The 144179-nt window shown below is 38.8% G+C and overlaps 1 protein-coding gene across 1 annotated transcript; it reads left to right on the top strand.

Annotated features, from left to right (window-relative positions):
* The first annotated feature begins 84302 nt into the window (after positions 1-84302).
* LOC149947375 (uncharacterized) lies at positions 84303-143001 on the top strand. The gene is made up of 3 exons (XM_090172233.1): positions 84303-84661; positions 139710-140167; positions 141575-143001. Exons 2-3 carry the CDS (start codon positions 139738-139740, stop codon positions 142075-142077), a joined length of 933 nt encoding a protein of 310 aa, XP_090028359.1. The 5' UTR covers positions 84303-84661; positions 139710-139737; the 3' UTR covers positions 142078-143001.
* The last annotated feature ends 1178 nt before the right edge of the window (positions 143002-144179 follow it).

The following is a 144179-nucleotide window of genomic DNA, read 5'->3' as shown; positions in this document are numbered from 1 at the left end:
CGGTACGCGAAGATATCGAAGGTAACGTCCGGCGGATATTTTGCCGCAGAGTTGATGATGATGGTTTAGCACTGGGACTGGTGGTAAAAGGTCCTCACAGTCAATGTGGACGAAAAGAGATGAGTCCTCGTTTGCGAATCGGTTCTCTACAACATTACGCAACGGAACATGGTTTGAACTTGCATATGTTCAACTTCAGTTTGTTTTAGATTTATTCTCTTGAATCAACTGTCTTTACATTCCGACTGTCTTCGATTCCAACGATAATAAAACTGGGCCTTTTCTTCGTATTCTTTTTTAAAAGATCAAAAACGAACTCCTCTTTTTAAATTTCACGAGTCACGTGTTTTATTTTTCGAGACACGAGTATCTCGCGTTTCAAGCGCGGACAATTTATTTCAAAAATAAACACAAAAATGCTTGGCAACCTCCAGTCGAGAATTTAATGTCAAAATGGGGAAAATTAAGATATTTTAGAAAGCGTGGCAAATTACCGAAAGTACCATAGTCGAACGGGAATCGACGTATCTGGCCAGATATACGTCGATCACCCGATTAAGTTAAAAACCCAAGCTACTGCCTCCAAGCGACCCGCACTTGGAGACGACTAAATTAGGCCTAACCCAGATGACCATAGAAACTTCGGAAATTATAATTAGTTAATTGAAATGAAATGAATAAATTTTGAAAATGTCCCAAAATTCCACGTTACACAGACATGTTGAAATTTAACGATTTTATTGAAAGAAATTGTTTAACCATCACTCGCGTGTCTAAACAGTTACGAGGAAATTTGAGCAAGACACGCGGCGGATATTGCGCGTGTTTCGCCTCGTATAAATGTAAAGGGTCATTCCATGACAAAACGCCTGCCACAGAACACCCGACCCCTTTCGATTTTGCCCAAATTTTGTATACAGGGTTTTTTGGGCCTAGGAAAACGATTTTGACAGTTTCATAACGATCGGTTCAGCCGTTTACGAGATACAGCATACGCGTTTTTTCAAAAGTACGCCTTGACCCCCTAAATGTTTTCTACTATATCTTAAGACATAATTATCGCAAAATCACATGTAATACCTCATTTTAAAGACAATGCGCACCCTAATATGAATATTTAATCAGAGTTGTCATTTGACGTAAATGTCATTAAAATCTGGGCCTTTAAATAATTTGACCTTTGACCTTGCCCAGACACCTCAGTCGTAGGTCAACGATTTTAGCATTTTTAAAATTCCCACTATCGAATACATAATAATCACTCAAAATCTCAAAGTAATATTTGTAGTTTTCGAGATATTAATTTTTGAAATTTACCCCTCAAATTAATGAAAATGCTATTTTATACACGAAACTAGTTGACCTACTAAATAAATTAAAAATATTATTATTTTGGTAATTTTGAGTTTAGAATATCAAATACACTAATTCTTAAATTAAGTTGAGTTATTTACATATTATTTTTAGTTTTGCATGTTATCTGTAGACAGAAGACATCACTAAATTGCTTGTCCTTAGTATAGTCTGGCGTTCAATATTATTGTAGCGTATCTTACTGCACCCTAAAATGGAAATGTGCTAGATATCTCAAGAAAACCCAATATTGCTCTTAGTCATATCGATTACGTTTTTAATAACGTAAAAATGTTTTAATATCTTTTTAATATATAATAGTTATAATTGAGTAGTTAAATATATTAACAGCGATAATTGAGTAGCGAAATAGAATTTATTTAACTGTATATTCTCGAACAAAGCCCTGAAATGGATCGAAATTGTTCGTTTTGGAGAGACAGTAGTAAATGTCATTTGCAAACACTTTCGAAAACAGTTGGTATCAACAACCATCTGTCCGAGGATGACAAATTAGTTCTTAGCAGCCGAACAGCTATACCTATGTCCAAAATAAGAAACATATGTCGTCACCATGAAGAACTTTTTATGAAAAGGTATTCAACGAGTCAAAAGAAGTGTATGAATCCTTTTGGGACTCACGACGCTGAAAGAAAGAGTGGACTAAAAACTATTTCATTGGATTTGTTCAAAAAATTAAAGTTACGAGGAATTGAAGTTATCGCTGGAAATAAGTTGTGCATCCAGTGTTTTATGTCTGCTGGAAAAAAAGTAAAGGATGAACTCCAAATACAGTTGGACGTTTCAGAAGTTCACACTGCACAAGAATCACAAGAAAGCGATTCTTTTTCATTTAGTCAACCTTGTTCATCGGGAGATGCGACGCAAGACGACAAAGCTATAGCTTTAGTGGCAGTTAACGAAACTCTAATAAACTTGGGAGAATCTCCTGTTAAAAGAAGTAAGAAATATATTCAATTTGAAAGAATTTATATATGTATACATATATAAATACATATATTTTTTAACTTTTGTACAGAAGGTTTGTCATCTCGCCAAAAAACAATTCTAAGCAGGACTAAGTTAAACGCTGTGAACAATTCATTGAAACGCAAATTAGAAGAGTCAATGGAAATTTCTCTTGATGAAACAGACGATAATATGGTTACGGACGATGTTTTTAGAAAGCTCGAAGAACATCGATTATATGAGAATATTTTGAATGAACTGAGAGAGAAATTCAATAACTCCAAGACATCATACGGCGAAAAGCTTCAGATCCTGACCTTGTCACCATTTGGAATACAACGCACAATGGAGGAATTTGGAGCACCAGAATACATGGTCAAACGAAGCAGGAATCTTAAATCTAGTCAAGGAATTCTTTCGCTACCAGAGAAACAATCGAAGGGATTAATATTGACCGAAGACGTTAAATCAAAGGTCGTTGAATTTTACGAAAATGACGATAACAGTCGTATGACACCTGGACAAAAGGAGTTTGTGTCAGTTAGAAACCACGAGACAGGTCAAAAAGAACATCATCAAAAGAGGCTTGTACTGCTGAACCTGAGAGAGCTCTATAACAAATTCAAGGAAGAGCATGATTTGACGTTAGGATTTTCGTCATTTTGTTATCTACGACCACCTTGGTGTGTATTAGCAGGTTCGTCAGGTACACATTCAGTGTGTGTCTGCACCTATCACCAAAATGTCAAGCTAATGATATCAGCTCTACCGTCTCCTTGTCCTTTAAAATGTGATATCGATTTCATGGCGCTCACCGTGTGTGACACTCAAAACAGGAATTGTATGATGAGGGTGTGCAAGGACTGTCCTGGGAAAAATGGTCTACTTGAAAATGAATATTTAACGAACCTTTTAGAAGATTTTGAAAATATAAAGTTCATGCAATGGGTGACAACTGACAGCACAAAGCTCATGACCTTGAGCGAGAGTGTTGAAAACGTTTTCGACTCTTTGGCCATTAAACTACTTGAACTAACGCGTCATCATTACACATCTAAGTCGCAATCTAATTATCTTAAAAACCTCAAAAAAACTCTAAAACCTGGTGACGTAATTGTTCTCGGTGATTTTGCGGAGAACTATTCCTTCGTAATTCAAGACGAAGCACAAGGGTTCCATTGGGACAATTCTCAAGCGACAGTGCATCCCTTCGTAATCTACTTCAGGGTAGTCGAAAACGGAGAACTTAACCACTTAAATTTTTGTATTATCAGTGATACCAGAACACATACAACCAATACTGTTCACAGTTTTTTAACTTATCTAATTCCAAATATAAAAACACATGTTCCTAATGTTAGAAAGCTAATTTATTTTACGGATGGATGTGCTGGACAGTATAAAAACAAATACAACTTTTCTAATCTCTGTTGCCACAAACAAGATTTTGGTTTGGACGCTGAATGGCATTTTTTTGCCACATCTCATGGCAAGGGACCTTGTGACGGAATTGGCGGAACAGTGAAGCGTAAAACAGCAAGAGTCAGTCTTCAGCGACCAGTGACTGGACAGATTTTGACTCCAACAGATATGTTTAATTTCTGCCTATCAAACTTCGAAAATATCAAGTTCATCTATGTTAAAAACGAAGAAATTGAGCGACAAAAGGAACTTTTAAAAGAAAGGTTTTCTAAAGCCATAACAGTAAAAGGAACTCGAGTGTTTCATAAATTCGTTCCAAAATCGTTAAATGAAATCATGGTTTCTCCGTTATCTAATGACGATTCGCTAACCACAGTTAAGGTTTCGACTTTAGAATTGTCAGATACTCGAAATCAAGAGGCTGAAAACTTTAAAGTGGGAAATTTGGTAGCCAGCGTCTACAAAGGCCAACTTTACGTTGGATTAATTGAGGAAGTATCAGAAGAGTTTGGAGACTTCTTTGTAAACTTTTTGCGTCCCCCTGGTATTTCGGACAAATACACATGTCCCAGAAGGATCGATAGCAGTTGGGTGTCAAGTGAAAATGTTCTATGTGCAATTGAAATTCTTGTAGGTTTACCAAATTCGAAAGGCTATCAAATCAAAGAACACGATAAAAATAAAATTACCAAAGCCTTTTCCATGTATAAAGAAGTTTAAGCTGTTTTGTGTAAATAAAAAATTAATTGGTGTGTAAACTATAAAAATAAATGGTTTTGGTATTTCATTTTGTGTGTGGTGGGGTAAATTTCAAAAATTAATATCTCGAAAACTACAAATATTACTTTGAGATTTTGAGTGATTATTATGTATTCGATAGTGGGAATTTTAAAAATGCTAAAATCGTTGACCTACGACTGAGGTGTCTGGGCAAGGTCAAAGGTCAAATTATTTAAAGGCCCAGATTTTAATGACATTTACGTCAAATGACAACTCTGATTAAATATTCATATTAGGGTGCGCATTGTCTTTAAAATGAGGTATTACATGTGATTTTGCGATAATTATGTCATAAGATATACTAGAAAACATTTAGGGGGTCAAGGCGAACTTTTGAAAAAACGCGTATCTCGTAAACGGCTGAACCGATCGTTATGAAACTGTCAAAATCGTTTTCCTAGGCCCAAAAAACCTTGTATACAAAATTTTGGCGAAATCGAAACGGGTCGGGTGTTAAAATTAAAAAAAACTAGGTCGTTTTGTCATGGAATGACCCTAAAGGCTTAAAAATATTTAATATTATTTCAAAATTTAAAAAAGATACGAATGTCAATGATAAAACGAGAATGTAATTGATGTACGAGAGATATTCAATAAAGTGTTTTTCTTATTGCGCTGTCTTATCTACATTAAGTTGATAATGTTCCACGGCGCGGCGTGGCAAACGCCGGATGGGCCCCCTTCTCCCGCCCTATTACGTTACCTTAAAACTACTTAAGAAATTACTAAATGGTTTTACATTCAAGAACATTAATTTGAAAAGCAATTTATTAAAAAATATACGTATTTACAAATTTACAATGAGCCATCGTTGAATGACATACTTCTCGTCGGTACAGGAAAAGATGGTAAATCTGCTAATCACGCGGTGGCATTGACGGCGGACATTGAAAAAATGTACTGGCAAATTTGGATCAACACTGCAGACCTTCACTCTCAACGAATTCTGTGGCGACCTCAGAAAGAAGACCCCCTCCAAGACTATGAACTTCGTACAGTGACGTGTACGGGACGGCTTCGGCACCATTCCTAGCTACGAAGAGCTTGCAACAATTATCCACGGAGGCCAAAGTCAGCTGTCCATTAGCTGCTCAAGCCTTAAACGAAGATTTCTATATGGATGATCTTCTCTGGTACACAGTGTACGTCTGTAACTTTTAGCGTTGGGACTGTACTTTTTGTTATGTTCTGTAAGACTTACAGAACTATTTCTGTAACTTGTAATTCACGATTTTATATTGTTAATATCGCAGAAATGCTTTACAGGCGAGCTGTAATTTTTACAACACACTGTAAACATGACAGATCTAACCTCTAAAATCCATGACACGGTGTTAATCTGTTAATCCATAATATTTAAAGAATGTTTTACAGTAATTATGTTGCTGTATTTTTTCGTATTACCGGGTCCACAGATTGGCCACGTAAAAATAATTTAACGAATGAAAATATTTTCCAAAGTTGCTTGAAATGTTTCTACCAATAAAATATTTACATTGATTAATCTATGTAATGGTAAGAAGTTTCACATTCTTCATTGCGCGCAGGAAAACTCTGCAAGCAGAGTTACGTGCTAAAACTTAATATGATAAATTCAAATTCCATTTTGATGTCATTGTAAATAAAAATATCAAAGTGTGTAGGAACTCTGGCTATCCTCGGAAACTGCCGGTATCAGTAAAACTAAAATTCAACAATGTTTCCCATTGCAAATTTTGACTGTGGGACATTTTTCCGAACGTCGAATTTCGACGGATGCCCGAGCATAAACATTTTTCAATAAATATCGAAACGCCGTGCAATAATTGTGAAGAACTTCGCTATAAATTCCAATGGCACTGAACAGCTAACGACGTAAGTATACTGTATCTATCTTTCTCACGTCTCCACGCGTTAGGGTGGACTCCGCTAAACTTTGTTAGCCGACAAGCAATTAATAATATCCTAAGAACTTTTTCTGCCACGTGGGTAATCTCACCAACTTAGGTAGCGAGTATATATTTAGTTCAATGTTGATAAGTGCAACGTAGAACATCCTCTTAACGAGTGTTCCCAATTTTATTTAAACTTAATTTTCATTATTCTCTTTAGTCCATTAGTTGTATTAGTATATTTTATTTTATTAAGGTAGTTTATTAATTAGGTGCACCGTTAAATTTAAGTTACTATAAGTTGGGAGTGTATAAATGTCTTCTTTTAAATTGAATAATAGCTTGGTGGTTGATAATTAGTGGACAGGGTTGATTAACAAAGCGTGGTCGTGGATTTTTCTGTGAGGTATTGATTCATTATGTTAAACAACCAGGTGATTGAGATACTTTTATTTACAGGGTGGTAGAAAAAACGCTCATTTTCGATAAAATTTCTCTTAATTTATTAAAGTGTGCTTATTAAGTTAATGTAAAACGTGAATGATATTTTTTCAAATTTAAGTTTAATATTCAAAGTTATATATAATACATCGTAGTGCGGTTCTGAATACTCAAATGTCCACGACATCTTGTTATATTTTATATCGGGCAATAAATATACAACGGGCCTCCAAAAAAATAAGCTTTGGCGTGTCTGAGCTTTTTTGAAATGTTTAGTTTTCGTAGAAATATAAAATTCATGAAACCAGTGAAAGAGAAAACGTTCAATCGGAGCAATGGAAACGAATGTTTCAGCCTGTATTCACAACCTTAACGCGATACGCGATACCTCAAACCGGGAAAAAAAGTGGAAAATACTTTAAGCCTTTGCAATAAAGTAACTGGTTACACATAAGGAGACGACCCGAGGTGATTTTCACCGATTTTGTTTAAATTCGGTGGATAAGTAGACCTTTATGTAACTTGAAATTTCGCAAAAGGAATAGTTCTGACTACATTTCCTATCAAAAGTAAACGATAAAAAAATTTACAACCGATCAACGCAAACGACAGATATTTAATGAATAGTAAATACATTTTTAAGTCGGCTCGAAGTGTCCTCCTGGGAATTTATCGCGATAGTTTAATTTTAAGCGGATTCTCTTACATTTTGTACGTATTTACTCCGTTCAAACAAGAACGTTTGAAGTGAATTTCAATAGAATCAATAAAAAAAAGCTAAACAGATTTTCCATCCGTCAATCAATCGGACAAGTTAGAAAACGCGATCAAATTAGCTCCCGCCTCCCCCGGTAATATCGACAGATTTAATAAACACGATGAAATATTCGAAAATAAGCTTGGAAGGAGATAAAAAAGTCAACCCCAAGTCTCTATGTTTCCCGCTAAATAAGTAATCCCCTTTTCGAAACTTTTTTTGTGAAATTTCTTAGTTACGAGTCCCAGGAAATCTTTTGTTCACTCGCTATGGAACGGGTGCAAAATCAGCGGCCTCGTTGGACTTTACTCGCCTCAATCTTATTATTCTGGCGCAACCCAGGAAGTAGGGATACCGGGGTCTACAGGTTGCGGGTGGGACGGACCCGAGGGGAGAATTGTAAGACAAATCGATACATCTTTGAAAAGCCAAGCGTACGACGACACAATGAGAATGTCGTTTGCCGAAGAATGAAGAAAATGGATGGAGCTGCTTGACAAGGGTGTCGCTTGTTTTAATTAAAATAGAAAAGCCAGACTGTCGGTCACGTTCCTAACGCTTCTAGCCCACCGCCAACGCGTTTCTTCAATCTTCCCTTTTAAAGCGTCATCGTTTAATGAGGAAAGAGGATTATTAACAATTTTTCGAAAATTCAATGCTAGATGGAGGCTCAGCGAAATCTTCTGCCCTTAAGAAAAAAAGCGGGCGTGTTTTGTGGGTTTTATAAAGTCTTGTGAGGTTTCATTAATTCCATTTTCACCACTCCAAAACGAAAGATAGATTGTACTAGGTTTTGAGGAACTAGTACTTTGGTCGGTGGAAATAAACCAACAAATTTAAAACATTATTAAACGCGAGAAAAGAACAAGATGTCCGGAACATTTGGGTACACACAATCCCCCAATGTGCGGCGAATATAATAATAATTAACCGGAAAAATGCCTAACATGCAGGTCCCCGAGTTCCCAGTTTTATAATGTGCCAGCAAGGGCTCGATATTCCCTATTACCCCTAACAGTTCGAGAGAAAGCTAATGCCTAATCACGATATAATCTATCGATCGATGTACCGTATTCATTTCGATCGTTAACGGCTTGATTGCTGGAGCCCCAGTTGCCAAAATTTGAGACTTTCACATTGAGGGCACAATATCACTTTCCGATTGATGTATCATTTTCCTTCCTATCCTAAACGAAAGACAGAAAATGACCAATTTCTGGGGCCCCTAGTCCAAAATTCCTTACAGCGGCAGCTAGAGCACACTATCACCTATCGATTTAAGTATCATTTTCCTTCCTATCCTAAACGGTACGAAAGAAAGAAAATGACCAATTTCTGGGGCCCCTAGTCCGAAATTCCTTACAGCGGCAGCTAGAACACGCTTTCTCCTATCGATTTAAGTATCATTTTCCTTCCTATCCTAAATGGTACGAAAGACAGAAAATGACCAATTTCTGGGGCCCCCAGTCCGAAATTCCTTACAGCGGCAGCTAGAACACGCTTTCTCCTATCGATTTAAGTATCATTTTCCTTCCTATCCTAAATGGTACGAAAGACAGAAAATGACCAATTTCTGGGGCCCCCAGTCCGAAATTCCTTACAGCGGCTGCTAGAACATGCTTTCTCCTATCGATTTAAGTATCATTTTCCTTCCTATCCTAAATGGTACGAAAGACAGAAAATGACCAATTTCTGGGGCCCCCAGTCCGAAATTCCTTACAGCGGCAGCTAGAACACGCTTTCTCCTATCGATTTAAGTATCATTTTCCTTCCTATCCTAAATGGTACGAAAGACAGAAAATGACCAATTTCTGGGGCCCCCAGTCCGAAATTCCTTACAGCGGCAGCTAGAACACGCTTTCTCCTATCGATTTAAGTATCATTTTCCTTCCTATCCTAAATGGTACGAAAGACAGAAAATGACCAATTTCTGGGGCCCCCAGTCCGAAATTCCTTACAGCGGCAGCTAGAACACGCTTTCTCCTATCGATTTAAGTATCATTTTCCTTCCTATCCTAAATGGTACGAAAGACAGAAAATGACCAATTTCTGGGGCCCCCAGTCCGAAATTCCTTACAGCGGCTGCTAGAACATGCTTTCTCCTATCGATTTAAGTATCATTTTCCTTCCTATCCTAAATGGTACGAAAGACAGAAAATGACCAATTTCTGGGGCCCCCAGTCCGAAATTCCTTACAGCGGCAGCTAGAACACGCTTTCTCCTATCGATTTAAGTATCATTTTCCTTCCTATCCTAAATGGTACGAAAGACAGAAAATGACCAATTTCTGGGGCCCCCAGTCCGAAATTCCTTACAGCGGCTGCTAGAACATGCTTTCTCCTATCGATTTAAGTATCATTTTCCTTCCTATCCTAAATGGTACGAAAGACAGAAAATGACCAATTTCTGGGGCCCCCAGTCCGAAATTCCTTACAGCGGCTGCTAGAACATGCTTTCTCCTATCGATTTAAGTATCATTTTCCTTCCTATCCTAAATGGTACGAAAGACAGAAAATGACCAATTTCTGGGGCCCCTAGTCCGAAATTCCTTACAGCGGCAGCTAGAACACGCTTTCTCCTATCGATTTAAGTATCATTTTCCTTCCTATCCTAAATGGTACGAAAGACAGAAAATGACCAATTTCTGGGGCCCCCAGTCCGAAATTCCTTACAGCGGCAGCTAGAACACGCTTTCTCCTATCGATTTAAGTATCATTTTCCTTCCTATCCTAAATGGTACGAAAGACAGAAAATGACCAATTTCTGGGGCCCCCAGTCCGAAATTCCTTACAGCGGCTGCTAGAACATGCTTTCTCCTATCGATTTAAGTATCATTTTCCTTCCTATCCTAAATGGTACGAAAGACAGAAAATGACCAATTTCTGGGGCCCCCAGTCCGAAATTCCTTACAGCGGCAGCTAGAACACGCTTTCTCCTATCGATTTAAGTATCATTTTCCTTCCTATCCTAAATGGTACGAAAGACAGAAAATGACCAATTTCTGGGGCCCCCAGTCCGAAATTCCTTACAGCGGCTGCTAGAACATGCTTTCTCCTATCGATTTAAGTATCATTTTCCTTCCTATCCTAAATGGTACGAAAGACAGAAAATGACCAATTTCTGGGGCCCCCAGTCCGAAATTCCTTACAGCGGCTGCTAGAACATGCTTTCTCCTATCGATTTAAGTATCATTTTCCTTCCTATCCTAAATGGTACGAAAGACAGAAAATGACCAATTTCTGGGGCCCCTAGTCCGAAATTCCTTACAGCGGCAGCTAGAACACGCTTTCTCCTATCGATTTAAGTATCATTTTCCTTCCTATCCTAAATGGTACGAAAGACAGAAAATGACCAATTTCTGGGGCCCCCAGTCCGAAATTCCTTACAGCGGCTGCTAGAACATGCTTTCTCCTATCGATTTAAGTATCATTTTCCTTCCTATCCTAAATGGTACGAAAGACAGAAAATGACCAATTTCTGGGGCCCCCAGTCCGAAATTCCTTACAGCGGCAGCTAGAACACGCTTTCTCCTATCGATTTAAGTATCATTTTCCTTCCTATCCTAAATGGTACGAAAGACAGAAAATGACCAATTTCTGGGGCCCCTAGTCCGAAATTCCTTACAGCGGCAGCTAGAACACGCTTTCTCCTATCGATTTAAGTATCATTTTCCTTCCTATCCTAAATGGTACGAAAGACAGAAAATGACCAATTTCTGGGGCCCCCAGTCCGAAATTCCTTACAGCGGCTGCTAGAACATGCTTTCTCCTATCGATTTAAGTATCATTTTCCTTCCTATCCTAAATGGTACGAAAGACAGAAAATGACCAATTTCTGGGGCCCCCAGTCCGAAATTCCTTACAGCGGCAGCTAGAACACGCTTTCTCCTATCGATTTAAGTATCATTTTCCTTCCTATCCTAAATGGTACGAAAGACAGAAAATGACCAATTTCTGGGGCCCCCAGTCCGAAATTCCTTACAGCGGCTGCTAGAACATGCTTTCTCCTATCGATTTAAGTATCATTTTCCTTCCTATCCTAAATGGTACGAAAGACAGAAAATGACCAATTTCTGGGGCCCCCAGTCCGAAATTCCTTACAGCGGCTGCTAGAACATGCTTTCTCCTATCGATTTAAGTATCATTTTCCTTCCTATCCTAAATGGTACGAAAGACAGAAAATGACCAATTTCTGGGGCCCCCAGTCCGAAATTCCTTACAGCGGCTGCTAGAACATGCTTTCTCCTATCGATTTAAGTATCATTTTCCTTCCTATCCTAAATGGTACGAAAGACAGAAAATGACCAATTTCTGGGGCCCCCAGTCCGAAATTCCTTACAGCGGCTGCTAGAACATGCTTTCTCCTATCGATTTAAGTATCATTTTCCTTCCTATCCTAAATGGTACGAAAGACAGAAAATGACCAATTTCTGGGGCCCCCAGTCCGAAATTCCTTACAGCGGCAGCTAGAACACGCTTTCTCCTATCGATTTAAGTATCATTTTCCTTCCTATCCTAAATGGTACGAAAGACAGAAAATGACCAATTTCTGGGGCCCCCAGTCCGAAATTCCTTACAGCGGCTGCTAGAACATGCTTTCTCCTATCGATTTAAGTATCATTTTCCTTCCTATCCTAAATGGTACGAAAGACAGAAAATGACCAATTTCTGGGGCCCCCAGTCCGAAATTCCTTACAGCGGCAGCTAGAACACGCTTTCTCCTATCGATTTAAGTATCATTTTCCTTCCTATCCTAAATGGTACGAAAGACAGAAAATGACCAATTTCTGGGGCCCCCAGTCCGAAATTCCTTACAGCGGCTGCTAGAACATGCTTTCTCCTATCGATTTAAGTATCATTTTCCTTCCTATCCTAAATGGTACGAAAGACAGAAAATGACCAATTTCTGGGGCCCCCAGTCCGAAATTCCTTACAGCGGCAGCTAGAACACGCTTTCTCCTATCGATTTAAGTATCATTTTCCTTCCTATCCTAAATGGTACGAAAGACAGAAAATGACCAATTTCTGGGGCCCCCAGTCCGAAATTCCTTACAGCGGCTGCTAGAACATGCTTTCTCCTATCGATTTAAGTATCATTTTCCTTCCTATCCTAAATGGTACGAAAGACAGAAAATGACCAATTTCTGGGGCCCCTAGTCCGAAATTCTTTACAGCGGCAGCTAGAACATGCTTTCTCCTATCGATTTAAGTATCATTTTCCTTCCTATCCTAAATGGTACGAAAGACAGAAAATGACCAATTTCTGGGGCCCCTAGTCCGAAATCCCTTACAGCGGCAGCTAGAACACGCTTTCTCCTATCGATTTAAGTATCATTTTCCTTCCTATCCTAAATGGTACGAAAGACAGAAAATGACCAATTTCTGGGGCCCCTAGTCCGAAATTCCTTACAGCGGCAGCTAGAACACGCTTTCTCCTATCGATTTAAGTATCATTTTCCTTCCTATCCTAAATGGTACGAAAGACAGAAAATGACCAATTTCTGGGGCCCCTAGTCCGAAATTCCTTACAGCGGCTGCTAGAACATGCTTTCTCCTATCGATTTAAGTATCATTTTCCTTCCTATCCTAAACGGTACGAAAGACAAAAATTACCAATTTCTGGGGCCCCTAGTCCGAAATTCCTTACAGCGGCTGCTAGAACATGCTTTCTCCTATCGATTTAAGTATCATTTTCCTTCCTATCTTAAATGGTACGAAAGACAGAAAATGACCAATTTCTGGGGCCCCTAGTCCGAAATTCCTTACAGCGGCAGCTAGAACACGCGTTCTCCTATCGATTAAAGTATCATTTTCCTTCCTATCCTAAATGGTACGAAAGACAGAAAATGACCAATTTCTGGGGCCCCTAGTCCGAAATTCCTTACAGCGGCTGCTAGAACATGCTTTCTCCTATCGATTTAAGTATCATTTTCCTTCCTATCCTAAACGGTACGAAAGACAAAAATTACCAATTTCTGGGGCCCCTAGTCCGAAATTCCTTACAGCGGCTGCTAGAACATGCTTTCTCCTATCGATTTAAGTATCATTTTCCTTCCTATCCTAAACGGTACGAAAGACAGAAAATGACCAATTTCTGGGGCCCCTAGTCCGACATTCCTTACAGCGGCTGCTAGAACATGCTTTCTCCTATCGATTTAAGTATCATTTTCCTTCCTATCCTAAACGGTACGAAAGAAAAAAATTACCAATTTCTGGGGCCCCTAGTCCGAAATTCCTTACAGCGGCAGCTAGAACACGCTTTCTCCTATCGATTTAAGTATCATTTTCCTTCCTATCCTAAATGGTACGAAAGACAGAAAATGACCAATTTATGGGGCCCCTAGTCCGAAATTCCTTACAGCGGCTGCTAGAACATGCTTTCTCCTATCGATTTAAGTATCATTTTCCTTCCTATCCTAAACGGTACGAAAGACAAAAATTACCAATTTCTGGGGCCCCTAGTCCGAAATTCCTTACAGCGGCTGCTAGAACATGCTTTCTCCTATCGATTTAAGTATCATTTTCCTTCCTATCCTAAACGGTACGAAAGACAAAAATTACCAATTTCTGGGGCCCCTAGTCCAAAATTCCTTACAGCGGCTGCTAGAACATGCTTTCTCCTATCGATTTAAGTATCATTTTCCTTCCTATCCTAAATGGTACGAAAGAAAAAAATTACCAATTTCTGGGGCCCCTAGTCCGAAATTCCTTACAGCGGCAGCTAGAACACGCTTTCTCCTATCGATTTAAGTATCATTTTCCTTCCTATCCTAAATGGTACGAAAGACAGAAAATGACCAATTTCTGGGGCCCCTAGTCCGAAATTCCTTACAGCGGCTGCTAGAACATGCTTTCTCCTATCGATTTAAGTATCATTTTCCTTCCTATCCTAAATGGTACGAAAGACAGAAAATGACCAATTTCTGGGGCCCCTAGTCCGAAATTCCTTACAGCGGCTGCTAGAACATGCTTTCTCCTATCGATTTAAGTATCATTTTCCTTCCTATCCTAAACGGTACGAAAGACAAAAATTACCAATTTCTGGGGCCCCTAGTCCGAAATTCCTTACAGCGGCTGCTAGAACATGCTTTCTCCTATCGATTTAAGTATCATTTTCCTTCCTATCCTAAACGGTACGAAAGACAAAAATTACCAATTTCTGGGGCCCCTAGTCCGAAATTCCTTACAGCGGCTGCTAGAACATGCTTTCTCCTATCGATTTAAGTATCATTTCCCTTCCTATCCTAAACGGTACGAAAGACAGAAAATGACCAATTTCTGGGGCCCCTAGTCCGAAATTCCTTACAGCGGCTGCTAGAACATGCTTTCTCCTATCGATTTAAGTATCATTTTCCTTCCTATCTTAAATGGTACGAAAGACAGAAAATGACCAATTTCTGGGGCCCCTAGTCCGAAATTCCTTACAGCGGCAGCTAGAACACGCGTTCTCCTATCGATTAAAGTATCATTTTCCTTCCTATCCTAAATGGTACGAAAGACAGAAAATGACCAATTTCTGGGGCCCCTAGTCCGAAATTCCTTACAGCGGCTGCTAGAACATGCTTTCTCCTATCGATTTAAGTATCATTTTCCTTCCTATCCTAAACGGTACGAAAGACAAAAATTACCAATTTCTGGGGCCCCTAGTCCGAAATTCCTTACAGCGGCTGCTAGAACATGCTTTCTCCTATCGATTTAAGTATCATTTTCCTTCCTATCCTAAACGGTACGAAAGACAGAAAATGACCAATTTCTGGGGCCCCTAGTCCGACATTCCTTACAGCGGCTGCTAGAACATGCTTTCTCCTATCGATTTAAGTATCATTTTCCTTCCTATCCTAAACGGTACGAAAGACAAAAATAACCAATTTCTGGGGCCCCTAGTCCGAAATTCCTTACAGCGGCAGCTAGAACACGCTTTCTCCTATCGATTTAAGTATAATTTTCCTTCCTATCCTAAATGGTACGAAAGAAAAAAATTACCAATTTCTGGGGCCCCTAGTCCGAAATTCCTTACAGCGGCAGCTAGAACACGCTTTCTCCTATCGATTTAAGTATCATTTTCCTTCCTATCCTAAATGGTACGAAAGACAGAAAATGACCAATTTCTGGGGCCCCTAGTCCGAAATTCCTTACAGCGGCTGCTAGAACATGCTTTCTCCTATCGATTTAAGTATCATTTTCCTTCCTATCCTAAACGGTACGAAAGACAAAAATTACCAATTGCTGGGGCCCCTAGTCCGAAATTCCTTACAGCGGCTGCTAGAACATGCTTTCTCCTATCGATTTAAGTATCATTTTCCTTCCTATCTTAAATGGTACGAAAGACAGAAAATGACCAATTTCTGGGGCCCCTAGTCCGAAATTCCTTACAGCGGCAGCTAGAACACGCGTTCTCCTATCGATTAAAGTATCATTTTCCTTCCTATCCTAAATGGTACGAAAGACAGAAAATGACCAATTTCTGGGGCCCCTAGTCCGAAATTCCTTACAGCGGCTGCTAGAACATGCTTTCTCCTATCGATTTAAGTATCATTTTCCTTCCTATCCTAAACGGTACGAAAGACAAAAATTACCAATTTCTGGGGCCCCTAGTCCGAAATTCCTTACAGCGGCTGCTAGAACATGCTTTCTCCTATCGATTTAAGTATCATTTTCCTTCCTATCCTAAACGGTACGAAAGACAGAAAATTACCAATTTCTGGGGCCCCTAGTCCGACATTCCTTACAGCGGCTGCTAGAACATGCTTTCTCCTATCGATTTAAGTATCATTTTCCTTCCTATCCTAAACGGTACGAAAGACAAAAATAACCAATTTCTGGGGCCCCTAGTCCGAAATTCCTTACAGCGGCAGCTAGAACACGCTTTCTCCTATCGATTTAAGTATCATTTTCCTTCCTATCCTAAATGGTACGAAAGAAAAAAATTACCAATTTCTGGGGCCCCTAGTCCGAAATTCCTTACAGCGGCAGCTAGAACACGCTTTCTCCTATCGATTTAAGTATCATTTTCCTTCCTATCCTAAATGGTACGAAAGACAGAAAATGACCAATTTCTGGGGCCCCTAGTCCGAAATTCCTTACAGCGGCTGCTAGAACATGCTTTCTCCTATCGATTTAAGTATCATTTTCCTTCCTATCCTAAACGGTACGAAAGACAAAAATTACCAATTTCTGGGGCCCCTAGTCCGAAATTCCTTACAGCGGCTGCTAGAACATGCTTTCTCCTATCGATTTAAGTATCATTTTCCTTCCTATCCTAAACGGTACGAAAGACAAAAATTACCAATTTCTGGGGCCCCTAGTCCGAAATTCCTTACAGCGGCTGCTAGAACATGCTTTCTCCTATCGATTTAAGTATCATTTTCCTTCCTATCCTAAACGGTACGAAAGACAAAAATTACCAATTTCTGGGGCCCCTAGTCCGAAATTCCTTACAGCGGCTGCTAGAACATGCTTTCTCCTATCGATTTAAGTATCATTTTCCTTCCTATCCTAAACGGTACGAAAGACAAAAATTACCAATTTCTGGGGCCCCTAGTCCGAAATTCCTTACAGCGGCTGCTAGAACATGCTTTCTCCTATCGATTTAAGTATCATTTTCCTTCCTATCCTAAATGGTACGAAAGAAAAAAATTACCAATTTCTGGGGCCCCTAGTCCGAAATTCCTTACAGCGGCAGCTAGAACACGCTTTCTCCTATCGATTTAAGTATCATTTTCCTTCCTATCCTAAATGGTACGAAAGACAGAAAATGACCAATTTCTGGGGCCCCTAGTCCGAAATTCCTTACAGCGGCTGCTAGAACATGCTTTCTCCTATCGATTTAAGTATCATTTTCCTTCCTATCCTAAATGGTACGAAAGACAGAAAATGACCAATTTCTGGGGCCCCTAGTCCGAAATTCCTTACAGCGGCTGCTAGAACATGCTTTCTCCTATCGATTTAAGTATCATTTTCCTTCCAATCCTAAACGGTACGAAAGACAAAAATTACCAATTTCTGGGGCCCCTAGTCCGAAATTCCTTACAGCGGCTGCTAGAACATGCTTTCTCCTATCGATTTAAGTATCATTTTCCTTCCTATCCTAAACGGTACGAAAGACAAAAATTACCAATTTCTGGGGCCCCTAGTCCGAAATTCCTTACAGCGGCTGCTAGAACATGCTTTCTCCTATCGATTTAAGTATCATTTCCCTTCCTATCCTAAACGGTACGAAAGACAGAAAATGACCAATTTCTGGGGCCCCTAGTCCGAAATTCCTTACAGCGGCTGCTAGAACATGCTTTCTCCTATCGATTTAAGTATCATTTTCCTTCCTATCTTAAATGGTACGAAAGACAGAAAATGACCAATTTCTGGGGCCCCTAGTCCGAAATTCCTTACAGCGGCAGCTAGAACACGCGTTCTCCTATCGATTAAAGTATCATTTTCCTTCCTATCCTAAATGGTACGAAAGACAGAAAATGACCAATTTCTGGGGCCCCTAGTCCGAAATTCCTTACAGCGGCTGCTAGAACATGCTTTCTCCTATCGATTTAAGTATCATTTTCCTTCCTATCCTAAACGGTACGAAAGACAAAAATTACCAATTTCTGGGGCCCCTAGTCCGAAATTCCTTACAGCGGCTGCTAGAACATGCTTTCTCCTATCGATTTAAGTATCATTTTCCTTCCTATCCTAAACGGTACGAAAGACAGAAAATGACCAATTTCTGGGGCCCCTAGTCCGACATTCCTTACAGCGGCTGCTAGAACATGCTTTCTCCTATCGATTTAAGTATCATTTTCCTTCCTATCCTAAACGGTACGAAAGACAAAAATAACCAATTTCTGGGGCCCCTAGTCCGAAATTCCTTACAGCGGCAGCTAGAACACGCTTTCTCCTATCGATTTAAGTATCATTTTCCTTCCTATCCTAAATGGTACGAAAGAAAAAAATTACCAATTTCTGGGGCCCCTAGTCCGAAATTCCTTACAGCGGCAGCTAGAACACGCTTTCTCCTATCGATTTAAGTATCATTTTCCTTCCTATCCTAAATGGTACGAAAGACAGAAAATTACCAATTTCTGGGGCCCCTAGTCCGAAATTCCTTACAGCGGCTGCTAGAACATGCTTTCTCCTATCGATTTAAGTATCATTTTCCTTCCTATCCTAAACGGTACGAAAGACAAAAATTACCAATTTCTGGGGCCCCTAGTCCGAAATTCCTTACAGCGGCTGCTAGAACATGCTTTCTCCTATCGATTTAAGTATCATTTTCCTTCCTATCCTAAACGGTACGAAAGACAAAAATTACCAATTTCTGGGGCCCCTAGTCCGAAATTCCTTACAGCGGCAGCTAGAACATGCTTTCTCTTATCGATTTAAGTATCATTTTCCTTCCTATCCTAAACGGTACGAAAGACAAAAATTACCAATTTCTGGGGCCCCTAGTCCGAAATTCCTTACAGCGGCAGCTAGAACACGCTTTCTCCTATCGATTTAAGTATCATTTTCCTTCCTATCCTAAACGGTACGAAAGACAAAAATTACCAATTTCTGGGGCCCCTAGTCCGAAATTCCTTACAGCGGCTGCTAGAACAGGCTTTCTCCTATCGATTTAAGTATCATTTTCCTTCCTATCCTAAACGGTACGAAAGACAAAAATTACCAATTTCTGGGGCCCCTAGTCCGAAATTCCTTACAGCGGCTGCTAGAACATGCTTTCTCCTATCGATTTAAGTTTCATTTTCCTTCCTATCCTAAACGGTACGAAAGACATAAAATGACCAATTTCTGGGGCCCCTAGTCCGAAATTCCTTACAGCGGCTGCTAGAACATGCTTTTTCCTATCGATTTAAGTATCATTTTCCTTCCTATCCTAAACGGTACGAAAGAAAAAAATTACCAATTTCTGGGGCCCCTAGTCCGAAATTCCTTACAGCGGCTGCTAGAACATGCTTTCTCCTATCGATTTAAGTCTCATTTTCCTTCCTATCCTAAACGGTACGAAAGACAAAAATTACCAATTTCTGGGGCCCCTAGTCCGAAATTCCTTACAGCGGCAGCTAGAACACGCTTTCTCCTATCGATTTAAGTATCATTTTCCTTCCTATCTTAAATGGTACGAAAGACAGAAAATGACCAATTTCTGGGGCCCCTAGTCCGAAATTCCTTACAGCGGCAGCTAGAACACGCGTTCTCCTATCGATTAAAGTATCATTTTCCTTCCTATACTAAATGGTACGAAAGACAGAAAATGACCAATTTCTGGGGCCCCTAGTCCGAAATTCTTTACAGCGGCAGCTAGAACATGCTTTCTCCTATCTATTTAAGTATCATTTTCCTTCCTATCCTAAACGGTACGAAAGACAAAAATTACCAATTTCTGGGGCCCCTAGTCCGAAATTCCTTACAGCGGCTGCTAGAACATGCTTTCTCCTATCGATTTAAGTATCATTTTCCTTCCTATCCTAAACGGTACGAGAGACAAAAATTATAAATTTCTGGGGCCCCTAGTCCGAAATTCCTTACAGCGGCTGCTAGAACATGCTTTCTCCTATCGCTTTAAGTATCATTTTCCTTCCTATCCTAAACGGTACGAAAGACATAAAATGACCAATTTCTGGGGCCCCTAGTCCGAAATTCCTTACAGCGGCTGCTAGAACATGCTTTCTCCTATCGATTTAAGTATCATTTTCCTTCCTATCCTAAACGGTACGAAAGACAAAAATAACCAATTTCTGGGGCCCCTAGTCCGAAATTCCTTACAGCTGCTGCTAGAACATGCTTTCTCCTATCGATTTAAGTATCATTTTCCTTCCTATCCTAAACGGTACGAAAGACAAAAATTACCAATTTCTGGGGCCCCTAGTCCGAAATTCCTTACAGCGGCTGCTAGAACATGCTTTCTCCTATCGATTTAAGTCTCATTTTCCTTCCTATCCTAAACGGTACGAAAGACAAAAATAACCAATTTCTGGGGCCCCTAGTCCGAAATTCCTTACAGCGGCAGCTAGAACATGCTTTCTCCTATCGATTTAAGTCTCATTTTCCTTCCTATCCTAAACGGTACGAAAGACAAAAATTACCAATTTCTGGGGCCCCTAGTCCGAAATTCCTTACAGCGGCAGCTAGAACACGCTTTCTCCTATCGATTTAAGTATCATTTTCCTTCCTATCCTAAACGGTACGAAAGACAAAAATTACCAATTTCTGGGGCCCCTAGTCCGAAATTCCTTACAGCGGCTGCTAGAACATGCTTTCTCCTATCGATTTAAGTATCATTTTCCTTCCTATCCTAAACGGTACGAAAGACAAAAATTACCAATTTCTGGGGCCCCTAGTCCGAAATTCCTTACAGCGGCTGCTAGAACATGCTTTCTCCTATCGATTTAAGTATCATTTTCCTTCCTATCCTAAACGGTACGAAAGACAGAAAATGACCAATTTCTGGGGCCCCTAGTCCGAAATTCCTTATAGCGGCAGCTAGAACACGCGTTCTCCTATCGATTAAAGTATCATTTTCCTTCCTATCCTCTACGATACATGAAACAGCCAATGCCCATTTATTCGGCCACCGACTGCCCAAATTAATATATTTATTCCTTCTATCCCCAGATTGCTGACAGACAACCGCACCGTTGATTATAAATATCTCTTTTGATGATTTCAAGCTCGGGGATCAAATTTTTGGAGACAGATGGCGCTTGTTTTTGAATCTTCAATTGGTACTTAATTATAATGTCACAATACTGCGTATGCGGGTTATGAGTTCCCGCGAATTGACGAAATACCTCATTTAAAATTTTAATTTATTGATGCCACTGAAAACGTAATATAGTACTGACAAGAGTTAACTAAAAAATTTATTTTCAAGACAATCGGATACATACATTTCAAGGCGAAAATCGCAAAGAATAACTAAAATGGGAAAATTAGAAAAAACCAAAATAAATGCTGGGCGGTGGAGGGTCTGTAATTCCCTGCATTATGACGTCACATTTACCACGTACCATGTGAAAATAGTATACACTCAAATCCTATAGGTGTGTAAAGACCATATCATTCTGAAATTTTAGCTGCTTTAAAAATATATATTATTAGTTTTATTACGTTTTTTACACACAATCTCTTTCGGGATTTGTGTATACTGGACTCACATACAGAGTAGCCGATGCTGATGCCGCCGTATTCCACATAACTCTCCAAGAATTAGGCTTAGAAGAGCCAGGGATATCTTAATCTAAAGGAAATATCATGCCCTTGGTAGCCACTTTCGAGTTTAAATCTAAATACTTTTTTAAATTAAGACCGGCTTGGTTGAAAATTATATTTATAATTAGTACTTATTATTTCTACACTATATTTTCCGTTACATTTAATTTTAAGTGAGATTTCTAGCCAATTCTTGGATCTCCACAACCGGCGTACGCACCATTGTCATTTTTGAATTTCATACCAATTGATACATGTGCCATCTCCACTGCCTTATTTCCAAAACCAGGTAACTTGAAAAAAATCATTTTTGATCAATTCCTCTTGGGTTTATTAATTTAAAATATATTTAATAAATCGGGGGAATTGTGTGTACTTAAATGTCCGTGACATCTTGTTTTATCTAGACTTCGTACTTATATGTGGCTAGCATAAATTGAGGTCAATTCCTCTTAGATATTAGGTCTATAGTCCTATAAGTAAAGTTCAAAGAACAAAGTTTTATAAGATTGTTATTTTAAAGTTACCGAATTAACTTTAAAGGCCATCGGTGCATTAGATCTTTTCTCTAGAGGTTAGCTGGCTGCATAGTGTATGGGTCTTGTGTAAACAGAACCCCTATGTAGGCAGCCTTCAAAGCGATCCTGGTTCGGAAACAAAACGGTTATATTTAGATACATTGATTTTAATCTAACCGATAGCTATCGTCCCGTCCATGTTTCAATGTTTCCTCAGTTAAATTAGCCTAGCTGATTATTATTAAATTGTATGAAAAAATAAAATTGATCCGAAACTGTCCACCATCTTCGAAAATGGCCGTTAATTCGCGTTTCCTGTCCTGTGATTCGTGTAGCTCGAAATTTTTGTAAGCGAATGAAGCCTCAATATTCTTCCAGGTGTCATATCCAAATGCGGAATCTCTTATACCGTCGGTATTGTAAAAAGGTCAAAGATCATTTGTAAAATTTAAAACAAAATGTTTAAAACGAAGGAAAATACTGAAAAAAGGTAGTTCAACTGGCACATAAATGCGATATTTACAATACCTACGTACTAATATTTTTTTTTAAATATACGCCTTATTTGTAAAATTGAATTGGATAGTTTTTCGAATTACAATCGTTAGCAAAATTGCGGATAATTTGCAAGATGACGGATAATCTTGAAAGATTCGGGTCATGTGACAATTGTTTTCCAACAATAAGAATCTTTTTAACATCCCAAAGGAGAGACTGAGGAGACACTGAAGTAAAGACGGAGCACGGCCAGCGACAAGACTATTTGCCAAGATAATACGTAAGCACTTGGAGTAATTGCAATGGCGAAAAAGCAAATCGCAAGTAACTTTGTCTTAATGCTTTAAAAAAAATTTAGTTCTTTATCAACCTGGAAGCGACAATCGACTGAGAAAGACCAGGTACGGTTATCGGGGGGGAGGGGGGGGCATTGGTGATTTGGGAATCGTAACACGGTTTCCATTAAGGGTAAATTGCGAAGGGACCCGCATCCGAGTATAACCTGAAAGCCAAAAATTGGTCAGGATGTTGAAAGAAAGTAAGGGAAGGGGAGGCTATTCGAGCTAGTCCCTTTCACGTCAGGTTAAGGCCGCCAGGGACGCCAAAACACTCCGACCTTTTGCCAGATAAGGTTTGGTGAAAGGCCCAGATAAGGCACGCAATGATTCTTAGCTTAGATAAAGCGCTAGTTACCGATCTCGTTGAAAACGGGCGTCGCTATTTCGCCACACTGAATAATTAAAAGGGCAAGCTTCTCCTATCGGAGTTTCTACGCCATCAATAGAATTCTCGAATTCTATTGATATTAAATATTTATCTTTTCAGGAAACCAAAGCTGATAATGACCAAAAATCCAAGCATCACATAATTTTTACATAAGCGAATGACAAACGCGGGTGAGCTACCAGTTCTTCTTTTTCTTATTTCTTAGTTGCAAATATTTATTAATATGCTTCTTCGAAGAAATTGGAACAAATTTATTTAATAAATAATGAAGAATGCATCCACTGTCGGGAGAATGCCTTGCTGAAACGATTTTGAGAGCTGCTCCCAATCTCCCTCATGCTCTGGCAGTTAGCTGATTGCTTCCCTAAAACTGACGTCTTCCGACGCGATTGAAGCTAACAGTGGTGACGTTTTTCCTTCCCCCTCTCGTGCCGGGACAAAATACGCCCATGATGCCCGTGGTTTGTCTCAACATAAATTCATTCTCCCGACAGTATAAATAAATACATTACTGGTCAAATTAAATCTGGAAACTAGCCCATTTCCTCCAATATTTAGATTTTTATTCAACGGTTTCAATACTAAATTCCACTATATGAAAATAAATTATAACAATATTCCACTATATGAAAATAACTTATCACAATATTCCACTATATGAAAATAAATTATCACAATATTCCACTATATGAAAATAAATTATCACAATATTCCACTATATGAAAATAAATTATCACAATATTCCACTATATGAAAATAAATTATCACAATATTCCACTATATGAAAATAAATTATCACTATATTCCACTATATGAAAATAAATTATCACAATATTCCACTATATGAAAATAAATTATCACAATATTCCACTATATGAAAATAAATTATCACTATATTCCACTATATGAAAATAAATTATCACTATATTCCACTATATGAAAATAAATTATCACTATATTCCCCTATATGAAAATAAATTATCACTATATTCCACTATATGAAAATAAATTATCACTATATTGCCCTATATGAAAATAAATTATCACTATATTCCACTATATGAAAATAAATTATCACTATATTCCCCTATATGAAAATACATTATCACTATATTCCACTATATGAAAATAAATTATCACTATATTCCACTATATGAAAATAAATTATCACTATATTCCACTATATGAAAATAAATTATCACTATATTCCACTATATGAAAATAAATTATCACTATATTCCACTATATGAAAATAAATTATCACTATATTCCCCTATATGAAAATAAATTATCACAATATTCCACTATATGAAAATAAATTATCACTATATTCCACTATATGAAAATAAATTATCACTATATTCCACTATATGAAAATAAATTATCACTATATTCCACTATATGAAAATAAATTATCACTATATTCCCCTATATGAAAATAAATTATCACTATATTCCACTATATGAAAATAAATTATCACTTTATTCCACTATACGAAAATAAATTATCACTTTATTCCACTATACGAAAATAAATTATCACTTTATTCCACTATATGAAAATAAATTATCACTATATTCCACTATATGAAAATAAATTATCACTATATTCCACTATATTAAAATAAATTATCACTTTATTCCACTATATTAAAATAAATTATCACTTTATTCCACTATATTAAAATAAATTATCAGCAGTATCAAATCTGGATTGAATTTTTTATCTCTGAACGGCATCCACACAAGAAGACGATTGAAAGGCCCTTATAAGTTTCCGTCCATTTTTGAGTACCGCTAATTCCACCAAATATCTTTATTTAGTTATCTACCCACATTGATTTTCTGTTGAAAACCTGAAGGCTCGAGGCAAATTACAACCACGCTTTGCAAGATACCGCGTTATACTCTTCTCAACGAACGAAACACAATGAACTACATGTATCTCTACATTGCCGAATCGAAGAAAGTCCTTCGTACGTTTCTTGATTATTTCAAACACACCGGATTTTTCTAGTGCACCTCTGATCTAAGTACGAACTTAGACCAACAAATAAGGGACACCCAATATTGAAATGCCAACGTGGCGCAAAAGCACTCTCGTGAAAGAGATGTGAAATATTTCTACTCATGTGTCGCAAGAAAAGAAATTCGTGGGGGTACTTAAAGCGGTACATGAAGGTCGTATGGACATTATTACTGCCACCTGTGCTATTTTGCGACGTGCGGTACATTGAAATTCTGTTCCGTTTATTATTGTTATTTTTTTTGTTATACTTTGTGTAATTCTACCATTTGTACTGTCTTCTTCGGGTAATTTACATTTTAAAACGTTTTATTTAGCTTAATTCGTTATTATAGATACGTGATATAGTAAGACCATTAAAGTATTCATCGGTTTCGTTTGTTCGAATTTCAAATGTTCGAATGGTGTTTGAAATGTCCGAATTAGCATTTATCTGAACTATTAAAACTGGGAAAAAAATGTCCGAAAGGTTTTAAAGGTCCAATACATTTTCTATTCGCTATTTTCAAAAGGACTATAAGCTTCCATATTTATGATGGATCAACAAATTTTACATTTCTTTAATTTTTTAAAACTTAAACTAGGAGTTATTGTAGCTAGTTACGTTAAACACAATATCGTGTGTCAGCACTCACAGTTTTAAGTTCTTTAATTTAAAATTGCTAATGATCACCAAATACTTTAAAACAAATATATTTTGTGAAACCTAAACATAGCTAATCTAACTAAACCAAACCTAACTAATCTAATTCAACTGTACCGAAATTAAACTAACTCAACCCTATCCCAACCCAAACAACCCTGATTCATATTTAGATATGTTTTTAACGTAACCGTAGATTACTACGGTAAATACTAGATACAGTAGTGTATATATACACGTTCTGGCAGGTAACATGCTAACAATTATAGCGCGAAATTTGAAAGCAATGTTAATATTGTATTTTCCCGTGAACCTAATCGATGATAAGAGGGCATTTGCCATGGTTTTTTATTATGTATGTAGGCTTTGGTTGGTGGCCATTTTGATTCTATTTTATTATTTACCTTGTTTAGGGATGGCGGCTATTTTGTTTTCTAACGTGTTTAATGTCTTTTTTAAGAAAACTTTATTTTTTATAGAGTTGAGGTTTACTTTTAAACATCACTGTTCATAATAAGGTTCTCACTGTCCCTATCTAGTGGTGTGATGGGGTCACTGGAGCCTGTGGGGGGCTCCATACCCAGCTCTCAAGGTCATGTGATCGGGGCGCTGGGTCACTGGAACCTCAGGGGTGTTCCATACTCGGCATTCTATAACCTACTGGGGAGGGTAGTTTGCAGTGGAAGAAGAAGTCACTGTAGTCCTCAGCTGTGCGAGGGTGGGTTTCGGGCAGCCTATGGTGTCTCCTTTTGTTGGGCCATGATGAGGGCGTTTGTTTGCTATATGTGGGGCAGTCATGATGACTGTCTCACTGGCCGAACGTTGTTTCGCAAAGCGCACTTTTGTCCCGGCCTGTTTAATCTCGTAGGCCGCTGTAGTGCTTAGGCGGAGCAGCGGGGTACAAATACATAGACTTATGTTCATAATAAGGAAATAAATATATACGTACCTTGATATATTTTTATTTTTAAACTGTTATTTTGATGTTATTTCAAATGCAGGTATTGTTTAAAGTATAGATGTATAATTTAATGTAGAAATTCTAATTTTATTACTTAAATTTAATTAAATAAGAAAAACATGATTTAATTTCCTACTTTTTAAAATTACAGAGGTGGGCATTCTCATATTTCAATGTTCAGAAATGAGTGTTCAGAGTTAAAAAATGAACTTTATTTTTGAGTGAGTTATCAAAGATATTCAGCAACTCTGACCGGTAATACGTGAACGTGCTCACTCTGAGCGAGAGACATATAGCTCGGGCAAAATTATCTCCGCCCACAGAGAGCAAACTCCCTCTAAGCAAGAACGTGCCGCGTTCTCCGGCAGCTGCTCACGGCGGGGAGAACGAAGTTCATCCCGAACGAAAGCGGATCTTGTTCGTTGTCATCGTTCTCAGCGCAGAGTTCAATGGCAGCTGCTCACAGAGGACGAGTGATTTTATCCCGAACGAAAAGGGTTCTTGTTCTTTTTCATTGTTCTTATCGTCGAGTTCAGTGCCGTTTTCTCACAGAGGACGAATGATTTTATCCCGAACGAAAAGGGTCTTGTTCTTTTTCATTGTTCTTAGCGTCGAGTTCAGTGCCGTTTTCTCACAGAGGACGAGTGATTTTATCCCGAACGAAAAGGGGTCTTGTTCTTTTTCATTGTTCTCAGCGTCACGTTCAGTGTCGTTTGCTCACAGAGAACAAGTGATTTTAACCCGAGCGAAAAGGGGTCTTGTTCTTTTTCATTGATATTAGCGTCGCGTTCCGTGCCGTTTTCTCACAGAGGACGAGCTATTTTATGCCGAACAAAAATGGGTTTTGTTCGTTGTCATTGTTCTCAACGCCACGTTCAGTGGCGTTTGTTTCCTGAGGACTAGCAATTTTACCTTAAACGTTTTCATCGTTCTCAGCGCCCAGAAAACCGCCTTAGAGCATTGCCGCATCGCATTCGGGGCAGTTGCTAACGGCGCGATGAACAAACCAATCTTTTAGGATTAAAAATACTAAAATTCGTTTTATTTCTAAACTTTAAATAGACCTTACCCGTTATTACGGTCTAGGCCTACTTGACATAGAGGGGGCCTTTGACAATGTCTGGGTTCCGGTGGTCCTGTCAAGACTCCAGCAAAGTTGCTTGCCCAAGAAACTTGTATTATTTATACAAAAGTTTTTTAAGCAACATAATTGCTTCGATTGATGTACACTCTTAGAAAAAAGGTTCCAAACCAAGTAGAAAATTGCACACAGTGTGCCAACATAGGACGATATGTACAAATTTGTTCAATTTGGGAACCAGTAATCCAAATTTTTATCTCTATACGATTTTGGGTAAAATTGTGTTCAATCGTTTTCAGAAGCGTCCAATATACGCGGCTGGGAGTTAACCCCCGTCATTACCCCTACCCAATAAAGGAGGAGGCGATTCTTTTACGCTCGAAATGTATTGTCTGATTTCTCAAGAAAACTGGTTTTTAGAGGAGAAAGTATAGGGACCCCATTGAAGGTGTTTTACAGTTTCTCTGTGTCGTAGAAAGGTTGACAATTTAACACCTAGCGCCACGTAGTATTCGTGGCAGGAACTAAAAGAGTTGCACTTCTCTGCCATCTATCTTTGGTTTATAGAACTTGAAATGGGTTAATATAGCTATAGCTGATATAGTCTTTGAGACTATCCTACCGGCGTCGGGAGCGGTTTTTTTAACGAAAAACTCCTTCCGCGACTACTTGATGGTGCTGATACTTGGGCAACCTTTTCTCCGCAGAACACGCCATTCTTTGAAGCCATAGCTAATATAGTCTTTGTTTAAAATTCACAAAAATAATATAGTTTCCATTTGGTTTAATTCCACGGGTTCGGTTTTATGGATTTCCTCAAAATTAAAATTGAAGCTAATTAAACATACGATAACATGATTTTTAAAAGTTGTAAATATAACGTATCGTAATTTAAATATAACTTGACAAACTTTAACTGAAATTAAATTTTAAGTTTTATGCGCCATCTATTATTTTGAAAATCTCGAAGTTTTTATTGTTTACGATTGATAACGTTGCCTATTTTTTTAAAAAATTGTCTTCATATCTTAATTAGGTTTAAATATATTTAGTATAATGTTAATTTTTAACACTCTTCAAAACATAATCGTTTAAATATTTCAAAATTAATAGGTCGAAACGTGCATTACCTTTTTCTTGATATTTTTACAGAGCGATTTCGTTATGTAGTTTTTACATTAAACTTAAAATAGAGTTAATATTGGTCCTTTAAATAGCGCCATCTATTATAGAATCGATGTGATTTTCAAACATTTTATCGAATGTTTTTTAAAATTCATTATAAATTATTACTTTCTAAAAATATAAACTTCCGTATCTATAACTATAAGTCTTGAAGCCTAGAGTAAACCACTCACATAGAGTGGAAGCATCAGCGAAACTTGTTAACACTGTTCGTATGCAACGTCTTGATTCCGAGGCGTGAAATAAACAACTTGGCCTAAAGGTAATGTACAATATGTAGATAAAAAAGTAAGTTTATACTCTAAAAAATGTAAAACCAACACCATCGCTCTTCGGACTATATTTATTCACGCCTCGAAAACAAGTTGGCCCGTTCCATAGGGCTTTCCACTTATGCGAGTGGGTTACTCTATGTCTTGAAGCTTGTCCTTTTATGTATGCGTGTATGGGTGTATGTAAGTGTGGGTGTATGCGTGTATATATGTAAATTCATCTTTATAATTAGGTGGTAGCGCCATCTATATTTTGTAAAGTTAAATGGCTAAAAATAAATAATTATTAGCTAACTCACCGTAACTTGAGTTAAAAAGGATCGTGTTGACAGAATAAAATTATTTTTAAACAACTTCAAAGATTTGTTTGTTACGAGTAATCATACATTTCAATTTCGCATCAGATTCGCGAAAAAATTCAATTGCAATATAGTTGCCACCACTAGAGACAGATGCCACCACGTTAGAACGATAAAGTCTCCTTATTGAACGAAATTGGTCCCGAGCCAGTCTGATTTAGTTGTACCTCTATTTATTCCCAACTCAATGCCTCTAAACTATCGAATTCAATGGAACACATTGTTAACCAGTTATTATTATAAATAAAATTATTACTTCACTTATTCTTTCAATTATACCTTGAAACATAATTGTAACACTAATTTAAGACCCTGTAGTGAATATTTAATTTAATAGCGTAACTTGAAATCAAAATAAGGAAATAAGGCGCTCTAACAGTTCATTGTCTTAAGTCAACACTAAGTATAGAGTAATGGCAGTGCTACGTCACACAACATCGCCCATGCTATTTCCTATTCATAAAAAATTCGCGCCCACAATGGCGGCCATGGCCAAAGCTACGGAGTGCTACTACTCTATTGGACGGTATTACCAAAAGAAATAAATCTAATGAACAGTTAATATTCAAAGTTTGCTCATTCGTTATTATTCAAGTTATTGCTCAATATCGAATATTTTCAGCTCCAAAATCACACAATTTAGAAATTGATGTTGATGGATTTAGTGTTCACTATCGAACAGGACCAAAAAACTTTAAAAATTAGACAAAGCAATAGCTTATATTACACGAATTGAAATCCAATATCAGACAAATAACCTCCCAATTTTGAACATAACAACTTTCAAAATTGGACAAATAAATAGTTAATATTACACGAATTAAACTTCAATATCGGACAAATAACTTCCCAGTGTTGAACATAACAACTTTCAAAATTGGACAAATATATTGTTAATATTACACGAATTAAACTCCAATATCGGACGAATCACCTCCCAATTTTGGACAATTTGAGTCCCAAAATTAAAATATATTTGATGCTATATTGTACAATAATGGACAAATTAACTACCAATTTATCCCGTAATAATGTGCAATATTGGATCCACATAAAGTCCAACGTTGCACGTATTGTTTTTGTGCAATTTTGGACAAAAATACGTACGGTATCAGTTACAACAATTTGGATCATGTTTTATACAATAATGGACGAATTTTTCTAAGAGTGTAGGCGGTAGTGTTCTTAGTAAGTCACTTACCAAGCGGTGTCCGCAGGGTTCTTGTAGCGGGCCTATACTCTTCAATTTAGTCATGGATGGCGCTCTAAGTCGGGTTTACCCGGCTGCGAGTGCTATTCAGGCCTTTGCGGATTACCTACAGGCGATGGTCTGGAGTTCCTCGAGGAGTGGCCTTGAGGTTCTCGGTAACGAAGTTCTGGATACTCTCAATGAGTGGAGTTCAATTTATTAATTGAAATTCTGCGCTAGGAAGACCGTTGCAATCACCTTTTTTCTCTTAGTAATAAGAGAATCCTTAATGTCAAAACCGTTAAGGTTTTGGACGTTACCTTGGACCAAACTTTGTGTTTCTTGCCTCACTTGGAGGAGGTTAAGAATAAGGTAACTCATCTCGTTCAGTCCATTGCCTGCTTTGCAAAGGTTGAGTGGGGCCAGGATTATAGAGCCTTGAGAGTGGTATACAAAGGTTGTATTGAGCGTATTGTCACCTACGGTGCTGGCGCATGGTGGCGCGAGTCATTTTTTTCACCCGGGGAACGGTCTCCACTGATTATCCTCTACGCCAACATGGAATCGCTCTGCAATAAGATCTTGATGATTGTATTCGAAAAAATCATGCGCTTCATAACCAGCAACTTCGAGGATGTCTGTCCGGATTGATTGCTGGTTATTTTTATCGCTTTTAATTCTACCTTGCCGTTTTAGTTCTGTTTAACCTTTTACCCTTTTTTCAGTATTTTTATATATGTACATTGTGCTGTGGTTTTAACCTTTTTAATTAAAAAGATAAAGTGGGATGCGTGATGATGGATAATGTGATAAGATACAAATTAATTTGTATAATTTGTGCTTCATAACACCTTTTTCTTCGCCACAAATATGACACCTTCCAAATACTTAATGTACACCCTTTCGGGATACGAAAATACACCTTTAAAGAGTCATTTTGCACCTTTGACCATTAAATCATGCCTTAAAAGGAGTTCAAAACCCTTTTAAAGAGTTATAGAACACCTTTAAATAAAACATTTACACTTTTAAAGGTGTTAATTGCACCTGGTAAGAGTTACATCTCACCTTTAGAGGTTTAAATACGCCATTTTAAAGTGTACAATCACACTTTAAAAGACGTAGATGCGCATTTTAAAAGATAAAAATTGCACCTGATAAGATTTGAATCGCACCTACAGAGGTGTAATTAGGTTCTTTTAAAAAGTAAAATCACTCTTTTAAAGGTGTAAATGCTCACTTTAAAACAGATAAATTGCACTTGGTAAGAGATAAATAACACCTACAGAGGTGTAAATACGGCTTTTTAAAGAGTAAAATCACACTTTCAATGGCGTAAATGCACACTTTAAAACAGTTTAGTTGCACCTGGTAAGACTTTAGTCACACCTTTAGATTTATAAATATGCCTATTTAAAGAGTAAAATCACTGTTTTAAAGGTGTAAATATGCCCCTTACAGAGTAAAATCACACCTTTAATAAATAAATTAACCTATAAATCTGTTTAAATGACCTTTTAAAATGTACATTGCACCTAATAGCTCACTAACAATTGTAATGGTTTTAGTATGCCCTATTAAAGTGTTCAATAACACCTTTTATTGGTTTGAAAAACACCCTTGAAAGATTGTTAAAGAAATTGTGTTTCTAATAAATACTATTTTACCAATAGAAACAGTGAAAACACAAAAAAAAACTAGTGTAGTTGAATATAAATTGTTATTTATTTTAAAATTAATTTATAATTTTTCATTTCACATGGTCTCAATTAAACTAATTCGAAAAAGTTGTTAAAGTTTACAGCACTTGCCGTGATCGAGACAATTTTTAAAAATTTCAGTATTACTAAAGCAATATTTCAACGAACCGGCTACACCTAATAAGTAAATAACACTGCGACAAAGAACAATAATGCCAGGGTGTTTTATACCGAAAACCAAACGTGTAATAAAAGGATTCTTATCTGTTAAAAAACCGAATGACGGAGAGATAAAATATGTATAAAAAACTTATTGATAGCTTAAGCACGAAAAAATATCTTTATCGTATTTTATTTAACTAATCACCCTCGATGAAGATATTACTTTAGGCGTAATGGCTGATCATCTCGGACCAGCTCTGTTACATAGAATTCACGGATGTTGATACGCTTTGCGCGATGGGGAAATTTGGGGTTGTGGATCATTTCATTGGCCCAGGCGTTGTAGATTTTCTAAACAAGAACTCAAAAATTGACACTAAAGCCCAGGCTGGACAGAAACTTTCGACTTAACGTGATAATAGGGGTCACTATCAATCAAAAACACGATATTTAATGGTCATTATTTCTTCTTTAATTCGCATTTTAATGAAATTTTAACACTTCTTGCTTATACCAATAAGCAAATTAAACAATAAATAAATTGAAATTCCAATAACATTTAAAAACAGATAATTATTCACAAATATTTACAAAATATATATATTTAAATAAAATACATATATTTTAAACACCCAATTAAACATTTTGGCTCAGTATGCGTTAATGAATATGCACATTATAAAGCTAGATATGTGCAATTATTCGATTTTTGATTGTCATTTAATTCATTTTTGACAGAAACGTTATCTTTCTAGAAAACCCCTTATTCTGATTAACTACACCTAACCGTGTAAAATGGTAACAATTACATCATGTTTTAGTTAATAAATAAATATGAAAAATCCCTAGTTAACGATGTGCTTAAACGCGTAGTATTAAATGTGTGATTTAACTCTACAAATGGGCGTATTATCAAGTTTAAAGGTGTGATTTAACTCTAACAAAAGGGCCTATTAACACCTTGTAAGATGCTATTTAACTCTTAAAAAGGGCGTATTAACACTTTCAAAGGTGTTATTTAATTCTAACAAAAGAGCCTATTAACACCTTTAAAGGTGTTATTTAATTCTAACAAAAGGGCCTATTAACACATTTAAAGATGCTATTTAACTCTTAAAAAGGGCGTATTAACACTTTCAAAGGTGTTATTTAATTCTAACAAAAGGGCCTATTAACACCTTTAAAGGTGTTATTTAATTCTAACAAAAGGGCCTATTAACACATTTAAAGATGCTATTTAACTCTTAAAAAGGGCGTATTAACACTTTCAAAGGTGTTATTTAATTCTAACAAAAGGGCCTATTAACACCTTTAAAGATGCTATTTAACTCTTAAAAAGGGCGTATTAATACTTTCAAAGGTGTTATTTAATTCTAACAAAAGGGCCTATTAACACCTTTAAAGATGCTATTTAACTCTTAAAAAGGGCGTATTAACACTTTAAAAGGTGTTATTTAACTCTAACAAAAGGGTCTATTAACACCTCAAAAGGTGCTATTTAATTCTTAAAAAAGGCGTATTAACACTTTTAAACGTGTGATTTTACTCTAATAAAAGGGCTTATTTACACTCTTAAAGGTGTGATTTACTCTTAAAAAGGCGTATTAACACTTTGGCAAATCGGTGTTAATTGGGATATCGAGAGGTGTTAATTCAGATCTTAAAAGGTGTTAATTAGAACATAAACGGTGTAATCTAATCATTTATGGGTGTCACTTCGATGTTCAAAAGGGTGTTTTTAACGGTATAAACTACCCCTTCCTAAAAGGTGCTTTTAATACCATTTATGTTTCGATATTCGTAGTATAGGGTGTAGAGGTAATCCTTTACAAGGGCGCTTTTAAAGGTGTCCCCAAACACCCTTTTTGTAAGATAAAACATCTTTATTATATTCTCTTTTATCACCTTACTTTTGCCCTAAAGGGTGTAGTGTAACTCCCACAAAGGTGTAATAATGGTGTTTAAACCTATCGCACTCCTTCATAACACCCTTTGGAGACTTTTTCATTCCTTAAAAAGAGGCTTTACACCATTTTCACACCCCTTTCAAACCATTATAACACCCTTAAACACCTTTATAACGCCTTTATTTTTAAGAGTGTAGAAATACTATAATCCGATGTCTCAGCCTACTATCCCTATTTGAACTGTCCTTAATGGGGTCACTGGATCCCCAGGTGCAATCCATACTCGACATTCTATAACCTTTCGGGGAGGGCTAAGACGTGGAACAATAAGTCACTCTAGTCCTCAGCTGTGCGAGGGTGGGTTCCGGGCAGACCATGGTGTCGCCTTTTGTTGGCCATGATGAGGGCGTTTGTTTGCTATATGTGACATATTGTTCTATAAATTTATACCCCGCTGTTTCGCTAGGCATTACTTCGGCACATGTGACTAATCAAGCCGGGACAGGTATGCACTAAAGCGAAACGCGTGGCCTACTATAAGGCACCCATAGAGAGAATACCACACAAACGGCTGCAATAGACCCCTCATCACGGCCCGTCAAAAGGCGGGACCACGGGCTTCCAAACCCGCTCCCGCACAGCTGAAGACTAGAGTAGGATATCTCAACCATTGCAACTACCGTCGCCGGGAGGTTAAGAAATGTAGAGTGTGGATCAAAGGACCCAGTGACCCCAAGGGCCCCCCAGTTCAGGACAATGGTGGTCTGGTCACATTTACTCTGGCGTGAAGACGGGCACCGGGCGTTCGTTCAACCAAGGATAATACAGCATCCTTGGTTCAACAAACGAACCATTAAACGAACCATTAAACGAACCTGTAACCGGGCATACCAACCGCTGGCCCCCAACGCACGCAAGCCCTCCACCCCCCCCCCCCCACGTCAAGGCGTGACCTCTAGGGGCTTCGACAGTAATAACGGGTAAGGTCCTTTTTAAATTTATAAAGAAAACGATTTTATCATTATTAAGTCTAAAAGATTAGTATGTTCATCGCGCCGTTGGCTACTGCCCCCGAATGCGATGCGACAATGCTCTAAAGCTCTGGGCGCTGAGAACGATGAAAACGTTTGGGGTAAAATAGCTAGTCCTCAGTAAACAAACGCCACTGAACGCGGCGTTGAGAACAATAACAACGAACAAAACCCCTTTTTGTTCGGCATAAAATAGCTCGTCCTCTGTGAGAAAACGGCACGGAACGCGACGCTAATATCAATGAAAAAGAACAAGACCCCTTTCTTTTCGCTCGGGATAAAATCACTTGTTCTCTGTGAGCAAACGACACGGAACGTGACGCTGAGAACAATGAAAAAGAACAAGACCCCTTTTCGTTCGGGATAAAATCACTCGTCCTCTGTGAGAAAACGGCACGGAACGCGACGCTAATATCAATGAAAAAGAACAAGACCCCTTTCTTTTCGCTCGGGATAAAATCACTTGTTCTCTGTGAGCAAACGACACGGAACGTGACGCTGAGAACAATGAAAAAGAACAAGACCCCTTTTCGTTCGGGATAAAATCACTCGTCTTCTGTGAGAAAACGGCACGGAACGCGACGCTAATATCAATGAAAAAGAACAAGACCCCTTTTCGTTCGGGATAAAATCACTCGTCCTCTGTGAGAAAACGGCACGGAACGCGACGCTAATATCAATGAAAAAGAACAAGACCCCTTTCTTTTCGCTCGGGATAAAATCACTTGTTCTCTGTGAGCAAACGACACTGAACGTGACGCTGAGAACAATGAAAAAGAACAAGACCCCTTTTCGTTCGGGATAAAATCACTCGTCCTCTGTGAGCAAACGACACGGAACGTGACGCTGAGAACAATGAAAAAGAACAAGACCCCTTTTCGTTCGGGATAAAATCACTCGTCCTCTGTGAGAAAACGGCACGGAACGCGACGTTAATATCAATGAAAAAGAACAAGACCCCTTTCTTTTCGCTCGGGATAAAATCACTTGTTCTCTGTGAGCAAACGACACGGAACGTGACGCTGAGAACAATGAAAAAGAACAAGACCCCTTTTCGTTCGGGATAAAATCACTCGTCCTCTGTGAGAAAACGGCACGGAACGCGACGCTAATATCAATGAAAAAGAACAAGACCCCTTTTCGTTCGGGATAAAATCACTCGTCCTCTGTGAGAAAACGGCACGGAACGCGACGCTAATATCAATGAAAAAGAACAAGACCCCTTTCTTTTCGCTCGGGATAAAATCACTCGTCCTCTGTGAGAAAACGGCACGGAACGCGACGCTAATATCAATGAAAAAGTACAAGACCCCTTTTCGTTCGGGATAAAATCACTCGTCCTCTGTGAGAAAACGGCACGGAACGCGACGCTAATATCAATGAAAAAGAACAAGACCCCTTTCTTTTCGCTCGGGATAAAATCACTTGTTCTCTGTGAGCAAACGACACGGAACGTGACGCTGAGAACAATGAAAAAGAACAAGACCCCTTTTCGTTCGGGATAAAATCACTCGTCCTCTGTGAGAAAACGGCACGGAACGCGACGCTAATATCAATGAAAAAGAACAAGACCCCTTTTCGTTCGGGATAAAATCACTCGTCCTCTGTGAGAAAACGGCACGGAACGCGACGCTAATATCAATGAAAAAGAACAAGACCCCTTTCTTTTCGCTCGGGATAAAATCACTTGTTCTCTGTGAGCAAACGACACGGAACGTGACGCTGAGAACAATGAAAAAGAACAAGACCCCTTTTCGTTCGGGATAAAATCACTCGTCCTCTGTGAGAAAACGGCACGGAACGCGACGCTAATATCAATGAAAAAGAACAAGACCCCTTTCTTTTCGCTCGGGATAAAATCACTTGTTCTCTGTGAGCAAACGACACGGAACGTGACGCTGAGAACAATGAAAAAGAACAAGACCCCTTTTCGTTCGGGATAAAATCACTCGTCCTCTGTGAGAAAACGGCACGGAACGCGACGCTAATATAAATGAAAAAGAACAAGACCCCTTTTCGTTCGGGATAAAATCACTCGTCCTCTGTGAGAAAACGGCACGGAACGCGACGCTAATATCAATGAAAAAGAACAAGACCCCTTTCTTTTCGCTCGGGATAAAATCACTTGTTCTCTGTGAGAAAACGGCACGGAACGCGACGCTAATATCAATGAAAAAGAACAAGACCCCTTTTCGTTCGGGATAAAATCACTCGTCCTCTGTGAGAAAACGGCACGGAACGCGACGCTAATATCAATGAAAAAGAACAAGACCCCTTTCTTTTCGCTCGGGATAAAATCACTTGTTCTCTGTGAGCAAACGACACGGAACGTGACGCTGAGAACAATGAAAAAGAACAAGACCCCTTTTCGTTCGGGATAAAATCACTCGTCCTCTGTGAGAAAACGGCACGGAACGCGACGCTAATATCAATGAAAAAGAACAAGACCCCTTTTCGTTCGGGATAAAATCACTCGTCCTCTGTGAGAAAACGGCACGGAACGCGACGCTAATATCAATGAAAAAGAACAAGACCCCTTTCTTTTCGCTCGGGATAAAATCACTTGTTCTCTGTGAGCAAACGACACGGAACGTGACGCTGAGAACAATGAAAAAGAACAAGACCCCTTTTCGTTCAGGATAAAATCACTCGTCCTCTGTGAGAAAACGGCACGGAACGCGACGCTAATATCAATGAAAAAGAACAAGACCCCTTTCTTTTCGCTCGGGATAAAATCACTTGTTCTCTGTGAGCAAACGACACGGAACGTGACGCTGAGAACAATGAAAAAGAACAAGACCCCTTTTCGTTTGGGATAAAATCACTCGTCCTCTGTGAGAAAACGGCACGGAACGCGACGCTAATATCAATGAAAAAGAACAAGACCCCTTTTCGTTCGGGATAAAATCACTCGTCCTCTGTGAGAAAACGGCACGGAACGCGACGCTAATATCAATGAAAAAGAACAAGACCCCTTTCTTTTCGCTCGGGATAAAATCACTTGTTCTCTGTGAGCAAACGACACGGAACGAGACGCTGAGAACAATGAAAAAGAACAAGACCCCTTTTCGTTCGGGATAAAATCACTCGTCCTCTGTGAGAAAACGGCACGGAACGCGACGCTAATATCAATGAAAAAGAACAAGACCCCTTTTCGTTCGGGATAAAATCACTCGTCCTCTGTGAGAAAACGGCACGGAACGCGACGCTAATATCAATGAAAAAGAACAAGACCCCTTTCTTTTCGCTCGGGATAAAATCACTTGTTCTCTGTGAGAAAACGGCACGGAACGCGACGCTAATATCAATGAAAAAGAACAAGACCCCTTTTCGTTCGGGATAAAATCACTCGTCCTCTGTGAGAAAACGGCACGGAACGCGACGCTAATATCAATGAAAAAGAACAAGACCCCTTTCTTTTCGCTCGGGATAAAATCACTTGTTCTCTGTGAGCAAACGACACGGAACGTGACGCTGAGAACAATGAAAAAGAACAAGACCCCTTTTCGTTCGGGATAAAATCACTCGTCCTCTGTGAGAAAAAGGCACGGAACGCGACGCTAATATCAATGAAAAAGAACAAGACCCCTTTTCGTTCGGGATAAAATCACTCGTCCTCTGTGAGAAAACGGCACGGAACGCGACGCTAATATCAATGAAAAAGAACAAGACCCCTTTCTTTTCGCTCGGGATAAAATCACTTGTTCTCTGTGAGCAAACGACACGGAACGTGACGCTGAGAACAATGAAAAAGAACAAGACCCCTTTTCGTTCGGGATAAAATCACTCGTCCTCTGTGAGAAAACGGCACGGAACGCGACGCTAATATCAATGAAAAAGAACAAGACCCCTTTCTTTTCGCTCGGGATAAAATCACTTGTTCTCTGTGAGCAAACGACACGGAACGTGACGCTGAGAACAATGAAAAAGAACAAGACCCCTTTTCGTTCGGGATAAAATCACTCGTCCTCTGTGAGAAAACGGCACGGAACGCGACGCTAATATCAATGAAAAAGAACAAGACCCCTTTCTTTTCGCTCGGGATAAAATCACTTGTTCTCTGTGAGCAAACGACACGGAACGTGACGCTGAGAACAATGAAAAAGAACAAGACCCCTTTTCGTTCGGGATAAAATCACTCGTCCTCTGTGAGAAAACGGCACGGAACGCGACGCTAATATCAATGAAAAAGAACAAGACCCCTTTCTTTTCGCTCGGGATAAAATCACTTGTTCTCTGTGAGCAAACGACACGGAACGTGACGCTGAGAACAATGAAAAAGAACAAGACCCCTTTTCGTTCGGGATAAAATCACTCGTCCTCTGTGAGAAAACGGCACGGAACGCGACGCTAATATCAATGAAAAAGAACAAGACCCCTTTCTTTTCGCTCGGGATAAAATCACTTGTTCTCTGTGAGCAAACGACACGGAACGTGACGCTGAGAACAATGAAAAAGAACAAGACCCCTTTTCGTTCGGGATAAAATCACTCGTCCTCTGTGAGAAAACGGCACGGAACGCGACGCTAATATCAATGAAAAAGAACAAGACCCCTTTTCGTTCGGGATAAAATCACTCGTCCTCTGTGAGAAAACGGCACGGAACGCGACGCTAATATCAATGAAAAAGAACAAGACCCCTTTCTTTTCGCTCGGGATAAAATCACTTGTTCTCTGTGAGCAAACGACACGGAACGTGACGCTGAGAACAATGAAAAAGAACAAGACCCCTTTTCGTTTGGGATAAAATCACTCGTCCTCTGTGAGAAAACGGCACGGAACGCGACGCTAATATCAATGAAAAAGAACAAGACCCCTTTTCGTTCGGGATAAAATCACTCGTCCTCTGTGAGAAAACGGCACGGAACGCGACGCTAATATCAATGAAAAAGAACAAGACCCCTTTCTTTTCGCTCGGGATAAAATCACTTGTTCTCTGTGAGAAAACGGCACGGAACGCGACGCTAATATCAATGAAAAAGAACAAGACCCCTTTTCGTTCGGGATAAAATCACTCGTCCTCTGTGAGAAAACGGCACGGAACGCGACGCTAATATCAATGAAAAAGAACAAGACCCCTTTCTTTTCGCTCGGGATAAAATCACTCGTCCTCTGTGAGAAAACGGCACGGAACGCGACGCTAATATCAATGAAAAAGAACAAGACCCCTTTCTTTTCGCTCGGGATAAAATCACTTGTTCTCTGTGAGCAAACGACACGGAACGTGACGCTGAGAACAATGAAAAAGAACAAGACCCCTTTTCGTTCGGGATAAAATCACTCGTCCTCTGTGAGAAAACGGCACGGAACGCGACGCTAATATCAATGAAAAAGAACAAGACCCCTTTTCGTTCGGGATAAAATCACTCGTCCTCTGTGAGAAAACGGCACGGAACGCGACGCTAATATCAATGAAAAAGAACAAGACCCCTTTCTTTTCGCTCGGGATAAAATCACTTGTTCTCTGTGAGCAAACGACACGGAACGTGACGCTGAGAACAATGAAAAAGAACAAGACCCCTTTTCGTTCGGGGGAAAATCACTCGTACTCTGTGAGAAAACGGCACGGAACGCGACGCTAATATCAATGAAAAAGAACAAGACCCCTTTCTTTTCGCTCGGGATAAAATCACTTGTTCTCTGTGAGCAAACGACACGGAACGTGACGCTGAGAACAATGAAAAAGAACAAGACCCCTTTTCGTTCGGGATAAAATCACTCGTCCTCTGTGAGAAAACGGCACGGAACGCGACGCTAATATCAATGAAAAAGAACAAGACCCCTTTCTTTTCGCTCGGGATAAAATCACTTGTTCTCTGTGAGCAAACGACACGGAACGTGACGCTGAGAACAATGAAAAAGAACAAGACCCCTTTTCGTTCGGGATAAAATCACTCGTCCTCTGTGAGAAAACGGCACGGAACGCGACGCTAATATCAATGAAAAAGAACAAGACCCCTTTCTTTTCGCTCGGGATAAAATCACTTGTTCTCTGTGAGAAAACGGCACGGAACGCGACGCTAATATCAATGAAAAAGAACAAGACCCCTTTTCGTTCGGGATAAAATCACTCGTCCTCTGTGAGAAAACGGCACGGAACGCGACGCTAATATCAATGAAAAAGAACAAGACCCCTTTCTTTTCGCTCGGGATAAAATCACTTGTTCTCTGTGAGCAAACGACACGGAACGTGACGCTGAGAACAATGAAAAAGAACAAGACCCCTTTTCGTTCGGGATAAAATCACTCGTCCTCTGTGAGAAAACGGCACGGAACGCGACGCTAATATCAATGAAAAAGAACAAGACCCCTTTTCGTTCGGGATAAAATCACTCATCCTCTGTGAGCTAACGACACGGAACGTGACGCTGAGAACAATGAAAAAGAACAAGACCCCTTTTCGTTCGGGATAAAATCACTCGTCCTCTGTGAGAAAACGGCACGGAACGCGACGCTAATATCAATGAAAAAGAACAAGACCCCTTTCTTTTCGCTCGGGATAAAATCACTTGTTCTCTGTGAGCAAACGACACGGAACGTGACGCTGAGAACAATGAAAAAGAACAAGACCCCTTTTCGTTCGGGATAAAATCACTCGTCCTCTGTGAGAAAACGGCACGGAACGCGACGCTAATATCAATGAAAAAGAACAAGACCCCTTTCTTTTCGCTCGGGATAAAATCACTTGTTCTCTGTGAGCAAACGACACGGAACGTGACGCTGAGAACAATGAAAAAGAACAAGACCCCTTTTCGTTCGGGATAAAATCACTCGTCCTCTGTGAGAAAACGGCACGGAACGCGACGCTAATATCAATGAAAAAGAACAAGACCCCTTTCTTTTCGCTCGGGATAAAATCACTTGTTCTCTGTGAGCTAACGACACGGAACGTGACGCTGAGAACAATGAAAAAGAACAAGACCCCTTTTCGTTCGGGATAAAATCACTCGTCCTCTGTGAGAAAACGGCACGGAACGCGACGCTAATATCAATGAAAAAGAACAAGACCCCTTTCTTTTCGCTCGGGATAAAATCACTTGTTCTCTGTGAGAAAACGGCACGGAACGCGACGCTAATATCAATGAAAAAGAACAAGACCCCTTTTCGTTCGGGATAAAATCACTCGTCCTCTGTGAGAAAACGGCACGGAACGCGACGCTAATATCAATGAAAAAGAACAAGACCCCTTTCTTTTCGCTCGGGATAAAATCACTTGTTCTCTGTGAGCAAACGACACGGAACGTGACGCTGAGAACAATGAAAAAGAACAAGACCCCTTTTCGTTCGGGATAAAATCACTCGTCCTCTGTGAGAAAACGGCACGGAACGCGACGCTAATATCAATGAAAAAGAACAAGACCCCTTTTCGTTCGGGATAAAATCACTCGTCCTCTGTGAGAAAACGGCACGGAACGCGACGCTAATATCAATGAAAAAGAACAAGACCCCTTTCTTTTCGCTCGGGATAAAATCACTTGTTCTCTGTGAGCAAACGACACGGAACGTGACGCTGAGAACAATGAAAAAGAACAAGACCCCTTTTCGTTCAGGATAAAATCACTCGTCCTCTGTGAGAAAACGGCACGGAACGCGACGCTAATATCAATGAAAAAGAACAAGACCCCTTTTCGTTCGGGATAAAATCACTCGTCCTCTGTGAGAAAACGGCACGGAACGCGACGCTAATATCAATGAAAAAGAACAAGACCCCTTTCTTTTCGCTCGGGATAAAATCACTTGTTCTCTGTGAGAAAACGGCACGGAACGCGACGCTAATATCAATGAAAAAGAACAAGACCCCTTTTCGTTCGGGATAAAATCACTCGTCCTCTGTGAGAAAACGGCACGGAACGCGACGCTAATATCAATGAAAAAGAACAAGACCCCTTTCTTTTCGCTCGGGATAAAATCACTCGTCCTCTGTGAGAAAACGGCACGGAACGCGACGCTAATATCAATGAAAAAGAACAAGACCCTTTCTTTTCGCTCGGGATAAAATCACTTGTTCTCTGTGAGCAAACGACACGGAACGTGACGCTGAGAACAATGAAAAAGAACAAGACCCCTTTTCGTTCGGGATAAAATCACTCGTCCTCTGTGAGAAAACGGCACGGAACGCGACGCTAATATCAATGAAAAAGAACAAGACCCCTTTTCGTTCGGGATAAAATCACTCGTCCTCTGTGAGAAAACGGCACGGAACGCGACGCTAATATCAATGAAAAAGAACAAGACCCCTTTCTTTTCGCTCGGGATAAAATCACTTGTTCTCTGTGAGCAAACGACACGGAACGTGACGCTGAGAACAATGAAAAAGAACAAGACCCCTTTTCGTTCGGGGGAAAATCACTCGTACTCTGTGAGAAAACGGCACGGAACGCGACGCTAATATCAATGAAAAAGAACAAGACCCCTTTCTTTTCGCTCGGGATAAAATCACTTGTTCTCTGTGAGCAAACGACACGGAACGTGACGCTGAGAACAATGAAAAAGAACAAGACCCCTTTTCGTTCGGGATAAAATCACTCGTCCTCTGTGAGAAAACGGCACGGAACGCGACGCTAATATCAATGAAAAAGAACAAGACCCCTTTCTTTTCGCTCGGGATAAAATCACTTGTTCTCTGTGAGCAAACGACACGGAACGTGACGCTGAGAACAATGAAAAAGAACAAGACCCCTTTTCGTTCGGGATAAAATCACTCGTCCTCTGTGAGAAAACGGCACGGAACGCGACGCTAATATCAATGAAAAAGAACAAGACCCCTTTCTTTTCGCTCGGGATAAAATCACTTGTTCTCTGTGAGAAAACGGCACGGAACGCGACGCTAATATCAATGAAAAAGAACAAGACCCCTTTTCGTTCGGGATAAAATCACTCGTCCTCTGTGAGAAAACGGCACGGAACGCGACGCTAATATCAATGAAAAAGAACAAGACCCCTTTCTTTTCGCTCGGGATAAAATCACTTGTTCTCTGTGAGCAAACGACACGGAACGTGACGCTGAGAACAATGAAAAAGAACAAGACCCCTTTTCGTTCGGGATAAAATCACTCGTCCTCTGTGAGAAAACGGCACGGAACGCGACGCTAATATCAATGAAAAAGAACAAGACCCCTTTTCGTTCGGGATAAAATCACTCATCCTCTGTGAGAAAACGGCACGGAACGCGACGCTAATATCAATGAAAAAGAACAAGACCCCTTTTCGTTCGGGATAAAATCACTCATCCTCTGTGAGAAAACGGCACGGAACGCGACGCTAATATCAATGAAAAAGAACAAGACCCCTTTTCGTTCGGGATAAAATCACTCGTCCTCTGTGAGAAAACGGCATGGAACGCGACGCTAATATCAATGAAAAAGAACAAGACCCCTTTCTTTTCGCTCGGGATAAAATCACTTGTTCTCTGTGAGCTAACGACACGGAACGTGACGCTGAGAACAATGAAAAAGAACAAGACCCCTTTTCGTTCGGGATAAAATCACTCGTCCTCTGTGAGAAAACGGCACGGAACGCGACGCTAATATCAATGAAAAAGAACAAGACCCCTTTCTTTTCGCTCGGGATAAAATCACTTGTTCTCTGTGAGCAAACGACACGGAACGTGACGCTAAGAACAATGAAAAAGAACAAGACCCCTTTTCGTTCGGGATAAAATCACTTGTTCTCTGTGAGCAAACGACACGGAACGTGACGCTGAGAACAATGAAAAAGAACAAGACCCCTTTTCGTTCGGGATAAAATCACTCGTCCTCTGTGAGAAAATGGCACGGAACGCGACGCTTATATCAATGAAAAAGAACAAGACCCCTTTCTTTTCGCTCGGGATAAAATCACTTGTTCTCTGTGAGCAAACGACACGGAACGTGACGCTGAGAACAATGAAAAAGAACAAGACCCCTTTTCGTTCGGGATAAAATCACTCGTCCTCTGTGAGAAAACGGCACGGAACGCGACGCTAATATCAATGAAAAAGAACAAGACCCCTTTCTTTTCGCTCGGGATAAAATCACTTGTTCTCTGTGAGCAAACGACACGGAACGTGACGCTGAGAACAATGAAAAAGAACAAGACCCCTTTTCGTTCGGGATAAAATCACTCGTCCTCTGTGAGAAAACGGCACGGAACGCGACGCTAATATCAATGAAAAAGAACAAGACCCCTTTCTTTTCGCTCGGGATAAAATCACTTGTTCTCTGTGAGCAAACGACACGGAACGTGACGCTGAGAACAATGAAAAAGAACAAGACCCCTTTTCGTTCGGGATAAAATCACTCGTCCTCTGTGAGAAAACGGCACGGAACGCGACGCTAATATCAATGAAAAAGAACAAGACCCCTTTCTTTTCGCTCGGGATAAAATCACTTGTTCTCTGTGAGCAAACGACACGGAACGTGACGCTGAGAACAATGAAAAAGAACAAGACCCCTTTTCGTTCGGGATAAAATCACTCGTCCTCTGTGAGAAAACGGCACGGAACGCGACGCTAATATCAATGAAAAAGAACAAGACCCCTTTCTTTTCGCTCGGGATAAAATCACTTGTTCTCTGTGAGCAAACGACACGGAACGTGACGCTGAGAACAATGAAAAAGAACAAGACCCCTTTTCGTTCGGGATAAAATCACTCGTCCTCTGTGAGAAAACGGCACGGAACGCGACGCTAATATCAATGAAAAAGAACAAGACCCCTTTCTTTTCGCTCGGGATAAAATCACTTGTTCTCTGTGAGCAAACGACACGGAACGTGACGCTGAGAACAATGGAAAAGAACAAGACCCCTTTTCGTTCGGGATAAAATCACTCGTCCTCTGTGAGAAAACGGCACGGAACGCGACGCTAATATCAATGAAAAAGAACAAGACCCCTTTCTTTTCGCTCGGGATAAAATCACTTGTTCTCTGTGAGCAAACGACACGGAACGTGACGCTGAGAACAATGAAAAAGAACAAGACCCCTTTTCGTTCGGGATAAAATCACTCGTCCTCTGTGAGAAAACGGCACGGAACGCGACGCTAATATCAATGAAAAAGAACAAGACCCCTTTTCGTTCGGGATAAAATCACTCGTCCTCTGTGAGAAAACGGCACGGAACGCGACGCTAATATCAATGAAAAAGAACAAGACCCCTTTCTTTTCGCTCGGGATAAAATCACTTGTTCTCTGTGAGCAAACGACACGGAACGTGACGCTGAGAACAATGAAAAAGAACAAGACCCCTTTTCGTTCGGGATAAAATCACTCGTCCTCTGTGAGAAAACGGCACGGAACGCGACGCTAATATCAATGAAAAAGAACAAGACCCCTTTTCGTTCGGGATAAAATCACTCGTCCTCTGTGAGAAAACGGCACGGAACGCGACGCTAATATCAATGAAAAAGAACAAGACCCCTTTCTTTTCGCTCGGGATAAAATCACTTGTTCTCTGTGAGAAAACGGCACGGAACGCGACGCTAATATCAATGAAAAAGAACAAGACCCCTTTTCGTTCGGGATAAAATCACTCGTCCTCTGTGAGAAAACGGCACGGAACGCGACGCTAATATCAATGAAAAAGAACAAGACCCCTTTCTTTTCGCTCGGGATAAAATCACTCGTCCTCTGTGAGAAAACGGCACGGAACGCGACGCTAATATCAATGAAAAAGAACAAGACCCCTTTCTTTTCGCTCGGGATAAAATCACTTGTTCTCTGTGAGCAAACGACACGGAACGTGACGCTGAGAACAATGAATAAGAACAAGACCCCTTTTCGTTCGGGATAAAATCACTCGTCCTCTGTGAGAAAACGGCACGGAACGCGACGCTAATATCAATGAAAAAGAACAAGACCCCTTTTCGTTCGGGATAAAATCACTCGTCCTCTGTGAGAAAACGGCACGGAACGCGACGCTAATATCAATGAAAAAGAACAAGACCCCTTTCTTTTCGCTCGGGATAAAATCACTTGTTCTCTGTGAGCAAACGACACGGAACGTGACGCTGAGAACAATGAAAAAGAACAAGACCCCTTTTCGTTCGGGGGAAAATCACTCGTACTCTGTGAGAAAACGGCACGGAACGCGACGCTAATATCAATGAAAAAGAACAAGACCCCTTTCTTTTCGCTCGGGATAAAATCACTTGTTCTCTGTGAGCAAACGACACGGAACGTGACGCTGAGAACAATGAAAAAGAACAAGACCCCTTTTCGTTCGGGATAAAATCACTCGTCCTCTGTGAGAAAACGGCACGGAACGCGACGCTAATATCAATGAAAAAGAACAAGACCCCTTTCTTTTCGCTCGGGATAAAATCACTTGTTCTCTGTGAGCAAACGACACGGAACGTGACGCTGAGAACAATGAAAAAGAACAAGACCCCTTTTCGTTCGGGATAAAATCACTCGTCCTCTGTGAGAAAACGGCACGGAACGCGACGCTAATATCAATGAAAAAGAACAAGACCCCTTTCTTTTCGCTCGGGATAAAATCACTTGTTCTCTGAGCAAACGACACGGAACGTGACGCTGAGAACAATGAAAAAGAACAAGACCCCTTTTCGTTCGGGATAAAATCACTCGTCCTCTGTGAGAAAACGGCACGGAACGCGACGCTAATATCAATGAAAAAGAACAAGACCCCTTTCTTTTCGCTCGGGATAAAATCACTTGTTCTCTGTGAGCAAACGACACGGAACGTGACGCTGAGAACAATGAAAAAGAACAAGACCCCTTTTCGTTCGGGATAAAATCACTCGTCCTCTGTGAGAAAACGGCACGGAACGCGACGCTAATATCAATGAAAAAGAACAAGACCCCTTTCTTTTCGCTCGGGATCAAATCACTTGTTCTCTGTGAGCAAACGACACGGAACGTGACGCTGAGAACAATGAAAAAGAACAAGACCCCTTTTCGTTCGGGATAAAATCACTCGTCCTCTGTGAGAAAACGGCACGGAACGCGACGCTAATATCAATGAAAAAGAACAAGACCCCTTTCTTTTCGCTCGGGATAAAATCACTTGTTCTCTGTGAGCAAACGACACGGAACGTGACGCTGAGAACAATGAAAAAGAACAAGACCCCTTTTCGTTCGGGATAAAATCACTCGTCCTCTGTGAGAAAACGGCACGGAACGCGACGCTAATATCAATGAAAAAGAACAAGACCCCTTTTCGTTCGGGATAAAATCACTCGTCCTCTGTGAGAAAACGGCACGGAACGCGACGCTAATATCAATGAAAAAGAACAAGACCCCTTTTCGTTCGGGATAAAATCACTCGTCCTCTGTGAGAAAACGGCACGGAACGCGACGCTAATATCAATGAAAAAGAACAAGACCCCTTTCTTTTCGCTCGGGATAAAATCACTTGTTCTCTGTGAGCAAACGACACGGAACGTGACGCTGAGAACAATGAAAAAGAACAAGACCCCTTTTCGTTCGGGATAAAATCACTCGTCCTCTGTGAGAAAACGGCACGGAACGCGACGCTAATATCAATGAAAAAGAACAAGACCCCTTTTCGTTCGGGATAAAATCACTCGTCCTCTGTGAGAAAACGGCACGGAACGCGACGCTAATATCAATGAAAAAGAACAAGACCCCTTTCTTTTCGCTCGGGATAAAATCACTTGTTCTCTGTGAGCAAACGACACGGAACGTGACGCTGAGAACAATGAAAAAGAACAAGACCCCTTTTCGTTCGGGATAAAATCACTCGTCCTCTGTGAGAAAACGGCACGGAACGCGACGCTAATATCAATGAAAAAGAACAAGACCCCTTTCTTTTCGCTCGGGATAAAATCACTTGTTCTCTGTGAGCAAACGACACGGAACGTGACGCTGAGAACAATGAAAAAGAACAAGACCCCTTTTCGTTCGGGATAAAATCACTCGTCCTCTGTGAGAAAACGGCACGGAACGCGACGCTAATATCAATGAAAAAGAACAAGACCCCTTTCTTTTCGCTCGGGATAAAATCACTTGTTCTCTGTGAGCAAACGACACGGAACGTGACGCTGAGAACAATGAAAAAGAACAAGACCCCTTTTCGTTCGGGATAAAATCACTCGTCCTCTGTGAGAAAACGGCACGGAACGCGACGCTAATATCAATGAAAAAGAACAAGACCCCTTTCTTTTCGCTCGGGATAAAATCACTTGTTCTCTGTGAGCAAATGACACGGAACGTGACGCTGAGAACAATGAAAAAGAACAAGACCCCTTTTCGTTCGGGATAAAATCACTCGTCCTCTGTGAGAAAACGGCACGGAACGCGACGCTAATATCAATGAAAAAGAACAAGACCCCTTTCTTTTCACTCGGGATAAAATCACTTGTTCTCTGTGAGCAAACGACACGGAACGTGACGCTGAGAACAATGAAAAAGAACAAGACCCCTTTTCGTTCGGGATAAAATCACTCGTCCTCTGTGAGAAAACGGCACGGAACGCGACGCTAATATCAATGAAAAAGAACAAGACCCCTTTCTTTTCGCTCGGGATAAAATCACTTGTTCTCTGTGAGCAAACGACACGGAACGTGACGCTGAGAACAATGAAAAAGAACAAGACCCCTTTTCGTTCGGGATAAAATCACTCGTCCTCTGTGAGAAAACGGCACGGAACGCGACGCTAATATCAATGAAAAAGAACAAGACCCCTTTCTTTTCGCTCGGGATAAAATCACTTGTTCTCTGTGAGCAAACGACACGGAACGTGACGCTGAGAACAATGAAAAAGAACAAGACCCCTTTTCGTTCAGGATAAAATCACTCGTCCTCTGTGAGAAAACGGCACGGAACGCAACGCTAATATCAATGAAAAAGAACAAGACCCCTTTCTTTTCGCTCGGGATAAAATCACTCGTCCTCTGTGAGAAAACGGCACGGAACGCGACGCTAATATCAATGAAAAAGAACAAGACCCCTTTCTTTTCGCTCGGGATAAAATCACTTGTTCTCTGTGAGCAAACGACACGGAACGTGACGCTGAGAACAATGAAAAAGAACAAGACCCCTTTTCGTTCGGGATAAAATCACTCGTCCTCTGTGAGAAAACGGCACGGAACGCGACGCTAATATCAATGAAAAAGAACAAGACCCCTTTTCGTTCGGGATAAAATCACTCGTCCTCTGTGAGAAAACGGCACGGAACGCGACGCTAATATCAATGAAAAAGAACAAGACCCCTTTCTTTTCGCTCGGGATAAAATCACTTGTTCTCTGTGAGCAAACGACACGGAACGTGACGCTGAGAACAATGAAAAAGAACAAGACCCCTTTTCGTTCGGGATAAAATCACTCGTCCTCTGTGAGAAAACGGCACGGAACGCGACGCTAATATCAATGAAAAAGAACAAGACCCCTTTCTTTTCGCTCGGGATAAAATCACTTGTTCTCTGTGAGCAAACGACACGGAACGTGACGCTGAGAACAATGAAAAAGAACAAGACCCCTTTTCGTTCGGGATAAAATCACTCGTCCTCTGTGAGAAAACGGCACGGAACGCGACGCTAATATCAATGAAAAAGAACAAGACCCCTTTCTTTTCGCTCGGGATAAAATCACTTGTTCTCTGTGAGCAAACGACACGGAACGTGACGCTGAGAACAATGAAAAAGAACAAGACCCCTTTTCGTTCGGGATAAAATCACTCGTCCTCTGTGAGAAAACGGCACGGAACGCGACGCTAATATCAATGAAAAAGAACAAGACCCCCTTCTTTTCGCTCGGGATAAAATCACTTGTTCTCTGTGAGCAAATGACACGGAACGTGACGCTGAGAACAATGAAAAAGAACAAGACCCCTTTTCGTTCGGGATAAAATCACTCGTCCTCTGTGAGAAAACGGCACGGAACGCGACGCTAATATCAATGAAAAAGAACAAGACCCCTTTCTTTTCACTCGGGATAAAATCACTTGTTCTCTGTGAGCAAACGACACGGAACGTGACGCTGAGAACAATGAAAAAGAACAAGACCCCTTTTCGTTCGGGATAAAATCACTCGTCCTCTGTGAGAAAACGGCACGGAACGCGACGCTAATATCAATGAAAAAGAACAAGACCCCTTTCTTTTCGCTCGGGATAAAATCACTTGTTCTCTGTGAGCAAACGACACGGAACGTGACGCTGAGAACAATGAAAAAGAACAAGACCCCTTTTCGTTCGGGATAAAATCACTCGTCCTCTGTGAGAAAACGGCACGGAACGCGACGCTAATATCAATGAAAAAGAACAAGACCCCTTTCTTTTCGCTCGGGATAAAATCACTTGTTCTCTGTGAGCAAACGACACGGAACGTGACGCTGAGAACAATGAAAAAGAACAAGACCCCTTTTCGTTCAGGATAAAATCACTCGTCCTCTGTGAGAAAACGGCACGGAACGCAACGCTAATATCAATGAAAAAGAACAAGACCCCTTTCTTTTCGCTCGGGATAAAATCACTTGTTCTCTGTGAGCAAACGACACGGAACGTGACGCTGAGAACAATGAAAAAGAACAAGACCCCTTTTCGTTCAGGATAAAATCACTCGTCCTCTGTGAGAAAACGGCACGGAACGCGACGCTAATATCAATGAAAAAGAACAAGACCCCTTTCTTTTCGCTCGGGATAAAATCACTTGTTCTCTGTGAGCAAACGACACGGAACGTGACGCTGAGAACAATGAAAAAGAACAAGACCCCTTTTCGTTCGGGATAAAATCACTCGTCCTCTGTGAGAAAACGGCACGGAACGCGACGCTAATATCAATGAAAAAGAACAAGACCCCTTTTCGTTCGGGATAAAATCACTCGTCCTCTGTGAGAAAACGGCACGGAACGCGACGCTAATATCAATGAAAAAGAACAAGACCCCTTTCTTTTCGCTCGGGATAAAATCACTTGTTCTCTGTGAGCAAACGACACGGAACGTGACGCTGAGAACAATGAAAAAGAACAAGACCCCTTTTCGTTCGGGATAAAATCACTCGTCCTCTGTGAGAAAACGGCACGGAACGCGACGCTAATATCAATGAAAAAGAACAAGACCCCTTTTCGTTCGGGATAAAATCACTCGTCCTCTGTGAGAAAACGGCACGGAACGCGACGCTAATATCAATGAAAAAGAACAAGACCCCTTTCTTTTCGCTCGGGATAAAATCACTTGTTCTCTGTGAGCAAACGACACGGAACGTGACGCTGAGAACAATGAAAAAGAACAAGACCCCTTTTCGTTCGGGATAAAATCACTCGTCCTCTGTGAGAAAACGGCACGGAACGCGACGCTAATATCAATGAAAAAGAACAAGACCCCTTTCTTTTCGCTCGGGATAAAATCACTTGTTCTCTGTGAGCAAACGACACGGAACGTGACGCTGAGAACAATGAAAAAGAACAAGACCCCTTTTCGTTCGGGATAAAATCACTCGTCCTCTGTGAGAAAACGGCACGGAACGCGACGCTAATATCAATGAAAAAGAACAAGACCCCTTTCTTTTCGCTCGGGATTAAATCACTTGTTCTCTGTGAGCAAACGACACGGAACGTGACGCTGAGAACAATGAAAAAGAACAAGACCCCTTTTCGTTCGGGATAAAATCACTCGTCCTCTGTGAGAAAACGGCACGGAACGCGACGCTAATATCAATGAAAAAGAACAAGACCCCTTTCTTTTCGCTCGGGATAAAATCACTTGTTCTCTGTGAGCAAACGACACGGAACGTGACGCTGAGAACAATGAAAAAGAACAAGACCCCTTTTCGTTCGGGATAAAATCACTCGTCCTCTGTGAGAAAACGGCACGGAACGCGACGCTAATATCAATGAAAAAGAACAAGACCCCTTTCTTTTCGCTCGGGATAAAATCACTTGTTCTCTGTGAGCAAACGACACGGAACGTGACGCTGAGAACAATGAAAAAGAACAAGACCCCTTTTCGTTCGGGATAAAATCACTCGTCCTCTGTGAGAAAACGGCACGGAACGCGACGCTAATATCAATGAAAAAGAACAAGACCCCTTTTCGTTCGGGATAAAATCGCTCGTCCTCTGTGAGAAAACGGCACGGAACGCGACGCTAATATCAATGAAAAAGAACAAGACCCCTTTCTTTTCGCTCGGGATAAAATCACTTGTTCTCTGTGAGCAAACGACACGGAACGTGACGCTGAGAACAATGAAAAAGAACAAGACCCCTTTTCGTTCGGGATAAAATCACTCGTCCTCTGTGAGAAAACGGCACGGAACGCGACGCTAATATCAATGAAAAAGAACAAGACCCCTTTTCGTTCGGGATAAAATCACTCGTCCTCTGTGAGAAAACGGCACGGAACGCGACGCTAATATCAATGAAAAAGAACAAGACCCCTTTCTTTTCGCTCGGGATAAAATCACTTGTTCTCTGTGAGAAAACGGCACGGAACGCGACGCTAATATCAATGAAAAAGAACAAGACCCCTTTTCGTTCGGGATAAAATCACTCGTCCTCTGTGAGAAAACGGCACGGAACGCGACGCTAATATCAATGAAAAAGAACAAGACCCCTTTCTTTTCGCTCGGGATAAAATCACTTGTTCTCTGTGAGCAAACGACACGGAACGTGACGCTGAGAACAATGAAAAAGAACAAGACCCCTTTTCGTTCGGGATAAAATCACTCGTCCTCTGTGAGAAAACGGCACGGAACGCGACGCTAATATCAATGAAAAAGAACAAGACCCCTTTTCGTTCGGGATAAAATCACTCGTCCTCTGTGAGAAAACGGCACGGAACGCGACGCTAATATCAATGAAAAAGAACAAGACCCCTTTCTTTTCGCTCGGGATAAAATCACTTGTTCTCTGTGAGCAAACGACACGGAACGTGACGCTGAGAACAATGAAAAAGAACAAGACCCCTTTTCGTTCGGGATAAAATCACTCGTCCTCTGTGAGAAAACGGCACGGAACGCGACGCTAATATCAATGAAAAAGAACAAGACCCCTTTCTTTTCGCTCGGGATAAAATCACTTGTTCTCTGTGAGCAAACGACACGGAACGTGACGCTGAGAACAATGAAAAAGAACAAGACCCCTTTGCGTTCGGGATAAAATCACTCGTCCTCTGTGAGAAAACGGCACGGAACGCGACGCTAATATCAATGAAAAAGAACAAGACCCCTTTTTGTTCGGGATAAAATCACTCGTCCTCTGTGAGAAAACGGCACGGAACGCGACGCTAATATCAATGAAAAAGAACAAGACCCCTTTCTTTTCGCTCGGGATAAAATCACTTGTTCTCTGTGAGCAAACGACACGGAACGTGACGCTGAGAACAATGAAAAAGAACAAGACCCCTTTTCGTTCGGGATAAAATCACTCGTCCTCTGTGAGAAAACGGCACGGAACGCGACGCTAATATCAATGAAAAAGAACAAGACCCCTTTTCGTTCGGGATAAAATCACTCGTCCTCTGTGAGAAAACGGCACGGATTGCGACGCTAATATCAATGAAAAAGAACAAGACCCCTTTCTTTTCGCTCGGGATAAAATCACTTGTTCTCTGTGAGAAAACGGCACGGAACGCGACGCTAATATCAATGAAAAAGAACAAGACCCCTTTTCGTTCGGGATAAAATCACTCGTCCTCTGTGAGAAAACGGCACGGAACGCGACGCTAATATCAATGAAAAAGAACAAGACCCCTTTCTTTTCGCTCGGGATAAAATCACTTGTTCTCTGTGAGCAAACGACACGGAACGTGACGCTGAGAACAATGAAAAAGAACAAGACCCCTTTTCGTTCGGGATAAAATCACTCGTCCTCTGTGAGAAAACGGCACGGAACGCGACGCTAATATCAATAAAAAAGAACAAGACCCCTTTCTTTTCGCTCGGGATAAAATCACTTGTTCTCTGTGAGCAAACGACACGGAACGTGACGCTGAGAACAATGAAAAAGAACAAGACCCCTTTTCGTTCGGGATAAAATCACTCGTCCTCTGTGAGAAAACGGCACGGAACGCGACGCTAATATCAATGAAAAAGAACAAGACCCCTTTCTTTTCGCTCGGGATAAAATCACTCGTTCTCTGTGAGCAAACGACACGGAACGTGACGCTGAGAACAATGAAAAAGAACAAGACCAATTTTCGTTCGGGATAAAATCACTCGTCCTCTGTGAGAAAACGGCACGGAACGCGACGCTAATATCAATGAAAAAGAAGAAGACCCCTTTTCGTTCGGGATAAAATCACTCGTCCTCTGTGAGAAAACGGCACGGAACGCGACGCTAATATCAATGAAAAAGAACAAGACCCCTTTCTTTTCGCTCGGGATAAAATCACTTGTTCTCTGTGAGCAAACGACACGGAACGTGACGCTGAGAACAATGAAAAAGAACAAGACCCCTTTTCGTTCGGGATAAAATCACTCGTCCTCTGTGAGAAAACGGCACGGAACGCGACGCTAATATCAATGAAAAAGAACAAGACCCCTTTTCGTTCGGGATAAAATCACTCGTCCTCTGTGAGAAAACGGCACGGAACGCGACGCTAATATCAATGAAAAAGAACAAGACCCCTTTCTTTTCGCTCGGGATAAAATCACTCGTTCTCTGGGAGCAAACGACACGGAACGTGACGCTGAGAACAATGAAAAAGAACAAGACCCCTTTTCGTTCGGGATAAAATCACTCGTCCTCTGTGAGAAAACGGCACGGAACGCGACGCTAATATCAATGAAAAAGCACAAGACCCCTTTTCGTTCGGGATAAAATCACTCGTCCTCTGTGAGAAAACGGCACGGAACGCGACGCTAATATCAATGAAAAAGAACAAGACCCCTTTCTTTTCGCTCGGGATAAAATCACTTGTTCTCTGTGAGCAAATGACACGGAACGTGACGCTGAGAACAATGAAAAAGAACAAGACCCCTTTTCGTTCGGGATAAAATCACTCGTCCTCTGTGAGAAAACGGCACGGAACGCGACGCTAATATCAATGAAAAAGAACAAGACCCCTTTCTTTTCGCTCGGGATAAAATCACTTGTTCTCTGTGAGCAAACGACACGGAACGTGACGCTGAGAACAATGAAAAAGAACAAGACCCCTTTTCGTTCGGGATAAAATCACTCGTCCTCTGTGAGAAAACGGCACGGAACGCGACGCTAATATCAATGAAAAAGAACAAGACCCCTTTTCGTTCGGGATAAAATCACTCGTCCTCTGTGAGAAAACGGCACGGAACGCGACGCTAATATCAATGAAAAAGAACAAGACCCCTTTCTTTTCGCTCGGGATAAAATCACTTGTTCTCTGTGAGAAAACGGCACGGAACGCGACGCTAATATCAATGGAAAAGAACAAGACCCCTTTTCGTTCGGGATAAAATCACTCGTCCTCTGTGAGAAAACGGCACGGAACGCGACGCTAATATCAATGAAAAAGAACAAGACCCCTTTCTTTTCGCTCGGGATAAAATCACTTGTTCTCTGTGAGCAAACGACACGGAACGTGACGCTGAGAACAATGAAAAAGAACAAGACCCCTTTTCGTTCAGGATAAAATCACTCGTCCTCTGTGAGAAAACGGCACGGAACGCAACGCTAATATCAATGAAAAAGAACAAGACCCCTTTCTTTTCGCTCGGGATAAAATCACTTGTTCTCTGTGAGCAAACGACACGGAACGTGACGCTGAGAACAATGAAAAAGAACAAGACCCCTTTTCGTTCGGGATAAAATCACTCGTCCTCTGTGAGAAAACGGCACGGAACGCGACGCTAATATCAATGAAAAAGAACAAGACCCCTTTTCGTTCGGGATAAAATCACTCGTCCTCTGTGAGAAAACGGCACGGAACGCGACGCTAATATCAATGAAAAAGAACAAGACCCCTTTCTTTTCGCTCGGGATAAAATCACTTGTTCTCTGTGAGCAAACGACACGGAACGTGACGCTGAGAACAATGAAAAAGAACAAGACCCCTTTTCGTTCGGGATAAAATCACTCGTCCTCTGTGAGAAAACGGCACGGAACGCGACGCTAATATCAATGAAAAAGAACAAGACCCCTTTCTTTTCGCTCGGGATTAAATCACTTGTTCTCTGTGAGCAAACGACACGGAACGTGACGCTGAGAACAATGAAAAAGAACAAGACCCCTTTTCGTTCGGGATAAAATCACTCGTTTTCTGTGAGCAAACGGCACGGAACGCGACGCTAATATCAATGAAAAAGAACAAGACCCCTTTCTTTTCGCTCGGGATAAAATCACTTGTTCTCTGTGAGCAAACGACACGGAACGTGACGCTGAGAACAATGAAAAAGAACAAGACCCCTTTTCGTTCGGGATAAAATCACTCGTCCTCTGTGAGAAAACGGCACGGAACGCGACGCTAATATCAATGAAAAAGAACAAGACCCCTTTCTTTTCGCTCGGGATAAAATCACTTGTTCTCTGTGAGCAAACAACACGGAACGTGACGCTGAGAACAATGAAAAAGAACAAGACCCCTTTTCGTTCGGGATAAAATCACTCGTCCTCTGTGAGAAAACGGCACGGAACGCGACGCTAATATCAATGAAAAAGAACAAGACCCCTTTTCGTTCGGGATAAAATCACTCGTCCTCTGTGAGAAAACGGCACGGAACGCGACGCTAATATCAATGAAAAAGAACAAGACCCCTTTCTTTTCGCTCGGGATAAAATCACTTGTTCTCTGTGAGCAAACGACACGGAACGTGACGCTGAGAACAATGAAAAAGAACAAGACCCCTTTTCGTTCGGGATAAAATCACTCGTCCTCTGTGAGAAAACGGCACGGAACGCGACGCTAATATCAATGAAAAAGAACAAGACCCCTTTTCGTTCGGGATAAAATCACTCGTCCTCTGTGAGAAAACGGCACGGAACGCGACGCTAATATCAATGAAAAAGAACAAGACCCCTTTCTTTTCGCTCGGGATAAAATCACTTGTTCTCTGTGAGAAAACGGCACGGAACGCGACGCTAATATCAATGAAAAAGAACAAGACCCCTTTTCGTTCGGGATAAAATCACTCGTCCTCTGTGAGAAAACGGCACGGAACGCGACGCTAATATCAATGAAAAAGAACAAGACCCCTTTCTTTTCGCTCGGGATAAAATCACTTGTTCTCTGTGAGCAAACGACACGGAACGTGACGCTGAGAACAATGAAAAAGAACAAGACCCCTTTTCGTTCGGGATAAAATCACTCGTCCTCTGTGAGAAAACGGCACGGAACGCGACGCTAATATCAATGAAAAAGAACAAGACCCCTTTCTTTTCGCTCGGGATAAAATCACTTGTTCTCTGTGAGCAAACGACACGGAACGTGACGCTGAGAACAATGAAAAAGAACAAGACCCCTTTTCGTTCGGGATAAAATCATTCGTCCTCTGTGAGAAAACGGCACGGAACGCAACGCTAATATCAATGAAAAAGAACAAGACCCCTTTTCGTTCGGGATAAAATCACTCGTCCTCTGTGAGAAAACGGCACGGAACGCGACGCTAATATCAATGAAAAAGAACAAGACCCCTTTCTTTTCGCTCGGGATAAAATCACTTGTTCTCTGTGAGCAAACGACACGGAACGTGACGCTGAGAACAATGAAAAAGAACAAGACCCCTTTTCGTTCGGGATAAAATCACTCGTCCTCTGTGAGAAAACGGCACGGAACGCGACGCTAATATCAATGAAAAAGAACAAGACCCCTTTCTTTTCGCTCGGGATAAAATCACTTGTTCTCTGTGAGCAAACGACACGGAACGTGACGCTGAGAACAATGAAAAAGAACAAGACCCCTTTGCGTTCGGGATAAAATCACTCGTCCTCTGTGAGAAAACGGCACGGAACGCGACGCTAATATCAATGAAAAAGAACAAGACCCCTTTTCGTTCGGGATAAAATCACTCGTCCTCTGTGAGAAAACGGCACGGAACGCGACGCTAATATCAATGAAAAAGAACAAGACCCCTTTCTTTTCGCTCGGGATAAAATCACTTGTTCTCTGTGAGCAAACGACACGGAACGTGACGCTGAGAACAATGAAAAAGAACAAGACCCCTTTTCGTTCGGGATAAAATCACTCGTCCTCTGTGAGAAAACGGCACGGAACGCGACGCTAATATCAATGAAAAAGAACAAGACCCCTTTTCGTTCGGGATAAAATCACTCGTCCTCTGTGAGAAAACGGCACGGAACGCGACGCTAATATCAATGAAAAAGAACAAGACCCCTTTCTTTTCGCTCGGTATAAAATCACTTGTTCTCTGTGAGAAAACGGCACGGAACGCGACGCTAATATCAATGAAAAAGAACAAGACCCCTTTTCGTTCGGGATAAAATCACTCGTCCCCTGTGAGAAAACGGCACGGAACGCGACGCTAATATCAATGAAAAAGAACAAGACCCCTTTCTTTTCGCTCGGGATAAAATCACTTGTTCTCTGTGAGCAAACGACACGGAACGTGACGCTGAGAACAATGAAAAAGAACAAGACCCCTTTTCGTTCGGGATAAAATCACTCGTCCTCTGTGAGAAAACGGCACGGAACGCGACGCTAATATCAATAAAAAAGAACAAGACCCCTTTCTTTTCGCTCGGGATAAAATCACTTGTTCTCTGTGAGCAAACGACACGGAACGTGACGCTGAGAACAATGAAAAAGAACAAGACCCCTTTTCGTTCGGGATAAAATCACTCGTCCTCTGTGAGAAAACGGCACGGAACGCGACGCTAATATCAATGAAAAAGAACAAGACCCCTTTTCGTTCGGGATAAAATCACTCGTCCTCTGTGAGAAAACGGCACGGAACGCGACGCTAATATCAATGAAAAAGAACAAGACCCCTTTCTTTTCGCTCGGGATAAAATCACTCGTTCTCTGTGAGCAAACGACACGGAACGTGACGCTGAGAACAATGAAAAAGAACAAGACCAATTTTCGTTCGGGATAAAATCACTCGTCCTCTGTGAGAAAACGGCACGGAACGCGACGCTAATATCAATGAAAAAGAAGAAGACCCCTTTTCGTTCGGGATAAAATCACTCGTCCTCTGTGAGAAAACGGCACGGAACGCGACGCTAATATCAATGAAAAAGAACAAGACCCCTTTCTTTTCGCTCGGGATAAAATCACTTGTTCTCTGTGAGCAAACGACACGGAACGTGACGCTGAGAACAATGAAAAAGAACAAGACCCCTTTTCGTTCGGGATAAAATCACTCGTCCTCTGTGAGAAAACGGCACGGAACGCGACGCTAATATCAATGAAAAAGAACAAGACCCCTTTTCGTTCGGGATAAAATCACTCGTCCTCTGTGAGAAAACGGCACGGAACGCGACGATAATATCAATGAAAAAGAACAAGACCCCTTTCTTTTCGCTCGGGATAAAATCACTCGTTCTCTGGGAGCAAACGACACGGAACGTGACGCTGAGAACAATGAAAAAGAACAAGACCCCTTTTCGTTCGGGATAAAATCACTCGTCCTCTGTGAGAAAACGGCACGGAACGCGACGCTAATATCAATGAAAAAGCACAAGACCCCTTTTCGTTCGGGATAAAATCACTCGTCCTCTGTGAGAAAACGGCACGGAACGCGACGCTAATATCAATGAAAAAGAACAAGACCCCTTTCTTTTCGCTCGGGATAAAATCACTTGTTCTCTGTGAGCAAATGACACGGAACGTGACGCTGAGAACAATGAAAAAGAACAAGACCCCTTTTCGTTCGGGATAAAATCACTCGTCCTCTGTGAGAAAACGGCACGGAACGCGACGCTAATATCAATGAAAAAGAACAAGACCCCTTTCTTTTCGCTCGGGATAAAATCACTTGTTCTCTGTGAGCAAACGACACGGAACGTGACGCTGAGAACAATGAAAAAGAACAAGACCACTTTTCGTTCGGGATAAAATCACTCGTCCTCTGTGAGAAAACGGCACGGAACGCGACGCTAATATCAATGAAAAAGAACAAGACCCCTTTCTTTTCGCTCGGGATAAAATCACTTGTTCTCTGTGAGAAAACGGCACGGAACGCGACGCTAATATCAATGAAAAAGAACAAGACCCCTTTTCGTTCGGGATAAAATCACTCGTCCTCTGTGAGAAAACGGCACGGAACGCGACGCTAATATCAATGAAAAAGAACAAGACCCCTTTCTTTTCGCTCGGGATAAAATCACTTGTTCTCTGTGAGCAAACGACACGGAACGTGACGCTGAGAACAATGAAAAAGAACAAGACCCCTTTTCGTTCGGGATAAAATCACTCGTCCTCTGTGAGAAAACGGCACGGAACGCGACGCTTATATCAATAAAAAAGAACAAGACCCCTTTCTTTTCGCTCGGGATAAAATCACTTGTTCTCTGTGAGCAAACGACACGGAACGTGACGCTGAGAACAATGAAAAAGAACAAGACCCCTTTTCGTTCGGGATAAAATCACTCGTCCTCTGTGAGAAAACGGCACGGAACGCGACGCTAATATCAATGAAAAAGAACAAGACCCCTTTTCGTTCGGGATAAAATCACTCGTCCTCTGTGAGAAAACGGCACGGAACGCGACGCTAATATCAATGAAAAAGAACAAGACCCCTTTCTTTTCGCTCGGGATAAAATCACTCGTTCTCTGTGAGCAAACGACACGGAACGTGACGCTGAGAACAATGAAAAAGAACAAGACCAATTTTCGTTCGGGATAAAATCACTCGTCCTCTGTGAGAAAACGGCACGGAACGCGACGCTAATATCAATGAAAAAGAAGAAGACCCCTTTTCGTTCGGGATAAAATCACTCGTCCTCTGTGAGAAAACGGCACGGAACGCGACGCTAATATCAATGAAAAAGAACAAGACCCCTTTCTTTTCGCTCGGGATAAAATCACTTGTTCTCTGTGAGCAAACGACACGGAACGTGACGCTGAGAACAATGAAAAAGAACAAGACCCCTTTTCGTTCGGGATAAAATCACTCGTCCTCTGTGAGAAAACGGCACGGAACGCGACGCTAATATCAATGAAAAAGAACAAGACCCCTTTTCGTTCGGGATAAAATCACTCGTCCTCTGTGAGAAAACGGCACGGAACGCGACGCTAATATCAATGAAAAAGAACAAGACCCCTTTTCGTTCGGGATAAAATCACTCGTCCTCTGTGAGAAAACGGCACGGAACGCGACGCTAATATCAATGAAAAAGAACAAGACCCCTTTCTTTTCGCTCGGGATAAAATCACTTGTTCTCTGTGAGCAAATGACACGGAACGTGACGCTGAGAACAATGAAAAAGAACAAGACCCCTTTTCGTTCGGGATAAAATCACTCGTCCTCTGTGAGAAAACGGCACGGAACGCGACGCTAATATCAATGAAAAAGAACAAGACCCCTTTCTTTTCGCTCGGGATAAAATCACTTGTTCTCTGTGAGCAAATGACACGGAACGTGACGCTGAGAACAATGAAAAAGAACAAGACCCCTTTTCGTTCGGGATAAAATCACTCGTCCTCTGTGAGAAAACGGCACGGAACGCGACGCAGATATCAATGAAAAAGAACAAGACCCCTTTCTTTTCGCTCGGGATAAAATCACTTGTTCTCTGTGAGCAAACGACACGGAACGTGACGCTGAGAACAATGAAAAAGAACAAGACCCCTTTTCGTTCGGGATAAAATCACTCGTCCTCTGTGAGAAAACGGCACGGAACGCGACGCTAATATCAATGAAAAAGAACAAGACCCCTTTCTTTTCGCTCGGGATAAAATCACTTGTTCTCTGTGAGCAAACGACACGGAACGTGACGCTGAGAACAATGAAAAAGAACAAGACCCCTTTTCGTTCGGGATAAAATCACTCGTCCTCTGTGAGAAAACGGCACGGAACGCGACGCTAATATCAATGAAAAAGAACAAGACCCCTTTCTTTTCGCTCGGGATAAAATCACTTGTTCTCTGTGAGCAAACGACACGGAACGTGACGCTGAGAACAATGAAAAAGAACAAGACCCCTTTTCGTTCGGGATAAAATCACTCGTCCTCTGTGAGAAAACGGCACGGAACGCGACGCTAATATCAATGAAAAAGAACAAGACCCCTTTCTTTTCGCTCGGGATAAAATCACTTGTTCTCTGTGAGCAAACGACACGGAACGTGACGCTGAGAACAATGAAAAAGAACAAGACCCCTTTTCGTTCGGGATAAAATCACTCGTCCTCTGTGAGAAAACGGCACGGAACGCGACGCTAATATCAATGAAAAAGAACAAGACCCCTTTCTTTTCGCTCGGGATAAAATCACTTGTTCTCTGTGAGCAAACGACACGGAACGTGACGCTAATATCAATGAAAAAGAACAAGAACCCTTTCTTTTCGCTCGGGATAAAATCACTTGTTCTCTGTGAGCAAACGACACGGAACGTGACGCTGAGAACAATGAAAAAGAACAAGACCCCTTTTCGTTCGGGATAAAATCACTCGTCCTCTGTGAGAAAACGGCACGGAACGCGACGCTAATATCAATGAAAAAGCACAAGACCCCTTTTCGTTCGGGATAAAATCACTCGTCCTCTGTGAGCAAATGACACGGAACGTGACGCTGAGAACAATGAAAAAGAACAAGACCCCTTTTCGTTCGGGATAAAATCACTCGTCCTCTGTGAGAAAACGGCACGGAACGCGACGCTAATATCAATGAAAAAGAACAAGACCCCTTTCTTTTCGCTCGGGATAAAATCACTTGTTCTCTGTGAGCAAACGACACGGAACGTGACGCTAATATCAATGAAAAAGAACAAGAACCCTTTCTTTTCGCTCGGGATAAAATCACTTGTTCTCTGTGAGCAAACGACACGGAACGTGACGCTGAGAACAATGAAAAAGAACAAGACCCCTTTTCGTTCGGGATAAAATCACTCGTCCTCTGTGAGAAAACGGCACGGAACGCGACGCTAATATCAATGAAAAAGAACAAGACCCCTTTCTTTTCGCTCGGGATAAAATCACTTGTTCTCTGTGAGCAAATGACACGGAACGTGACGCTGAGAACAATGAAAAAGAACAAGACCCCTTTTCGTTCGGGATAAAATCACTCGTCCTCTGTGAGAAAACGGCACGGAACGCGACGCTAATATCAATGAAAAAGAACAAGACCCCTTTCTTTTCGCTCGGGATAAAATCACTTGTTCTCTGTGAGCAAATGACACGGAACGTGACGCTGAGAACAATGAAAAAGAACAAGACCCCTTTTCGTTCGGGATAAAATCACTCGTCCTCTGTGAGAAAACGGCACGGAACGCGACGCAGATATCAATGAAAAAGAACAAGACCCCTTTCTTTTCGCTCGGGATAAAATCACTTGTTCTCTGTGAGCAAACGACACGGAACGTGACGCTGAGAACAATGAAAAAGAACAAGACCCCTTTTCGTTCGGGATAAAATCACTCGTCCTCTGTGAGAAAACGGCACGGAACGCGACGCTAATATCAATGAAAAAGAACAAGACCCCTTTCTTTTCGCTCGGGATAAAATCACTTGTTCTCTGTGAGCAAACGACACGGAACGTGACGCTGAGAACAATGAAAAAGAACAAGACCCCTTTTCGTTCGGGATAAAATCACTCGTCCTCTGTGAGAAAACGGCACGGAACGCGACGCTAATATCAATGAAAAAGAACAAGACCCCTTTCTTTTCGCTCGGGATAAAATCACTTGTTCTCTGTGAGCAAACGACACGGAACGTGACGCTGAGAACAATGAAAAAGAACAAGACCCCTTTTCGTTCGGGATAAAATCACTCGTCCTCTGTGAGAAAACGGCACGGAACGCGACGCTAATATCAATGAAAAAGAACAAGACCCCTTTCTTTTCGCTCGGGATAAAATCACTTGTTCTCTGTGAGCAAACGACACGGAACGTGACGCTGAGAACAATGAAAAAGAACAAGACCCCTTTTCGTTCGGGATAAAATCACTCGTCCTCTGTGAGAAAACGGCACGGAACGCGACGCTAATATCAATGAAAAAGAACAAGACCCCTTTCTTTTCGCTCGGGATAAAATCACTTGTTCTCTGTGAGCAAACGACACGGAACGTGACGCTGAGAACAATGAAAAAGAACAAGACCCCTTTTCGTTCGGGATAAAATCACTCGTCCTCTGTGAGAAAACGGCACGGAACGCGACGCTAATATCAATGAAAAAGAACAAGAACCCTTTCTTTTCGCTCGGGATAAAATCACTTGTTCTCTGTGAGCAAACGACACGGAACGTGACGCTGAGAACAATGAAAAAGAACAAGACCCCTTTTCGTTCGGGATAAAATCACTCGTCCTCTGTGAGAAAACGGCACGGAACGCGACGCTAATATCAATGAAAAAGAACAAGACCCCTTTCTTTTCGCTCGGGATAAAATCACTTGTTCTCTGTGAGCAAACGACACGGAACGTGACGCTGAGAACAATGAAAAAGAACAAGACCCCTTTTCGTTCGGGATAAAATCACTTGTTCTCTGTGAGCAAACGACACGGAACGTGACGCTGAGAACAATGAAAAAGAACAAGAACCCTTATCGGTCGGGATAAAATCACTCGTCCTCTGTGAGCATCTGCCATTGAACTCTGCGCTGAGAACGATGACAACGAACAAGATCCGCTTTCGTTCGGGATGAACTTCGTTCTCTCCGCCGTGAGCAGCTGCCGGAGAACGCGGCACGTTCTTGCTTAGAGGGAGTTTGCTCTCTGTGGGCGGAGAGAATTTTGCCCGAGCTGTATGTCTCTCGCTCAGAGTGAGCACGCTCACGTATGGGTTGTCCAGACCAAATCTTGTGAACTTTCAACTGATTTGTGTGTCTCTCTCTGATAGAGCGGACGATACTATATTTTCTTTCGCTTTTTTTGTGAATAATCGTGCGAAAAACAGGTCATTTGTTTCTTATTCAATGAGCGCGAATACTGGTTTTTAAGCTTTTATGTGTTTTGCCCACCACTGTAAAATTATTTCTTAGTATTTTTATTCTAGAATTAGCAATGTGGTGGGCAAGTTTTCCTGTGCGATGAATGTGGTAGTGACTTTCGTTACGCATCTAGCCTAAGTCGTCGTTAACTCCGGTAAGTTAACGATTTTGATTTAAAGGTTTTTCTTGATAGCGTGATAAAATATTTATTTTGTGGGGGTTTTAGATATAATTGCATTAACTGCAATATATCATTCAACACGAAAATCGAGTTTAACAAACATAGTGACGAGGCTCACTGGAAACCATTACCCTATTCCATCAGATGATGAATTTAATCCTGATATCGATGTTACTATAACTCGTGCATTGGGTGGAGCTGTTACAAAATATAAGATATTTCCAAGTGGTGACGATGATTTGAAGAAGATTAATACCTTCTACTCTCAGGCTTCCGCAAGATTTAGAGATATTCTTTTAAATTGGAAACATGGCGTGGTCTAAATTTGTATATAAGTCTTCAAGGACGATACTCAAAGGCAACGGTTTACACCGAGGGAGGAGTTCTTATAGAAACTTCGCCGTATTTCCATAGCAAAGCTTTCACCACTCTTCGAGAAGATGTACTAGACGCTCAGATGCCCGAAGCTTTCGCGAAAATAGAAAAGTCAATGCAGGAGTATGAGAGAGAAGGCAGCGGATGGACCCTTAAAGAACTTTTGTATGGAGAAATAACCTTGGTTCCCTATAAACCACTAAATGGTAAGAACCTATTTTAATATAGGTTGATATTTCAGATAATAAAATGATCCCTTTAAAGGTTCCAGCTTCATTCCCTTGCCCCAGGAGTTGCGGAATAAGAAAGCGATTATAAATATTCAAAATGAGTACAATAAGTGCTTCGTGTGGTCCATTTTGGCAGCTTTACATCCAGTGAAAAAAATGGGCATTTAGTAAGAAAATACTTTCAGTATGAGAATGAGCTTGATCTCACGTCGTCAGTGGTATCAATTTCCCAATGGAGATAAAACAAGTTGGAAAGTTTGAAAAGCAGAACCATCTGTCAGTCAACATTTTTGGATATGTGGATGAAATATATCCACTTTACGTTAGCGGAAATATATGCGAGGAAGTTAGAAGGGTTAATTTGATGCTGGTAGCGGATGAAGACAAAAATCACTTTGTTTTGGTAAAGAACTTAAAAAAGCTGCTGTTTTCTAAAACAAAGAACGCCTGCTTTACTGTCATTACGGTCTACAAAGACTTTCCTATACTAATTGTTTCACCAAACGGATATATTCGTGATATACAAGAGCCTTTTCTTTCTGATTCTCGTAACAACGATGCAAATATATTGCGTACAGAGTACGAAAACGATAGGAGAAACAGGAGCCATATACGAGAGTGGTTTGAGGAAGAGGAGATATTTGTGGTAGACAAGGGTTAGCGAGATGCCATTCCGTTTCTTGAAGAATTGGGTATATTGCGTGTTAAATGCCTCCAATTTTAAAACGTAATCAAACACAGTTTTCAACTGAAGAAGATGACGCTTCTAATAACCAAAACAAGATGGATTGAAGCATCAAGGAATGGACACTTTAAATCGATTTGCAAATTCGTTGATGTGTATTTTACACGCTGTACATCTGGAGATTTTTATCGGATTGCCGGTGCAATTTTAAACTAGTGTTATGATTCGATTAACATTCAAGACGCGACTGCCAACAAAGCAAGATCCCTACTTTTACAAGCTATAGAGACTAATGTGGTTCAAGCTCGTGACTAAGCCGATAATTTAAATAATCGAAGAGGTAGATTCCCACGATTGACCATAGATTACTTAAGAGGTATAACAGTAGGTGTGTACCAAGTTAAAAGTCAGTCTTATATTCAGGATTAACTTCAAAGAGATGAAATGGGTAACATCGAATATGATGAGACTGTAATTGAACCTGGATACATCAGGTTGAGATTTTACTCTCGGTTTAGAATGCCATTCGCCACACACATTGGATAGCATTCAGCACCTCAAATCGAACAAGAAGATGATCACCAACCTGTATTTCGATATTATTGCCCCTGTAAAGCTGGTGCCAGAACCTTAGGTACGCGTGCTCATGTTGCAAGTGTCCTTTGGTATCTGGGTTATGCATGACACTAAAACCACGTATTAGAAACGGTGCAGGACGTTCCCAACAGGTTACCTCTGGGAAATGAAAGCATTCAAATAATTGATGCATAATTGATTAAAACCAAATCTTAATTCGATAATTTTTACATATTTTTAAATTATTTATTATTTCAAGAAAATAAGACGAATATTGAAAATGCGTCAAACTTTACCTTTAAAAATAATTTGTTTTATCGTGACAAGATTCCCACTTTGACTTTAAACTTTTTAGCTGAGAAGGTCGATTTATTAAGTTATAACAGGGAACACTTGTTAAGTGTTCCCTGGTTATAATAAACTAGAAAGATAATAGTTTAATTCGATTGGAATTTAGGTATATTGCAATTACAACATTTTTTCCAAACCATAATAGTGTTCTACAAAAAAAACTATAGTGTGTGTATTACATGTTGCTTTTTGGAAAATTAACGTAATTGGGTTCAAATAAAGTATTTATAATTTTCTTAAAAATAAATATTTATGTAAGAAAAAGTTTAAATCTTTGAAGTAATGTGACATAAACGTTTTTTTTTTGTTCTTATACATACTATATTTTGCCTATGAGCTCCAAGTCTCTTTTTTTATTTCTTCAGAAAAAAAATCAGTTACTTAAGGGGGAAGACTACAGTGGCCATTGTCTACTTTCACGCTATTTTAAGCTGAACTCTTTTAATTTTGTATTTTAACTTACAAAATTAATATTTCAGTATAAAACAGCCTCTTGTTTAGTGCCTAAAATAATTTTTACAATTTTAAATTGAAAAGTAATTAAGTTATTACGTTTTAATTCGGACCCCCGGAGCTAAACAAGTTGGGCAAGCGCCCAAACTACCCTTTTGTTAGGACCTTATATCTCGTTCACTATTAATATTAGAATTATCAAAATTATTTTAAGCACTAGAGGAAGGTTCAGCCTAATAAAAAAAATATAATTCAATTATGTAATTGTTAAAACAGAAACTTTCAGCTTGAACGAAAAAGAGGCTTTTACTGTAATCTTCCCCCTTAAAGAAAAATATAAAGAATTTTCTTATTACAAACTTTCTTCTAAGGTTTAAAAGTTGTGGTAATTACAATTTGTTGAATTTTTACGTTATTTTTTCAACTTTTACACCCCCTACCGGTCGAACGTTAGTGGTTAGAGAGTTGACCACACTGAAACATTGACCAACATCGCGATGAGAACATTTCACCGAGCAAACTACACCATGTTAAACGTTCCATGGCCTTTATTTTAATTAAACTAATTTTTTTTTGCCACTCTTAAATTTGTTGTATTTTTATTTGAAATAAGTAACCGTAGCAGTAACAGTGATGGGCACTCTCCTCTTACCGTGAGATCAGTGAGAGTAATTGAAAGGAGGTGAGATGCTCTGGGCTTCCAATGGAGAGCAACGTGAGATGAGATTCCAAGCTATACATTTAAGTGAGAGGGGAGTGAGAGGAAATAAGATTTTTCCTAGAAAGTATTTGGAGCATGAGTGAGGTTTGTTTAATTAGCGAAATGCGTTGAGGGGAAATCATCCAGAAAGTTAGTTTACGGTGGTGAGACTCGGTGAGCTTTAGATTAGATGTAAGAAAACAAAAACAAAGGAAATATAAAAACATGACGTTCTTGAAAATAATTATGTCACTCTGGCCAATATCGAAGCCAAAACGTACAATTAGCGAAAATAACATAATATACTGACGTTAGAAGTTAAAGACGGTAAATCTAACGTGCCACGGGTCAATGATGGTCTTTGTTCTACCCCTGTGAGAGCAGTGTGCGAATCTGAGAGGAGCTGAGATGAGCAAAACTTCAAAAGGAGAGGAGCGTGAGAGGAGTTTCACAAAGTATACATTGCAGAAAGAGGAGAGTGAAAGGAGATATTTTATTACTTCCATAAAATCGTAATATGAGATCAGTATTTGGAGTGTGAGTGAGGTTAGTTTAATTAGAGAAATGCGATGAAAGGAGATCAGCTAGATGGTTAGTTTACGGTGGTAAGAGGAGATGAGTTTGAGTTTAAAATTTTAGAAACGGGAATGAGGTAGAGTGAGAGTTATCACTTTATTTTAAAAAATGCCAATCACTGGTTCCCGAGCTATGCAACTGCCAACATAATTAAAGTTAGTAGTAGTTATTCGGGATAAATCAAATATAAAACTACTTTCTACTTTTATCCATGAAAAATATTACAATATTCTGGTATAACAGCAATTAAGATGTATTTTTTAAGAAAATAATTAATATTTAACCTTTAATTAAAAAATCTACAACTTCTGAAACGAATAAGATATTAAATTCGAATATATGAAACCTGTTTCTTTTTTTGTATTCTGACAATTATATTTCGGACACTCGGAACACTATTTGGACAAATGATAATTAAACCGTGGGCTTACCACTTCCTAAAATTCGGTACATCGATTACAGCGAATACAGCCTTTGGTAGTGCTAAATCTGTAATCGATTACGTAATTAAAGCTACGGATAGTGGTCAGCCCCTCGATTCAAACAAACTTGAAAAAGTCAAATTATTTGTAAAACAGTTCTTTCTTATAAATGTATTTATTTTCGAACCAATCAGAGCGAATAAGGAATACAGTGAGATAGCGACAAAAGTAATGAAACGAATTGAACGCGCGTGGGCCTTTCGCAACCGACCAATTTATTTACGGAAATGTCAAGCGCGACTGGGGACCTTTTAGTAGGAAAAGGTTAGATCGAAATAGCGCTTAGTCGCCGAACTTGGAAGTTGCATCATTAGGGAGCCATCATAACTTTTTGGCCACCTCTCTTCATTGTGCCTTACTCAGACACGAAAGCGGCCATATCTCCAAAGCAATGAGTCTCTCTCCGGTACAAGGCTTGTAATTAGAGAGCCATTATTGGCTAAATGGATCGGTGAAGCCGTGATACTACATATTAAATCAATAGCCGATAGATTAATCAAACCGCCGGACTAAATTTGAAGTAGCGATTCAGGCGAACTACATCGATATATCGATTGTCGGAAGGTTGTCGACAAAAGCGCCATCTAGTTTGATATTTATAAAAACTATAGTTTCACACTTAAACAAATTCACTTATTAAATATTCGAGAAAAACGATTAATACATTAACGAAATCAATTGATACGTTAGTGTGTAATATTTGTTAAATTACACTAAAATCGATATATCGATATTTACGAAGGACTACGCCATCTAAGTAGTTTTTTACAATATCAAAATTTATTATCAATTGTAATAAGTATTCAAATAGTATTATTACTCGGCAAACAAACAAATTAATAACGTATAATTACTATTAAATTATTGATAACCAATATAATCTTTATAAATCAATATTTTGAAGCTATAAAGCTGATATACCGCGTAAACCTAAACATTTGTTTCCAGCCTCGGTAATCGAAGCTAATCTGGAAAAGTGGGCACTTTCATAAAATTTTCGAAACCGATATTTTGGAAATTTGCAACCTGTAAAAACGCGTATAAATTTCCATCGCATTTTCAATAATATTCCCAAATATAAAATCAAATCTCTTTGGTAACTTTAGATATGAGTAAGACAATATTTATATTACGTACCTTATAGTTAACTTATAAAGTTTTACAATAACACTAAAATAAATAATAAATAATAATAATCAGCTAGGCTAATACCCAAGGCACCACCCTAGGCCTAAGTCATCGAGCGACTTTTAAAGCCTTTTAATTCAGGTGGCCGGGTTACAATGCGTACGAGGGTGGTGGCAAGCCCTGCAAGCCACGCTAGCCAACAGCTCCCTACACTAACTATTACCGTTAACCTCAACAAGTTTTTATGGAAGGGGAAAATATCAGTTAACAGTTATTTGAAGACGAAATAGTTTGAACAAATGAATTTTTTTCATCGAATTCAAGAATAAAATAGAAGTTTGGTTAATCGTGAAAATTTAAAAGATCGGGTAGATCAACTTTTCAAACATTTTCTTGTAAATAGAATTTAAGTAAAATTTCCTAATTACATATATCAGAAATTGCTTCATAGCAGTGGCGTAAATAAGGCCCCCGCGTTGAAGTATGGCCACAGGGCTTCAGTAGGCCCCTAAATTCGATTTGGGTACATTTGTTCGAATTTTATTCGTCCGAACGGTGGTACAAATGTCCAAATGATCATTTGTCCGAATGCCGGAAAACAGGATCGTATGTCCGAAAACGTATTTCATTTGCCCTAAAAATTTATCACAACTTTCGTTGGTGATTTAGTCGTTCAATTTATGTTAACTTTACTGGCGAATTTCATTTGTTCGAATAATCGTTTGTCCGTTTTTTCGAACATTAGGAATTGGTTGTTTTTTTTTAAATATTGTTAATATAAGAAAATAGTAACATTAACGTGAACCTAACCTAACCTAACCTAACCTAAAATATCCACACCATTCAACGCAATTCCGGACCAAAAAAACAGCAATAAGAAATACTAATTTAGCGACAGAATTCGGACAAGTGATGCTACCGATTCGGACGAATGAAACAAACAAGTTGTCCAATTCGAACAATTGAATCATTTGTTATTTCGGCGGTTCCGCGTTGCCAACCTGATCCAATAGAATTATCGTACCAACACCTGAAAATTATCGTATTTCAGTCCTATTTATCGTACCGTTCGTAGGCTTCAAAAATATCTAGAGGTCTGACTAGCGAGTAGAAAAGGGGGGCGAAATTAAAAAGGGGAACGGTTTTTACACACAATCCTAAGGATTTGTGTGTATTAGTCTCACGTACAGTGCAGCCGTTGCCGCCGATGCCGCCGTGTCGCGCATATCCCTTCAACGTTTAGGGCTAGTTGAGTCAATGATATCTCGTTCGAATGTACATACATTAACATTCATAAAGTTTTCAAATTGGAGCCCAAGAAGTTGGGCATTTACCCAATTTAAAGTTTTCGGTGATTTCGCTTTATGTGGTAGATATTTTCTTTAAAATTAAGTCCGATAACGTTAAAAAAAATATTATTGGATAGGTTAGGATTCAGTTGAACTACAACTTCGGTTATATCAGTAAATATTAAATTTAAGTATAGTTTTCGGGGTTATTAACCGGACCCCAATGTTCGTGGTTTTATATTTCCGCCTGAAATTCGACATAACGTTCCTTATGAAAGTTATATTTTTGAATAGCCGTGGTTTACATATAGCTTAGAAATGCAATTTCGTTGCTTAATTCTTAGTAAGGTATTTTGTACCGCGAATAAGTACCCCCATCAACTCCAACATTGGAAATACGTGTGGTTATAGATAATTTAAGCGAATTTCTCTCTGGCATTTTCCAAGGCCGTTCTAATATGACTGGGTTTCCTACAAGAGTACCCTAACCGCCTATCACAAAGCTATTCGTGATGCCAAGAGGGCATCATGGAGAAGTTTTTGCGAGAATATATCCGATATTCCCAGCACTGCCAAACTAATGAAAATTATGGCACATGATAATACTAAACATCTCGACACCATTAGGTTGAAGGATGGAAGTTTTTCGACATCTGGCAAGGAAACTCTAACACATATGTTGGAGACGCACTTTCCAGACTCTAGGGTCACAGACAGTTGTGGCACTGATAGTCTCCCTCTTAGGATACAACGTACCAAAAGGGAAGACTGGGCTGTGGCAAAACAGATTGTCACACACTCCAGGCTTATGTGGGCGATAAATTCCTTTAAGCCTTATAAGTCCCCAGGTCCGGATGGGATCTTTCCCATTTTGCTGCAGGAGGGCAGCGATACTCTCTGCCCACTGCTCTGCAGAATCTACAGGGCTTGTATTGCCTTAGGGCATATTCCAAGCTCCTGGAAGCTCTCTAGGGCCATTTTTATCCCCAAGCCCGGTAAGTCAAACTACCTTGAGGCTAAGGCATTTCGGCCAATTAGTCTCACTTCTTTTCTCCTGGAAATTTTGGAGAAACTGGTAGACTGTTATATTAGGGAAGAGGTTATTTCCCAAACGCCTCTCTCTACTGCTCAGTATGCCTATCAAAAGGGCAAATCTACTGAGACCGCCTTGCATGGCATTAGAAATTGCCTTGAGAGAGCAATTGAGTTTAAAGAAATCGCTCTTGCGGTTTTTCTTGACATTGAGGGGGCCTTTGACAAGGTCTCAAGTGCAGTCTTGATGAAGGCTGCCAAGAGGTTTGGTATCAATGACACACTTTGATCAAATCTATGCTGACGAACCGAAGGGTGACATCCCTCCTGCTTGGCGATTCCCTGATGGTCTCCACTAGCCGTGGGTGCCCACAGGAAATTCCCAACGACAGTTAAGGATGTTATGAGGAGAGCTCTTGCATCAGTAGAAAACTTGTGCAATGAAGTGAACCTCACGGTCAATCCCAGTAAGACGGTTCTGGTTCCTTTTACCCGTAAAAGGACTAGGGGAGCGTTTAATGCTATTTCCTTGTTCGGTACCAACCTGGAGGAAAGCCCTGAAGTGAAGTACTTAGGTGTTATCCTTGACAACAAAGTAACATGGAAACCACATCTTGACTATATTATCAAGAAGGGTCAGCAAGTCCTGGGGCTTGAGTCCTAGAGTTGTTCACTGGCTTTACACAATGATCATCAGACCCATACTGTCCTATGCAGCTGTGGTCTGGTGGCCAAGGGTTACTCTCAAAACGGTGCAGTCAGAACTGCGCACTCATCAAAGGCTAGCTTGCGTTGGCATAACAGGAGCTATGAGAACAGCCCCAACTGCTTCTCTAGAAATTCTACTGAATATTCTTCCTCTACATTTGTTTATAGAGGAAGCTGCTACTTTTGGTGTCTATAGGCTAAACCAAAATGGGTGGAGGATGGCCAATAGTTGGGAAAAGAGCCACACTACGCTTATTAGGGATATTTAAAGTCGGTTACCTGTTCTCTCAATGGGTTCTGACAACATGGCTGCTAAACTTCGTTTTAATAAGCCTTTCGGCGTGTACTTCCCTAGCCGCACGGAATGGTCAAATGTTACCCTCGGTACCAGAGGGGAAGTTGTCTGGTTCACCGATGGGTCTAAAACCCATCTAGGTGCAGGGATGTACTGCCTAACGACCAAGTACGGCTTCTACGAAAGCCTTGGAATTTACGCAAGTGTCTTTCAGGCAGAGATTTCTGCTATCTGCTTCTGTGTTGACTTCTGTCTTAAGAAGAACTATCGCGGGAAAGTTATACAAATTTGTTCGGATAGCCAGGCTGCTTTAAAAGCTCTAAACCAGTCTAATGTTTCTTCTAGACTGGTTCATAGCTGCTTGTATCTCTTTCTAATCTCCTGACGCTTAATAAGGTTCAACTTTATTGGGTCCCTGGACATGAGGGGTATCATGGGAATGAAAAGGCTGACGTCTTGGCCAGGGAGGGTGCGATGGCTGGGTTCTGTGGACCAGAACCGGCTGTCCCTATCCCCCGTGGCTTGATACGCAGCCTGGTCTCCAAGTACATGACTACCCGTCAACTCGAGCTTATATGTGTGGCCGTGGATATATATTGGTTATGTCACCGGCGTTGTAGGTTGCTGTGAATAACTCAAACAAACTTAACACATTAGAAGGATTGTGTGTATTCTGACCGTCGTACGTCTTGTTCTCTCTCTTAGAGCACTGATGGCGCGATATTCCAAGGCAAAGAGAATCACCGGCAGCGTTGCCATACGTACTATAGTTATGGTACAAATACCATAATTTTGCATAATATTATAAATGGTAATATTTTTTTGAGAGCGCACTATAGTTTACTTGTAAACATATTTCTAAGAATAAACTTTGATACCAAACCTAAGCCTCAAAACGGGTATTTTTCAACAACGTACAATACAAAAACTCATTCCTACTGAATTATCGTACAATCGCCAATATCGTACGTTGTAATATCGTACATCCTACTGAATTATCGTACAATTGCCGATATCGTACGTTGTGATATCGTACATCGTACGGAAGGTGAAATTATCGTACAAAACGATAATTATCGTACAGGTTGGCAACGCTGGCGGTTCGGACGAATGAAATTCGAACATTTGTTCCACCGTTCGGACGATTGAAATACGAACATTTGTTCCACCGTTCGGGTGATTGAAATGCGAACAAATGTACCTACCCCCTAAATTCCTATCAAATAATATGCTAGATACCGACCAAAATCCCGAATCTCTTTTCGGGGGGGGGGGGGCTAGGTTGTCTTAGCTACTCCACTGCGTCATAGGCTTATACCGCGTCTTTTAGCAAATGTTCCTAGAAACCTTCGAAGGTGCAAACTTAACACGGCCATCAATCGTTCAGATTATACGTTCAAAGTAAAAATAGCGCGTGAATGCGCGAGGCGGAAAAGAAGATCATCCTGACTGTTTTCTTATAATCAGTCCGTTGAGTTTGCCTAAGAATTAATTACAAAAGGTTCGGCGGAAAACACCGCTACAGCTCCAGTTCACTTCCGCTAGTCTAATGTAAATAGAATTTTTGGATTTGTTTTGAGACAGTTTATTCTTAACCAAGCGAGAAGCTGTTTCCGAGGCCGTGTTTTTTACGCTTTTTATTTGAGAAATAACAGAAACCTCGAGCTCCTCTCGAAAACCCTACCACACGTCGATCGTAAACTTTGAAACTATAAAGTCAAACCAGAAAGGAAATAGTTCGTTACTTCTACAATATACAGGTATATATAATCTGGGGAAAACTATATAACGCGCGCTGGGAACAAAGTCTATTTCTGATGGAGGGGGGAAAAGGGAAAGGGACGAGATGATTCCCTTCATTTTTTATGTTGGCAGACAAACATTTTTGCCACGCTACTTGGAGAAAATCCGAAACTATACAGGATTACTCTGGTTTTAAAATTGCATTGCTTATATCGACCAAAATCGGCGATGGAGCTGGTTAGCGTTCTCGTCAGCAATATATCGATAATAGGGAAATAAAGCGTGGTTGGAAAAGAACACGGTTTTTTTAATCAAAACCCAAAAAACCAGGTTTTTTTAAACAATGCTTTATTTTACTTTTAATCAATTTTTCGCTTTTGATTAACCTTCCATACATATTACCATTCAACTTAAATTTAATATGAGTAATAAAAATATGCCTAGAATTAAAGGAAAATATAGACAAAACCATAAGCAAAAATAAGGATTCTTATCGTAAAACCGTAGATAAAATAAAGTGAAATATAGGATGAAGAAGGGTACACGACGACGGAATGTTTTCAGGTTATACTACATGAGAAAACCTAAGGAATTTATAGGGAGGTATTGAAAATATAGGAAATGTGGTCACCTTGTAAATGTTTTAGAAATGTAATCATTTCGGTAAGAAAAGGTACAAACATTTTGGAATACGTGGAAAATAGGAATTTACTTTGTATTTAATAAATCGATTGACTTCAATTTGAACTTCGTAAAATTTTTGAAAATGATAGGTTAAATAAAATAAAAATGCAAGAGTTTACTTCCACAGTGAATTTTTTTACAAAACTGTAGGAATATCACGAAATGTACTAAAACTTTACTTTAGTTTTACGAAGGAATCAACATAATCTATAATTAGTTATTACAAGAATAGAGTGTGTGCAGTAGAAAGTTTTGAATTGTTTTAATACTGTTTAGAACATTACTTTTCAATAAATTTCTTAAAAACGCTGTTTCCTAAACTAGTGCGCAGAAAGGGGATTGCAGAAATTTTTAAACAAACTCACCTGAAAGCCGAAAGCTTGTAGCATCAGTAGCGTATGATCCGTGGTCTAATTTGATATAGCCGGACTAGTGGATAGGACCCGCAGGAGCCCGACAGGTTGGTCCTAGTGGTAAATGCACTGGCCTTCTTCGAATTGATTTATATAATTGCTTTACACCTTTTATATCCTAACTAAAAGATAGAGGTTACCAGTCTTGTACAAGGTGGTGCCTTGGGTATTAGCCTAGCTGATTATTATTATTAATTGGTTAAAAGAGTTATTTAACTTCTTTAATTAATTGTGATATTAAAAAAATATATTAAACTATTGCGTCTATACAACGCCCTATTCTTGTACATATTTAACCCAATTCTTTACGAAATTCGTGCCAAAAAGGTTACTTCCTTTTTGACATGTTATTTCATAATGGTTTTTCTAAAACGTAAAGTTGTTCGTGGCTTTTGTACCACAAGACTCAGGTCAAATTAAAACTTCTGTTTTTGCTACGACCAAGTTTATAGACGTTTTTAAATATGTACGAAATTTCATTCCAATAAGATTTTTTCCATACACTTGTGATTTTTTCATTGCCAATAGAAAAGGAGGGCAAAGGGCAATAACCTTTCACCCACTTTCCCATTGGTGAAAATAGTTTAAATCCCCTAGTACTTAGTGGCTAATCGCTGGTTGCTCTTAAAAATTTCCCTCCTTTATGTTATCTTTCGGGTATTGGAATCCAGTAGTTTTGTTTGAAGTAACCTTTAAACTCAAATCTGTGAAATGTTTATTACGACCTGTATAACATTTCATTTCACCGATATACCAATGTTCACGCAAATCGGCAAAGAGATATAGAATTGATATAAAAACTGCGTACAGTAATCTACAAATCCTTTCCCGAATTTAAATTAAAAAATAACTGGGACTACGTTAAAGCTATAGTTCCGATTTTTTTTTTAAACTAAGGTAAGGGAATGAGCTTACTAATTTTATAACGCGTTGCTCAAAGATCGGAATCAAAGAGGCTATGAAGTAAAACTCACTTCATGATGTATTTGTATAGACGTTTAGCTACTATACAGTAGTAGTAGTAGAGTGTGAGAACCCCTTTTTCATTGACCCGTTTCGGCTATACCGAAGATTGGATTCAATCTTTCCGTCATCCCATTTTTTCTAATGAATAAAAGATGATATGTTCGCATCAAATATAAATCTCAAATGAGAGAATGCGGGCTCACGAAATTATCTCTCTCTCCCTCACTCTAACTTTCCGCGTAATCAAATGGTGACGGCAAATACGATAGCGCGACCAACGAACAAAGATACGCGTCCATAATTTAGAAAGGAAGTTAATTTCCGCTCTAATCCGGGCAAACGCGGCCGGCACGCTCCGGAGGCAAGAACGAAATTCGCCGTTCCAAGTTTCTGTTTGTATTCCGCGCTCAGGGTGATTTGGAGAGAAAATATCTGCCACTCGATCTATTAAACGGGCCGAAATTTTCTCTTAGCGTTCGGCGTAGACGCATCCGGCGCTGGAGAGAAGAAACGCGCTGTCGATTCTCGGGAAGCCGTGTTGGGCGGCCCGCTCCGTCCCGTTCTCTTTTATTTAGATTTCATTTATTATTGAAGGAGCCTCGCTTTGTGGCGTAAGAAACGACGCGCTCGGCCGGAGATTTCCCAGCCTCTCTCGATCCCTGACCGATTATTCGGGCCCCCTCCCCGCCTTTCATCCCTCGCCTTTTCGTACGCGAAACTTCTCCTTTCATCCGCTAGGTGGATCACGAACGCCCTATTCCGAGGCTAAGTCAATATTCCCGGGATTCACCCTAAGAAGTACCGGCGTCCGACAACGTCGTCCGGATGATAGAAAAGAGATCATATCTTTTCAATTGAGGGAAAACCGGATCAAATCCGCTTATTGAGAAACAGCGTTTATTTTCCCCCGGATGATTAAAGAGGAGTATTGGACGTCGATTCGGAACGAACTGTTTCCGATTAGTTATTATTACGAATGCAGACGATACCGACGAGGGCGCCACGACGCTATTTAATCAATCATTATCTAAAATGTTCTAAAGAGAAATTATTGATCGTGTTCTCTATGGTTTCGGAGAAATATGGTCAATTAGCACGTCTAATACGTAATTGGTTATTAATCGTTGGGTTTGCGCGGATTCTGTCTGAGGGAATTATATCAAGGGCTAACCTATACATTTCTGATTGAAGTACCGTATTTTATTTGAGGGATAATTGAAGTTATCACTTTAAGGAAAATCGTTGCGGATATAACTTTGGGTCGTCACCTTTCTAATATATCTCTGTTAAATTTTAATATTCCATTTTTAATTAAAACTTTAATTTATCCATCACGTAATTTGATTTGAAAAAGAGGTATAAAATAATAAATAACTAATTGAATAAACTATATACTTTTAACCATTGCCTTGAAAATACAAAATTTTGCTAATTTAATACCTTCCTTTCAAGAATGTTTGATTAGCTTACTGGTTTACGCCAAAACATATTGGGACGTTTCGGAGCAGCCAAACAAGTATAGTTTCAATGTAATTGGTTTTAAAGTTTAAAGCATTATTTTAAACTAAACATAGTCCATATTTTAAAAATTAAAAGAGTATTCGTGGTTTTTAACAAATATATAGTAAAATAATCAAAATCTCAGCAATTCCAAGAGAATTCGTTACTTTTAAACAAGATATAGTAAAAATAGTCCATACTTTAGAAATTCCAAGATAATATTCGTCGTATTTAAAAAATATGTAGTAAGATAGTCCCAATCTCAGAAATTCCAAGAGAGTTCGTTACTTTTCAATAATATATAGAAAAAATAGTCCATGTTTTATAAATCCCAAGAAAATTCGTCACTTTTCAATAATATATAGAAAAATAGTCCATATTTTAGAAATCCCAAGAAAATTCGTCACTTTTCAATAATATATAGAAAAAATAGTCCATATTTTAGAAATCCCAAGAAAATTCGTCACTTTTCAATAATATATAGAAAAAATAGTATATATTTTAGAAATCCCAAGAAAATTCGTCACTTTTCAATAATATATAGAAAAAATAGTCCATATTTTAGAAATCCCAAGAAAATTCGTCACTTTTCAATAATATATAGAAAAAATAGTCCATGTTTTAGAAATTCCAAGAGCATATTCGACGTATTTAAAAAATATATAGTAAAATAGTCCCAATCTCAGAAATTTCAAGAGAGTTCGTTACTTTTCAATAATATATAGAAAAAATAGTCCATGTTTTATAAATCCCAAGAAAATTCGTCACTTTTCAATAATATATAGAAAAATAGTCCATATTTTAGAAATCCCAAGAAAATTCGTCACTTTTCAATAATATATAGAAAAAATAGTCCATATTTTAGAAATCCCAAGAAAATTCGTCACTTTTCAATAATATATAGAAAAAATAGTCCATATTTTAGAAATCCCAAGAAAATTCGTCACTTTTCAATAATATATAGAAAAAATAGTCCATGTTTTAGAAATTCCAAGAGCATATTCGACGTATTTAAAAAATATATAGTAAAATAGTCCCAATCTCAGAAATTTCAAGAGAGTTCGTTACTTTTCAATAATATATAGAAAAAATAGTCCATGTTTTATAAATCCCAAGAAAATTCGTCACTTTTCAATAATATATAGAAAAATAGTCCATATTTTAGAAATCCCAAGAAAATTCGTCACTTTTCAATAATATATAGAAAAAATAGTCCATATTTTAGAAATCCCAAGAAAATTCGTCACTTTTCAATAATATATAGAAAAAATAGTATATATTTTAGAAATCCCAAGAAAATTCGTCACTTTTCAATAATATATAGAAAAAATAGTCCATATTTTAGAAATCCCAAGAAAATTCGTCACTTTTCAATAATATATAGAAAAAATAGTCCATGTTTTAGAAATTCCAAGAGCATATTCGACGTATTTAAAAAATATATAGTAAAATAGTCCCAATCTCAGAAATTTCAAGAGAGTTCGTTACTTTTCAATAATATATAGAAAAAATAGTCCATGTTTTATAAATCCCAAGAAAATTCGTCACTTTTCAATAATATATAGAAAAATAGTCCATATTTTAGAAATCCCAAGAAAATTCGTCACTTTTCAATAATATATAGAAAAAATAGTCCATATTTTAGAAATCCCAAGAAAATTCGTCACTTTTCAATAATATATAGAAAAAATAGTATATATTTTAGAAATCCCAAGAAAATTCGTCACTTTTCAATAATATATAGAAAAAATAGTCCATATTTTAGAAATCCCAAGAAAATTCGTCACTTTTCAATAATATATAGAAAAAATAGTCCATGTTTTAGAAATTCCAAGAGCATATTCGACGTATTTAAAAAATATATAGTAAAATAGTCCCAATCTCAGAAATTTCAAGAGAGTTCGTTACTTTTCAATAATATATAGTAAAAATAGTCCATATATTAAAAATTCGAAGAGTATTCGTGGTTTTTAACAAATATATAGTAAAATAATCAAAATCTCAGAAATTCCAAGATAATTCGTTACTTTTAAACAAGATATAGTAAAAATAGTCCATACTTTAGAAATTCCAAGATAATATTCGTCGTATTTAAAAAATATGTAGTAAGATAGTCCCAATCTCAGAAATTCCAAGAAAGTTCGTTACTTTTCAAAAATATATAGTAAAAATAGTCCATATATTAAAAATTTCCGAGAGTATTCGTGGTATTTAACAAATATATAGTAAAATAGTCCAAATCTCAGAAATTCCAAGAGAATTCGTTACTTTTCAATAATATATAGTAAAAATAGTTCATATTTTAGAAATTCCAAGATAATTCGTTACTTTTAAACAATATATAGTAAAAATAGTCCATACTTTAGAAATTCCAAGATAATATTCGTCGTATTTAAAAAATATGTAGTAAGATAGTCCCAATCTCAGAAATTCCAAGAGAGTTCGTTACTTTTCAATAATATATAGTAAAAATAGTCCATATATTAAAAATTCCAAGAGTATTCGTGGTATTTCACAAATATATAGTAAAATAGTCCAAATCTCAGAAATTCCAAGAGAATTCGTTACTTTTCAATAATATATAGTAAAAATAGTTCATATTTTAGAAATTCCAAGAGTATTTATCGCATTTTAAAATATACGCGGTAACAGCGCACCTTGGAATCATTTGAAGAGGAAAAATTACCTTCGAGGATATGACAGGCGAACTAAATATAGCCGATATTTTATAAACACACTTAAAACCTTATCCGAAAATTCGAAGAGTCGATCCGCATCGGCAGGCTGGGCTCGAAAAGGTTAAAGCGGCGCGCGCAGGGATCGCGAAAACCACTTGTAGATAGTCCCTCTCGACCTAGTCCAGTCTAAACAGTGGCGACTCCGTTCACGCGTTGACCGAACGGCGTGTACGTTAGGAAAAGGGAGCCGAGCTCGAGTGCCTCTCGGCGAATGTTAAGACACAAATGCTACTGCGTGTGCCGCTCCGGCTGGTATACAGTGGGCGGGAGATAAAACCTTCCGCGGGTTCGCCGGCCTTCAGTCAGAGAGGCATTTCACTTTTGCCAATCGGTCGGTTCAAACCCTTCATTTTTTGGGGAGAAAAAAAACGGCTCGCTCCTTCGAAACGGAAAAAAAGATTAAGAAATTTTCAATCATTGATCCTTACGGCGCTACGTGATTGAAATAGCGGCCTCAGTCGCGACGAATCATTTCTAGCGAATCTTTGGCGGAGCCGAACCGAAGGATTAGTCAGGCAGTGATCGGTTCGAAGCGGCGGCTTTGATAGAGTGCGAATGCCTCGGAAGAGATGGACTTTGGTCTGAGGATCGTCGATAACAGTAAGTGATATTTACCCGTAATATCGCCGAAACTCCCGTGAGAGCCCCACGTTTCCATAATTGGCGCTTCTTTGATGAATCAATAGTGAAAGGGGAGCGTGGATAGATCAGGAAGAGGCAGGGTGGCCAGATTCCAATCGCTAGATTATCGTACGGAGCTTTGATTTGGATCGTACTAGATGAAGAAGGATCGTAAGGATGAAAACAATCCTATTATGCCCAAACTTTATTTAAATATGATAAAAAACAGTTTGTTAAAACTTTTATGTCGAATACTTTATCTCACCTTTATGTACGAAATAACACGTGATAAAATATTTTGAAAATATTCCGGATTTGTGGCGGCAAAAATGAACTTCCCACACCAAACCGCGAGAGCGTGTTTGGAAGTAAGAGTCAACGCAATATTTTGAGATAAATAAAGGTTTCCGCTCTAAAGATAACAGTTTTTACACGGATCGTAAAATCGTATTTTTGGAGTAGGATCCAGCGTTCGGATCGTATATTGTACCAAAGGTTCAATTGTCGTACAAATACGATCCGGATCGTACATCTGGCAACGCTGGGAAGAGGGGTGGAGACGATGCCTAATGACCTTTGTTTCGATATTTAGCCTCGCTTTTACGACTATTGTTTCGAGCGGTAATCGCTACTCCGTACCATACTCGTTTCCGTGGTAATTAACGACGAGAATCGATTGATTTTCGGTGTTAAAGAGATACTAGTTTGGCGTGGGAACTACGAAACTCTTTCCTTTCTCCGAAGTAGAGTATTCTCAGCCGCTCATTCCGGGGATGAAACGATATCGCGCGAAACGCTTCGTATTCCCAGAAGATGGTTACTTCTGGTACGAAATATGAATATCTTACCAGAAGTAACCATCTTTTACTTGAAAATGAAACGTTAATACCTTCGCAGGCGCGATGAAGCTGTCCAAATTTACGGCATCAGAATATTTCATTATTTGTAAATGGGATTTTTCGTTAGGTAATAGTTTTGGAAAATCACTATATATTACTACTTTTGACTAATGCACGTTCGCCATCGCATCTTTAAATGAAACTTTCACACATTATTAAAATGTATCTAAATAACACTAATAATAAAAACGTTTTCCCGCATGTTAATAACGATTAATTAATTAATAGATTAAAAGCAGTGGCGTAGCAAGGGGGTGGGGGCGGTACACCGCGAGCGGCACTTTTTCGGGAGCGGAAAATCTCATTTGAGATATCCGTGGAAATAGGTATAGAGGAGAGGTAGACTGAAATCTCGTGTATATTGAGAGGGCGGCAAACGCTCGCAAATTATACAATTAACATTGACGAAAATAAGTGGTGCGAAACTCAATTAATACAATTTGAATAAATTATTTTTCATTTATATATAAATTAGCTAGCACTTTACTTAAATCAAGAATGTATTTAATTACACTTAAGTAAAATAACTATGTTGAGATAACTCCCCCTCGTGCCCGAAGATTCAGCTCTTTCCACCTCAAAAAATCAAATCAGTCAGGTATCTCATGGGTTCCCAGAAACCTGCGTTTTCCGACGTGATTGAAAGTGCCGGCACGCCGGTGACGTTTTGCCTTCCCCCCTTCCTCAACCCGGGGCTAAATTCGAGCATGATGCCCCTGGCTTGGCCCAACATACAGGGTTGGATTAAGACCTTGTGGGGCCCTTGGCCCAAGATAATTTTGGTGCCCCCTTTCCGTGGCGAGCGAAGCGAGATAGGCGCCCCCGCAATTTATAATTGACCAATGGATGGAAAATAAAATTTCAATGTAGACTTTGCCGATATTTTCGTGACGTTAATAAGTGATTGCTTTATATAGTATCTAAAAATGTGGACGCATTTAATAAAATTACTCTGGAAAAAAAATTGTGAAAAGTAAATGATAACATTTTTGGACTTTTAATTTTTTCGAAACCTCCATGTGCCCTTTGTAGGCTTAGTGCCCTAGGCTCAGGCCTAGTCGGCCTATTGGGGAATCCCATATTAGCGTATGTCTCTAGTAACCTGGGGGAATCCGGCCCTGCCAACATAGTCATTCTAATGACAATATAAATAACCCCATTCCGGCTTAAATAAAGTCAAAACAAAAACGAATTAAGCCCAAAAATAATTATATGAGTGAACAAATTAACTGGGCGTCAACGACACTAATAAATAATCAAGTTAATAGAAATGAGCTAGAACTAAGAAAGGAAATGAATTCATGTTAAACAGCCATCGGAATAACGCTGCATATCAAATCCTGTTCCAAGGTATTTTCCGCAAATCAGAAAAATAAAATAATTATTTTTGTAAGGGATTTTAATCTAGAGTAGTCTAAATGTTTAGTTATTCTTTTGGATGGGAAAATGCCGCGAAATTGAAATTTGCGAATAATATTAGGCTAATCATGGAATGAAAACCTTTTTTTTTTCTTTTTCGGGAAAATACGGAAAAATTTCCGACTTACAATTCAATATATATACAATAGTATATTTCTATTCTATTGCGCGTGACGTTCTATCGTAATTATTAACAGCGTTTAATCACTGAATAATTGATCAGAAGCCACATCAAAAATATAGTAGCGTAGCCGGAGATTCGCTAACGAAGGGCTCAGATTGTAATGTTTCAGACGAGGAAACCACCAACAGAAGACGATAACCAGAAAATAAATTCTTATATTCGATCCAATGGGAACATTAACTTGTGCGGAGAGGCATATCCTGTTTCCATCCTTATAGCAAAACATAACGGTACCATCCCATCTCTCATTTTGTTTCATTTCTCAAATAGGATATACGAGCTTCCTTTTCAACATTGCCAAGATCGAAATTGTCTTTGCCAGATCGTTTCGCTTTTGACAGTCTGCTTCACACGGACACAAATTTTCCCCGTTTCCTGTCTTCTGTCTTCTCTAAATACAGGGTGTTTCAAAAGGTTATGCAAAATTTTTAAGGAGTTGTACGGGGTGAGTTGAGAAGTATGCCTGTTTTCCCCCATTTACCTACGATGAGTGAAAAGAGCGCCAGAGAGCTTCAAAGTGTGGCCTACTAGCCCCTGCAAGAAGGCTGCAACAAGCGCCAAACCAAGCAGCGGGGACTTTAAATACTGTTTAAGTTTCCTTTTTTACGCTGGTTACCTCGATTTGATTACAAAGTCCTTTTTTACCTATCACACGAACCCAAATCTTAATGTTCGCGTTTCCCTACAGCTTGCTTTTGCGCTTGTTGCAGCCTTCTTCCAGGAGCTTGAAGCTCTCTGGCGCTCTTTTCACTCATCGTATTAAAATGGGGAAAAAACCGACATACTTCTCAACTCACCCCCTACAACTCCTTAACATTTTTGCATAACCTTTTGAAACACCCTGTATAACCTGCAGTTCAGGTAGAGAGGGAATTAAGAAAAATTATAAAAACAGAAAAATTATGTACGCCAAGCGCGCTTCAGAGTTCAGACCATAGCAGAAAACAATGATATAATCAGCTAGGCACCACCATATGCCCCAGTCGCGTAGGAGGGTGATATAAAGCCATCTGCTCCCTACCCTCACTTTCACCGTTAACCTCAAATTTTTATGGAAAAGGGAAACAGAAGAACTCGTAGGTAAAGAACTTTAACCAGTGTGGAGATAACTTACATAGATTTCCCCTATAGACACGAGCGAACAGTGTTGACCAACCAAGCTGCTTCGTATGGATAAAAACGTTTCGTGTGGCATGTATTAAAGAACCGTCGGTTGTTGTGACCGAAGCGTAATATAAAGCAAACACACAGAAAAAAAGTGTCTAGATACTAAATATTTTTCAAAACACCCATATTTCCTATCTCATTGAAAAACAATCATGTTTAAGTCAGACTAGTGTTTAGGTGTGAAACACCTTCCGTTGTAAAGTGTTTTACATGGTATATTCCCATTCGACCGAATTCAATATGTTTCCGAAATATAGCAAAGTCAGTAGTATTTTGGCTTATCAGCACTGAGTAGGAATTCTGGATTACCCAAGAAAGTGTCAAAATCAGTCGAACTGGGTTGCCGACACGATAGTAAAAATCAAAATACTTGATTCAACATTATTTTCTAAATATTTTGTTTTAGTACTTAACTAGTTCAACATAAAATACAAAAATTTTAAAAAATTTAAAAATTATTTTAATTCGATCAAAAATTTTAATTTTCATGGTAAATAGTAATAATAAATGATTAGTATTAATTGTAATAATATAGATAATAATAAACTACATTTTATAAAATTATGGATAAAATAATCAAACACGAAATATATACTGTATAAATTCTAAACACATAAACACCTTAAGAATATTAATGTGATCTAAAATTTGTAAATATTTTAAAAAGATCTGCTACTTCATGAAGTAGCAGTTCTTTTTAAAATATTTACAAATTTTAAATAATTTACCATGGACCAAAAATTAAATATTTATAGTTAATGTGATCTGTTTCTTATTGGAACATCATCGGGAAATTCGTATGTAAGTTATGCAGCAGCCTTTAAGCGAGCAACACCACGTTAACCCAATGTTTAAGATCAGAACATGTTTAGATACTTAAAACCTATACACCTTTTATAAGGGGATAAATTATTCAACCCCTATTTTAAATACTTTTACCCTAAAAATACTACTTTAGGCACTTACTACATTTATCCACAAAAATACTTTATTAGACCCCTATTTAAACTAGACAAATGCATATATTTAAATTCACTGAACCAATAAGGCTTTCTTCGCCTTTGGTGGTCGTACACGTTTGCGTTTTTCACCAAGAGGGAAACTTTTTGCCTGTGGTGGGACAACACACTTCTGCAGAATTATAGAAATACCAACCAGACGTTTACAAATATAAGTCTTTAAAAATACTGGTTATGTGCATGTCCATTCCTCCCAGTTATCAGAAAGCATATTCATCAACCATAAGCGATTTTGAGATTGCACAAATGTATCGACTTTCTTCCAGTTTTGAAACTCCATTTGTCGTATTTATTTGTCGACTACTGAATTTTTCAAGGGTGGCTGATCGCGCGCTGAAACGTAAAATTTTGTGTTATTATCACGGACAATTATGTCAGGCTTAGTTCTTTTCCAGTTGTACGCATCCGTGGCTAACTTCTAAGCTACTGTGGGTTTCAGGGCAAACTTCTTGCAATTTATAATTCCCGGTTTCCTCGCCAATGACCAGTCAATTACTATTTTCAATGAACCTGGACATTGGATGTCGATCTCGCATTGTGAAGTCAGACTTAATCGTATTATTTGTCGCTTCCAAGCCGTTGTTGGTACAAGGAGAACCCGAATATCATCCGATGTGCCATCTAGTATGTTTATTAAGATATTCGGAATCAAAATAATCATCAAATTGTCCGGCAGACATTATACCGTTCCCCTTCAACCACAATTTTTTTCCAAGGTCAAATTCAGTGTCGCTTTTTGACAATTGCAGTGCTGAGATATATCTTCTCACCTCAGTTCTGACACGATATTTTTTAATCACGCAAAGCCTTTTATCACTATTGCGTAAAACATGTGCCCAGCAGTATATCCTAGCCACATCGTTACCAAATACTACTTTGCTCGCATTTGTGTTGGCATCGGCACAGTCAGCGATCAACTCTTCAGGCTTATAAGAGCTGTCTAACTCCTCTAAAATTTGCAATCTTATCTTTCGTTTCGTCGGGAATTCCTCGTCTGGATTGTTCCTTACGCGTATGTGTTGAAGTCTGAATTACACGGCCAAAATAAATGTATTTTTGCATCACAATTCCTATCGTATTAGCATCTCGATGCAACGTACTTTCTTCTAATTTGCCAAATCTTCTCTGATTTAACATACTCCAAAGCCTCCTCGATTTAAGTTTTTCAGAAAAATCTTCTATCATCATTTTCAGAGCAGCTTTTGGGAACCCATTACTCTAAACCGAATGACCGACGCGACTGTCTTCTATTTATTCTTATTGTAGATTTGTACAAAACCGGGAGACCTATTTTTAATTTCTTGTTTCGTCACTCACTAGACTGCTATAATCTTCGGGAAACTTTAAATCCATTTTTTGTTTTAGGTCGTGGTTAAATATTTATAAATAAACAAGGAAATTTGTTTCAAACTTTAAGCAATAAGCCTCTTCATAAAGTCATTACGCTTGCCGAACTTGTTTTAATGTATCGCTTTCGTCACGAGATACGTAGGAGTTCAGTTCAGTTTATGCTCAAAAGCCGAGGCGACTCGTTGAATTTTAATTCATGTCTTGTTCAACTTGTTAAAATGTTCCACGCGCTCTTTAATATTTTAGCGTAAAAGAAATACACTAATGGTTTACCAATATAATAAATCGTTTACAACAGTGAACTTGAGTTTTATGAAATACAATATTGTACTTTTCAACGAACAAATTAAAAAAAATATATAATATCAATTTCATAAGATACAAATTTTAGCTATTTTGATTTTCCCCCTCTTTTTTTTTACCAATTTGTTTTAGTCAGCGTAATTTTCTACACTTACCTCATCTTATTCTAATTATCACTAGCATCTATTTATCTAAATAAAAATAATTGGGGATAAGTATAATTTAAATACGGTTTTAAAAAAGTATTTTGGTGGGTAAATTAAGTGTATTTAAAATGATTTTTTAGGGTTAAAAGCAGATAATTTAAGTGTAAAAAATATTATAAATAGGGGTATGATAATTACATGTCCTTTTATAATACCAGAATTTCCAAATACACATCATTTTGATTTAATATAAATAAAGGATAATATGAATATGAATATGAAATTCCTTATTTTATCACCAGAGAAAGATTTGAAACGTGTGCAAGAAAGCGCCACGAACTCGACCCGAAAAACATGTTCATGGGTCCAAAATGTTGGCTCGTGTGAATAGTCGTTGTAATCGTATAAGTTGGAACGTTTTGTTACCATGGTTTAAATACTAAATTAATAAAATGATTAAAACATGACTGATACTTCATGGTATTTTATTAATTTAGTCGTCGTAATATCTTATAAAATACGGAAAATTAAAGTCTTACGGAACTGCAATTAAATGTCCGGCCCCCTCGCGGTAGTTCCTGGCTAGACGAATTTCCATCCCCACAATTGTTAAATTTCACCGAAAGAGTGATAAATTATAATTAAAAGCTAGCCATAGCGAATGTAGGAAACAGAGTCGTTAGAAGTTGAAAACCCAGTTCTCTGCCCACCATCCATTTAAGCCGGCTATATTTTTCCCTTCAAAGTAATCAATTTTCAGAAAGACATATACGGTGCGCGCGTTCATCTTAAAACCGTCCAGGCACAATTTGCGAAATCGGGCGATATATGAAAAGACGGGTAGGGAGAGTAAAATTAAGCGGTGGACATTGGCCCCAAAATATCTCCGCAAATTTCAAACGACGGGAAATTGAGCCGACGGGAGCCGAGTGAACCCGCGCTCTGATACAAGCGCGTATATCGAATCTCGTTAAGAACGCATCGACGACTTTCATCTCGCGGCCGCCAACCATTTCTATCAATTTCAAAAGTTGGCGTCAAAGGCTTATATATTAATAAAGATCAACAATAAGAGATTTCGAAAAGCGGTGACACCGTACCGAACGAGGCTAAGCGGACCGTAATGAGGGAACGGATGGAAGCGATGAAAAGCGTAATATCACCACGCATTCGGCCCAAATTAGAGGCTTCTTGTCTCCGATCTTAATTGGAGATTCACCCGTCCCTCGTTTGTAGAGGTACTATTACTTAGGTTAGAAGCGTTTCTCTCGCCTAAAGCTCCGATAGTCTAGCCAACTGCAGCCGGTACGGCTTCTAAAAACCCATAAACATATTAGAAGCCGTAAAAAATGGGGAGATATTTCGAGGTCTTATTGATTTGGACTTTTAAAGGGACTGAGGTCGTCTCGATCTACTTTCACTTAAATCGGCGATTATCATTCATCTCTCTAGAGCTGGCCGTCCTCGCCGCTTCGAGTAAAATGTTGGCGAGGCCGAAAAAATACGCTTCTAAAAGCTTTTCGTAGTAAATCGAATGGAGTCTCGGAGTACATCTTCGTGTTCGAAATTAAAAGTTCTCGTCAAACGGTTCCCGCTTCAATGGCCGTTTAAAGCGGCTGCCACTCGACGGACGCGCGAGGCTCATTTCGGAAAATGATATAAATTCTCTGAGCTTTCGTTACCCTGACATGCCCTGACGAATTAACCCGTTTATCGATAATGGAGACGGCGGATAAAATTTCAAGCAGGGTGAACAAAGGGACGCAGGTTCCGATTGGAAAATAAGATTCGTGAAAAATCTAGTCGCTCGTTATTCGGGCAATAAATAGACAACAGGTATTAGCCGATTTATTTTGGGTATAAATGTTAAAACTTTGAGCTATGGTTAATTATGAATTATCGTTATAGGCCAAACAAAACGGTATATTCAACGAACATAAGAGTTGACTGGGATTCCACGAGAATGATATGTAATGAAACAAATTGGTTTAAATGAAATTTTAAAGAGTAAAGCCCAGTTCACACTATACAATTAATTGGGCCACTTAATTGAAACCAACTAATTGTAAGCAAGAAAATTGTACAGTGTGAACAGAAAAAGTTGGAACAATGGTTACAATTTTTCTGTTCACACTGTACAATTTTCTTGCTTACAGTTAGTTGGTGTCAATTAAGTGGCCTAACTAATTGTATAGTGTGAACTGGGCTTCAGTGTCCATTTGAAAAAGAAGGAAATTTAAATTTAAAAGGTGGCTCAGTCGGGGTGAAAGGTTGCGGTTTATTTCATCTAAATAAATATAAAATTAAAATATAGGACAATTATCTGAAGATGAGAGAAGGGAAAAAAATTGTTATTTAAAATTGTAAAACTTATCCAAAATTGTTACAAATTTAGTTTGGTTAAGTTTTGTTTGTTTTGTAGGTTAGGCATTATAAAAAATAGTTGCAAGATTGATGTAAGGTTTTTTTAAAAAATAATTAACTATAATTTTTTTCTGTAATTTAAACAATTTGACAAATTGAAGACGATTGTTGGAGCGTAGGGTTAGTAAGGGTCCCCTAATGTAAAAGAATGTGACAAATCAAGGAAACGACTCCAGACTGTCGGGCTAGGTATCACAGCAGGAGAAAAACCACGGGGAGAGGCGTTGAAGGCTTACAATGGCCGAGTATAGAAATATTTGGTTTATTGTTCGGGTGAAAGGAAACATTTGTAATAGTCGTTCGCTGAAGAAGGACCATGGTCCGAAAGCTCCGATTTAAAGAAATGTTTTTTTAAAGCCATGAAGTAGCAGCTTTTTACAAAAAACATAACAATAATTTATTTTGGGTAGTTAGTCTATATTCGTTAGGTTCCTGCTTAATACCTACGACATCGATGTACATCTTTAAATAACCCAATGAATGTGATTTCGAGCGGATGATCATTCTACGTAATCAGTATAAGATTTGTCTGCACTAAAGTGGTTACTTATCTACTTATATATTTTAGCAGGAGACATGTCTCCTGATTTTAGCTTTACCAGGTGGTGTACTCGTTGTAATCTGTGTTTAATCCTGTATAGCTTTGGTTGGTCTAAAGTGGTTACGTATCTGATTATATATTTAAAATTAACAAACAGTGTAATCGCTATAATCGGCGTATAAACGTGTAGCTTTGGTTGTACTACGTACTAAAATCGGATTACATATCTAGCATTACCCAAGGCTGTGATAGTTTTAATCGGTGACCTTTTTTTTGAACTGGCTGGAAACGGTTGGACTTGATATTATAATGATCAAATGAAACGTATACGCCTCTGCAATAATGTCCGTAATATTTGTGTGAACAAGAGATAGAAATTTACGAGCGTCACTACTTTCAAATGAGTTACGCATCACTCAGATAAGGTTAGATTATAATCTAACTTTGCGAATTTGACCCAAATATAGCAGGTTTGATGACCCGATACACGAGCTACTGAGCGATTTCGGAAGTTCATATCGACTTTTCCAATAGATTTAACATTCTTAGCTTTGACCTAAATACCTCAGGTTACAAATTGAAATTTAAACTTAATTGACTGTTCTTGTTTTTCAAATTCTATTCAGTTCGATTGATCCATTCCGAATTAAACTACCCCTTAATTACGCGGCAAATTTTGACCTAATATTTCAAATTTAAATATTTGAGCCGCATCTCACTCTAGATATTTTTACATTTTTAGTTATTTTCAATATTTCATTCAAATCAATTGACGATTTATATATTTTAAAGCTGGTGACATTTTTCGTTTTCAAAATTCCGACTTCCTCGCGAGTCTTACTATATCTATTTTTTATTCCAAATTTCAATGTATTCGGTTGATTTTTAAAAAGCCTACCACAGTGAGTATGTAAAGTAAATTTCCCCATTTGAGTCACTCGCTTGGCTTCAATGAGGATTATCAAAGTTAAATCGATAGTTCTAGGAAGATATCCTATACACTGTTATCAGAAAGTATTACTTACTAGGATTAATTCCGCGCATTATATCAGCCTTTGGAATTTCAAAAGTCCGAAACGGCCACTTATCAACCACTTCCGACTGGAGACCGCTTCTTCGACTCGGGTTCGTTTTACCAAACGCCCAAAGCTAAGGCGGAGGTTCAAAATACCTAATGTCTATCTTAGAAGAAGTAGTCGTTGGCAAAGGGTGAATGAAATGAAGTATAGGTTTCCTTTACAAAGGAAACGAGAGTGCGACGTAAACGGCGATAATATTCTGGAAAACATAGAAAGTGGCATTACTGAACCTTTGGCGCGCCGACCCTTTCAAGAATCGGAAATGCGAGCTATTTTGGGAATTCGAAATTCGGAGAAAAGAACTTAAAGGAAGCTTAAAGAAAGCGAAAGGTAAGGGGGGCGAGAACAGGAAGGGTCCATACCCTCCCCGGACACCGCGTAACGAGCGTAATTCCATCGAATTATGAATATAGAAACGTATAACTTCTCGCGATAGCTCGAATTACATTACGCGAAGGAAACTGCGCTCGTCGACTTAGCCCGCCACCGACTTTGGCGGGCTGAAACCAGCATTCGAATAAAAAAGGGGCCTTTGCTGAAGGGGAAGAAGAATGGGGAAACGATTCCCAGTTCAGCCGGATAATTAGCGTGGTAATTATCTCCCTAAAAAGCATTCCCCATTCGCCCCCGAAAGAGAGAAATTCCGAGAGCCAGAACTACATAACGCAGTCATTTAGGCCCGACTTATAGGTACATTTATTCCGAGTCCTTTGATCTCTAGAGCCGAGCCCAGTCAACTTATTAGAACGGCAAACCCCGGGGGGCTAAAAAGGAGGAATAAATACTTAGAAAGCCTTGCCCCGTTTTATATAACACTTTGGAATACCCTCGTTTCAAACAGAAAGCCATATCGAGTTTCGAAGGACTACATTATTCAGCGTCGAAACGGCAATGTATAGAAAAATTAGACGAGTTAAGCCATCTCTTGAGAACGTGAATGGGGGAACTTGTAGAAGATTAGCTTGAATAATACGGGATAAAGCTCAGTCTACCCTAATACAAGATCCACCGTTCACGTTTTCAAGGACTGGCTTAACTCGTCTATTGTAAAAGGACCGCGAAATATTTCCAAATTGGCAAAGGTGAAATGACTTTCTTCAATAATAATTCATAATAATAATAAGCTATAGGTAACAACCGAGTCAGCTAGCGACTTTTAATACCATTAATTCAGGTGGCAGGGCTACAATGCGTAGAAGGGTGGTGGTAAGCCCCTCATGCCCCGCGAGCCAAAAGCTCATTACCCTTACTATTACCGTTCACCTCAACAAGTGTTTATGGATTTGAAAACCGAAGAACTCAGGGTAAAGCCCTTATTACCCCTTTCTTCTTATTCTATTTACTACACATTGTGTATAATTCCATTTCAATATAGTAAATTTTTAAAAGGGCTAAATGTGAGATTTTTACAAATGTATACACGCTAAAATTAAAAATATAAAAATCTGTATTAGATAAGGCTAACACATTTTATCTGATCAGAAAGGTTAGGTGTGGTTTTCTCGGCTATGTTATCTGTATAAAACAAAAGTATAACAAGCAGATACAGATATTCCTTAACAGAAATAGAAACCACTAATTACGACTAATAGCGACCTAAATACGTTCTTACAACAACTACTCTAACTACTACTAGTCACCAATCAGGTATTTTCCAGCAGCTGAACCTAATTATTATTTGTATGACAACCTGTCTCCAAGCTAGCTAAGATATTAAATTTAAGGGGAAAGACTACAGTGGTCATTGTCTACTTTCGAGTTATTTCAAGCGAACTCTTTTAATTTGGTATTTTAACTTATAAAATTAATATTTTAGTGTAGAACAGCCTCTTGTTTAGTGATTAAAATAATTTTGACAATTTTAAATTTAAATGTAATTAAGTTATAACGTTTTAATTCGGACCCCCGGAGCTAAACAAGTTGGGCAAGCGCCCAAACTAGCCTTTAGTTAGGAACTTATATCTCGTTAACTATTAATATTAGAATGATCAAAATTATTTTAAGCACTAGAGGAAGGTTCAGCCTAATAAAAATAATTTAAGCAAAATTATGTAATTGTTAAAATAGAAACGTTCAGCTTGAACGAAAAAGAGGCTTTTACTGTATTCTTTCCCCTTAAAGAACAAAAATGGCATTCGATTATGGAGCATCTCACGTAACCATATAGTTAAATAAAATTCTTTAAGCGTTTCTGGACTTTACCTTAAGCGGGTAACGTACAGCAGCGAGGTTTCGGATTTAGACAAAGCCTACCGTGTCCATTCCCGGAACATGGGGACTTTGGTCAGCGGGAAACCATTGTGGCGGCGTCTCCACCGCTAAAAGCCAATAAACAATTATGGTCATCTACCGGTGCGCTGTCCACTTTCGGTCTTTTAGCGCGGTGTCATCGTAAACGCTCTATTACAAGACCACCAAGAAATACTCCACGTCAAAATCAATATTGATCATCCGTTTCCAACATGAGCCTATACACTTTATATACTTTAGCACTATACAGGTAACAGCTGTAAGCCGTAGAAGAGCCTTTACCACTAAGAAATTGGAGAACGCTTTATGGAAACAGAAATATTATATAGCACGTACATTTTCACAGTTTTGCGACGTTAGAGCCCTCGCGTTTGGGAGGTTAAGCGAAGCTCCGTAGACCGTCTAACGGGAACTTCAAGATTCCGAAAATCGATGGGACAAACGATTTTTTTGAGTGTACACTTTCCGTATTCACAGGCTTCTGACGTCATGCAGAATCTATAAAATCGGACTAAAACTTTTTATTATGGAGACATCACTAATTCCCACCCTGATTGCACTGCCAGGTTGTTAAAACCTATACGTTCAAGATCGAACGCCGGATACTTAACCTCTCTGATATCTCCTGAATGATAAAGTACAATAGCTAAATTCAAAATATTCTTAATAATGGATTTGGTCTTTCGGCGTAGCAAGCGCTGTTGTACTTCGGAAACTATAAGCGGATTTACAAATTACAAATATTCCCGGCTTAAAACATTTTCTCGCGTAGAAACGAGCCAAGATAATTGGAATTAACGTAAATATTTCAACATCCCACGAAAATTTATAAACAAGAACTCCGGCGACAAATTAACAATTTTCACCGAAATTTTAACATTGGGATTTAGATTTCGAAATATTTTATCTAAAAGGTAGTTGTTTATTTGCTTTTACAAATAAACTAGTCTCCAAAAATGTGTTATTACGTTAATACGAACCACCAATTGACTGGAATTAAAAAATGACAAAAAAATGCAAAAAGTATAAAACAAAATGGGCCTTTGAGTCGAAAGTGGATTAAAATTTATAGAAATTAGTCAAAATTTCCGATTGTAGACCGGTTTCGCTCTATTTGGGGTGAAATATAACAAATCGTGACGTTTATTAGATGAACTTTTCTACCTTTTCGCAGTTTACTAATATTCTAAAAAAAACATTACACGTTCGCCTTCCGAGGTTTCGAGCGATATGCTTTTAAAGTAGTTTATTATTGTAGAAAATATTCTAGGTATCAATTGAAATTTCAACCAGTCTTTAATCCACCTACGGTTTAAGGAGATTTACAATGTTTAAAAATTCAATTTACAGAAACCATTGAAATTATTCATTCCCTCCTTAAAAAATTGCCTAAAATCAGTTTCTTGCGTATAAAAAGGTTTGTTTGAACGTTTCGCACGTAGAGTAATCGATGGCGGATTAGCTACGGCTTTATTGGGCCCCTTAACCACATTCTAGCCTCGTCTCGCATTCCCCAATAATTTCACGAGCTTAAGCCCGGTTAAGCCTATTGGTTAATCCGCCACTAAGATTATCTTTATCCGTAATTCATTTTGATTTGAAATTGATAATAGTCCATTTAAACTACTTATATCATAGAAATAACTTTTTGTGAGTGAAAATTCTGTTTATCTTTTCGATTTATCACTAGTGGCCGCGATGGCTCCGACATTTGCAATTTTTCCGTACGGGATTTTGAATCTCAAAGGGATTTCAGAAGTTTATCAGAAATTGATTCGGAGATTTCAAAGCGCAATTTTCTTGTTGATTTCTGGTTTTTTAGACTGGTTTCGAGGTTTTGAATTGATTTTCGCTCAGATTTCTGGATATTCAAGTGGATTTCAAGATTTCTAAAATCATTTTTATCTAGAGTGGCTGGGATTCTTACGAATGTTGAACACCATGGAGTTACCGTCAGTTTAGTTCTCTTATAAGAGCATTGTTAGTTGAATAAAAGAGCGTCTAAGCGTTTGCTAAGTCATCGATTTGTTTTGTTGGAACTCGATGAAATACAATGTTACCTTTGTCCGGGGTGGTAGTTTTATAGTTTCCGGAAAACCGGTCATTACTCCCGGCGTATTTGAGCCCAGAGATGGAATGTATAAGACAAACTGGGATCTAAAAGATGGCGTTTGGGAAGTAAAAAGAGGCGACGACAACGACCTCTTCAGGAGAGGATAAATAATGAGGAGTTTTCACCCTCAGGAAGGGCACCAACAATCTCCAGTATCTAAACAGGAGACAGCTTTCTCGTCAAAACGAGCCTAGAGGGGGACGGAGCCACCTACGGGCCACCTAACCCCGCTATACATTTCGGCGAATCGATTCCGCGGCCCCAAAAATAACTACAAATAAACAGCGGTGTAGTCGGGCCTCACTCCGCTCCGTTTCGGAGAGAGAAGAGCCCCCGGTGGACGCCACGAAATAAAGAATGAGAAAAAGAAATCTCCCCCCTTTTAAATTTCGCCTCATTGCGGTCTTTATTGTCCGCGAAACTGTCTTGGAAATTTAATAAGCGTTACCAGAAAGAAAAAGCAGCGCGGTGAATGAAACGTCCCTCGAAACGCGCTTTCCGGCCAGGACAGAGCGAAAGAGACGTTACTTCGGAAGAAAAAACGCGGACTCGGCTCGAATTTCCACCACGGCCACCGATCTGGAAGTTAAGCTCGAACGTGAGTGGAAAGCGAACCGGCTAATCAAAGAAAGTGAGCCCGCGGAGGGATACCGCTCTCGGCTCCAGTCAGCCCACCCCGAAACGCCGAGACTGACTTTCTTCCGAAGCCAGCGACCTTCCGGCGATGGCTGAAACCGCGGTTGAAACGCGTATCTAGCGGCGATCCATCGAATGCATTTTGTGGGCTGGTTTGACTTTTTGTTTTCTATTTCGGGTCACGGAGAATCCGCCTTCGCAGCCATTCCACTCAGTTGAGTCGGAAACAATAGGATTAAAGAGTTGTTTTACGTACTACTCATATTTGTCCGATCGCGTAAAGAGACTCCCCTTTAGAACTTTGGATGTGTAGCGACCGGAAAGAAAAAGAATACGGACGTTCAGAAAAGGACCGATAAGGACATTTCGCGATTGAAATATTATTCGAAGCGTTCAACGTATGACAACGTTGGACGGAAAATAACCAGGGTGACTTAAGAGAAATTACCAACCGAATATGTATTATTCTCGTAATTCAATGGTTCACCATAAACAACGTCAAAGGTTTCGAATGGTGAGCCTAAGGAATTCTTACAGGAAATAATGGAATAGAATGAATGAAATCCTGTTTGTTAATTGTGCGGTTTTCATACCAAAAATTACGTTCATTCTAAAAAAAATAACACATTGATGGAAACGCAAGATTGCCGATAACGTGGTACGCTCCAGAGTCTCATTGCGACCGCGAACTCGAAATGAAACGGCACGTAATTTTACACGAACCACATATGAATTGCGCCGAAAATGTTAAATTAAAATCCCCCTAAACAATATTTAATTTTCTATAATTTGAATATAGATTTCTTTCATCATAACCTTGGACCAATAAACTTCTGGATCCGAATCTGGATTGCGAACTTCGTTCTTCGGGGCTCGTACTACCGGTTTCTGATATAGGAAAGATTTCGAACGACGTTAGACCTAATATTTTTAGCTAGTAGGAGCATTGTTTCTCTTGGGAAGAAAATATTAGAAAATAAATTCGATTTTCAAATACGTTTTTCAAACCTTGTTTTCAAGTACTAATGTAGATTCTCCGTTGGGCAATGCAATGTGCAAAATGGGGTTTTTTCTTATGATTCGTACCCAATAGTTCATTTGCCCAAGATGTAACGTTATTACGATCATAAGTAACATACTAATAGTTCAATACCCTGGGCACCACCTTAGGCTCAAGTCATAATAACAACAAGTATTTATTCTGCCGGGACCTGCCACTCTCGCCCAGCATCAACTTTGACCTACAACTGACCTGAGTAGTATATCATCGACCTTGGTTGTAGTATATTTCCCCTTAGACATATTTAGATGCTAAGGAACTAACCCTTTATTGCGAAATATCCAATGAGGTAGAATAAATAAAGATCCAAATCCGCCTTCCACGACTTACCGTTTCGCTGGACAGTATTTGTTGAGTTGGAGAGTTAGGCCTAGCAAATGAACTTAATCAAATCATGTTGGCGCCATCTACCGTGTTATTGGAAAACTAAACGTTAATATATGTTGCGAAAGTGTCTGCTTATAGAAACAGATGGCGCCAACACGATTGGATAAAGTTGAAACTTAAGCCTAACTCTCCGACTCAAATAAAACGTGTCCCGTGAATCCCAGATTTGTTTAGATCTCTATTTATTCTACCTCATTGGAAATATCTCTGAAAATATGTTCGGTGATAATTTTGTGCTAATTTTCATACTTATTCGTATTACGTTACTTTAAGAACACGAACGGATCTGGTTTCTTATATACATCAGATGTTGTAGCAGACGCTGAAAAAAGTCTTACACGCTCCACCTCCGCGCGTCTGAACTTCAACGTGTAGATTTCCACGAGGCTATTCTATAGGTTAGTATAGAAAGCCTCGTGAAGGCTGCACGTTCCGGTTCAGACGCGAGGTGCTCAAACTGAGCGTTATCGGAAACCATGGCCCACTTTTGTTCGCAATCTTTAAAAATGTATGCAAAAATATGGAATTTTCGAAAACAACGGGAAAAACTTGGACCCTAAACAATGGCCTTTACAAGAATAAAAAAAAACAAAAGGGAATACGTTATACCGAGTGTAATCTATCAATCAATATTATAAGAAGTATATATTATACAGGGTGTTTCAAAAGGTTATGCAAAAATTTCATGGAGTTGTATGGGGTGAGTTGAGAAGTATGCCGGTTTTTTTACCATTTTCCTACGATGAGTTAAAAGAGCGCCAGAGAGCTTCAAAGTGTGGCCTAATAGCCCCTGGAAGTAGGCTGCAACAAGCGCAAAACCAAGCAGCGGGGAAACGTGAACATTAAGGTTTGGGCTCATGTGATAGGTAAAAAACGACTTTGTAAACAAAACGAGGTAACCAGGGTTAACAAGTAAACTTAAACAGTATTTAAAGTCCCTGCTGCTTGGTTTTGCACTTGTTGCAGCCTACTTCCAGGGGCTAGTAGGCCGCACTTTGAATCTCTCTGGTGCTCTTTTAGCTCATCGTAGGAAAATGGGCGGAAAAACAGGCATACTTCTCAACTCACCCCTACTACTCTTTAAAATTTTTGCATAACCTTTTGAAATACAGGGCTGTATGTCTCGAGAACAGTGTACAACTAGCACATAAAATCAAACATTTACTTTAGTATCACGGCTCATATTATACCGTGTTATATTTTTTCTATTATATCTCAATATGTTTTTTTTCCGAAATGTACCGCAGCGCTTACCCGCGAAGGAACATTATTCTAGCAAATAATAATGGCTCACACGAAAAAATAAAAATGATACGCAAAGCGCGATTGAAATAAATCCCATTAACATGGACATTCTGGGTTCAACGACATTTTTGAGAAAATCACCATTAAAGCAATCTTCCATAATCTATATTCGATTTAACGACATCGAGACATTCGAAAAGAAATCCAATTAAAGCCTCGAGAAAATCAATTTTAATAAATGAACGGGGGTTAATGACTGCGGCTGTTCGCGGATACGGTGATAGAAAAACTCAACGTAATAAGCAGATTAATTTAAATGTCAATTATGCTAAGTAAAGAAGCCGTCTCCGCTTTTCAAAAGTCAACGTGGAACCCGCTTACTGTTTAGATTTAAGATACGGACAAACTTAAAAACTTTAACTAGGGTGGCTGACAGGTGAAATTAAGAAAAAGTTTCTAATAAATCTCTTACGAGATAAATGTATCGTATTATCGAATGACTTTTTCACTTTTGGGTGGTCTCTACGATGACTGACGTTTGCGAGATTTCGCCGCTTGCAAAATATTGGCCGGTTTGGACTTTGGATTATGTTTAACCATAGACTAAGAAAGGTTTCACTAGGACATTTCGCGCACGAATTTAAAACCATGTAAAGTCTCAGCACGGGAGGGCGCCACGTATATCAAAATGCTGGTGCGAACCAAAGACTAGTGAAAGTTTACCAAAACACGTGACAGCATCGAAGGTCTCAAATATTATTCTTATTAGCACGTGTTTTAGAAATCAGATGTGATACACGTGAGGTACTATATGGGTTTTAAAACGTATATATTTAATTAAAAATGAATTTGAATACAAATATGGATGACTTGGATACTAATATGCATGATTTGGAAAGTCTCTTCAATCATGGTATGTATTAAGTTATTAAATTAGATTTCCAGTACTAATTACTTTATATATCTATTGTTTCAGATTCTATGTCATCATTTGAATTAAATAACGAACCAGAACGCACCCCTTGTTTTTCGGCATTTTCAACGTTTAAAAAAGAACTAAAAATAATAAAGGTCATACAATAAAATTCCAAAATGTGAGAAAAATTTAATTTACCTTTTCAGATTATTGTTCAGGAATAAATTTCCTAAAATTATTAAATAATTCTAGAAAATATAACCATTTTCAAAATGAAACTATGAAGAAGAGCAATGCAGACGAAATTCTGTTGAAATTCAAATTAAAATAATATGCACGTGATCACCCCTTTCTTTAAAATCCGCTAGGCGCGCGGCTGTTCGCACCATTAACGAAGTCGGGGGGGTCTCGCGTCGTCGGTTATAGAGGAAAAAGCTAAGGGGGGTCACACGCGAAATGTCCATGTGAAACCTTTCTTAGTCTATGGTTTAACAGTTCTTTTTATAAAGTAGCGTGGCCTTCTTGTTTTAATGCGGCTCTTACGTCACAGTCTCTTACTTTTACAAGTCTACGAGCGCGGGCTATGTACAGTCGCCCGAAGAATATTGGTTTATCTAGCGCGCGTGCAATTCGCTCGTGCGAAGAATATACTAATAAAGCCGTGTCTCGTGACGTAAGAGCAACATATTCTTTTTCTTAGGTTTTATTCATTTTATTTCACAGAAACATCTACACTCTTAAAAATATTGGGTTTTTTTTACCCAAAATTGGTCGTTTTTTACCCATTGTTGGGTCAGTATTTAACCAAACAAAATATTGGGTTGTTTTAGTTTTCACCCAAAAAGGGTTATTTTCATAACGCTATTTTGGGTTAAATTTATAATCTACTCAAATATGGGTTGATCATTAGCCCAAAATATGGATAATATTTGACTGAATTTTGGGTTATAATTTAACCAAACAAAATATTGGGGGGTTTTGGTTTTCACCCAAAATAGGTTATTTTAATAACGATATTTTGGGTTAAATTTATAAGTTACCCAAAATATGGTTAATATATGACTCAATTTTGGGTTATAAATTAACAATTAATTTGGTTTATAAATTTGATCACACTGGAAAGAATATCGTAGGGCCTTGGCAATTTGCAATAAATTTAAACATGGGAGCTCATTACGTTCTTCCGCTGAAATATCAACACAACATAATTAAGAATCCTTTCAAGCACTCATGGAAACGATGCAAGAATGGCGCAAACTTTTTAATTTCCAGTTTTCCAAAGACTACACATTTTCGATGCTCATATCGTCTGTGGCGCGCGGGAACTTTAAATTTGATAGTATGACCCAATTTGGGGTTGCTATTATATTATTTTCAAAACAACCTAATTTTGTTTAACCCAAATTTTGCGTTTCAAGATTTTCAACTACATTTGGGTTGTTTTTGACTTAAAAAGTAGTTAAAAATGAAATAACCAAAATCATTTAACCCAACGTTTTTAAGAGTGTATTGCCCCAGTCAAAATAAAATAAACGATAGAGAGCTAATAATTGAAAAGCTATTTTTCCTAAGAATTTGATATTTTCAGATCGCATGGCACGCGCAGGGGTTATTAGATGATACAATAGTCAATGACCTTGAACTATGTCCTGAAGGTCATTCAAAACCTATCTCGGGAACCGTTGGCCTTATAGAGTCGGTTCCAATTAGAATGCTGTGTGTCATCGCATTTTATGCCAAAATGTAACTTGGAAATCAATTCGGACATATAAAAAATGATGGCGCACACTTTTCCAACTAGAACCGACCTTCCAACCCTAACGGGTTTCGAGATACATTTTGAATGACCTTAAGCATTTTTATTTATGACCTTCTTGTTTTTGGTGTTTATTTTCTTTGGCTTCCTATTGGCTAATTTACATCGGTTCAGAGCCACGTGGGCATAAAATGCGATGGCGCACACCTTTCTAATTGAAACGGAGTCTCTAAGCCCAACGGTTCTCAAGATAGTTTTCGAATAATTTTGTATCATTTAATGACCCATTGCGCGTACTATGCTATTTCTAGGTAAAATAGTTTTTCAATTATTAGGTCTGGGTCGTTTTTTATGGAGTATAACAGATTTTGACAGAATCCAGTAGCATAGGTAATTGTATGCATTTTTCCGCGCTGCGAGAAAAAAAAATCGAGTCCTTTTCACTATCAATTTCCAAAAAAAAATGTATAATACATTTCCGAGTGAAATCTGGCAGCAGTGTGAACAGTGCCAGGATCGGGCGATGAGATTGAAAACCTGTTGGATCTCTCTCTCTCTCTCTCTTTCCAATTTTCATCCTCCTCCTCCTCTTCCAGAGATTTTTCGCCGCCCACCATTTCTCTCTATTCTGGTCGCTGGCGAAGGCAGGTGCTGCTGGCTTGATACGGATCGACAGGCGGCCGTACTTGATCCCTCTGAGAAGGGCCAAACGAACAAAGCCAAAAAAATGCGAATCCGGGAATAACGGGCGTTGAATGCGTTAAATATTGATCTCTCGAAAGGGATCGAAACATTTAATGGGTTAAATTTCGACGTACGGTTTTTATTTTACTAACGTAATGATACGAAAACGCTACACTACTACGTAGAGAAAGGCACAGGCTATGACAGCGACTTGTCTTTGCCCTGAAGACGAAAGATCCGCCTGTCAAAATCGCCCTGAAGACGTATTACCCCGAAGTGTAGATTCTAGGAGCAACAAACACAGCACCCCACACAAGGAGAACGCTACCCGTCAAAAATTGTGCATTTCATTGGTTAAACGCTTTAGCGCCTGCTGCCGTCGGAAGGGAAAAATTCGGAAATTGTCTTCCCCTTTCCGTAAAACGTTCAGCGTAAAGGCTCGTCCAATTAAATTTGTACACAAGACTGCGTTAGCGTGTTTTAAGGTTAGCTGCGTTCTCCTTGTGTGCATGGGGTGTTGTCTTTGTGGCTCCTAGGTAGAATGCTTTCAGGACAGTTCTAGGTTAGCTAGACTTAACGTTTGCAAAGACACTGTCCCTGTCTGTAAGCTTTCTATTCTGTAACCGTAACCACTAAAGAAACCGATATTTCCACAAAACAATAAATAGCTTCCCTTCGGCTCTATTGCACTAGGTTTCAGTGCAAGAAAACAGAATACATCATATAATAACAGAAGTAAAAAAGTCTTGAACTTTATGTATATGCTAAGTAAGCATGTTAGTGTTTAAAAAAATGTTTTAAAAAAAATTTTAGCATTTATTTCGTTTCATTTTTAAAAAATGAAACTAAAGCAATATATAAAGTAATAAAAACCAATTACAATAATTGCTTATTTGGAACCATCAAATAGGCCTCAAATTCTTACGCAGAAGCTAAAAGAGCGCAATGTTTTTTAAGAAAAGGGCTAGAGTTTCTTTGAGTTCATTTAAAAACATGTCAACCACAGTGAAAGCTAGAAAATGCTGTGAGTGAAAGACTTCTATTAATAATTTACCTTTGATAATAGAACGTATAAAGTATGATGGACGTAAGTATCAAAAAACGGATTAAGAAAAATAGCATGTAGGGTACTTCTATGAAGGTAAAATATAAACTCTTCTCTTTTCAAAAGCAAAGTCTTTTAGAGGAAATGTACAAATTTACGGAGAGTAATATGTGGACCATTTACCCCAAAACCAAATTCCTTTTCTTATACGAACAAAAGAACAATATTTCACGTAAAATGAGACTTTGGAATGTTAAACCATTTCTCACAGATCGCGAAATCTCATTCAGACAAGCCTATCATAAAAAAAAACCCTTAGTTCGTCAAAAAAAAACATTTTACTCAACTAACATCTTTCTAGAATAATAATTCGGTATCGGTTCGTATGGCCCGAGGAAGTTTTGTACCGACGACAGTCCTGACAAAAAGAAGATTCGGAGCAATCAAAATTTATAAAAGAAATGTTATTTTTTTCATCATCTGGAATATTACCTCTAGAAAATCGAAATGCCGTAAGACCTTCGAATTACCGAGATAATTTTATTCTTAAACCTAACATTCGAGTCCAAAAATATAAGGTACCGTCTTCGAAATGTTTTACATATACTAATTAAAAGTGCACGCGCCAATTAACATTAAAAATGGTACGCGAAAGGACCTCCGAGTTCAAAATCGTAAAGACACCGCTCCAATGTGTAAATTAAACTAGGACTGTATATATATTGGACTCGAAATATATTCACTCGACTTTCTTAATTTCAAAGTCGCTCTTTCATAATTAAAGTCCCCCTCCACCATACCCGGCAAATCTTCATTAAACAAATTACTCTACATAGGAAACAAAATCTGGCTACGAAACTTAGACGCGGGTGACGGGAGCGGGCCTCGGGATATTCAAATTATTGTCTTGATTCGCGTCACGAAGATAGCTGACGTTTGATTATTTTTCACGCATGGCTTTTAAGTAGACACAAAGGACGCCCTTCAGGTTGGTGGTCCTCTTCGCCAAGTCAAATTATTTCGCGCCTTCGAGGGATGCTGGCTGCTAGGCAATTAGAGGTACGCGGCGAGTGAAACCACGGAGGCAATTGATATAATAAAAGTCCGGAGTTGCCGTCTTCGGATTACAAAGAAGCCAAAAGGAATCGCGAAGACCGCTGATAAAAGACAGGTGTCTCCCGCGCGTACGCGTAATCCGCGAATCGATGAAAGACCCGTCTAGGTTGAGCCCACTTCGCTTCACTCTTCGAGAAAAGGTGGCTGGAAGGGTAAACACTGCGCTACATTGTACCGACAGTGTCGTCGCGCCTGACACTTTGAAATTATATACGACTATACCGAGCTCGCGTAGGTACGACGGACTCGACTATCCAAAACTTTTCATTCGTGAAAATAAATTATCCTAACAGCGAATCGCGACCGACTGACTGTTTCGGTTCACTTTTTATTGTCCTGGATTTTATTCGCTTATATAGTTCTCGGGTACATCCCGCGCTTTTCTCGTTGCAAAAACATAAATTTCTAGAGTTAAATCTAGGTCAGAAAACAGTGGCTGAGCTTAAAAGGATGACGGTCATTGCTTGGGAAAGCTTTCAGTTTAATTAAAAATTCGCCTAATGGGGGCTATCCGCTTTCGGTTAATTTGCCGATATATCTCCGCTACGTCCGCGGTACCCGGGTGACCCCGCCCCGGGGAGAAGGGATGAAGGGATGGGGTGAAAAGAGGCGATCTATACGCGAATGAACTTTGCCGAGTTCTTCACGCCAGCTGTAAAGCGAATATGAAAAGCTTCGAAATTTTTAATTCCCAGAGAGAATATCTCAAATGGGGTTCAATGAAATGGAATTGATTTGCCGGTCCCTGTCCCCGGGCAAAGTCGGGAAGGCCGCACTCCCTTTTTATTGCCCCTCCGAATGCCATTTGCTTAAAAAGAACAAAAGTGAAAATTTGGATCACCAAAAAATGTTTTGACGCGAAGGTGGGGTTAGCGGCCTTTCGGTTTTTAATCTAATCCTTGCTTTCCACTAGCTCGCGTACTCAACTTTTGGATGTACAAATGTTAAACGCGCGTTAATTATAAATTATGACACGCCCTAGTGGAAACCAAGCCTAAAGCAACGCTACATCGCGAACAAAATGATTGAAATTTTATAAAATAATTATTTTAAAATTCGTAAGATTAAATTGAAATGTCCGAATAGACATATGGCTAAGCGCAGCTAAATGTCAAGATGAACTTTAAAATGGTGAATCCGCTAATTTACTTCTCTGATAGTTAAATAGAGAAATTCGTTACAAATATGTAGTGTTGTTAATTTTCCGGAAAATAAAATGCGGAAAAATTTCGAGAAAATTTTCTGGAAATTTTTCCGAATTGCCGAAAAATTTCCAAATTGCGGAAAAATAAAAAAATTTAAACATAAATTACTTTTTAACGGTTTTAATTTTTTTAAATTTTTATCGATATAAAATGTCTAATATCAGTAAACATACTACAAGACATTAATAGTGTTACATTGTTAATTAGTTTAAACTAGTCTAGAGGTTTAGTTTTACTTTCAGATTCGAAAACATTAAGCGAAAATGCCACTTTATTTCAATTTTCAAACAATATATTAGACTAATCATGGAATTAAAACTTTTTTATTTTTTTCGGAAAAATGCGGAAAATGTTCCGGGAAAAAGGCCTCGGTCATTTTCCGGAAACTTTTCCGACTTACAACAAAACAAATATGTATGGGCTGTTTAACTCGCACGCAACTACACCCTAGAAGACTAATAGCAATGATATAATAATAAATGAAGATTCCAAACACATTATTTAACAGGTTCAACCTAGGAAAATTAATCTTTTGATATCAAAATTGTTTTTTAACCCCACGAAATAGAAGTAATGTATTTTTTTTACGAAAATAAGCCTAGATAAAGAAAGGAGACTGAAGTATGAACAAAGATAAAATCAACGACTTTATAACGGCATTTCCTAATTAAAATTTACTTTTGCGTTATTGCATATGATACCACAGTGAAAGTACATGGGCGGATTAACATGGGAAAATCCCCCTAACTATTTTGATAAAATTTTGCACAGATGCTTAATATATCAATGTAAGAATTCATGCAAAGTTTTAGATCTGACAAATCTTTTTTTTTTCAAGAGATACAGGTCCAAGTAATTTTCGCATTTTTCTTATATTTTCAATTATCTTAAACCGCTAATCACCAGATTATAAAACTACTTAGGATGTTGCTTATGATATTTATAGGCAGTATTTGTAATTTAGTCAAAATCTTTAAGGTCGTTTTCGATATATCACCGTATGTGTGATTGTTCCCATTTTCCCATTGAAAATATAAGGAAAAAGCAAAAACCACTTGGAAAACAAATTTGTCAGATCTAAAACTTTGCATTAATTCTTACATTGATATATTAAGCACCTGTGCAAAATTTCATCAAAATCGTTAGGGGGGATTTCCCCATATTAATCCGCCCATGTCCTTTAGAAATAACACTTATAGGACTAAACTTTTGTCATAACTCCCAATAACTTTGGTGGAAGTTTTGAATTTGCTTAGATATACCAATCTGACGGAGCGATTTGAGAATCAGACCCAACTCTTACTCCATCTAGTATCAGAAGATAGTACTAAACATACCCTAGGTATCACCTTAAGAGTTAATTGTCACTTTGTTTGTTTTAATCGCGGATGGTATTATGGAGAAACAGAAGACCCTCAACGTGTCCGACTCGAGGTCAAAATGGCGTTGATAGACGAGAATAACTGGAGTGAAAAGAAAAATTATTTTTCATTTTGGTCAATAGAAAAGACTCGCGTAATATAACATCAAAGAAAATGACGTCATTGCTACCCCCTTTCTCAATTAAATATCACAGCATTACTTTATTTTTACGCTAGGAAATCATTTAACAAGTAACATAAATTTATTATTGGATGATTTTGATTTTTTATAATAAACAAAAAATTAACACGAACAAACCATCCATTCCCGGTAAGGCTATAACGTTTGATTGCAAAAGTAAAAAAATAATTTAAAAAACAAAAGACAATGTTTAACAAAACCTCCCGTACTTTCCGTTAAAAATGGTTGATCAGATCGCGTTATTGTAGGACAATTCAACCGTATCATATTAGATTATCAAGTAATAAAACTCCATATAAGTCGGACGGTATAAGAAACGACCAGAAAAAGAAGTGGGTGGACTGATAAAAGAAAAAAAAATAATACGTCAACTTCAGCACCTTTGGAAAGTTGAACTTGGGAGAATAATTTTTTTCCTCTCGTTTAAAAAGATTACGAGGGCCGCCGCGAGTCCATTTAAATTCATTTTAAAAAGTCCAAATCGATTATTTTTCATTGAAAGAAGCCTCCTCCGGCGAAGCTATAAAAATAATATATTTCAGGCTGGTTTTTTCACCGATTGACGAAGGAAAAAAACTCTGACGCGACACACGCGCGCTAAAAGGGTCCTCCCCTCTTTTTAAAATGTCGATCTATATACTCTTAACCCAGGTATAACTCGATAAAGGGAAAGACCGCTGTAAGCTCTCCTCCTCCGCTTCGCGACTAGTTTTTTCCGTCAATATAGCTCGATAGAGAGATCGAGCCCGCTTCGGAGGAGAGTGAAGGGATAACTTTAAACCGAGAAAGTTCCTTTTAAAAAAAAACATCCTTAAAAGGTCGGCTTGGGAAATATTTAGCCGGTTGTCATGCCAACCTATCCACGCGGGCGCTTGAAAATTCTCTCTCTCTCTCTCTCTTCCAACAATTTTTAGGGAACACGTTCTCTTGATTTGCTACAAATAACGTGCGAGTTGCGGCAATACGAGCCCCAGTCTTCTAAAAGGGATAGAAACTCCCAATTCCCAAACTAATAAATCGCCTCCCAGCGAGTCCGCCGCCGCTACTTCGACTCAAACTGTCGATTCCGAAAGTAATAGCCCTATATATATACACACATCCACTTTCGAACGAGAACTAGACTCCGCTACCATTGTAAAGTTGAAAGTGCGACGAGATTTTTCTTCATTTGCACTCGATGCTTGTCCGATTTAAGCGTACACGGAACAATATAGGCTTAGAATCGTCAAATTATTATTATTTCGTGTAACGACGTCTCTGCGTCCGATCGACGACAATCATGAAGTTAGAGAAACAATAGTTCTTTTTATAAACTAACGTGGCCTTCTTGTTTAAATGTTGCTCTTACGTCAAAGTCTCTTACTTTCGCAAGCTTATACTAGCGCGCGCTACAGTCGCGAGGAATATAGGTTTTTCTAGTGCGCGTGCAAATCGCTCGTGCGCAAAATATATTAATAAAGCTGTGTCTTGTGACGTAAGAGCAACATTTTAACAAGTTGGGCAAGACCACTTTTTATTTTATAAAATCAACTATTCGAAGAGAGACCGGGAATGATGGTACGCTTTGTAGGCCCCAACTCACCGGCTTACTTCGGAGTGAAAAGTGTACAAGTTTTATATTTTTCAAATGTTTCTACTTATTTTACACTACTCACTTTAGGCTCCATTAACTTGGCCCGCCTATTAAAGGGTCATAATATGTATTTTAGAATGGAAATATTACATTATCTGGTATGGTGCAAAATTTGAAAACGATGGGGCACAATGGTGCAAAATACCCACAACACTATGTGATATTACATTTTTGAAAATTTGGAAGTGGTGAGCTACCATTAACTTGGCAAGCCAGATTTCATATCAATATATATATATATGCAACCAGCTAGACTTTTTACATTTAGGAAAAAAGTCATTTAAAGTTACCATTAACTTGGCCCGCCCATTTTCAGTGTATTATATCTTTTAAACCAATTTGGTGCAAAATTTGAAAGTGATGGTGCACAATGGTGCCAAATTTGAATTTAAGAAAGTGGTGAGCTGCCTTTAACTTAGCCTGCCGAGTTCCAAATTAAATTAAATTTAAATTTAAATTTGAAAGGGGTGGTATAGTGCGAAATGGGTGCAATATTATCCGCTATGTTTTCTTTAGTTAGGAAACTATGGCGAGCCAAGTTAATGGAGCCCTTACTTTACGTATTTGGGGGCGATTGGTGTTAAACTTTGTACTTGGTCTGACGTTGTCTTTCAAATTATTTTTCCACTAATAGGCGCTTCAGTAAAACATCTTCAAGGAAATCGCCAATACCTGCCAGTTACTGTTTAATTGGTGCTTGTTGAAATAATGGAAACTTTTCACTAACCCTAATGTATCAAAAAAGTTACCTGGTTAAAAGAAAAAACTTGTTGCATTTCGTACAGGTGAAAAGTTTCCATCATAATAATTAGCTAGGCTAATACTCAAGCCACCACCTTAGGCCTAAGTCATCAAGTGACTTTTAAAGCCATTAATTCAGGTGGCCAGTTTATAATGCGTAGGAGGGTGGTGGAAAGCCCTTCATGCCACGCGAGCCAACAGCTCCCTACACTCACTATTACACACAGAAAAATATGATTGTAAATTTTACAGTAAGCTGCGGTCAGCATAGATGACAGCAGAATGCTGTTAATTTCACAACCAACTCTGACTTTTTTTTTATTGTCATGCTTCCTGTTAAATTTACTGGACACTCTGCTGTTTAAAAATACAGCAAGATAAAGTTATATTTACAGAGTATTGCTGTTTATTTAACCTTCATTCCAGACGTATTTAATATGGTAAATGCATGCAGTTTTTACAGTAAAATCCAATGTTTGTAATATTCCAGTGTTTGCCGTAGTTTTAGTTATCAAACGTTATTAGTACAGAACCCATTCACAACCTTAAAATGTCATCATAAATTTTACGGATCAAACCATTATCACGTTGGTTTAATTATAAATTTTCAAATATTTCATTAATCAATTCATGATAGAAATATATAAAATTTTACCAATTATTAAAATTATTATAGAACACATTTGACAAAATATTTTCATAATCCAATAGAAACGTTTAATCGAATATATCAAAAATGACTACAATTCTAGTTGATCATGTTTAGCTCGAGCCTTTGTAGTTTAGAGTTATAGGGGAAACCAAAGGAAATTAAACTATTAACTTGGTTTCAAAAAATTAATCACACGATGAACAAGGGTTGTAATTTATATATCATTTTGAGTGGGATGCTACCTATACAAATGAGTATATAAAAATATTTTTTTCGGATATTATTATATTTAAAACTAAAATGACACTTGTGCGACTTTAAAAAAAAAATTTGACAACTAAATAATAATTAGTTGTTTTATATACTAGCGCTTGCCGTTTATAACAGAAAAAACAGCAACGTGTGGTAAATTTTACGCATTTTTGAAGTAAAACGTCAGCCACGGTTTCATATTGTTCATTTTAATATAACTGTCATTTTAAAAACAGTACGAATATGAATTTTTACAGTCGCTACTGTTTTCTTCAAAATACAGCAGAAAGCTGTAAATTTTACGACAAACTGCTGTTAACCCACTTCAACTGCACCTTGCTGTAAATTATAAACCATATTTGCTGTTTTTTCAACAGTAAGTTTTGAGTGTGTTAAACCGAAGGGATCGAACCCGGCTCCACTTGCTAACCACTCCGCAACCCCACACCAGTAACTTGCAGGTCCTGGCTCTCGGAAACATTACTTCTGGGCGACAAGGGCGTATTTAAGGGGGGGGGGGTTGGGGGTTCAACCCCCCCCCCCCCGAAATGCTGATGACTGGGGGGGGTGCTTAATAAAAGTCAGTGAAACTTCCGTCAGCACCCCCCCCCCCTTGAAATTTTCCCTCAAACCCCCCCCTGAAATAAAATCCTGGATACGCCCTTGCTGGGCGATTGCCTTGATGATGTTTTATTGGAGGGCCTATTTGCACTACACTTAATGCCCCGAATAACGAATACTTTCCCTCAACTATGAGGTATAAATGTTTCTTATTTACAGATGATCTGTATCGATTGATAATTTCGGATCAACGGTCATTATTACAAATAATTGTATTTCTTGGTCCTTCTATAAATTATTTCTAATCATAAGTTGGCAAAAACCGGTAATAAAACTAAGCTACAAAAGTATATTTAAACCGTACCTTTTCTTTTATTATAATGATAATCCTTGCTTTAATAAGAACTCGAAATGAAATTAGAAATTTTTAGTTAAAATCTGCAGTTTTCGAAAACTTTTCTTAGCGAGTTCTGTCTTTCAGTATGAAGCTTGAATAATTAAAAAATCCCGTAGTCAAAGAAGTGAAACGAGCGCAGTTAATTTCGAAAATCGAAGAACTGCGTACGCGGCGGTAAAAGTAGTAATAATTGGTTTAAACTTTGGATTTTCATATATAAATGGCGAGCGGAGGGGAGATTTTTTCGGATAAAACGATAAGGGGCCCGCTTTGATGGGATTCCCCGGCAAGCGTAAGACAATAAACCCCGGCCGCCTGCACCTACTTATCTCTTTCTTCCCGGCAGCCTACTGAATAATGCATTGCCGTACCCAATCCAAAAAACGCTCCTTTATAAGCAAAGGCCCCAACAACAATAACAGAATCCGAAAAGAAGGGGCGTAAAAATCGATAGAATTAAGTTCCTTATATAGACCGTCGCTTAGACTATTTAAATTCTTCGTCCATTTCGCCCCCACCCGCCTATTTTGTTACGTTTTGAATACGAAATTATATTTTGACGTATTGCTACAATGGACGTGTACGATGTTTCTATCGCGAGTTGAAATCGTACGGAAAAAGCGTTTCACTCGACCCTTTCGTTGTTTCAAAAAAGAGTGACGCCACTATAAATGTTCAAGTCGTGACTGTATATGGAGGTTAAGGAAGTATTCCAAAACACGTACGTGTAGGCGATCGAGCTAATGCGATATTTCCGCACTTCAAATCAAGTGTACTGTGGTTCCTGAATTCCGCTTTTCCTTGAGCAACCACGTATTGCGTGTGGAACACTTCTACAGGGGTAGTAGGTCAAAAATAGACTTAAATTAAATAAGAATATTTCTCACTCACCTTTAAGAAATCATAATTAAATAATTTAAAAACTTTTTAAATTTAGTTTTAGTTTAGTTCGGTCATTTATTTCCCATCAAATCTAGGAAAGGGGAAATGTTTTCTCAGTGCGTAATATAGTTTTGGTTATTTTAGTAGTGAAATGATATATTATATGATTACTTAAGGCTAGATTTTCGGAAAATCAGACAGATACTGCTTCTTTAGGTTTATCCTTAATAAGGCCTAAGGTGGTGCCTTGGGTATTAGACTAGCTGATTAATATTACTTACTTACTTACATCATAAATAATTAATAACTTTAAAATTGCCAAAACTGTTTTAAGCGGGTAAAGGAAAACATTTTCCCAGTGAAAATTAAAAAAGGTGGTATCGGAACAACAGTTGAAGAAGGCCGAGGCCATAGTTTTTTTTTTTTTTCAATTTAGAAACCGCGACATAGTGAATATTATACTGCTAGGGAAAAATAATATAAGCGAAGTATATTCATACAACCTAGAGTATATAATAGACCCCCTTCGGTCTACGTTTTACTATACTCACAAGGAGACATCCCGAAGTGTAACCCACCGATTTTGTTCAAACTTGGGAGATTGGTAGACCTTCATGTAACTAAAGGGAATTTATTCAATGGGCAACCGTTTTGCCATGGCAACGAAAAATGTTTTTGACAACAACAAATGGAAATTTTTCCATTGAAAATAACATGGGATTCTGACCGATTCCTAAGAATAATTTGAACAAATTTCCAAATTTCGAAAATGCCAAAAATGGAAAAAATAGATAAAAATTGCCAAAAAAAAACATCAAAATTGATCAACTGTTGATCAATTTGAGGTCAAAATTCCATGTTATTTTCAATGGGAAAATTTAATATTTTGTGTTGTGATAAACATTTTTCATTGCCATGGCAAAACGGTTGCTCATTGAATAAATTCCCTTTAGGATTTTTCATCATTCATGAAGGTCTACCAATCCCCCGAGTTTGAACATAATCGGTGGCTTACACTTCGGGATGTCTCCTTGTCAGTTGCAGGCTAAGAAAGGCCAAATATCTAGTACATTTGGCGGAATGATACGAAGTTACGGTAAATCAGCGTCCGGTATTTCGAATTTCGCCTATTTTCTGTTGAATTCCTGCGCGTGTTATATTAATCCATTTTAGAAATGTCTATTGCGTAATTTTCAAAGTGATAAATAAATATTTAATGTATATTATTATTTCTAAGCTTCATTATATCATATTTTTAGTATTATGCTCCTATACAAGGATTAAATGTACGTCAACGTGGTAATCTCGGCATTACCCGTTCTATACTTACCCTGGACTCGCCAAACGAAATTGGTTTAGGTATGCCTCACTTGTAGTACTAAAAATAAATTATGACAACTGTTTTTAAATCTTCAAATGTAATCAGCTAGGCTAATACCCAAGGTATCACCTTAGGCCCAAGTCATCAAGCTAATTTTTAAAGCCGTTAATTCAGGTGGCCGGGTTACAATGCGTAGGAGGGTGGTGTTAATTAATTGTCACTTTTAAATACAGGGTGTTTCAAAAGGTTATGCAAAAATTTTAAGGGGTTGTAGGGGGTGAGTTGAGAAGTATGCCTGTTTTTCCCCATTTTCCTACGATGGGTTGATAGAGCGCCAGAGAGCTTCAACGTGTGGCCTACTAGCCCCTGGAAGTAGGCTGCCTCAAGCGCAAAACCGAGCAGCAGGGACTTTAAATACTGTTTAAGTTTACTTTTTACGCTGGTTAGCTCGATTTGTTTACAAAGTCCTTTTTCACCTATCCCACGACCAAACCTTAATGTTCGCATTTCTCTGCTGCTTGAGTTTGCGCTAGTTGCAGCCTACTTCTAGGGGCTAGTAGGCCTTACTTTGAAGCGCTCTGGCGCTCTTTTCACTCATGGTAGGAACATGCGGGAAATACAGGTATTTTCCAAAATTTTATAACACGCGCAAGTAAACTTAGAAATTCAACCGCAAACATACCAAATTCTAAATTCCCGCCGCTGATTTCCAGGAACTTCGTGCTAGTATATTTCCACCAAATGTACTACATATTTTGCTTTTCTTAATCTGAAACTGGGTATAGTAACAACCTTTTGACGTACACATTTGACAAAGCTAAATTTGTCCAAAAAATAAGTTTGTCGAGTGATAGACAAATAGTTATAGAAATCCTAAATTCAGATGCTACTACAGCTAAGCAGACAATTGGAACTGGGCAACAAAAACTATTCCGTTCGTTTACTTGAAGTAATCAAGGGCACCCGCTCAAGGTGAGGGGGGGGAGCAAACGTAGCAAATTCCCCCCTTTTATGAGCAATAAATTCCCCAATAAAAGTTATGAAGTTCCTTCCCTCTTTTGACTACATATTAAGATTACTGCCGGCGCCCCCGGTAGTAATTGCAATAGTCATTAACTGTAACGCTGACGTCAAACATAAAAGACTAGAAAAATCCGCTCTCGCAACCCATGCCACCGAAAATAACCATGTAATAAACTTCGACTCTATTATCCTTAAAAAACACTGTAATACCCGCAACGAACTAGATATATCTCAGGCTTATTTCATAAAAAAAGCAATGAACGATAAAAATTGTCTTAAGCGCGACTATGGACCCGGTATTGATAAATTAGATAAGTGGAAAAAATTGTTTTAATTATTAATTAACCACGCCTACTAAAAACAAGGTTATAAATTAATTGAATTTTTGTAAACGGGTCATTCCCCTGATGACGGCACAATAACGTAGCCGAAACTTTATTTTATTATGTTTTAATAAAAATTTCTTGTGCACTTTTAACTCTTTGTTGTTTTAATTTCTATTCAATAGTCATTAACGTAAAAATAATTTTCAGCGTTTTAAAATAATAGAGAGTTAGATACTCCCCCCATTGGGTTTATTATAAACTTCTGATACAACTTGAGTTATAAAATAAAAATATGAAAGTGAAGAAATATATTGGCTGTAGAAATGTAGAAAGCGAAACCCTATTAGAGCAAGCTGTTAAAATGTATCCAAACAGGCCTCCTTTAAAATGGCGACCAGTGCTCGACCTCCGCGGCTTCAAATAGCGAAAATTAGCCGTTTTCCCTCGGACTGCTTATCTTCAAACGGTTTTAACTAACACAAGGGTGTCGAGGGGAGGCTCTCCCAAAAATAGTCCGCCAAACAGTTTCAAGAGAGAGAGAGTATCCTGTATAATACGAGGCGACCAGGAGAAGCAAACTCGTTTAGTTGAAGGACTTCATTAGTCTGCCCTCCCCTGTTGCCGACTTATTTGGCTCCCTCTAACGGTGAACTCCTCAATCAGCCGCATTTCCTCGACATACGACTAATCCACTAAGCTTATTACATTTTAAACAGACTCAGTTTCGAGGCGGGGGGGCCATCGAGCGCGAAACGGAAAAGGCTCGAGATCGGGGCCACTAGGAGTCGCCCTGACTAAGCCTCTCGCGCCCTCAAAATTTCAAATTTTTTTCCTTCGCGCGGAGAAGGCAACGAGAAAGTATTTGCGTCATAGACGAGCGCGTCCAATCGGAATCGACGCCTCAAAGCTTCGTCTAAAGACCTCGGGTTTGGATTTCAAATTAATTTCTCCGCTGTGAATTTTTACTCCCCACATCTTAAAGGCTTAGCCACGTTTAAGATTTCGGATACAGATATAATGATAAAGGGAAAGCTTGCCGTGTTTGCAAATTTCTCGCATATTTGTTGCCGTGTTTGGAGAAGCGGAAATCACGTTTATTAATGGATTCGCGAATCTTTTGAACTCAGCAATTAAATTCAAATTCGGCTTTGGCTTCGCCAATTCTACTCACAAACTCCGACATCGAGCAATAGTAGACTGCCTGAAAATTTTATAATTTTTTTCGTGTAACTAAAATTATCTTCATTGAGGTTTAATTACACCAGAGATATGTAATATATTTCTTACGAGATAAAATAGGATTACGAAGAAAAAATATAAGGATTTTAGAAAACTACTGCATCGTAAATATCACGTTTTTAAATCAGAAAATATCCTTACGCCGCGCCGTGTAATTTAAAATTAGAGTAATTAAGTGAAAGTTTGAGACGTGATGTGGTATAGGCTTCCGCGTTTTGCCGGGAAATTCTCGACAAATGAAAACACCCTCAAGCCGGTAGGCCATTCTTATTTAAGGGGTCAGCGCGATTTCCTATGGCTAAAATTAATACAGCCAAGCGCAGGAGAATCAATAGTCGGGTCGCTAAAAAAATTTAAGACTTTATTTAAAGCGATTTTCATGCCCAAGATTCAGTATTGTGGATGCCTAACGGCATTATTCTTACTGTCAACAATTATTGTCTGCCAGTACTACAATTAATATTAATGTAACAGAGTTGGTGTACAGTACAGAGATACTCATACGGATTTGTTGCTACTGTCAACTTCAGCGAGAAACGTATTAGAATCCCGTTATTTAACGAAAGTTAGTCTACTGTAGATAAGAAGCATCGTATTGTTATGAGTTAGTGTACAATATTTGACATGGAAGGCCAACTGATCAGCTCGTAGCCAGTTTCCCGGAAAAATGCAAAAATAAAATTTTGTCCGTCTTCGAGTTAACGTTGATTTTCGCACTTTACTCAAAAAATAATAAACCATTTCGTATAGGAATCTTTATTTAAATCTCATTATTTATACGTAATTAAGTATTTTTTAAGTAACAATTATCATTTTTGTAATTCATTTAATTGCAATTTAATAGTAGTTAACATTTAACCGTTAAGCCTTTGCTTCGTAGGGAAAATTAGCCTGTAGAACCCGATCATATATTCTAGGTTAAAACTAACGTATTTAGTAGTACCATAAATAATTTTGTGGAAAGTGAAATTTAGTTTGAAGTTAATTTTGTTTTATCTCTTATATATTTTTTTTTACCCAGCTAATTTTTTCAGAGTTAAAAAAAAAATAATCATTGAATTTTGATTTAGGTGTATCCATTTAGCATTGTGAAAATAATTTTGAGAATTTTAATTACAGTAATGCAGTATGGTAAATATTTGAATAATTTTTCATAACAATAAACGTTTTGGGCATTCAAACTTAATCCTCTATGTAAAGGCATCTTAATTATTCAAAAGCTTAAAGATAAATTATTGTTATTTGAGGATCAGTAGTGTACGAGCCATACCGTTGTAAGGTAGTACAGCCAGAACAGGACTGGAGCCCCCCATTCAAGTACTGTTGATAAATGTGCTTACTTACACTAAGCGCGTTAGAATTTTTTTTTAGATTTTTAACATAATATATATTCATATTAATTGCTTTTGTGGCTATTTTCATTTACAATGTCTGTGTACCCCATTCTATTATAATATAAATTACACATGGTTGTTTTTTTATTTGAAAGCTCGGCAGAGTTGGAAAACTCTTGATACACGATTGAGATAAAAGTAAACGATTAGAAGTTCTTCACAAATCATGCTATGCTACCCATAAACACTATCTCATCAAAGGTCTGTTTTTGATTGAAAGTTTTACTAAAATTAGCATTTTTCACTTGCTTACTAGAACCAGTTATACACCTATTATCTTGTTATCTAAGTCTTAATGGCAAATTAAACCTCAATTTGACATAACCAATTATCATCTTTATTTCCCAATGTTAAGTAAAATATAAGCAAAATATATTTCTAAAATAATTTCCATAAATTTTCTCTCACCTTTTATATATTTTAAAACCATTTCCTTAAATTTGAGCCTTGAAACTGTAACAGTAAACTGAGAAAATTTTAAATTGTAAAGGATTACGTGTAAAATTACAGCATTTAAATTGCTGAAACTCATTATAGAAACTAAACTAGTAAAGAAGTCATCCATAAAAGAGATTTGCAATCAATTTAATCAAGAAAGTTATTCAAGTTAACATGCCGTACATTGTAAACCCAAAGTTACGACTGAATGACTTATTTCAATTTGACTAAGTCTCTCTTGAAAGTCCCTTTAACAATTCAAACAGGCTACTGCAGTGTAACCACACATTTCATCAGGCCTTTCTAGAAAGAAATGTGGTCATTTTAATGTAACTCTATTATCAATTTTTTTTACTACTACTTGACTTGGATCTTCAGTTTTTCATGATGTATGCCAAATTTAAATACTGTTGCATAGTTCTACTTTAAACCAGAAGTTTAAAATAATAAGTGCAGACTTGGATAGATAGAATTTAGTACATGTCTGTTTTATAAATTCATTGTGAGAATTAGCTTACATAGAAAGTTGCAAACTCCTTTAACCGTTTAATTTCTTATGTATTTAAACAAAATTTTTATTTAACATATAAAACAGCATATTAATTAAGGTTATAATATTTTGCGAGTAGTCGTTTAGTTGGAAACACAAAACTGCAGAATCCAATTACGACAGCATATCAGACGTCTATACAGGGCTTCCACATTTGTTATCTAAAATTTTCCTCTTGCGATAATTTCATTTTCGCGTTTTCGACCTAGTAATTCCCATTTTTTATAACTCGCTCTTAATACTAATTTATATAGATATTAAGATTAATTCTTAAAATTATTGAAAATTTAAGGTATTATTTATTACAAAATTACTTACATTTTAATAATTTTGCAAAAACATATCCTCAAAAGTTGCTTTGAATATTTAGATTGTGACTTTCATTACTTTTATAATGACCCTTTATTAAATTTCCATAGCTTTTCCCGTTTTCCCTTTTAAATTGCAGCATTATTCCCTTTCAGCGTTTTTAAAGTTGAAAAATTCTGGAAAAAGGAAAAATTCCCCGAATATGGAAGCACTGCGTCTATAGCATTGAAAATCAATGCCAGAAATAAGCGTTTCAAAATTATGGTGCTTTATCAAGCAAAATAACTCAGCTCGTAGTATGTCTTCTCTTTCGAATTTTTTATCCCACAGCCTTATTTTATATCCATGGTGCCCGATTTTAAATTCATTTTAAATATTTCCATTAGAATATACATCAATTCTGAACTAAACACTCGTTCTCCTTTACAATTTAATATTTTCTCATTTTAGTGTTACAGTTTCAAGGCTCAAATTTAAGGAAATGGTTTTAAAATATATAAAAGGTGAGGGAAAATTTATGAAAATTATTTTAGAAATATATTTTGCTTTTTAAAATAATTCCAAAAAATAACTCTTTAATCTAAAACATTTCAAATATCTGTGCCTTCATAGATCCGAACTACCCCTTAAATCAACCTTCCAACTGCTTTGATAAAAGCATTTTTTATTTAATATAATATAATGACTCGCACACCCAGGAAATATCTAGCTGAAAACTATTCGTGAGTTCTGAACCGTTAAGAGAACGGCCTAGGACTGAGCTGTAACGTCACGCAAAAGTTCTGGATAGTTCAGAACTTTTGTACGAATAGTTGTGATTCGTACGATTTGACGTACGCAGCCCGATGTGCAGACGAATTTTAGAGATTTCAACCTTGAGTTCCGACCAGTACTTGCTCTTGAGCAGGTACCATTTAGAACGGTTCAACAAGAGGTTCTTGTCTGCGAATAGTTTGCATTTGGGTAGTTCTAGAATTTTTTTTGCCGAATAGTGCGCATGGGGACTGGTTGAACGGTTCAGAACTCACGAATAGTTTTCAGCTAATGACTGCATTAGGAATCGTAGGTTCTACCGTTTAACTATCTTATCTGCTGACTGCGCTAAAACAAGATTTGACCTTTAAATTTTCATAAATTAAAAATTTAGACTTGAAAAACTATTAATATACTCTTCCGCTTAAGCTGAGCTTATAATTTTCTTTCAATCGTAACATGTATCGGTGGTTCTGTGGTAGAACACTCGCCTGTCACGCCTGTACTTTAAATGGACGTACTTTTTTTAATTGATACCGATTTGGTTATCATTTATATTTTTAGTTAGTTCTGATCATTTTGAAACTACGTTTACGGTTTCGATATGAAATTTTAATTTGAAGTGAGATTTCGCAGAACCCCACAACCCGCGTACCGACTATTGTCGTATTAGAATTTCGTGCCAATTGAAACGGGAGCCATCTAACTCGTTAGAGTTTCGCTACCTTATTTCCAAAACCAGGTAACTCGAAAAATTCGATTTGCTTAAAAATTAATTTAAATAAACGCGTTCGCGTTTCGCCACCTTATTTCCCAAACCTGCTAATTCGAAAAATTAATTTTCGATAAAATTCCTCTTGGATGTATTAATTTAATAGGTGGGAGGAGTATAACAGATCAGCCAGTGGCGTCACCAGGATTTCAAAACTGGTGGCACTTAAGCCATAAGCACTGGTCAGGGGCATTTGATACGGGAGGGGGGGGGGGGGGGGTTGGCTTCACAAAAGGTTCGTAAAGTTGAAATATTGAGGCCGACTAGGACGAATGAAATTTTGATGCCCATTTCCAAGTTTGAAAAAACTTTTCGCCAAGTGAATGGGAAAAATTCTGAATTTTAGGTATCGCTTCAGAAAATTTTCAGGTGGCTAAAACACCCTGGCGACGCCACTGAGATCAGCATGATCTAACTAATTATCTTAACATTTCTCAAAATTACGACCTGAATAACCTAAACTACCATAAATGTTTATTGCACAGAAGCGTCATCTAGGTTATAGACTTAATTTAAAATAAATATTTACTGAAAATATTCATTTATTTTCTAAGTTATAAAAATAAGTAAATTTTATTAAAGGGGGACGGCCAAGCTTTTCCAAATATGGCCTTATTTCCGTATCAAAACAAGACGTTCAATATACTAACACGTACCTTTTTTTGTCTTGAAAAAATAGCTTTTGGCCCAAAAAGTTGAAACGAAAAATAACGCCAGGTGTTTCGGTTTGAATTTTCGCCGCCATCTTAGGAGCTGCGCGCTTTTCGATTTCCCGAAATTTCTTTATTTTATTAAAAATTAACCACTCAATATTTTTGGATGCGGTTTTCGCCATAAATTTTAGTTTTTAATGGGCTATAGGGGTATCTAACTGGTTAAAGCTTGACCATTCCCCTTTAAATTATTTTCATAATAAATTGTCCCCACTATGTACTTTTATTTATCCGCAATATAGCTATACTCGAATAACTCCGATACGTGGTAAAAACCCGCTGGTCATTTATTGCAAAGGTGGCGAAGTAATGATGGTGCCAAAAGGGTTATTTTCCCTGTTCATATCATCAACACATTCACGTAAATTAATTTACAAAGTGATGATTCCTAAATCCCCAATGCGTGAGAAATATCGCGCTATATAGGCAGGCGTCCAGGTGCCGCAAATTCATAATATTATCTGAGAGAAGAGACCCTCGCTGCGAAAGTATCGGTCCGGTATGTAATGTAGAGCAGATACTATGGCACGAAAGCTAGAAAGTGGCTAATATATATTCGGTGGCCGAGAAAGGGGTTCCCCTCCCCTTTACTGCTGACCCCCCCCCCCCGTAATGTGTACCGCCCGTAATGGAAACTGCTGCCCGACTAAAATAAGTAGTTTTCTGGGCCCATGGACTCGGCTCGAGCGTAGTTCTGGAAAGAGCCGTTATAAGCTATCAGAGACTCGGCAGGGCGGCCTACCGGGCTGGGGCTATAGTTTCCACAGTAAACTCAATTACGAGGGGGGGAGAATGACCGAGTAAATAAAGGTAGGTCCGTACCCGCCCTGATGCTGCTGACCGTTTAACGCGGGCGGATACGTCTGCCTATACTTCGGCCCCGACTCCGGAAAAAGCGCAGTTGTTCTTCGTTTTATCGTAATATCAGTAATGGAGAATTTATACCGAAAAATATAATGGAACGTTGAAACTTGGATTAATAATATGCTACTGGATATAGCACATCTACCTTCCGCAAGGCATTCATGCGGGTCTCTCAAAACGGAGAAAAAGTCGGTGGGTATCGCGCGGGCGGCATGAAATATTTGGTGATACAAGCTCTTTGCGCAGGCGCGGTTTTTTCGAAAATTCAAAATAACGGTTTGAAATATTTGCCTCCAATTTTTTTTATCGTAACTTCAAGAGCTCCAGCAGTTTTAGTATTCGATATCTTGAAAATTTGTTGTGAATATAAGTATTTGTTATTTTATTTAAATTTATAATGGGTAGGATAAAGCATTGCGCTTATCCTAAGTGTAGTAGTGATTCACGCTATCATGGTAAACCTCATATGTTAGGAGTTAGTTTTGTTCCCTTCCCTAAATCAAAGAGGAAACCTGAGATTTGCAAAAAATGGTTTAGATGGTTAAAAGAGGTAAGGAATGACTACAAAATGGAAAACATAACTAAAAATACATATTTGTGCTCAAAACATTTTGTTGGGGAAAATGGCCCATCACCCCAACATCCAGATCCCATTCATAGTCAAGTACGTATAAAATAAATTGAAATATCTCTCTATTATATATTGTAAAACGTAACCACATTATGGTGTTTATCTTAAGAGTATGGTATCGTTGCTGCAAACTACATTTGATCAAAATACTGCACAAGGAACTGTGGAATCAGCCCAACATCCAGATCCTATTCATAGTCAAGTACGTATAAAATAAATATAAATATCTCGCCATTATATATTTTTATAAAACGTAACCACATTATGGTGTTTATCTTAGAGTACATTTGATCAAAGTGCTGCACAAGAATCTATGGAATCAGAAATTCTACCTGTAATGTCAGAAAATATGATAACACAGATTGATGATACTACGCAGCCACCGGTTGGTTCAAATGACATCTAGTTTCTTTGTAAAGAAAAAAATTATCATAGGTTTTTTAATAGGAGATACCATCAGATTTGGGAAGTCCGGAAATTACTAATTCTGAAGATACATCACTTGAGAAAAACCACATTCATCAAGTTGATCCTGCAGAAATGGAAGCAACTTTAAATGTGTCTCAAGAATTGGAAAATGATAAATTAGAGATTGGTCCTGCTACTGTCAATAATAGTGATGTTTCCATTTTAACCAATTTCAAAGATTTTTTTGGAAGCGCAGAATGGGTTAAAATACAAAGTGAATTTAACTGGTTTTTAAATTATAATGACGCTAGACTCCAACTTCTCAGAGTTGATAGACAATCTGATATATTACAAATATCTGCAACAATAAATCTTGAGTTTGAATTTAAAGCGTCAGTTTTGGGCCAGAATTTGGAGAGTCACAATTTGATTGCTCTGCCAAAAACTGTGTGTAGTGAAAATGAGCTGCTTAGTATATTGCTCAAGTTCAATGAATTACAGGTGTGTAGTGGAGTAGTGGGAGAAGAACTAGTGAAACTGTTGCAAGATAGATCCAGAGGAAAATTCTGCTTAGCTTCTGGAGCAATACACGATAAAATGTGTAGCCAGTTGTCCAATAAGAAAACGTGTGTTTTTTGTTTAAAGTTAAGAAGTTACGCTTTAAAAACTAGAAAATTGAATGAGAAGAAGACAAATAAGAAGTACAAATCATTGTCTAAGGAAGAGCTCATAGAACTTATGAAAGTGTCAAAGTCTCGAGAAATGTTATCAAGGAGAAAAATCAAACGATTACAAAAAAAAATCTTGAAAGATATAGATACAGAAGGAAAACGCCTTGACGATGGTGATGATTCCTGTATAGAGGCGATTTTAGAGAACTCATTACCAAAGAATGAGAATTCCTTCGCAGCACTCTTCCTTCGAACCCAATTAAAAATTATAAAGAAATCAGACAAACATGGGCGGAGATGGCATCCACTGGTGATAAAATGGTGTTTGTACCAATATCATAAATCGCCCACCGCCTATAGAAGTTTAGCGGATTCTAAAATATTACAGTTGCCATCTTACAGTACTTTGTTTCGTCATACACCAAAAGATAAGCGTACCCTGGGATTTTCTGACGAGGTGTTAAACCAAATGAAAAGAGACATAAAGCCTGAAACTCTTCCGCCTTACAAGCAATATTACAGTATCCTCTTAGATGAAATAAAAGCTAAAGAGGAACTAATTTATAAAAAGGAAACTGGTGAAATTATAGGGTACACTAACTTAAATGAAGCCAGAAATAATATAAATTCAAAGGAGGAATATTCAAACAAAGCAGTTGCGACACACGTGTTAATGTTGATGCTTCGGGGTGCAACGAGCCACGTGAAATATCCTTTCGCGCATTTTGCAACGAATAGTTTAACCGCAGACGATCTGAATTCTATAATATGGGAAGCTGTGGATAAACTAGAATCTTTAGGCTTCAAAATTATATCCATTATTGGAGATGGGGCGGCAACCAATCGAAAATTTTTCAATATTAACACAGATTGCACCCAAGAAATTCCTCACTGCTGTGTCAACCCATACTGTTTAGATGAGGAAAGACCTATTTTCTTTATGTTAGACCCTCCCCATCTATTAAAAACTACTCGAAATTGTCTGCACTCAAGCCAAGAAGGTTCCAAGATTCGCTTAATGTACAAAAATGGCAAAAACATTACTTGGCACCCCATATATGAACTTTATAGAAGAGAAATGTTGAACGCAGGAAATTTACGTAAAGCCCATAAGCTTACAATAGACCATATCAGGCTTAATTCATATAGCAAGATGAAAGTTCGTTATGCTTCTCAGGTGTTGAGTAGCTCAGTTGCAAATGCAATAGAATCAATCTTCGAAGGAGATGAGAAAGAAAAATACACCGAAACAGTAACTTTTATCCGATTATTTGATAAGTGGTTCGACATCTTAAATACATGCAACTTCAACGAATCTTACCACAAAAGAAAGCCGAACAAGAGGCCTTTTTGCTCTATTAATGATAGCCGTCTAAAGGTAATGATAATGAAACAGTTATACTCATTTTCAATATATTAACCTTTGGTACTCTTTCAGTGGCTGGAAAATGATTTTTTAAATTACTTGGATGACTGGGAGCAAGATACCATGCAACGCCCCGGAAATTATGAACTGGCTGATAGAAATAAAATGATACTCTCTCAAGAAACTCTCTCCGGATTAAGACAAACGAGTAAATACCAAATTTCTTTCTGCACGGAAAAAAAGCAATTAATATATTCTTTTCATTACAGCTAAAGCCATGATAGGAATTCTTAAATTCCTTTTGCTTAAAGGGGCTAAATTTGTACTTACGGGCAATTTTAACCAGGATCCGCTTGAGTTAGAGTTCTCTAGACAACGAGGAGCAAATGGCTCCAATGAGAATCCTACGGTAGATACAATAGGGAACAACCGCGAAGCTCTATTTATGCTAAAAACATATAAAATTCCTTGTCACAGTACATTGGGGAACACTTCAATGGCGTCTGTGGTAGAACCTTTGGAATAAATTAAGTCATTTTAAAAACAAACGCTTCATTTATTTAACCCTAATGACATTTGCTGTAATTGTTTTCTTTGCCTATCTTTGGCATTGGCTTTAGATTTTGAAGCTTTTGCTGCAGCTTTTGTTTTGAAATCGTCTTTCAACTTCTTTAAATGTCCGTTTGCAATTGTATTGATATAATTTCGGATGCAATGATTCAATAATTTAATTTTTTCTTCTTCCGGAACATTGTTTTCAAAAAAACTATTCCACTTTAATTGAATGGTTTCGCTCGACAAAATTTCTTCTTTGGCCTTTTCCACTCTATTATCGATAGACATTTTTCCGTAGTATTTTGCAATCTGACTATACATTGCTACAAAAAACTCGTATGCTTCTGCTGTTGGGTAAAATAACCCCCCTCTGTCTTGAGCCTCTATCCATGTACTGAGTTCCTTAGAGGTATTTTCCTTAGTAGTTGTTAATCTTTTAGCCAGTTCAACACCAAAATCAGACCTCCTACCAATTGACCTCAATACAGCCCCAATGACATACATTAACGTATCTTTTGCTTCTTCAACTGGAACATTAAGGTTAATCGGTATGTTTTTTTTTGGTACTGAACCAACTTCTACAGTCTGCCTTATTAAACTGTTCATTGCAAATTTCCGTTCTTGTAATTGCAGATTTTGATAACCCTATAATAGGAGAAAATTTCTTTGTTAGAATGAAACTAAGATAATTTTTCAGAACTTCGTTGCAAAATTTTACTTACTGTGGAATGTTTCAATGAGTGGAGTATCTGTTCAATTTTCTTCTGATTCCTAATTAATTTATTTAATTTTATTGACACTTTGTCTTCCGTTGTTTGAGTGAGGATTTCTCTAACTGCCCCTTTGAGCTCACTCAACTCCCTGAAATTCAGACAAGAAATCCACTCTATTGCACGTCTTCCGCTCGCTGAATATTCCAATTTCGAATTGTTCATTCTACTTTGAACTTCAGTGATAATACCACCAAATTCCGCATCATATATGTTGGCTAAATGTGTTAAAAGCATTAGAAAGCTATTTTTGCCATCACTGTTTTTTTAACACTTACGATGAATCATATGATGTCGAATTATCCTTTTTGCCCTTTTTAGTGGAGGCTTTGGTTTCTGACTAGAATTTGAGCTGCTGCGGATGGAAATTAACAATAAATATTTAAAATTTAAATTGAAAAATGTTAATCTTTACTTTGTTAAAGTCGCTAGAGGTATTCGATTTTTCCCTTTCGTTTTTAAAGAAGACGTGTTCATTTCTTGGTAAAACCTATCTATTTCTTCATTACTGAGAAATTCGTCACCACTGGTTAAATTTTCATCTAGGTACGGGCAAAACAAGCTATAAATTTTCTAATTATAAGATAAAATGTTCTCTTATATACCTGAAGAGCTATAAAGACCACCATCCCTTTCTTCCATGTTTTTAACGTGGATGCTTATCCTTTCATTCTCACTGTCATCTAATTGTTAAAAAGGTTAATTTCTCGAAGAAGTATGCTCCAATACCAATAAATAGAAAGATATCATACCAGATGATTCGGATTTTTCGCACTTTTGGGTATTTCCATCTGATTCTTCCGTGAGTTCTGTTTCAAACATACCATTTAAATATCTCTAATTAAAGAAAAATTTCCATGGTTTTTACCTGAAGATTCAGTATCTGAACTACTGACTAAGTTCCTTTTAGGGTTCGGAATCCCTAACACTTCATAAGTGTCCCAACAATTCATTATTTTACTTCAATTTCCTAAAAATTGAAAACTGTTCACAGTGTAAAAAAAGGTATATATATATACTATTATTTTATATTAAATAATAAAAATAAATAAATAGATAATTATAAAACTTACCAAAAGAAATTCTATAAATTAATTGTTAATGTACAGAAATATATTGTTGCACGCTGCCGAACACGTGGATAAATAACAACGCGCGCGTACAATAAATTTGTCACACCAATCCAGTAGTTACATTTTCGTACCGATAGATGGCGCTAGAGGTGCGCTGCGAACTTTGAACGACGCCTAAAAATTTAAGTGCTATATCCAGTAGCATATTATTAATCCAAGGTTGAAAATTCGTTTCCTTAAATTTAGTATGAAAAAGGATTTTTGGCGATTTTATTTCTCTCTAGTCTGTCGCTTAAACTACCTTGGCAGAGAATGGCGACGACAGAGTATATCGCCAACAGGGCCATCCCGGTTTCGCCCGTCTGCAGCGCCAGATTGAAAAGGGCGCCAAAATGATCATTACATTTTTGGTATTCCTCTATTTTCATCTTCATTTTGAATGATTTTACTTTTGAGTAGTTTCTTAACGAGAAAGAAAGCGGCGCGCATCATTTGGCATTCTCTTTGGGAGGCGCCATTGATGTTTTCTTCTCTATCGTACGACAGAAGCTCCTCCCCTTTCTGAGAGTGACTGCCTAGTGCCGTTGCTTATTCGTGATAGAAATGCATACATTCAAGGAGGCCCTTGTCTCCTTGAGCAGTCGGTCTCTATTCTTTTTGCACTTTTTAAGAAGAAACACAGCTTCTTTTTTTAACGCGCCCACTGAAAAATGAAAGTGGCGCCTCTCTCTCTCTTAACGATCACTGGAAAAGGAAAACGGAGCTCCTCGGTTTTTGCACTCACTGAAAAACGAAAACGGAACTCCTCTCTTTTAGCGCTCACCGAAAAACTAAAACGGAGCTCCTCTGTTTTGGTGCTCACTGAAAAACTAAAACGGAGCTCCTCTGTTTTGGCACTCACTGAAAAACGAAAACGGAACTCCTCTCTTTTAGCGCTCACCGAAAAACTAAAACGGAGCTCCTCTGTTTTGGTGCTCACTGAAAAACTAAAACGGAGCTCCTCTGTTTTGGCACTCACTGAAAAACGAAAACGGAACTCCTCTCTTTTAGCGCTCACCGAAAAACTAAAACGGAGCTCCTCTGTTTTGGTGCTCACTGAAAAACTAAAACGGAGCTCTTCTGTTTTGGCACTCACTGAAAAACGAAAATGGATTTCCTCTGTTTTGGCACTCACTGAAAAACGAAAACGGAACTCCTCTCTTTTAGCGCTCACCGAAAAATAAAACGGAGCTCCTCTCTATTGGCGCTCACTGAAAAACGAAAATGGGTTTCCTCTGTTTTGGCACTCACTGAAAAACGAAAACGGAACTCCTCTCTTTTAGCGAAAAAAGAAAATACAAAATATTTGATATTAAAACAATGGAAAGAGCAAAGTAATTGTTAATTTAGTGAAGGTGGAAAAATAATTTGCCATTCCGCCAAAACGTGTACCGACGGCCCTGTCTACCAAGTGTGTACACCGATTACGTGGAGTGATCAGCCCTTAAAGTTCATTTACTCTTTCTTTAAACAAAATCAAAATACGTGAAGAAAGTTTAAATTATCCAGTAATTGCGTTTATTTTCCATTCGCTTTCTGCTGAGTCGGCTTTTTAGAAGCGACGCGACGGCCATTGGATTTTCAATGTAGTTTTCTCCCTCGTTCTAAAACACTGTACACCGGTTACAGGCATATGAAACTGAGCACAGCGTTTGGTAATACTAACTCTGTAATCACTTAAGAACAATCAAAGGTACAGGCTTGGACTCCAAATAAGGCGCATTAGCAATGCAGACTCACTTATTTCAAAAGTATACATTTTATATATTGATTCCTTGTATTTCATTTATAAAGGTAGCGAACACACAGAATTCTATGGGTTAAGTTTTATTTTCCATCAGTTTAGCGACCATAAAATAAGCAATTTAAAGGAATATTTAATGTCAAGACCACTAGTGCACCTTCAGCCGCTAATAAGCGAAACGCATTGGAATATCTATTGTGAAGCAAGGGCGTATCCAGGATATCATTTCGGGTGGGGTTTAAACTGTGCACCCCCTTTTCAGATTGAAAGCCACTTAAGTTATGCACTTCCCCTTTGACTCCCGTGAGACTTAAAAAAAACTAAGGTTTTGCACCCCTTTGACCCATTCCTGGAGGGCTTAAACTCCCAAATTATCCCCCCTAAAATACGCCCTTACAATTGTTAGTGCAAATGGTTTAAAGATGGTTTCTAAATGAAGTGGGGCTATTAGATCGATAAAAATATTTAGCGACCGAAAAGAGAGATGAATAGAAATTTGATCTGTTGATATGATAGGGTTTAAGTCATATCTATTTAAATATTAGTAACGTGAAGATTACCACGCCACAGCATTTTAAATAGAACCGAATATTTAATATAAGTTAAAAGGTGGCGCTTCATAGGATAAAACTAGTTTTGTGACTTTCAGATTGACCACTTAGCCGCCAGATAACGCTCAAGTTCGAAATGGCCACCGTAACTAACGAAACACGTTAAATTGGACTACAATCATATGCCGCGTTCAGAAACGTTAAAATAAAACAAAATAAGATAAAAATTACTATATTTTAACTAAATTACTTTATTTTTAGTTAAGCCTTTGCAAAAAAATCGTTCTGAAAGCAGACCTGGGCAAAACTCCGAGTGATATTTCGCGAGTGCTGCCGTCCTCCAATTTTTTTCACTCCACTCCTAAGAGTGGAGTTTCCGCTTTATCGTCACTCCCCGAATTAGAGCTGGCGTAAGAGAGCGAGAGTGAAAGAAATAAAATATTTTCACTCTCACTCTGCAATGAAATAAAATCTTTTCATTCTCACTCTAGGGTGAGAGCGAAACAAGTAAAATATTTTCACTCTTCACTCCAGATTTAGAATGAAAAACTTGACTATTGCCCTAAAGCACTCTCTTCCTATCGAGTGAACTTCTTCAAGGTCACTCTTTCCACTCCAAAATTCAGTGGGAAATTTGAATTTGATATTTTTATTTCAAATTATTTGTAAACATTTATTAGTTTTCTAATGCTCCCAAAGGCTCAGTTGACCCACTGCCGTTTACAATATTAAAACACGGGTGCTTTTTTTGCCCTTAAAATTTTAATATTATATTGTGAATATAGGGAACTGTTTTTATAGATTGATTTTTAAATTAATGTCGCCTTTTAGTCTTTTTGAGAATAGGTTTCCCTTTAATCGAATTAACTGAGCTTTAGAAATAATTAGAAAAATATAAAATAATTCAACTGAGGTTTAGAAATCTTTAGAACACTGTAAAACTTCATAAAATAATAATTTTATAGTATTATATTCAAATATCCCGCCGTCATTTAGAGTGAAGAAATTGACCTTGCAGAATTTTCCGCCAGTACACTCGGCGAGTGGGGAAAAGGCACTCTTGAGAGTGGAGTGCGTTCGGCAAAAGTGAAATCGTGGAAGATTAAAATTTCCAATCTGATTCTAGATTGAGAGTGAATTTTTTTAATATTTTTCACTCTCATTCTAGAGTGAGAGTGGATGGTTGAATTTCACTCGCAATTTTGCCCAGGTCTGTCTGAAAGATTCTACGTCGCGTTGAGCAACGGACTCAATAAAAATATATTTTCAGAAAATGATTTCTTGCAGAACGCAGCCTGTTATCATTAACAAAGGATCGATTATCACTAAAGTGATAACCAGGAGCATTTAGCCACTAGAGATAATATTTTATTATAATTACTTGCAACACATTTATTGAAACCGCAATTTTTGGTTAAGGGTAAACCCTGTGAATGTTTAGAAACGTTTTCTGCTACCAGATGGAGTAAAAACTCTCTCAGCATCGTGGTGTATCCAGTAGAGTAAAGCTTAAATAAATGTCTGTCCAAAGGCGAATAAGAACTCGATTTATTAATTCACATCTCGGCCGCAAAATAATCAAATTACTTGATATTGGGTTGTTATTTGTCTTGTAGTGTTGGAACTGTAATAAATAATATAGAAAACAGAACCTACAAGGTGATACAAGTATCGAGAACGTTGGCTAAAGTCTGACATAAAACGCAATTTAAATCATTTTTATGAAATAATTTAGGGTTTAGCTTGCAAATGTACTTTGAACAAATTTTCAATTATTACCTTTTAAACAAAATCGGAGTTGTAAGTCGGAAAATGACCGAGGCCTTTTTTCCGGAATATTTATCGTATTTTTCCAAAAAAAAAGGAAAATAACGTTTTAATTCCATGATTATCCTAATATTGCTCGCAAATTTAAATTTCGACGCATTTTCGCCTCGTTTTGTCGAATCCAAAAGTAAAACTAAATCTCTAGACTAGTCTAGAATAAATACCTTTAAAAAATAATAAACGTTTCAATTTTTCCGCATTTAATTTTTCCGGAAAATGAACAACTCTAAACAAAATAAAACCAACCTCATCCATTTATCTTATGTCATTCTCTTAAACAAAATTGAATTAAAAATTAATAAAATGTATGGTTTTGAATTGGCTCCAAGTTTAATATTTATTAAAACAATAAATAGAGGGTTAATCAAAAACAAATTGCTCTGAACAAATTCGAGAATATACATCATGGTTTTTATTTCCAAAGGAAAGAATTATTTTACCGAATCCCAAACGGCAGGGAAACTAAACCAAAAATGACATAAGCAAGCTGCATATGGCATTTACAAGATTTTAATTTAATTTTAACTCAACGGTCATCTGAGAATCAGTTGGAAGCGCTACTTGGTAGTTATTAGTTTGCTTGTGGATATAACAAGTTGGCAAGCCAAAATATACAGGAGGGATGACTCAGCCTTTGGGCTATGTAAGTTTACTTTGAAAGGAGATGCTAGCGTCACCTGGCTGTGGTACTGTACTAAATAACGCGGGAAATTTAAACTCCACGGTTTGTCTATGATATTATTTATTTTCAATATGTCAATGGCTCAGCTGCAAAATATTCACCTGCTAAGAATAAGACCCGGGTACGATTCCTAGCTACGACGGTATTTTAAATTAAAATAATTAATTAAATTTAATTTATAAATAAATTAAAAGAATTAATTAAATTTAATTTATAAATAAATTAAAATAATTAATTAAATTAAATTTATAAATAAATTAAAAGAATTAATTAAATTTAATTTATAAATAAATTAAAAGAATTAATTAAATTTAATTTATAAATAAATTAAAAGAATTAATTAAATTTAATTTATAAATAAATTCAAATAATTAATTAAATTTAATTTATAAATAAATTCAAATAATTAATTAAATTTAATTTATAAATATTAAAAAAATTATAGAATAAATTGACGTAAATAAGCTTAAGCCAGGAATCCAGTAACATTTTGTTTAAAAAAAAGGTAGACCTAATGATGATTAATGAATTACAAATCGTCATTGATTTATTGCTTTATTCTTTCGATTTCTAACTCAAGCACATTAATGTTACGGATTTCGTATTTCGCGTAACAGGGATCAATGCATCGGCTGCAAAATATAAAAGTCGTGAACCCGTGATCCCGGTTCAATTCGTGACCGATTAAATATAACTAATTAAAATTAAAATATAAATAATATATAACCAAACTATTAAAGAAACAATTGCCACTGCCATGATTAAAAAGCATAAAACATGACATAGAAACGTTAAAGCTATACGTTTAAAAAACTGTTCAGTGCATAAAGACGCTCGACTGGCTTGCAGAGGGCCGCTGGTTCAAAACCCTGTCACTGGATTTGATATTATTAAATACATGAGTCACAAAATTTCAATTTCTTCCGCGCAATAATTTAAATCGAACACAAAACCTTATTATATTTACATATGAAGCGAAAAATAAAACGCTATTAATATCCGCTTTTAATGAAATTGAAATTCCAATTTCCAGTGAAGCGAAACAATTAAGTGTCTGTGGTGCAGGAGGGCTCGGGTTCGAAACACGCCCGATGCGGTCGCAAAATGATTAGAAGACGTATACCATGAACATTTGGTGGAAAAAAAAACTTGTTAAGGTTAACGGTAATAGTTAGTGTAGGGAGCTGTTGACTCGCGTGGCACGAAGGGCTTGCCACCACCCTCCTACGCATTGTAACCCGGCCACCTGTTTAAGGGCATTAAAAGTCGCAAGATGACGCAAATATCATCCTTTAACGCTCACCGTCACGGAAGTTAAATAATAACGAATCTGCGAACACGGTTTTTACACTTTGACCCGGTACTGCGAACGCGTTCCCCCCCCCCTCCCCCCCGACAGACAGACAGACACAGTGACAGACAGACAAACACGGTGATTGTAAAATCCCTCGGAGAGGGAAAAAGTATCCTCAAAAGATCATATAAATACCCTATTCAATTTATTTCCTTTAAACCAGGAGTTAATTCACTTTATGATAGTGATCAAATATCCCACTGATATCGCTCAAACTTAAATATCCCTAACAATCCCGTCGAATAAAACCAATTTTATGAAATTATTATTCGGAGACGCGATCCTAGATATCTCTAGGGTTATTGTGAAAAAGAAAATTACAACATTCAATTGTAATGACCGAAATCATTACCAAAACGATAACGTATTAACGGAGAAGGTGAGTTTCCAAATGAAGCCTTTCGAAATGATTGTCTCCAGGGAAGAACTATAGGATAAATCGGTTTGTCGTCCTTATTCGAGGGGGTGGGGGGAGCGAAATCCGAATGTATTTCGGACATCGCGGTTATCAGTAAACGATGGCGTTATTCCATCCATTACATGGTCGGCAGGGCGCGCTAATCCGGCCATTGCATTCTCGCCGCTTCTAATTCGCAGCCATTCCTTTCCATTCGCGCGACACGAGCCATCTCAACGAAAAATTGGACTTAATTGAATCGCGGGCGGCTCTTGGCCAGAATTGGGGAGATTGATCCGAGCCCGGAGTACGGATCAAGAAAGAACGCTCGCGATAGACGTTTATTTAGAAGAATTTAAAAGGAATTCTATTTCGAGTATTACCAGTATCGGAAATCAATTGCTGGAAGTGTAAGGGCTTATCTCTCTCCACCTCAGCCCCTGCTACCCTGAGGGAGCAATATTTCTATTGAAACTCGCTCAACTGTAATGTGGCAGATTTCGCGGCTTTCAAGAATGACGACGTTTCGAGAGTCTCGCTCTACCATACAATATAGCGCTCGGAAACGGATCAACTGGTTTTTCGCACTTTCTACTTTAAGACTCGGTATTATGGCAGGGGCGTAGGAACGGGGGGGGCAGGGGGGCCAATGCCCCTCCCTAGAACTTGGCTGGGAGGGGCAACTAATGTTATTGCCCCCCCAACTTGTTGGTCAGTTGAAATCTTCAAAAGGCTCAAATTCTCATTTTAAAAGCATATAGAGCTTATTTAACCTCAACTGTGTTTAAATTTTCGTCTTTTCCCGCCAATTTTTATAGTAGTAAACAGTACACATGCATTCGGAGAAGCTACACGCCATTAAAAATTCAAAACCATTCTCCAGACACCTTTTCGTTTTTTCTTTTCCCCCTCCACCTTCTAGAACCTTCCTACGTCCCTGTATTATGACCTACTAGAAGAACCGTTCGCAGTGGCCTAGCCACGAGAGGAGTGACACTTTCTTCCACCCTCTCCCCTGACCATTTGATATTATATCAATCTACTTTCTATTTCAATAAAATGCGTTATAGAAATCGGTCTAAAACTATTTTCCATAAAAAGGTTAGTTAGGCGACACATTTACTATGTGGAGTGACGTGAAATTGACAACACAAAATGGAAATTTTCCCATTGAATATAACATGGGAATCTGGCCAATTTTAAGGGTACCCCCCCCCCCCCCTGTAAAAATTAATTATTGTTTTATTTTATTTTATTATGTTATTTTCAATGGGGAAATTTCCATTTTGTGTTTTCAAAAACATTTTTAGTTGCCATGGCCAAACGGTTGCCTATAGAGATATTTCCCTTTAGGGGTTTTCAAGTAACACGAAGGTCTACAAAACCTCGGCTCGTCTCCTTAAAAGCGTGTGTTTTAAAACACGCAATTGACACAAGAGCGTATCTAAGGGGGGGTTTTGGGGGTTCAAACCCCCCCCCGAAATGCTGATGACCGGGGGGTGCCTAATGAATATCAGTGAAACTTCCGTCAGCACCCCCCCCCCCCCTCTTGAAATTTTCCCTCAAAACCCCCCCTGAAATAAAATCCTGGATACGCCCTTGAATTGACATTGGCTTTTTATCTTTTGTCAGCAACAGGAGCGAGCAGGATGCTTGTATCATGAGCCGTCACCGGCCCCTCGCGCGAAGGAGCGTCACCAATGGAATTTCCGAATCCTCGCCGCCAGAGTCCGCCAGCAGCCGCCTCGGCACGACGACATCCTCCTCCGGCGCGTCGGGTGGCGGTCGCAATGACTACGCTGGCGACACCGCGTCCGACGCCAGCACCACGACCTCGACGGAATGGCCGTCGTACTTGTACCCCAAGAAACACAACGTCGTCAGCATGCGAGACCTCAGTCCGGCCACCAGGAAGATCATCATCGACGAATATTATCAGAACTACGACGTCTGGACCGGCCTCCGCATCGCCGCCACTTTGGGCGGACTCATTACTCTGTTCACCCTTTTCTTACTTTACAAAAGCAAGTGCAAATCTTACAAGGAAGCCGACCTAAGCCCGATCAGCGAGGACATTTCTTCTCCACCAGGTGACGATACAAATCCTTCCTTCGTTTAATCTAGGAGCAGAAAACGCGAGGAGAACGCAGCTAGCCTTTAAACACGCTAAAGCCTGGTTTTCACTTGGCGGAAAATCACCGACAGAAAATTTGACGTCGGCGATATGGTTTTCGACGTTTCGCTCACTGTCGGCGTTTTAGCATTTTCACTTGGCGTTTTTTTAGGGCGGAAATAAAGCAATTTTTTTTCTGGCAGCGAGGTCGTCGGTTTTCGTCTGATAGTGGAGATTTAAGCCTAGGCCTAAAAATGGATGATTTATCTGATCATAATAGTGAACTATTGATTAAAGCTCATGTAAGCATTTTAAATTTATTGTTATTTTACATGATCTATCGTGTTCAAAGAAATACGAGTTATGAAAGATCGGTTTGTGTGAAAGAAACATACTGTAAAAGAAGGCAACAAGGGTATCAAGAAAAAAAACACGTTCCAAAATTCACAGAAAAGCACGTGGCCGAGTTCCGGATGCAAGAAGCAGGAAATTAACCATCCCCCCTGACGTCACAGTCACCTTTTGATAATGGGTTTTGATTGGTTGAAAAAGAGCGAAATCGCCCAACTGAGCGAAAAAAATAGATATGAAAATCGTCACACAAAACCTAAAACCGACGGAATAGTTGATTTTATAAAATGTCTTTACGCTTGCCCAACTTGTTGAAATGTTGCCCTGGAATAGTTCAGCCAACGCCTAAGGATGAGTTCATAAACTCTTTAGTGGGAGGGAAAAAGGATCCACAGCTGAAGCGGGGAGGCAACATTTCAACAATATGGCCAAGGTTATTTTATAAAAAGAACTATTTCCGCCCGGCGTCGACGGAAATTTTCGCCCATTTTCCGTCGACGCCGGGCTTTTTCGCCCAAAAACCGCCAAGTGAAAAATTGGACGAGCCTTTATGCTGAACGTTTTACGAAAAGGGGGAAGACAATTTCCGTATTTTCCCCCGCCGGCGATAAAGCGTCTAAACAATGAAAACTGTACGCGAAAAAATGCACGACTTTTGACGGGTTGCGTTCTCCTTGTGTGGGGTGCTGTGTTTGTTGCTCCTAGGATTAATTAACAGCCCTGTATCTCGGTACGTGTTTCGATTTGTTTGTTTTACTTTACAAGGTAATATCGGAAGTAAATCTCTTTCGAGATAAGTATTCGTGTCTCTCTACCGCGATACCTTTGGGATGTGATATGTCCGGCTGCTGGCGGGAAATTCGGGCCCGATTGAATCGGCTTCGAGCCTGCTTCGTTTGAACGGCTTGGATTGGATACTTCTCTCGTAAGAGATCTATTATAAGCTCACGTGAATATTTCACCTTCAAGATTAGTCGCGTTGTTAACGCAGCCTATAACAAAAGCCTACTTAACGTCGAAGTTTGTTCCTTAGGGTCGTTCCACGTCGTGGCCATGGGAGGCGGAGAGCCCATCGCGTCCAACCCAAACGCGCAGTTATGCCTCACATATCAAGAGCCGTATTACCTTCCAAACCAGGAGGAACCGCCGCAGCCGCGTCGCAAGCGCCGAAGAAAAACGGCCGCCAATAACCCGGACTCGAGCGGAAACCCGGGGTCCTCCAGTTTCGGCGGACGGCGAGCCGCCAACGTCGCCACCCTTTCGCCTTCCACGTCCTCCAATTCCGCTTCCTCGACCAACGTCACTTCCGCCGAAGTGAACGTCGTCTCCGAACGTCAACGAACTGCCAGTTTCTCGAACCGCAGCCCCCAAAACCAAACTTCCGTCGAGAGTGAAAACCCCGAACCCTCCACGTCTTCCTACCAAGGCTCGGTGGGCTCGGACTGGGTCAAAGAAATTGTCATTTCCAAGAGACACTTGTGGGTCCAGTACCGGCCCAACGGCGACTCGGACGGTGCCAAGTCGGAGGACGTTTAATGGCAGTCTTCGAAAGACAATCTACCGCATCCTCCTACCATTCACCATCGGGTCTCGAATCCAAAATTCATTCCTAACCATCCGGGAAGCTGCCGTTATTTCTACGTAAGACACTTTCGGGGATGCAAAAGCTAGGCCGTCAGGCCGCGGTACCCTATCCCCAACAGCGGAAATGGTCAATACTGGTCTATTCCGAAGCCAGTCGCGCTAAATCCAAAATTTGTTGTAAAATGTTGAAATTTTCGAGGAAACTAGTCTCGAGCCGTTGTTACTATTAGACTACTTCGATAGAATTCGGTTGATTTTATAGAACGAAAAACAAAAATAAACTTTAAATGTTGTAAAAATATTTCAAAGCAAACGGTGTAAATAAGAAACTCGTTTTAAAATGAAAAGCCTAGCGGGCAAAAGCAATCAGTTATTCGTTGATTACTACTGTTGTATAAAAATATATATCGAGAGAGCTTATATCATCGTTAACGTACATTCATTTCTTCGAAAAGAAACATAAATCGCACAATAATATGTTCCGTAAATGTCCGCACGCTCAAAACAAACAAAAAGTGTCATTTCGCGAAAATTAGTACGAAGCGCTTTTAGAACGTTTCCAGGATGGGCTTTTAAAAGAACCTTCAAATAACGCGGCATTCGAGGAAAGAAGGGGATATTTAATTAGTCATTTAACGTATAATGTCTTACAAAAGATATCTGTTATTAGTGAACTTTAAAAATACCTTAGTAGAGTCTCGATTCTAAATTTTGATAGAGCGCGAGCAGATTCGATAAAAATTATTTTTATTGGAGCGCGGGTGTTTAAATCAAAAGTAATTAAGCATCTGTACGAAGTATGGTTAGTCCTCGAAAAAATAGACCAATTTCAATTCGGCCCTCCAAAGTGAAACTTCTTTTTCAGTGTGACATATTTTCAACCCACTTCACGCATACCGCGTTTAATTCTAAACAAGGCTTTTCTTACGTTAATACTTATATTTCATTTCAGGAACCAAATCGAAAAATTATCCATTATAACGCGCTACGACTGGTTTTTAACGTAAGTAGCGCCAATCACCCTTAGTTTCTGTTCAATCTGGTGGCCAAAATGTGAAATAGATACGGCCGTTCATATTCCCTGTAATAGCTTTGACTCAGTAAAACACTATCTACAGCCATAAGTCCAGGTGAAAGCGTTCGCAGATATGAGGTTACAACCGTTCGCCATGAGTCATTAACGATTGTCGAAAACCGATAACCTTGAATACTTTAATTAGAGCAATAAATATATTACCCAACTTTCGAGCCAATTATAATCTTGCCTACGTTGAGCACAGATAGGTCGTATTCACACTGAAAAAGAGTACTTTGGCCAGTAGAGGGAGTCAGATTCTCTTTTCCGTTTTCACTACTCTATGATTTAAACTATGATTTCATGTCGAGTTCCTCAAAATCTCATTGGCATGCTTTCCAGTCAAATCGACTTACAATTGTTAGGGTTTTATGTCACCGTTACTTTAGATTATTTTAACTAATGGATGAATATGATTTTTTTAATAAATATCAATACATGACAGGCACATTATTTTGACCTAACAGTTACTTACGTTTTTCATTCCCCTTGATCCATTTTGGGGAGTGGGTTGTTGAACCCAAAACCGCCCTTTAAAAACACCCTTGATTGTAGGTAATCAACCACTTTAGCAGTGCTCCAGCATCGGATTTGGCTTACTGATATCAGTGATTTTAATGCCGTATCTGCAATCTCTGACGTCAGTAAGTTAGCTGTGTAGCTTCTCTATCCATATTTACTCTGATCATTGCTTCAATAACGTAAATGCTTGGAGCGCGTAACTAGGATATTAATGTACAGTTTATAAACTTTAAGAAATATAAGGGCGAGGCAGGGCTGGCGCTAGGATTTTCGGGCCCCAGGTAATTTTTACTCAAAAATTTGGTTTTTTGGAAATTGTCAGATAATTTTAGTTAGGCACCCGTTCCGGCGGGCCCCTTTCGGAGGCCCGGGCCCGGGGTACTTTTTCCCCGCTTACCCCCCCCCCCCTAACGCCGGCCCTGGGCTAGGCTACGAATTCAAAGAAACTATATATATA

The sequence above is a fragment of the Leiobunum rupestre genome, chromosome 4, assembly GCF_980474605.1.
Source record: "Leiobunum rupestre chromosome 4, qqLeiRupe1.1.hap1, whole genome shotgun sequence".
Classification (NCBI taxonomy): Eukaryota; Metazoa; Arthropoda; class Arachnida; order Opiliones; family Sclerosomatidae; genus Leiobunum; species Leiobunum rupestre.
This window is presented reverse-complemented; position numbering and strand designations above follow the sequence as displayed.

What these genes read in the sequence shown, in the direction of transcription:
- LOC149947375 (XM_090172233.1), top strand. Translation starts at nt 139,738, where the DNA reads ATGAGCCGTCACCGGCCCCTCGCGCGAAGGAGCGTCACCAATGGAATT. An exon ending in GGACATTTCTTCTCCACCAG is followed by an intron (nt 140,168 to 141,574) that starts GTGACGATACAA and finishes TTTGTTCCTTAG; the next exon opens with GGTCGTTCCACGTCGTGGCC.